Genomic DNA, 144,179 nt, shown 5'->3' on the forward strand with positions numbered 1-144,179 from the left:
CCCACAGAGTAAACAATGGTACAGACAGAACATTATGTATTATTGAGTGTGTTTCGGGATTACAGGGAACAGGGAGATATATCTTTATCAAGTACAGCTTTGAAATTAAATTAAAGGTGTCGCGTCTAAACTGTATATGGTTATCACATTCGAAGGAAGTTTGAGATTATTTTGCATAATTTTTGGTACCGGCATTGCAATGTAACTTTATTTCAGACACCTACATGAATTTCCGGAATATAGTTGTGTTATAATGTGAATGTTAAGTTAAATGTACATATTATTCTGCTGACGGTCGGTTATGAATAAACCTCATCACTTATTGTAATCATCACACGGAACGCTTTCAGAAATTGGATTAAGAGGACAAGGGAAGTGTAAATATAATGCAATTTATCGATAAAATAACATGTGTTCTGATAGCTGTATAACCACTTTATGAATCATGAAGACGTTATCTCTGATATTGGTCATACACGGCATCAGAAGAAACTCAAAATACGTTTTTAATGATCAAAACCAAAGTTATCACCAAACAAAGACACGAATATTGAGAAAATTCGTAGCCAATTTTGTGTGGATCTTGAAATATATTTTTTACCTGTCCATTATGAGAATATCTCATCTTACAAATATAGGACATGCGTAAAGTAAGCCCATGAAATTTTATAGCAAAGCAAGAACATAATATAAAAATAATCAGATACATTTATAAGATTCTCTTTAGTAAATGTTAAGAATGCGAAATATTCGACGAGGAAGTATCAAATGGAACACAAAGCAGATGATCGCTGTTGATAACTATTAGAATTTACGGGATGAGTTGATAACACATTTCACTTTAAAACTAAATTAACTATATTTTTAGGAGCTAACAACAACATTGTTTGTATTAAATTTCAGAAAAACCTTTTCCATTCATAACACTCAGATAGTTTTTAAACAAAATAAAGTTCGTAATTCTGCCAGCAAAATTTATAACAAAAGAATGTGACATTAAACGATAGGTAAAATATAATTCTCTCTCTCTTCTAGTTATTGGCGTTTCCTTATAGATTCCGCCAATGTCATGTGTGAATATTACATTGCACTATGTAAAGAAGGATTTGAATATAATATAAAGTATATAACTTAATACGATCCTTAAAAAAAATATTTGTCAAATAATGTCATGGCATAAATTATAAATAGGTAACGTCAAACGGGGTGAATAGGGAAGATAGAGATTTGGAGTAGTCACATATATTTCAGATTTAAAATCTGTTTGAATTATAAATCATTAATGCCATATATTGCAATCGACACAAACATGGGGGTTTCGTGTTTTCTCCACACATAACTTAAGATTATAATTCGTCCAACAAATAAAAACGTTGACATTGGCATAATATTCCACGACTCCAGTGCAAATGAAACCATAGCGTAAATTTAAAAAAAAATCATCAGAGCTATTTGGTTTCTTACTGTATGTAGAATAAGATCTCCCATTTGAAGTCGGTTAATCGAAGATATACCTTAACATGATGTAGTTATATTCGGTGAAGTCATAAGATCAAAGTGCTTTGTTTATTGATTTAACGGTTTCACGTACGCCATTCGCCTTTGAAGTTCTAAGATACGTCGTAATGTAGGTCTTTTCGATTGATTTCTTTCTTACATTTAAAACTACTATCATGGTTATTGTTTAATGGCGATTTGTTTGCTAATAGTATAACAGGGAATCAGTTTGAGATTTCCGACTTTATTATTTGTGTGTGTGTGTGTGTGTGTGTGTGTGTATATATATTATTTATATACACACACATTCAGTTAATGAGCATTTGCTTTCAATCAGGTAGACGACATCAGATAAAGGACGTTTAAAATAAAATGTTGCTATCAGAAATATTTTTATTTCCTTAAATGTATACAGATTATAAAGTACATATTTTTTAATATCACATTAAATATTATTAATCTATGGCAAAGTACTTGAATATATTTATTTACATTAAGAAATCCAGTTTCCTCGAATACTTATCACTTATAAACATATATTTTGTATGATGATACTTCAATTCTTCCACAGTAGTCGTTTCCACCACTTCATCCGAGGGAGGTTCTAGAAAATAGTAACTTAATATTGTGAATACTCTATACTGAACATTAAAAAACTTTTTTTCACTTAAGCCAACATTTATAATAGCAGTTAAATTAAAAAAAAAATTATCTAAATATACAGTAATTTACTATATCTTTTTATATTACCTATGTGTTGCCATACTTGTGGCGGGAATGCAGGTAGTTGAGAAAAAACGCTGACTAATTTGTAGTTTCTCACATCAGAGACTTCTTTGAATCCAAGTTCCAATCTGTACCAAGCAGCTGGTTTCCTTAAAGTACAAAACGTATATAAAATACTTTCCCTATAGATATATGAGAATTTTTAGTTCATTTTATTTTAATAGGAACATTTAGATTGAGATTGAGACATTACTTAAGTGTGAACAATCTGTTACTGAGATTTCATTTCAACTTGTGGAATGACAGACAGGCTTCATCCAGACGAAAAAGGACTTGATTTTTCTTTGTCTTATAATTTATGTTTCCAATAAAATTAAATGTTAAGCTTATATGATGTTAGGATTTAAATTATAAAAAGAGAGGATGCAATATTGATTTACAAGATCTGGATCCGAGCCTGCAACTTGCGGAATATTGTATTCCAAATACTTTATCAATTGAGCTATTGGATGACTACAAAAAAAAAAAAAGAAACAAGATTTCTCTATGGTAAAATTTTAAAAATAATCATAATGATGACACTTACTTGAGTTGATCCTGTACTATGTTATTTGCTATCGGTATTAATATATTATGTATGGGTTCATTCATCAGCTGGCCGACGGTTTTAATGGACGACTTCTCAGATACATAGCTCTCTAATAACTTTGATGCCATCGGTTTCAGTTGGACTGAAAATGTACAATATATGTATGTATAAATAGTTATTTAACTAACAAAACATTAACGAAATTGATAATCAACTAATGAAAATTTAAATCTTTTTATATAATAGAAATTAGTATGTCTTTGTTAAGAAACTTTCCTAACTGAGGCTTAGGTACCCTTACCTTACCCTTCCACCTCATGGTATGAGAAAATGAAGAGAATATGACAAATACTATATTTCAGTGAAAATCACACAGTATATGATATTTCAAAATAAATAAAAGTAGTTTTTTTTTATTTTTGATCCAATATATGACTATTTAATTAAATAAGTAAAACATTCAGTTATTATTGACATCAGCACATTACACTACACACACACATAAATAACACATTAATTTTGGTAAATATATAAAATTTATCTTATATAATTACCAAAATCTGCCCTCAGACATGTCTCCGCTCTGTACAAATGTTCCAAACAGACATGCACTTGAGCAAACTTCATCAATAGATTCTTCCAGGGGCTTATATCTATTTCATCGGCTATTAACGGCACCTAATAAAATATTGTATATTAAATACATTTACATTAAAATTGAAAGGACAATAGGAAACTTCACATTATACCGCTATATGCTGTTGTCCTAAGTGCTCAAATAGTATACAGTTTAAATCTCGCGAAAAGATTTTATTTCAAGTAAATAGATTAATGACGTCACAAATTCATAGTAAAATTTTGTAAGCATTATAATGCTAACCAAAGAAATCACAGTGAGGAATCTGGCTGAGAAAACCCTATCAATCTCGGTCAATCCGTTTGAGAACTACGACGCTACATATTACTTTAAACCAGTGGTTCCCAACCGTTGGTCCGCAAACGGATTCAAAACTCATTTAAAATTTTAGTAATTTTTTAATGACATATTTTTGTTCATACGAAATACATTGAGTTTTTTATTAAAGTTTATTTTCTTAGCCATTCACTTTATTTTTCTTTTACATGCGAACAACAGAGAATACAAAGTGGTCTCTAATCAAGAAAAGGTTGGGATCCACTGCTTTAAACGAATCAATAATTTAAATGAAACTAATATTTTTCGGATAAGCTACGCGTGACTTATATTTATAAAAAACTACATAGTCCCGACGTTTAAGTTCCTTTTCAGCAACCGTGATCACGGGTAGACGAGATGACGAGATGTGATCACGGTTGCTTGTAGTTTTTTACAAAAATAAATCACGCGTAGTTTATCCGAAAAATATAAGTTTAATTTAAATGAATAAAACTCGCAAAAATCTTAGATCTCATTATGCGTATCAATAATCTTAACTAGCACACACGATATTCGGTATTTTGTAGAATAGAATAAAAGCAGCCGAACCGGCCAAATGGGAACCAAAATTTAATAAATTCCAACATAATCTAACCAGAGAGAACATTTAAAGATAGTATATAGTTAAGTATATATATATACATATATACACATACCTCATTGATGTCTTTCCTCTCATTAACCAAGCCATGCTTCTTCAGCGATGTAAAGTCATCAACAGTGAGCTCGTTGTCATCATCAATGCACACAGACTCGGTGTCCAGACGTATGGAGTGTTCCGTTGATGTGAGATTCTCAAACGGATTCAACGTATCACCCATTGTCATGTCTTGGATCGTTTGATTTATTTGTTCAATAGATTCATTTGATCTGAAAAATATAATAAATATATATATATTTAAATATTTTTTAATTTTTGTGCTTTATCTACCTAGTGGTTTATAGATTAGTTTAAAACAAACAAAATTCTTATATATGAGTGGAGAGAAAATTTAAATAAAATTTCTTCAAGGTAAATTACAGTAAGCATCAAATAGACTAAACTGTTAATAATTTTCAAAGTGTTTAGCTTACTATCATTGTTATTTGATTGTTGCATACTAAGTGTGAGTTGTATTAAAGGATATATATGAGTATGTATGGGATATTACTTTTAAGTATATCTTTACCTGGTGTCGGAGTGCCAGATGCCAGCTATAAAGAACGAATGTTCTAGAAGTGACATTATTCTTGTATATTCCCACATAGTCTTCTCTATACCAACTTGTCCGACGAGTGACAGAGCTTGAGGCGGACTTGATTTAAGGTTCTTCAATACTTTAGATGTTTGGGAATGTCCTCTCGACAATTTCAACACCAGCTTTGATAGATAGCTCTTATTGTTAACGTCTATCTGAAATTTTTGTAATCATCATCATCATCAGCTCATCAGACCCTACAGCTGAGCGAAGGTGTATAATTTGACATCATATTACTATTTCCTCAAGATGTTTTTCTTCATCATCTGTCAGTAGTGTCCAAATACTCTTAGAAAATAAATATTACATTGAAAATCCCTCTGATAGTTGTAATTTTTGTAATATTTAAGTGAATTTTATGAAATAACTTGTATATGGTTGGTATCACTTGCAACACTTACAAATGGATTTGCAACACTTACAAATGAATTTGCAACACTTAAAAATGGATTTGCAACACTTACAAATGGCCTTATCTTCCCAGACGATATGAACTTAAGAGCCTGTATTAGCAATGTAACTAGTTCCTCAGCGGTTTCACAGTCTGAAATAATATTGTACATTTTTTTTTATACAAAAATATATGTGAAATAGTGTGGTATAGTGAATATAGTAAAATTTAAATCAGAAGAATTAATCTACATGAGCAATTCTGGACAATACACCTGCAACTTCTGGAATATCACGTTCCACTTGCTTCTAGTTGCTTTGATGAAAATGTGAAAAAAGCATAGTTTAAGTATAAAGGTTGTATACATATATGAAATCTAGATAACTTAAAAATGTCAATTTTGTATGAGCTGGCTTAATATCTACACTGTTAGCTTATTTCGTTCTTACTATGCTGAATTTAGTGGAAACAATTTTGGAAGCCAGAATCGACTAATTTGGAGAACTTTTTTGAGTGTCCCGAAAAAATCATCTCATAGAGTAAGGTGTGAAAATATTAAGTTAGCTATGAAGTAGAAGGTTCTAGTGTTAGCATAAGAAGCGGCCAATAGCTACCAGTCTTGGTTAAATAGCTGACTTTTGAAGTGAAACTTCTTATGCGAATTCCAATTAGGTTGCGTTAAACTTTTTACACTGAGGGAGAGAGAAAGAAAGATACACAAATATATAAAGTAGGAGAGAGAAAGAGTGCGAGTCGGTGGATTCCAAGCACATGTGCATGGTATTCTTGTTATGCAGCGAAGTAAACATTGTGAGCGTCGTGGAATTAGCTTAAATATGTACTTGTAATTCAAGATTAATTAATTTATAATGTAATATTAAATATTTTTTTACTTTGATGTGATACACACATTATATAATATAAGAGTTTTTTTGTTTATAGCTCTAGTGGATAAGAATCGTATACGATTACGAAGTTTCACTTCTTCAGGAACTATTTTGTCTTTATTTATCTAGCTATAAAGCTGTAGCGCAAGACTAAGTCTCATCTTTCAAAGCTTTTTTAATATCTCAAGTTTACCATATTATTAAAACATATGCAAGCTTTAGTGTGAGTAATATTTAACTCTTAAATATCTAAATAAACGCAAAATTAGAACGTCCATTTCATACAAAAACATCACAAGCAGCGGGAAACACTATATTTATCTCTCTTACATGATTTATTCATAGCATATTTTCCATTTCAGTACATATTTTAAATGTAAAATGTGTTTATTATTCATTTTCTATTAAATATGTGATTGTAATGTGTGTTGGCAGAAGTTTCAAGATAAAATTTAATGATCACCTCTTAATATATCCCATAGTTTATATGTAAAATCGTTACTGGACCCCTGGGAGGATAAGACGGACATACACTGCCGCAAGCTGGTCGTGTCTTCAGTCACGCAGATGCACCCACCTACAGGACACTCGGCTGTATACGTGTACATTTCGGTCTCATTGAGAAGCTCTGTGAGACGTTTTGAATTATTGGGCTGCTTTATATTGGGATTGTTGATTCTGAAAGAAATGTATTATAATATTAAACGTGGTAGGGGAGAGATTGCATTAATTGCATGATAGCTGTTGTATTAAGGATTTAGTCTGGCTTATAACTTGTATTGTGACAATATATATAGTTCTTTGTATGCGGACATGTCTGTGGACTTATATTATGTTTTCTAAGTAAAATAATATACTTTCTAAGAAAAAAAATTGTGACAATTAACTTTAATTGTTATTCTTATATGTATACACGATTACTTGAATTGTATAATGTAGATATATTAACCTTATAAAAGCCTTATCTAGTGGTATATTAGTTACACCAGCTGAGGTCATTTCTACCAACAATTGATTTATATTGTGCAAAGCGCACACAGATTTCCATATAGCGTTGCATGGACTCGCTATATGTCCGATTATCACCTCCTGTACCTGAAATGAATTTAAATTTAATAAATTTAAATACTGTACAAATTCTATGTAATTGTATGTTTAAGTAATAATAAAATAAACATCTTATATATCAATATTCCAAAAAGTTCAAATGTGTTGTTTGCATTAGTTTAAAAAAAAAATGAGAAAAAATAATAATCCTCTTGAAACAGTGTATGGAAAATTATTTGATCTCCTGTATAAGCAACCATGTCAAAGTGTATGAAACAAAGCTCTCAATATTTTTAAGATCTGAAGGACCTTTATATGTAATTTTTACAATGTTTTCCTCGGTTCATCACCCCTAACTAACGCGCGTTAGACGCTCACCTCCACAGTCCAAGCTACTCTCTCTACCTAACCAAATTTGAAAACAACCTGCTAGGGAGCCTTCGACGCAAGTTCCAAGAATGAACTGATGTTAGTTCTTGACAGGCCCAAGTCTTTTAGTGGGTTGCAGAGAGATTTGGCTGTTATACTTCTCGTTCCCACTTCTACCGCGTACAATTTTACAGAGACGAAAAATGATAGCATTCCATGGATTCACCGTGCGGGTGCCGGGTCCATCGCGTTGCAGGGAGAGGAGCTTTAATAGTGCCTGGGACTTCCGACCCAGGTGTAGGTTTAAGGGGCCCCTATCTAACGCGCGTTAAATGCTCACTTCCACTGTCCAAGCTCCTCTTCCTACCTAACCAAATGTGAAACGAACCTGCTAGGGCTGCCTTCAACGAACGTTCCAAGTCTTAGCAGGTCGTAAGTCTTTTAGCAGGTTGTAGAGAGATTTGACTGTTATACTTCTCGCTCCTACTTCTACCGCGTACAAATTTACAACGAACATATTCTTAGTGAGTTCGTTGGTGAGCTCGTAATACTTGTTGACCTTGATGGCATGGTCGTTGGGGATGTTGGTTTCCCAAGGAACCGTGAGCTCTATTAGTACAACGCGCTTTAAAATTCGCGAATATAAAAATATGTTCGGTCTGGAGGCCGACGCACAAATATCCTCTGGTATCTTATATTGCTTCTCATACGTGTCCATCATTAATGTCCAATCCGAAGCCGCTTTAAAAATAGAGTAAGGCTTGACGTTTGATTTTGTAGCATTAGTGCCTTCTCTCACAAAACCTATTGCTCGTTGGTTCGTGGTTATTTCTTTTTGCGTTCTTGCTACCGATAGACTAACCGCTTCACGTATGATTTCTAAAACCCTATTGTGACGACGAGTATTGACCGCTATCCAGGAGTACCCTACATCCCACCAACAAATGCTTAGCCGTTCCAACTGCCTCCTAGCAGATGTAGCAAGTTTTTTCGGGACCTTGGCCCTATCTTACTAAATTACTCTGATCTGGGAGATACATCTCCAAAACGCATTGAGGTAAAATTTTAGCAGTGCTGGCGACCAATCATGAATTAAAGTGCGCAATTTTAGTGCTAGTGGGATGCAAAAATATCCTATGGTGTAGCCACTCATTCTGCATTTCTAAGCTTATTGCATGGATTTTTATTTAGAATTCTCGTCTTGCCGAATAGGTCTTTAATATATCCGTATCTTTGGCCTTCCTACTTGATCCTAACACAATTCTATTATTTGGTGTCCCTATCATAAACTGCTTGTGGAATCGAAGTCTCGACTCTAGCTCTAGGGAATCATTGTCTTTTGGGAGTGATGTTTAACGTCATCCTGGGATTTCCCCAGAATATGTCTCTTGGAAATTCTTAGGTGTTTATAGAGCTCCGATGGCCTTTTTAGATTCATCCCAAAATTATTTCGATTCCTGAATAATGCTGACGAATCAGCCGATAGCGCGAGCCCGAGCCAAAACTTCAAAACCTTTACGACGCTTGCATCTAGTTTTGACAGAAGGGTCTTACTAATATCATAGACGAGGAAAGGCCAATTCAAACGTGATATTAGATAGTTATCGTAGATTCAAGCTTTTTTGACGTTACTAATCGGTTGGTTATCGACCTTGTTAAGATCGTTCAAAAAGCTATCTACTATTCCTTCTAAGGATGGAGTACTATCAATCTTACGACCGAGAAATTTAAAAGGAGCATTTTCCGTAACCGTAGAAACGCATTGACCGCCTAACGATAATCCCGGATCGTATGAGGTATATTTTGTATTTCGCCTACCGAGACACAGACAGTGACATTTATTTGGTTTTGTCCTCAATCCGTCCGTCCACTCGCAGCATTTATCCACCTCATCCAACAGCACTTGACAGTGTTTGGGATTACGTGTCAGTATTGCGAGATCGTCAGCAGAGGCTAAGACGGATTCTGTGTATTTGTTATTGAACTTGAACCGATACCCATATTTCTTCTAGTTGCTGATTAGTTTATCTACTAAAATATTAATAACAATATTAAATATTATTGGAGCCAAACAACAGCCCTGAAATAGTCCTACATTATATCTCAAAGTTTCTGAAACGCCTTCTTTAGATATTATAGCTTTAATTTTGAGTAATATGACGCGATATTTTATTTTCAGTGTACATATATTCATATACATGTAGTAAAAAACAGTTATTTCAATATTACGAACAGACAATGCAATTTTATTTATATGTATAGATAAATTAATTTAACATAGATCCTCCTTTCATAAGTATCCATAAAAATTTTTCATAAATACATCATGCCAAATGACCAGAAAGTAATGATAAAATACTCACGAAATGTACACTACAGCTTATAAAGGGTGTGAGCAGCGTTTTATTTGACCATTGACATGTTAATTCCGTCAGTCCGCCATGGGGAGCAATCAGCTGTTCTTCGCTAGTGTACGAGCTGTATGATACACCGGAAATAGCGTACTTACATTCCACCGATATCGATACCTTAAACATTCATTACAAACAAACAGATATATTCTATTTTTGAAATTCACAATTTTCTTTCAAGCCAAGTAATTTTAAAAATATTAAATCATTGGAATGATATTATGTAACAGTGTCTAAATTTAAAAATACAGAACTGAAATACAAAAAATAAATAATATTAAATCAAAAAGTTTTTATTGATTTATTTAAAATGTTGAATGGACTTAATAGAGGTTATCTTACATCAGATTCATCTTTTCTGTCTAGTTCCGAAAACTTGGAGACCATTTCATCCACATCGATTTCATCCAGTGACATAGAACCCTCATAAGTAACTAAGCCCCTATCAAACTGGTTCTCATTAGATTGAATGGTCATGAGTAATGTTCTTGTTGTCTCTGACGGTTTGCATAGTACCCACATTGGAATTGCGTTTTCAGCTGTCACCTTGCTTGTGATTTGGTTATAAGAGTTTAATATTTCTCTGAAAATCAAATAAGCGTTCTATATTTAAATATTCATGATACTAATTAGTACTCATAAAATTTAAACAGTATTGTCATAACGTGTCAAATATAAGCTAGTTTTAATAATGGAGCAGCACAAATGGTTTTACCTTGCTGTATCTATATCGATAGGTGCATGCTGAGCCTCTTCTTTCCTCCACAGCTGTGGTTCATCATTAACAAATGTTTCATCGAGTATTGTATGCAAACTTAAATCCAGTTTCAGAGGTGATCCCGTCAGGTCTAATTCTTCTGCCAATATGGTAAAATCAAGACTGAGAATAATTTATAATATATGTATTTACAAAAATTCAAAATTATTATTATAAAAATTTTAACTAATATATGTTTATCAATCAATATAGTGATAGCAGAAAATTATAAGACATAATTTTAAAAATTACAAGTGAAAGAGAGTGTGAGTCATGGGTTGATGATTAAAAAATAATAAGTATTGTAGCCCGAAGCAACAATCACAATTCGATTTCAATGATAAGGAATTTTAAACTATAGTTTCTGGTCTATCGAGTCTAACTAGAGTGTTAATTCAAGTTCTCCATACCTGATTTATTGTTTTCGTTAGTAACTTGTAAAGTCGAAGCTGGCGTCAGCTTGGCCTTAACAAAAAGTTTATTAATATCACAAAAATATGGGTTCTAATTGATTTTACATACACAAACGATAGAAACATATACCTTTGAATACACAATAACGGCTTCTGTTTCGTTTTTCGTATATATCTCTACATAACTAGGAGTTTGTTTGTCAAATACAAATTTTGAATAAACTTCTTTAACTGGCTGTATAAGTTTTTCCATTATTAATTAAATAAAAAACAGATGAGAGTTAATTGAGATGTTCGCAATCAGTTATGAAAATCAAATTTTAAATTTTCGTTACACTTGTCATTTGTCAAAATATGTGACGACTGTGAAGTTATTGCCACTTTACTTAATACTTAATAGTTTAACTGTAATAAAAAAATGTAACATTCAATAAATTATCTTTAATGTAAAGAAATATTATCTATCAAATTTATCACAAATATCTAGTTTTATATTTAATAAACATTGGATAAGTAATGTTATTGCTTTGTACCAGTAGATGTCGGTAGGTGTAGCGTTTTAATAATTTTAATGTTTTGTCACAGTTCTGCACATTCTAATTTCATTTTTATATAACTCTTTGATTAAAAAAAAAAAATATTTCAATTTTCTTTCTCCATACGATAAAATATTAATTGGTATAATAAAGAATGATATGACAATATTTATAAATGTTTAAGTTGGTGAGTTAAATTGGTTTATGTAATAAAATTTGAACCTCAAAAAAGTATAATGTGAGAAGTCGCTGGCTAATAGCTAAGTCTGGCAAATAGCAGCTTCGTGAATCTTTGCGTTGTCTTGGTTCAACAACATCTCAGTTACTAGTTTCCCTCGACTTTCCTTAATAGCCTTGAGCAATCTTTATATTTAGACCTCATAATGGAATCCCTTACCCTTTCCCAAGTATTATACCATAGTAATTTCTCTAGCATCCTTTCCTACAACACTAGATTCCATGAAATCTTTATAAGTAGTTGTAGGTACTAGTGTAAGGAAGAGTCTTTCAAGTCATTGAATTTGGTTTTTGATTCAAAATGTCGGATACAAGTATCGCCCATATTCACCAACCGAGGCATATAGGCATATTCTTGGTCCGTTTGGAATTTTCGAAAATAAATGCCTTCACGTTTTCTTTTCTCATTTGTTAACATCGTAAACTATAAACGGATAAAGACCTTTTCCATCTGCAGTTGGTTTGCCAAGGTTTTCTGGCCTTATAGTCCTCTATTTAATGTGCAAATACAATATCTTAAAATTTTCCGCGATTTTTATTGTGTGGGAAGTGAATGGACTTCCCTTTTGATGGTTATCTTAGTTGTAATTTTTTTTTTCCATTTTAATATTTCTCTCTGACCTTCGTATTCAAATTAACGTACTTTCCGGTAATTTTTAACTGTTTATATGATTTCATTACGCTAGTCCAGTGGATAAACAAGGAGCATAACACTTTTTTTATAGTCACATAAAACATCACCTATATGTATCACTTTCAGATCACACTTCTTAAAATGTAAATATTGGTTTTCCTAAAAATAAGTTTTGAACAATAAAATTAGGGCTTACGGAATCATTTTGACTAAAAATATGTATTCAAATGAAAAATGAAAGTGTTGGTTAATTGAAACTAAGAATTTCGATTACTACGCGTTTTTTATTATATCATGTCTACTTTATTTTATATTTACAGCAACCGTGATCACAGTCAGATGACATAAAAGTGTCTATCAGTTAGTCTTGTTATTTGTATATAGTAATAAATGCATAGTATCCGAAAATTTTCGTTTCATTTTAATGTGTGGAAGCTAAAATCTTAGATATCTTCTCTTTAATATTAGACATTTCACGCAAAAAAAAAAACATAAGCTCGTTTTGCTGACTATAAGTAAAATAATATATATAATATATATGTATATATAACATCAGAACTAATCTCAAATACTTGGTTAAAGTTCAAGTGTATGCGGGCATCTCTTGTGTTCTTAGTAGGAGTTTGAATCGACAAATCACTTGTGATACGAGCTTGTATAAAAAAGTTGGGAGCAATCTAATTTAAGATTGGAGATGCAATTTCGTTTAGCAATGTTAATATTATGTTTGAAATGGTATCAGAAGGGTTAGCTAAGTAAGACGGGGAAGGCAAGAATAACTGTTAGAATGCAACGAAAATTACTTTTGCAATATTACTGCTTTAATACATGTGTGAGAAAATGTGTTGCGAATTTGTCAGTGCCGTTTTAATGCTTATTTCTTTGAAAAGTGTACCAAAATTGTCTTTTTTTTTTAATTTGATTTTCTTTAACTTAACCATGTTAATTTAATAAAATGATCAGCATCTTTTTAAATTTATTACGGCAAAATATAAATTATAATAAAATCGACCCTCGAAAAATAAATTTTAGCGGGTAAAACTGGGTAGTTTATTAAGATTTCGTAAAAATATCCTCATGAGCTGGTATCGTAGCCTAAACTTGTCTATTAAAAGGTTATTGTTGAATAGTGTGGAGATTAGATCGCATGGAGTAGAATGGAGAATACACCAGCTCCTAATACAATATTCTATTCCGTAGATTTTGACTTTATCCTTATCATTTCTAAGAATAAGCAATAAATGCTTATTACTCAGGTGAAATTATTTCTTTCACTTTTTCCAGACTTGTATTCCGTGAGATTTATGCTAAGATATATACTTTTGTTGTGGAGAAATAAAGGATTATGAGAGTTTTCCATGATAGACATTTAACACTCTATACGCCATTTTAGCCGAGGGTTAAACACCCTGGCTATAGGTAAAACAAATAAGATTTTTTTATCAATATTTGCATAAGAATAATTAAGTTTGCTTAAAGTTAGAAAACAATTTGATTTAATTTATTATCTTAAGGTGTTAACATATACATGCCCCAAATACACCTGAGCTAAGGACCTTTAATATTTTTTTTATATTGCACCAAAGTAAGTTATTAGGCATATAAAAAGGAATCTTAGAAGTATGGGATATTGCAGTTCGCTTATTTTTGTTCTTAAAATATTTTCACTGTATAGTTTTAAAACCTGAGCTGAATACTAAAAATTATAAAAAATCGTAAAGGTATAATATAATATTATTCTGACTTATAAATATATATTTCCACATATTTTTACTAATGATTTTTTTTAGTTCAATCATAAAAACATTCGGGGCTATAATAAATTTTATATGGCAATAAAAATAAATGGCACTACTTAGAAGCATTAGTCATGTCAAAGTCATTGTCAACAAAAGCTGAGTGCATGATAAATATGATAAAAATGTTAATTACTCGTTAACGCTTGTTCAGTACATGTAAATGTTTACCTTTTATAATATTAGTGATAATGAGATCTAAGATTTTCGCGAGTATTCATTTAAATGAAACTAGTGTTATTCGGATTTACTACGCGGATTTTATTATTTAAAAACTACATAATCCCGACGTTTCGGTTACTTTGCAGCAACCGTGATCACGGGCAGACGAGGTGTGAATGTCTGTCAGTTGGTCCTTGTTATTTATCATCTACCGCCATCGATTTCTTAATTTTCTGGCGTACCGCTCTGGATGCCGGCAGAATGCGCTCACGGTGTCTTGAGGTCCTGCGGTGTGGTTACGGACATGGGATTTTATATTTTTAAGAACGGGGTCCCAGGTGTTTGATAGATTCCAGCCACCTTCTCTATTGAAATTGGTATGTTTTTTAATTTCAATAGCCTCGCGAATTAATCTCGGTATATACTTGTCTTCCCGAGCGAGAATTTGAGGTTTATCAAACCGAATGTAGTGGCCTGGTTTGTCCATTGTGTGTTCACACACTGCTGACTTCGACGCGCGCCTGTTTTTGATGTCTGAGATGTGTTCTTTAACCCTAGTACCGATGCTCCTCTTCGTCTGTCCAATGTATGACAAGCCACAGTCACAATCGAGTTTGTATACACCCGCTTGTTGCAAAGGAATGTTACTCTTGATTGGTCTCAAGAATTGGCTCACTTTCTTATGTGGTTTGTAAATAGGCAGGCGAGGCACGGGCAGGTTGTACTGGTTCGCCAGCATCGCAAGAACCACCTGAAGCCACCCATAGTTGAACGACAACCTGCGATACTACCATATGTGAAGGGAGTTACTGACAGAAGAGGCAACATCTTGAAGAAGGTTTCCATTAAAACTATTTATTTTGCTGCAAAGTAACCGAAACGTCGGGATTATGTAGTTTTTAAATAATAAAATCCGCGTAGTAAATCCGAATAACACTAGTTTCATTTAAATATTAGTGATAAATTTAGATACAATTTTGATTTTAAATCTTGGGTTTTTCACTTTAAGTAAAAAAAGGATTGACTGTGTATATTAGAATGTAGATACATTAAATACGTATAATCAAAAGCCAATATTTGATTTGCGGTTTGCCTTAGAAGACGCGCTCCAACTCCGATCGGAGATGGCGATGTCGTAAATGCTGGCTGTCAGAAGATTGATCATGCTACTTGTATAATATAACTTATATAGCATTAAATACGAAGGCTTACTTTTATGCTAAATAAAGATTGTTACAAGGCATTATTATTATAGTGTTTATAAGTCTGAAATCGTGTAGTTAATAATACAAAGATCATTAGCATTTTAATGAAACGTAATATTATTGGATAATGTTAAGTATTGTGCGGGGTGAGACTTGAGAGGGATGTCATTTAAATATACAAGACAGTTACACACTAATTGCTTTATTAAAAGAAAGACGGCACGCCGGACGCAGCCCGCAAACAGACAAATGCATACGTAACATCCCTCCCCCTTTTGTAACGTAATATTCACTTAATCATTGACGGTTTCTCTGGCGTTTTCGCTTTCCGTAGGAGTTGAAAAGGTTGGGCATATTACCTGTCTCCTGTGACCTCTACTGGAGCGGGCGTCGCGCAGTGTTGTCGCCGGACTAATTGTAACTGGTGACGTCATCGGTGCTACCGGGTCCGTTACAGACTCCCTTTCCCCAGGTTGTGTCCGGTTTGGGAGGGTTGGCAGCAAGCAGTCGCACGTCCTCTACTATGACAGGGTCCCAGTCTGAATCGTCACTCGATGAAGTCCGTAGTCGAAAAAACTTTGCAATTTTTTCTTTAATAGTTTTTTTATTACAACATTCTAGAATTATGGCTATAGGCCCTTTTTTACAATTTTTACATAACTCTCGGCTTGTCCGTTACTAGCAGGGTGATATGTCGGGGATAGAACGTGCTCAATACCGTTCATACTACAAAAGTCTTTAAATTCTAAAGATGTCACACTAGTACCGTTGTCACTCACCCACGTGTGCAGAACCCCGAAACGAGACATGAAATCGTATAATTTGCTAATAACGGTATTCGAATTATACGTCGACGATGTGTCATAGCATTCGACCCATTTACTATATCATCATCATCATCATCATCATCAGCGTATCCGTGCCCACGGCTGAGCAAAGGCGATTTCTTACATGGAGAAGGTTAGACCATTAATCAGTGATTAATGGTAGCGTAGTGACGCTTGCTCATGGCGGATTGGCGATTTCAGACTTATAATTTGAAATTATAAGTCCAGGTTTCCTCTCGATGATTTTTTTTCACCGTCTGTCCGTGTCGTCTAAATACTCTTAGAAATTACATATCACTCGGAAAAGATAACATTGGTACTTGTCAGGTTTCGAACCTGCGCCTTCACGTATGAGAAGCGGGCTTTTGACCTCCAGACCACCACGACACGACTATATACTTCTACAATAATACTTAAAAACATACAATTGTGAAACGGGCCCAAGAACTCTATATGTATTCTACAAAAAGCACACGGTGGCAGTGGCCAAGGTGCGAGTGACGCGTGTGGTGGCGCCGGTCGTAAGGCACAGCACACGCCACAAGCGGCCGCCATTCGCTCGAGCGCCGCGTCTACTCCCGGGAACCACAGTCGTTTGCGGGCCTCCGCCTTCATTTTCGCAACGCCGAAATGTGAACTATCCAGTTCCTTACACATGTAATTTATAATGATGTAGGAATTACAACCTTATGACCGAGCATTACGATACCATTCTCGTAAGATAGTTGTGTGCGACAGTTGAAAAATAGTTTTAATTCGGTGTCATTTATTTTCTATGGCCAGCCGTTTAACACATAACCCTTTAAAACGGACAGATTAGTGTCCTAGCAGTCTCCTTGCGCAGATCGTTGAGTGTTACCGGTAAGTCCCCGCTGACAACGAAGGTAATGTAGGCCGCGAGATCCTCGCACTCGGCGAGCTCCTCCGAATGGTCCGAATGTTCGAATGTTCGAAAACCCACACATAAGGTTAGGTATCTCAATGGTAAATCACACCATCACCCTATTCAGTTAACTATCGTTGGCAAATCTTTGTTACAGAGAGCCCAACACCTTTAAGATGCTGACCCTCTAGAGCTGCAGCATGTAAAACATGCTCTCACCACCACCAACCTACCCGTGCCTCGCCAGAATTGCAAGAACCAATTGAGGGCACCCACAGTTGAACTACAACCTGCGATATTACCATATTTGAAGGAAGTTACTGACAGATTAGGCAATATCTTGAAGAAGGTTTTGATCAAAACTATAAACAAACCACAAAAGAAAGTGAGAAAATTCTTGAGACTTATCAAGAGTACCATTCCTTTACAACAAGCGGGTGTATACAAACTTGATTGTGACTCTGGCTTGTCATACATTGGACACACAAAGAGGAGCATTGGTAAAAGGGCGAAAAAACATATCTCAGACATCAAAAATAGGTCGCGTCGAAGTCAGAAGTCTGTGAACACACAATGGACAAACCTAGGCTGGTTTGTCCATTGTGTTTGATAAACAAAAAATCCTCGCTCGTGAAGACAGGTACATACCGAGGTTTATCCGCGAGGCTATTGAAATTAAAAAACATCCCAATTTCAATAGAGAAGAGGGCTGGAATCTATCCAACACCTGGGATCCACTCCGTAAAAAAATATAATGTCCATGATCACATCGCAGGACCTCGCAACACGACAAGCGCATTTTTCCGGCATCGCGAACGGTACGCCAGAAAATTGAGAAATCGTTGGCGTTAGATGATAAAAAACAGGACCAACTGACCGTTATCACGGGCACGGGCACGTGCTGAAAAGTAACCGAAACGTTGGGATTATGTAGTTTTTTAATACGCGTAGTAAATCCGAAAAATAGTCGTTTCATTGAAATGAATACTCGCGAAAGTCTTACATCTCATTAGATTTTACTTTATCGGCAGATTTCCTAACTCCGTGTTTTTCTTTGACGTCACCAAGATACGAAATCTCGTCTTTGAAAAACTCCCATTTACTTATCTGTATTGTTAACCCAGCATTAGCTAATCGTTTTAGAACTGCTCTATTTATGCTGGTTTAAGCGTGATCCGGTCACTAAAATATCATCTAACAGAAAAATAATCCCGTCGATTAGCGAGACCAATATTTTTATTTTTATTTTTTTACATTCTATAGCGCGCTGAAAAATTGCTGGCGCGCTTGATAACCCAAACGCTAATCGAGTGTAATTGAAGAGACCGCGATGAGTGTTGATACAGGTTATCTTCTGAGAGTTTTCGTTAAGCAAAAATTGATTATACGCCATAGATAAAACAATTTTACTAAACTGAATGCCTCCATATAATTTCGATAACAAGTCATTTACCGTCGGCAACGGGTATTGATCGATTATCAGCTGTTTATTAATTGAAACAGAATAGTCAGCGCATAACCGGATGCTACCATTCTTTTTAACACGGGACAACAGGCGACACATACTCTGAGTGTTCGACAGGTACTAAAATTCCTAGTGATAATAATTGGTCGAGTTCCTTGTCTAATTTATTTTTTAGAGCGTACGGTACCGGTCTGGCTTTGAAAAAAATCAGCATCGAATCGGGTTTTAAGTGTAAATCTATTTTATATTTATGAAATGACCCGATATTATCTGTAAAAACGTTAGAAAACATGATCGACAGTTGTTTATCGATATTAGAGCTAGGTTCGCATTTATTTTGCTCTTACAAGGTGTGTACGCGCACTGGCGCCGGCGCCAGCTCCAGTTCAAACCCAGGAATGATGACACGGCGTAACAGCAGCGGTCCGCCAGCACGCACTACATACACATTCAGAGTATATGTACGTACGAGATAGGAAATAGGTAACAACACAACTCCAATCGTTTTTATAGTCTCCCCCGTATAACTGAATAACGTTTTGTTAGTGACTGACATCGGTAATCGTTTGAAATATGAATTGTAGGTAGTTTCGGAAATTACACTTACTGCTGAGCCGCTATCGATTTCGAACTATAAAGTTAGACCACTCAGTATCCGCTCCGTCATAGTTTATTGCCTTTTATACACCGAATATTATAAAAACGATCACCGTCGTCGTCTTCCTCCTTAACAGTACCTTCCTCGTCGTATTTCCTTTACGTTCGTTTTGAGATAGTTTAAGTAGATGACCTTTTTCAAAACTCTTTGCACTAATAGTTTCTGGAACGACACTGATTGGACTTATGATTAGGAAAGCCGCATACACTACATTTTCCTTTATTGATGATGTTAAAGACGGCGTCCGGCTCCAACACGCCGGTCCCTCCTACTCCCAGCGCTGCCTGCAACGAGGCATAGCGAGCACATCGCACGCTTTCTGCCAAGTCGATGGCCTTCCTGAGGGTCAGCTCCAGCTGGTCCTGCACGCATAGTTTATCCCGCTCACGGGACCTGGGGCCTTGCCAAGGTGAATTTATCCAGCACGGCCTCCTCCAAATTGTAGAATTCACAGTGTGTCGCCAATCCTTTTATCCTGACCGCACATTGAGTGTGCTTTTCGTCTGGACGCTGTGTTGCCGAATTAAACATTGAACTTTCAGCTAACCCGAATCTTTTGTATGTGAAGTGGTCGTCGAGGATTTACGATCTTCCCATAATCCAACTCTACCTTCTTAGGTAACGCCAGGTCACCCGCAAGTTTAAACATCGACTCGCATAATGACGTCAATAATATCGCCCTCCGCTTGACGGTAGCTTTGTCAATCTCTGAGGTTATGTCGTTCGCGATGAACCACTGTTCCAATCGCGATTTGTAGGTATTCCACTCCTGTTCCCGGTGCTCAAAAGGGGCAAGGACACCATATATGACTCCCGCTGATATTTTTTCGGCAAATTATGAATTCGCTCGTCGCTACGTGTTAAGTATTGTGAGGATTGACAGGGACGTCATTCAAATACGCTAGTCAGTTGCACACTAATTGCTTTATTAAGAAAAAGACGGCATGCGGGAAGCTGCTCGCAAAGATAGACAAATACATATGGAACAGATTAGAACGCGTATTTTATTATTTTTAAAAACTACATCCTCCCGACGTTTCGGCTACTTTTGCAGCAACCGTGATCACGGGTAGACGAGATTAATCTTTTATCTCATTTAATAATAAAATATCGCGTAGTGATCCGAAAATATTATTTTCATTTAAATGAATACTCGCGAAACTCTTGAATACACATCGTCTGCATTATATATGGCATTTGAATCGTTCATTCTCTCTATATCTCACCACATACGATGTCTGTATTTATCGTAAGGTAAATTCTAAATTCTAACTTGAAGTGCTAATTAATTAAAGTACCTACGTGTGGGAAGATACGCGAGATATTGGAGCGTAACTATCTGTTTTATCTACAATTCTGATTATTTTAATATATGTGTACCTTGTGACTTATATTGGTTACTAAGATTATTGGATAATAAATACCATGATTTCTTGTTTATTATATGTAAATTTAAGTAAATCAAGGGAAAAGTATCTTTAATAAGTTATTTGTGTTTAACTGAATGAAAGGTTATTTTAAGACTTTATAATGTTGTATACACTAAGATTTTAGAAGTGAATGAATTTTATGCAACCCTTTTAAAAAAAGATGCGAAAAAAGTACATACTTCCTCTTTGCCTTATAGAAATTGCCCTTTTTAATTAAAAGTGCTAGAAGATTCGTTTGGGATCCTTAGATTTTATATGAAACAGTTTAAAAGTAACGAGACTTTTCGATACCATGCTCTTAATCTGATTGGATACAATAAACATGCTTTCTCGTGTTTCCATAATATTAATCTTTTGTTTAAGAAAATAAAATATGACATGATTATAATTACGTATGTGGGCATTATGACAAATCTATACTTGATTTTTACTTCTTACTTAAATTATTTAATTCATCAATGGAACTCGTAAGCACTCACAGATGTAAGATACAAAAAAATGTTCTAATAATAAGACGTATTCTAAATTAATTATATTTGTAGCGTTCCAGTGTAATTTTGTTTTTATGACGGGTCTGTGTAGGTTTAAATTATGAGCTACGTAACGGTTTTAAATATGCTATGTGTACATGCTTTAACCGTACCGTAGGTACCTGAAATGCCTTTGTATTTTTAAGAATTGTAAGGGCGTGGGAATATCTTGATATTTTTATTGAATGCAGTATTGCTTTTGTTCAGTCAGATATCTTCACAGCATGAACTTTTGGGAGGAGACAACCAATAATGGTAGGTAATGTAATTAAAAAAATAATCTTAGAGGACATAAATTTTTTTTTTAATGTAGACTGATATTTTGATTTCTTCGATAAACCTAAGTTTTATTTACTCGTCTTGTGATTTCCTTTGAATATCTTTCGGATCTACTGCGCTTTTTTGATTATTTTAACTATAGGTATACTCTCGAAGTTCCGGTTACTTTGCCGCAAGTCATAATTTTGTCGAAACGCGTAGTAAATCCGAAAAATCTTAGTTTTATATCAATTAATATTCGCAATAGTCTCAGATCTCATTCCCTATAATATACTCACAAACTTTTATCTTGCCTGAAAATATTTATTAATTATAATTGGAATATTTTTTTTAAAGTATGTACTAATTAGTTCCTGTATATTCAAAGGCAACGTTAAAATAGCATTACTGTTTTGTTATTCAATACATTTCAATTAGTGTACCATTAAACTATTTGTATGAAATGTAGAACAAACAAAACAATCCAATATTAAACAATGTATGCGCGTGTTGCTTCTTGTTTACAAAGTACATTCGCTGACAAACAAACAATTACACTTAAAAAATATATTTAAAACATTATAAAACAATATACATAGTACGAAATAGGAAAACTATGTGAAAAGAATTATTTAAATGATTATTATCTAAATATAGGACCACAAATAAATTTTCAAGAATAGCTGAAGTAACAGTTGAATTGAATTTGAATAAAAATTAAGTGTAACAATAAGCAACTCTGAAGTTGAACGGGTAACTGTGAAAGCGAAACGAGGATTTGAATAATGGCGTAGGAAAAGTTGGCGTGTAACCATTTTCCAATAACCCTAATAATTTCTTCAAAGAATATTTCAGTATATCAACTTTATAAGTTTTCAGTCGACTTCAAAACAGGAGGATGTTCACAACACTGTAGTATGTAGGTACATATTTTGATAACGTTTCAGCATAAATGATTCTTGTTATTGTTGAATTTTCTTGCTAAATTAACTTTCAATTAGTTTTATTTAGAAAATCCAGAGACAATACCTTACACGTTATATTGAGTGCTTACATATTTTCATTTCTTCAATAAATGATCACTTCGTATGTGCAGTAATAATTTACTTCTAATAAACAATACATTTATCAAACATGTATTACGGTAATCATTTTTTTTTTCAATAAGTATAACAATTGTGACTTCTTCAGTTGTGATTCAGTATTGTACACGATCAAGTCCTGAGTTGCTCTATTGATCTTGACCCGCACACCACATCAAATGTCTCATTTGCATAATATATTACTCAACTAATTAACTTATACGTGATGTTACTCATACAACTGATAGTGTTATTTGTATAATGTCCAACTGTTTAGACGGACGTACGATGTGTATATATAAGTATATATATCTCACTAGTAAATACGATAATAAACGACACAGAAGAATACTTTCACAAATAGTATTATAGTATTCTCGGAGATAGTTAGGTTAGGTTTCACTGAAATCACTGTTATACGAAATCTTCCAATGATTCGATTTTCTAATCAACTTCTATTGAATTGTGACTTACAATCTTAATTTATCGTTTAACATTTTCCCAGTTAAAAATAAAATATAATTAGTCACTTAAACGTATGTTGGTTATATCAAAGCTTGCTTAAAATAACATACGAAAATAGATAGCTACATTGTTAAATGTCTCGTTTAATTATATTGTGCATGTTTTGTATGTCTGCGGTTAAGTCACTTTTTGATAAAATCTCCTTAAAGTCTTACTGGTTTAGATATAAATAAAACGAATAGCTTTGTATATTTCGCGATATGTTATTAACAGTGTAAAAAACAAGCAAATTAAATGCTTTTGTGTGCTCATTTACCTTAATTAAAATTAACATTTTCTTACTGTATTTCAAACAGGATTAACAAATTAATAATAGGTGTATGTATTTTTTTAATTATTTATATTAAATTAATAAATTTTTTACAAAAAAATTATACTTTCAGAATACCGATGGGATATATGAGGACGTTGAAGAAGGTTTTATATGTATTTTTTTTTCATTGTGAAATTATTATAGTCATTATAGTTTTAAATGTTAAACTGTTTGTAAATCACTTCAATACATTTACAAAAATGAATACATTGGGTTTGTTCAGTAAGAATTTTCATTTATTATGAGTAAATCATAATAATTAATCTTAAATTCACTTGTTATTGAAATTACAAGAAAGTATTCAAATCTGTTTGTGTGTTTATTTTATGAGCAAAAGTCCAAAATTAAAAAAAAATTAAAACAGCAAAAAAATAACGAATTCTCCAAAAAAATAATTTGGTTTCTTTGTTAGAAATATTATTATATTGAATGAAATTAAAACTGTAAATTAAAATTAATTCAAAAACACTATTGTAATATACTATATACTATTAAGCCTTCAAAATAACTTTTTTTTTTATTTATTGAACCTGTGAAATGGTCCACAGTATTCGAACACAACGTCTTAAATCCTATTGATTTAAATAATAAAAATTGTCATAAAAAAAATTATTTTAAATTATATTATTCAATGTAACACAGCGAAATGGTTAATTATTTGATAACTAAACATAATTGTCAAACAACAAAATTGAGTGTTCAATTATTTGGTGTCGACATTAATTGTATTTGGAATAATTTTATTGTTTATCCTTATTTTATTTATTCAAACACATAATGCGCATTTTATTATATGTTTATTTTTATTAAAAAAAAGATTATTTATTTTTAATTTTTTTTTGGCATACATTTTTCACTTGTAATAATGATTGAGCTTACTATTTATTATAACAAATAAATAAGTTTTTAAATAAAAAAAAATTCTGTCACGTATTTATTAATTCAATTCTAATTTCAATAAGATACGGAATCCCAACATAATTGTTTTAAAAAACTAACTGAATCTAGTCTTATCAGAATAATGACAATTATTTTTAAATTATTACTCTTTTAAACATAAATAAAAAATAACAATATATTTAACTGTATTCAAAACGACATATGGTAATTTTAATCAGTCCATTATAAATAGAATATAATGGACTATAATTGAATTAAAAAATCATAAAATAATTACTTATTTAGATGATACAAGGAATGTAAAATGATAATAAAAAACATTATATATTTTTATGATAAGCTTTCATTAAGTGTAAAGTGCCAGGTCGCCTACGCTTGCGTGGCTCCGCCCTAAGACCGCCCAAGCACTGCTATAAATGCCGTAGTCACTTTTCATCTGGAACTTGTTGCACTTCGCGCTCACCAAGTTTCAACTTCGACGCTTCCCGCACTCTGATACCAGGTAAGCTAGATAATTTATTTTTTTGTTTGTCTCTTGAATTATTTTCTTGTTTCGTGAAACATTCATTCTTGGTTATAATAATATCACGGTTTCAATAGATTTAAAACCTAAGGTTAGTGAAAATAAATAATTTGTAAATTTTAAATAACATCAGTTTAAACGTAAGTAAAAGCATTGTGATTAAAATATATAGAAGTAATTTTTGTTTCGTAATTTTTGCCCTTAAATTAATATAAATTTGACGCTAATTTTTATTCGAATCGTGTATTTTTTTACTAAAGTCTCTTCGATAGCTAAATAATCTGTAATTTATTTTTAAATTTTGCAAATTACACGGTTGAAAAAAATAAAAAAATAAAATAAGAATTTTTCTACCAAGGCAACTCCGAAGATTGCTATATAAGTATTGGACCTAATTATTTTTACGTTATCAAGCTTTTGAAGTCAATGTAGTTTATTTGTACTGACTTAAGGAAATATATTTAAAATCACAATACAAATAAAAAAAAAAAAATCATATTCAAAAATCTTAAATATGTGAAAAGTAAATTAGATCCTAAGATTTGGTCAATTTAGATTTTTTTTCAAGAAACATAAATATATATAATATCTGACAATAGTTAAAATAGCCCATGTATAGCTAGGCTACGTCAAAACTACTTTTAATAGTGTTTGAAAATTTCAAACCAAATTTTATAATACGTATTCTGAAAAGACTCGATGGAAGTGAAAATCCATAACTTTATATTGGGGAACTTATATCAGAACAATTCAAAATTTATGCATTGGTAAAATAATAAGATACCAATGTCCAATAGATATGTCATAGTAATTTTGAGACGTAAATGACTTCGTGGGATCATCCCATGGGGTCGACAGGGTCATATGTCATTTGTGGAACGTCACCATGAAATTACATTTGTTCTAAGATATTAAGGTACAAATTGACCCCAGAAAATTTTGAGAAAAGTACTTTTGTTGAATGACTTTATAACTTATTTGTTATGAAAAGAGAGTAACAATATTTTGGTTTTCTGAAATTAAAATGACGTGACGCAGGTCATAAAATAATTGAGCGACATTAAATGCAAAAAAAATATTGTAAAAACGTCAAACTGTACGAAAAAGAATTATAATTAACGTAAAAGTTTCAAAAACAATAAGCAATCGAACGCAAAGGGCAAGAAATCAAAAATGTAAGCTTAAAGTAGACAATTTATTTTATAAAAGCATATTTAATGACACATTTAATAAGAAAAGACTGCAAGCGTAAGAACAATGTTGTTTTAACTTTTTTCGTCTCTGTTTCTTCCATCTCACTTATAATCTTATTGAAATGTTTTTTTACAAATATAAAATTCTCTTCAATCGAAATCAAGTCTTTTGTGTGCGTTATCAGTGCGTTAATTTGTAATAATTTTCTGTTAAAGTAAAACACATAGAACATAAAGTACATGTACTCATATTAATGGCTCTTAGATCCTAAATCAACATTATATTTGCTTAATAATAATTTAATTGAAAGCAAATATGAAATATTAATTGTTAAAATTTTTCAAATATTTGTTTGGAAAACTAGCCACAGGCAAATATGGGTCCAACTGAGTCAATATAAGAGGATTATCTAATTTAATTATGCTTATGATTTATTACGAAGAATTTATCACGTATGTTATGTTATGTTAAACAAACAATGACTTTTCAGCTACCTCTCATTATTTCTCGACTTGATACTTTCTTTATTAGAGTTTACTAAAAACTATTCGTAGACAACTATACATAAAATTTTCCTAAATAGAATTAAAAAACATAGAAGTCATATCATAATTCTAACAAGGCGCTATCAGAACGCTGTCAATATAATTTTAGTCGAATAGGCATTATACTATTAAATGGATAAGCCGCGGTAATAAATGAAGGCGCGGATTATCATCTTGTTATGATAGCTTACATTTGAGAGTATAATTTAAGGTCACTTATCAGGTTGAGGAACAACATACACGATAGTGTGTACGACCCATTGATTGTAACACAAGTGGAAGAGTCGAAATACAAAAGGTCATTAGAAAAACAAGTCACATTTTATTATTCAATATTATTTCGTGGTCGAATCGATGACGATTCAATAAGAATTAATATTCTTTTATACTTTCTTATTGTTTAGATTGTAATGTTAATTAACACAGAATATTCTGATCACTTTTCAGTATAAACATACTTTGAACAATTCAAAAGGTTAATTTTTACCCGTCAAAGGGCAGAGTCGAATAATTTTTCTTGTGTGTTTTCCTTGAATTTTTAAAAATTTTAGTTAATTCCTTTGTATTGTTTTTAAAAGAGGCCTTTATGAAAAATTTTATTTGACCATTTTCTGCAGTGTTTATTTATGTTATATGAATGAAATCCTTTTAATATTATAATTTTTGTGATGGTTAGATGCTGCCAATTGGTTTAAATTTGAAATTTTTTTTATAAACCAAAATCTTCACAAGATTTAAATTATCCTATCAGCATTCAACATATCAGAATATCATTTTTTGCTATTTTATGTAGCGAAACTTGGAGCATTATCTTGTAATTTTTCCAATGATAGCCTTTAACAATAATTTAATGATTTAATATCATCTAACTGTCCAAACGTTTGCAAAATAATGCTGAAACTATACTAACTAAAATTCACGTGAGTTTTTGCTATTGATATTTAAAGTGTCTGGTAAAAATTCGGCCAATAGAAGGTGTCTGGTAGTATTAATTTTAAATTATTTACAATATTTTCTGTAACATACTTAAAAATCAGACCTCAGACTATAAGTAAAGTGGGTAAAATGTTTAATTGCGTATAGAACTTGGTACGCGAGAATTAGCCGTCGGTATAAGCTAGTAGATATGTATAGGTTTACTGTAGACACTTATACTAACCTATTAAGTATATATGTAAGGTCTGGGGGTTCTGGGATCTCTTGCTCTATTAATTTCATTACGTCTTTTACTATTTTGAGGTTTTTAAAGAAAAGTTTTGGCTCCTGTAACAAAGTTTTATATTTTATAAACTTTTATTATATTAAAATGTGCATTCGTGTATTGTACACAAAATAAGGAAAGATGAGCATCAAATTTAAACTTCAAAATAACTGAAATTACTGTTTTTCCAGCTTTTGTTGTATCTGTGGTTCTTGGCAATGCGGGTGCTTTGTTATTTCCCCTGATATTTATATTACTACCTTGATTCTAATTATCAAGGCTCTGTGTATATGTAAATCAAGTTGGTTTGGCATATAACTTCCTTTTTATACCATTTTCTACAATCTGGTCATAAAGTATTATAGTAAGTTGACAAATAAAAAGTAAAAAAAGTAAAGAGGTTTAATATATTTAAACATTGCGCTCTGAAATTTGCATGCATTTATCAAGTGTAAAGATGGTCGTGAATGTATCCTTCCAAACCTGTCCGCCAACAATGACAAATTGTCAACATAAAGATCTGAGATTTTATATCAGTGTAGATAGAAAATGCATATTTCCGGAAAGAAGTTCTATTGCAGGACACTTCCTGTCCAATAAAGTTTCATAGGATTTCAAAATATAGTTTTAGCTGAGGTTTTTTTTGGCATATTACTTTTGTGCTAAAATCTTTAAGATGGTTGGCAACCCTAGGATCCTTTTTGAAATCAATTCGTGATTAAAGATCCTCATTAGTTAAGTTATTAGAGAAAGGTTTAAATTCATCTATTTATATGAATATAACTTAGAGTGAGCGAATTTTTTTGCCAACCAGGAGATCCGTGTATAATGCTAATTGATTAAGTGAATCTATTTCTTCAGTTCGTTGGCCCTCCCAACCTAACCCAAAATCTCTCGCTTCATTGACAGATAAGCCTAATTTTTTGAGCAGACTATCCATTATAGTTTCACTCAAAAGACTTTCTACTAATTCATTGCAAGGCAAATAAGATTCACCACCAAGAAAGAGTATTCGGGTAATATTTCATTTAAGTTGACAAAATATCGATGGATGTGTCTTTCTTATTTGGAGAAAGCTTACCTGTTTTAACTTTTATATACAGAATCAGAGTTAAACTTTCAAATAACGGTAGTTGGATTGGTTTCTGTATTTTATTATTTCAGCACGATATATGCATAAGTACGTAAATAATAAATTTTAATTTTGGAGAACTAAAAGCATTCCGAGAGCAATGAAAATTTTAATAAAAATATTTCCTTATTACCGTCAGATTTAAAAACCGATAAGGTATAATAGAGTGGTCAATTAAGTACGACTCGCTATCTTAGTAACTATATTTAAAAACCGATTAAACATTAACAATGGCCTATCTTCTATACTTTCATAATAGGACCCCTATGATGGTTCGTTAGATTCATATTCAAAGAGAGCCATATCCCTTTTAATATTTGAATACCTTTTTGTATTTAGGAAATTACTGATTGGAAATATTTTATTTTGTTCTTCAAACGGCTATGACGTCATCGGTTTCAATAAAATACCTACAATTACATAAATGTAAAAAAAAATCTATAATTGAAAAGCTTGTCCGTTTATTAATCACCTTTATATTCGTATTTATATGTTAAGAATATTAGAATGATGAATACAATACAATCACAAAATATCTTTTAATTTTAATGGGAAATCTTGGTTTATTAAATAATTTATTCTTTCATTTTGAAAAACTTATTTTATTATTATATTATCAATAATTCATATTAAAAAAAAAATTAATTATAACTTCTTTAGATTTATATAGATACTGGTAACCATTTTTCAATTTGTTTGTTTTTCTGACTCTTAAATTTAAGATACAGAAATATTATTCAATAAAAAAATATTATATATAACTGACATATTGATCATACTGTCATAGTATAATAGACGCGAGACGCCAAAACTCTCAGGGCCGGATATAATTTATGCTATTCAAGATCATAAATATGTGTTTTACCCCTTTAGTAGAGTCCTAAAAAAGACGAATTTAGTTTGAACAGAGAAAAAACGAGATTTCTTTACGAGAAAAGACGAGTTATCTTATACAGCGACGGCTTATGTCTGAATTTTATCAACAAATATTTCAGTTGAAATATGAATTGCAAAAGTATTGTAAAGTATTGAAGAGAGTGTAAAATTTACATACAAAAAGCAGCATTTATTAACTAATATATTAACTTACTAATACTTCGACAACACATAATCACAAAGGCGATAATATTTTGTGATAAAAAAAAACTTTTGCATGATTGATGTGTCTCCAAAATTCATCTTCTAATGTCTTTGAGACGTAATATGTATCGATTTTATATCTATAAAGGAATAAAAAAAATACTATTTTAAATAACATAAGTTAGTACTTATGTTATTTAAAATAGTATCATTAGTATGATTATATATTTTTTATTTTATTTATAATGGAAAAAGCTACACGTAGGTTTTTGAATTTATGATAAGTATATATTTTTTAAATAGTGGTCTTTTAGTGTAAAAAATTTAAAATCATGTGTAATAGACGAAATAAAATTAACATTTTACAAGATACGACACAGTATTTGAAATAAATTTTTAACAATATTTTCTAATATGCGAAAAGTTAAATATACATATATATTTTTAGATTTCAATGATAATATTAATAATAATTTTTAAGTTCTTGCAACATTCGTACATCAAAATCCTTTTTCTATACAATCACCAGAAGAGACTGACGTATAAAACAAGTAACATTATATAAAATATAATTTAAGCCTCTTATATATTATAAAAGCGTCTCGATTCATTTTTTAAAGCCGCTCAATTGGTTTGATCAACTACTTTATGATTGTGAGTTATAAAAAGCCCGCTTCCACTGAGAGTCTTACAACTCAAACCAGGTACTTGAAACTCAAACCCCGTTGTTGCTAGACTAACCAACTATAGAATAAAAATTCTAAAGCCTCCGATATTAGACAAAAGGCTTAAAGTGGTAATATCCTTCATTGTTCTATTCTTGAAATATTTATATTTTATCGATTGCAAGTTTATCCACAATAAGGTTAAATTTTTTTTCAAGATGTACTTACTACGTTATTTGATATTGCGTTTTAGTAATCAATAGCTAAGATTTAACGGAGCTTAATGTAGTTTCTTGTAACATTGTAAAAAATATCATGAAAATCTGAAAGATACAACAAAGTTCCTTTTCTTTGTGTGCTCCCTTCGCGGATTTGAAATTAAATGTAGATTTAAGTTAGCTTACAGCAAAATAGGACTTAACGTATGTGAGAACAAAACTTTATCAATTTGGTACGCGCAGTGGGTTTATTGCATTTTGAGCTGGGATTAAAACTGTTGCAGACTTTTAATTATTACCATTATTGTGCTTAAACAAGTATGTTGTGTATAAAAAATTATAAGTTGGGAAGAAAATATATTCGAATCTTAAGCTATGTGTGTGTTGGTTTTTTTTTGTTTCACAACGTACTACGGGAAACCAAAGTCCGCTGACAGAAAAAAATAAATAGATTTCCTCTCTTTCCAAAATTTCTTTTATTAAACACCAACAAGTCAGGTTCCTATATTCCGAATATAAAATGTTAGTGAACTTGAAAAACATAAACTGGGGTTAATTATATCGACCTAGATACAAAAAGTAGATAATTATCACGATAAGTTAAGCAAGAAACAAATGCGATCAAATATTACTCATGTCAGAATAATTCCCAAGTAACAGACCACTTATTCATTTTGACATAAAATCCTTTTATTAAAATCACAGGCCAGTACGTAATCATTAATGAATATAGTTTTTGTTTGTAGTGTTGGCCAAACTGCTAATATGATAATATAATTAATGAAACTAAACATTAAGATGACCTTAAATGGATTTTGAAGTAATAACAAAATAGTATAATAGATTACAAAAAAAGAGGCTGCATATGTTTGTAATATTCAATTATTTTTTTAAAGGGTCGTGTTCACTGTCATTTGTCTATTTTTAATATTTAAAGGAGTTCTTATGTCCTGAATCTTTCAGTCACAATGATGATCAAGAAGGTCGCCATTATCGTCGCAGTGGTGCTGGCTCTTGTTTGTCTGGCCGAAGCTCGTGAAGAGGGGCCTCATGATATGGCAGACGCTCTCCGCATGTTGCAGGAGTTGGATCGTCTGTATACCCAGGCTTCTAGACCAAGGTATGTATATATTGAGTTGGAGTAAAAATATATGAACGGTGTACATACATGTATCTACAATATATGACTGTATATTTCTTTGGTGTTTAAGTATTAAAGCTAAAATATTTATGCTATATCAAGTAAGTATACCAAAATGTGGAAAAATTTTGTCACATATATTGGAATATCACATGTCCTGTAGTAAACCTGGTAGATTCTTTCTTACCATGGAATATTTATGGTTTTTTCACCTACAACTATAAATGGAAATCGTCGCCAGTAGTTTATGTTTTCTGCAGACGTTATTGATTTTTTTATTACAGAGAAGCCCTATGAGAGTAAAAGATTCTTTTCATCTTTCAATTCAAACGAGGGAATTAATTTGAAATATATTAGAGCTTATACTAAGCTTTACTAAAGTTGTAATTAACTATGTCGAACGAACAAAAACACTGTTTCCAGTTTATTAGAATAAGGACAAAAAATAGGTCGCAATATAATATTTGAATTATTGAAATTGAAGACCGCTTGTGTTCTTTCAAGAATACATAAGCATTACATCTACCAACTAAGATAACAAATTTATACTACATTAATTTAAAAAGCCATTACTATTGGCATTTACTGACATTATTATAATGTAATCGTTGAAAATTGCCTAACAAGACCTGTATTATCACGGTATATCATCAGAGGGGAGATTACAAGCAACTGATAATGACTTTTGGATTACAGCCAATATTTAAGTGTTCTTCTAAAATTATGTCCGAAGTTATAAATGTATTTAGAATTTTAAAGCCGTATAAAATGTCTATAAATGGGAATTAAGTGTGCGTGGGCTGACAGTTTTGAAAATAAATATCATGCTGCAAAAAGTAATTAGGTGCAGAACTGAATAATATAAAAGGTGTTTGGTACTTTTATAACGTCTTATGCCGCTATACCTTGAAGCGCCTTCAATTTAATTCCGAGGTAATTTTTTATTTACACAGTGAATTTAATCTTGTTACATTTTCTTTTATTTTTTCCAATTGCGAAATGATATTCGCAAGAAACATATTTTGAAGAGGATATAATGGAAATAAGACATTAATTTACTATTGTAAAAACACCAGGATGTTCCTTAAGAATTTTAAACCTCGCATAAATTATGAATTTCCAGACCGTTTATTGTTTTAAACGAAAGTATAAAAACGTCATTTCCTGATTTTAGAACGTTGCAAAGACTACATCCGTTAAGTTTTCATTATAAACAGCTTCCGGTGTAAAAAAAGAACTTTATGTCTTGATAAATACGAAGAATTTGTTTGGCAAATTGAATTTTAATTGTATACTTTGATGGTTTTGAAAGTTTTGATGGTTTTGATGTTGAGAATATCGTTAAAATGACATTCAGATAATAGGACGAGTTTATGTATTTTTGTGTATATTATTGTATAGTATATAATAAACACAAAATTTATTTTAATATGATCAAAAGGATATACGTATAAACATAAGAAGATAACTTAATGCCTAATTTTACAAATTTTCTTCCAAAATACGTTAAAACATACACAAATTATTAGTTTCCATATGGAGATTTTCCGTGACAAGTTATATTTAAACCATTATATATGTACATATGAACATGTCACAGAGGCTTTACAATACACACATGAAGCTGTTTCGTATGAGCCTCTAGCAGATAGCAATTCCCGTAGGACAAAGCAAAAGTTATATTCATAGCATGAACTGTAATTTTCCCCACGTCAACTCCCGTCCTCTACAACAATACTCCCACAGATTATTATGAAATAATTTGATGTGCCAACTGACCACATACATCACGTTTCGTTATTTATTTTTAACATGCCTTTGCCCGTGACCGCTGCTGCGTTTTTTTTTATATTTAACACAACACGTGTTTTTTTTTTATTACTTATTAGGATACACTTTTTCATATCGGAAGTATTGGATTCGTTGTAAAAATACGTGAAACGCTTGTCCGTAACTCCATATTTATTTCATGTTACGGTGCCACAATGGGATTTTTTTTTTATAAGTATAAATGTTGATTTATTAATGTCGGATTAACCTCCGCTCGTAAGTTATGAACGTCCGTGCCTTGATGAAATGTTAAAAAGAAATTGTAAAACTTTTTAAAAATTCGTGCAAATGAACTTGCAGAAGAAATTATTTTTTATTCACATTCAAATGATACAATCTTTATGAGTTTTATAAATATTTTCTTACACTAATGACGTAATTTACTTTTTAATTTTCTGTTTTTAAAATAAAAATTTACGACAGATAAAAATTTACATTTCAAAAATATCAAAATCGAAGTCTTCTTGTCTAAATCTTTACAGTGTCATATGATAACCAAATTTGTTTTACTAATTAATTCGCAATAAAAGAAATAGTATTTTTTCACATCTGTCTGATGAAAATTATAGGAGTATCTTGATGGATTAGATTATGCACCCCTCTAAAGATATTTAATAAATCCTATGTTTAAAAATTTGCTTGTTTGCGGTTAAGCCAAAGGCGACTAAGAAGGGCTGATACAAAGTAATTTATTACACCGTTTTACACAATTTTCTTTAGCAGATTTAAGAGTTAATTTGCTGACACTCTTAAAGGAGTTAAGTGCCATAATTGTTATTTATATTCTGAGATAAAATTTAACGCAAAATTTTTCTTAAGTGACAAAGTTTTATTAGCGATTTGCTTTCACATAGATATTATATATGATTCAGGAAAGTTACTCGTCATTGATACGTTGTAGAATTTTGCTTTTATATTTCATATTCCTATTATTGTAATTTATGGATTTTTTTAATGTATGTATATTTATATACAAATAAAATAATCGTAGTAAGAAAATTAAATAAATTTATTACAAAAATCGGTTGGTTTTTATCTGTCTATTTGAATGAATAAAGACTTTGTATGACACTAACTTCTGGCTAATCCATATTATAGTATAATTTTATTTGCAACTTGACGCGATTTTAAGTTGGTTATCTTTTTAGCACGTTATAATAAAAGTATCGAATGGTTTATTTTGAATTGAAGATTTGTATAAAAGGTTATTTTTTGATATCAAAAATACATGTATGGAATTATTACACAACTGTACAATAGGTCACAATTTTTTTTTAATTTACCCAGATTAGATGAGTAAAATTTCAAAATATATACTAAGCTATTCTATCAAAGCAAGTTATTGCATCAAATATAATATTTCATAAAAATAGAAAATGTATGAGAGATATAAATTTTATCACACCTTTTTCATACTATCTTGTATTTACACAGTCTAGCTTACCGCAATACTATAAATCGTGGCCGACAGTTAAGAGCAATATTCCCCGTAGGTGAATAAATGCTTCAATATCTTTTTAAATTGCCTGAACTGCATAACTTAAAATTGCTTATATACTGCCTTATTTATAAATATATTATAGGCTTGCTATGTTTTGAATTGCAATATATACGGAACACTGATGTTGTCGGTAGGATGACTTACTAAGAACGTATGTATAATAAATGCATGAGACTTGCTCTCAAATAGAATATGTGATTTCTAATACTATTCATATTAATATAGCTTTAATTCAATTTAAAATTATAGTTATCAATGTAATGTATAGAGAAGTTTTTTTTTAAACAGATACAAAAAGACTTGTAGTTAGTATTACTCTTAGTGACTAGTTAACTTCGACGATACGGGTATTTTAAATTGAAGATTTTATTTGAAGCTTGGACATTCTAATAAAAGTTTTCCTTTTTAAAGTAAAACCAATATCTATTACAAAGGTGATTCTATTATAAACTTGGTAGTTTTATCCTAATTATTCTGTAACATTTAGATCTGAATCTCAGTACTTTATAAAAAGGTGCTAGATAACTATAATTAAATACACTTTGATGTTAGCTTCTTTACGATTTAATTTTATTTCACTAAGACATACAAAAGTAATAACTTGGTTAGTAATTAATTAGTTATTGACCTAGCTTTTTTGAAAGAACTCACTCCTATCATCCTTGCTCATCGTAAGATTTTATTTTAAAATATTTATAAATTCCCCTAACAGAGCATATCTGAGTGTGATTAGCTTAGAATCGTAACGTATTCAAGCTTAAGGAATGTTGAATTGAAGTTCTGGAACTGAAATTGGTCAAAGACGACCAAAGTTGCAAGAATACTTCATAAGTAATGCTTTATGACGCGTTTTCACCATTTCCTATTATTGGAATTGTTTAGAAACCTTAACTTAGCCATCATAAATAGGAATATTGGAGATATGTTGCGGCTATGTAACAAGTCCAAAACATTTTGCATTTTTATTTTTCATTTTAGCTGCAACATATCATCACTAGTTCTGTATATAGATGTACAGAGAATATATGCATACATAGTTATAATAGTTCTTTGGTTTATATTTAAAAGAGCAAAAAGTGTATCAATGTGAAAGTCGGTTTGGCATTGCCGAGTTTCTTGAAGTCGATTTCATATTCTAATAAGTATAAAGCAAGGTTGTACCGCATTATGAAGTATTTTGAACGTGATACGGTTATAAGATACGTATTTCTCAAGTCATGAGTGATATTTATTTCATTATATGAACATTTTAATAGTTTTTTAATACGTATGAATTAAATATTTCTATTTTATATTATTCATGCCAGGCCGTTTTTTTTAAGTAGGAAATATTTATTGCTAATGATACAAAAGAGCGGAGAATATCGCCAATTCTTACGTTTTGTACCAATGTATTCACACAAAGTAAAGCTTTTGAAACCGATCGTGAATTATTTAAAAACTGAAACGGTCCTTTGTAACATTTTTATATGCGTGTAGAATTTCAAATTAAAAGTCGCTATTGATGTGAATTGAGTACTTCAAGTGAGATGGAGATAACATTTAATTTAACATTCGTCTTTGTTTTAGGCTAATTATATTGAAATTCTAGTCTAAGAAGTGTTGAGGATAAATGTAAGAAATGTTTTTTCAACTTAACGTTAATGATATATATATATATAGATTGTGATTCTGTTTTCTTATGTTTAAATTAGCACTTCAACAAAACTAGTTTAACTGGCAACATTATTCATAATTCACAATTACTATTCTTCATATAATTTTTATACAATATATAATTAATATTTTCTTCCACGTGTTAAATTCTCCAACCAGAGAACGTATTGCCCAATATCAGTAATACATTTTATTTGGCTTGTAATTTTAGATTTATGTTTGAAATCAAACGGCCATTTTTGTTTGTATTTTGAATTAATATACAGGTACCAAATCAGTTTAATTTTTTTTCGAGAATACCTAAATCTTTCAAATACCGAATTCTACTTTTCAATCAAACAACGTGTAAATTGTAATTTTTATTAGTATAAAACGATAAATTTAGTTCCGTAACGTCTACCTATCAAAAGCAAATCGCCATATTAAAAATAAAACAGAGTACACAATTCAATTAAAATTAAAGCAATTTGACCGAAACATAAGCAATGAAACCAAAATAAAAATCTTTGTTAGTTTGTTAATAATATTAAAGACTCAGTGCCACTAACGATCGGTTTGCAAAAAAGACGATGTATTCGTGAGACAAATGTTGGGAATTTATCGCAATAGATTGCCGTCTCTCTAACAGATGAGTTTAAATATAAACGTCCGCATGCGTTACCTGGGACATAGAATACGTCTTATTCGTCACTTCACTAGTTTGAATTATGTCCTACCCTTCACTTGTTATTGGAATTCGATTACTTTATTCAATAAAGAAATATCTATCCGTTACAAACATCAATTTAAGCAAACAGACAACAGGTTTGACATTATAATATTTTTTCTTGAAATATATGTTGACTTGTTTAAGTACGAATTTCGATGTTTTTTGACCAGAAGCCTTATAGAATATGTTGACAATGAATCCCAATCATGTGAAATAGCAAGTAGTATTCCTATAATAAATAAACTAATAATGTTACTCCTTAATAAAGAGTATAGAAATAAGTATAGTGACAGGGGCTTTACGTTCGCAGTCGGTTTTACTGTCTCAACCTATAACCCGATATCATAATATCGGATTTGTTTAATATTTTTTATAGGTATCACAACATATTTATTTTATAATAATAGGGATTTTCGAATAATTTTAACCTAGTTTTTTGTAGTAGAAATTATAAAGGATTTCGCTAACAGTGACGGCGTGACCCCTAAGTTGTATAATTTAAATTTAAATTTAGAAATAAATCCAAATGATTTTTTTTTTATAGGAATCATATGCAAAGATTTTTTCTACAATGTTTTTGGTAATATAAATAAAACTGTGGGTAATGTTACTGTGGTTTCTGGTTTCTGGAACATATGCTAGGTACAAACAAGTTTAAGACCATTGTTTATATCCTTATTTGTAAACTATAGTAAAAGAAACATACTAGACTATATATAGCGATACGCTACGAGTAAATGTAGTAGTGGCTGTAATTGTAGTTGTATTTCGTTCACGGAAAAATAATTATCACAATCCAAGAAGGCACTCACTACTTTTTTCTTAATCTCAAAAAATAGTTTATATGGACTAGTAAGTAATATAAGGTGTAATTTAACATAAGAAAATGATTGTGCTATATAAATTTTCTACTCAGAAAGGAGCATAATTCTACCAATGGATATTTTTAGATATTTATATTGAAAAAAAGAATTGCATTAATATCAAAATTGGGTTTTGTATTTCTGATACCCTTTAATAATGCGGTACATAAATAGGGATTCTGGATGATTTTAAGGGTCAGAAAGTTATTAGAACAGGTTATTTGTTTCTGTTGTTATCCACTAGCAGTTTCGATAATTTCAAGGAAAGAGTTACTATATATAATATGGGTGGTAGACATAATATGGGCAGTGCTTTTCTAACTATTAGCTTAATTTCCACCTACTATTGGCATGGTAGCAAAGCGCTAATCAGTTTATATAGAAAAATTATTTACGACTACAGAATATAGAATATTATGTAAGTATTTATGGTTGTGTTACCATATTAGAGATTTTTTTATAGGCAATACATGTCTATATAAATTTTATAAGAATACGATTTATTAAGGACGTTTTTAACATTATCGCATAACCATACATCGCGCAATTACTCATTCCATTGACATTTCTAATTTGAGCTGTACCCGTGTGTCCGTAGCATCGATAAGCGTATCGTGATTACTGCGATGTACTTAACATTACAGATTAGATTACAAATAAAGCTTTCGAAGCGATATTGGATAACCAACAGCGCGTGTCATCGGCAAACAAGACGATATTGGATGATTTACTTAGATTATATACGTTTACAATAAATGTACCATTCAATCTTTTCAGTTGAGATTCAAAATGACGATCAGAAATTTACAAAATCGTATCTTGGTCGTAGTGCTGTGTACACATGTCATATCGATATCGATATATTGGCAGGATTGACCGCCGCGACGTAGCGGAAGGGGACCGGGTCGATCCAGACTTGTTAGATCGTGCGGTGCGGCTTCTTCAGCTTCAGAAACTAGACCGCATTTACTCCTACCACACTCGACCAAGGTACGATATCGATGTTTTCCCCACCCCAATCCCATATAGTCTGTAGGGATTAAAAACACATTTTGTCTCCGTAGACTTCAAACTTTATGTAGGTCGCGTAATTGGTCTGTGTAGTTTTTAATAGACTTTTCTAGGGTGTATGCGTTCTATCGTATGATCCTTTTATGAATAGCTAGATATCGGACATACGCGGTGCTAATTTATGTGATTAGGACTTACAAAATCGCATAGGTCGGATATATTTCGCGATTCAATTAGATAGTAAAGACAGATTGTTTAATTAAATAAGCAATTATAAGTTGCACATGAATTTTTGTGTTTTAAATGTCAAACGTACTCTATGAATATTTAATACGTTGAATGTACTCTCTGTGAAGGTATACTATTTAGTTCGTTCAGCATTCAGTAGTTTTCGAATTAAACTCCTAATCAAATTTCCTTGTTACAATGTTTATATGGGGCCAAGTTGGAACTAGCAAATTGAATGAGTAAATAAAAGGCGTTTCACATTACAGGTGAAGTTTAAAATGTTCAAAGTGTGTTTATTTTATATCGTATGGGTTGTATTAAATTACTAGGGATGTAACAAATCCTTAACATCAATGTTCGTTAGATTTAAATTTGGTTTACGATTTCACGGTTTGAAATTACCTTAAAATTCTTTTTGGTTGATAACTATTTGGAATTTGACGACTTTGACGGCAATATTGATTGTTAGGCTTAAAAAAATATGATTAAAAATATCATCTTATGTATGAATCCAAAAAAGACTACCAAAGTAATATTTGTCCATAATTTGCATTAAGTTATTTTCTTCCGACGGTCTCTTATGTTTTTCACTATTATTATTTGTAAGGACATAATATTGTTATAAGCATCGATACATTAAGAAGAAGAAGAAAAAATCGATTACCTTATTTTATGTTTCAGATTTATTAAATTTGATTAGTATATTATGAGGACTGAGAAAGTTATTTATATTTTTATTTCACAGATTCGGCAAACGTTCCGACGCCTTCGCCAACTGGGCTAAGGATCTTGAGGTAAGCAATATTTGTATTAATTATTCTATATAGCATATATATATATATATATATATGATTTGTTTAGTATATATATATATATATATATATATTCTATAAAAAATATATAGATATATATATATATAAAACATCAAGATATCTTTACAATTACGCCGATTGTTTAGAAATTAATCTGAAACCAGGCATTGATATCAAAGAATAAAAACAAATTGTAGGATGTTTGCGTTAATCGAGAGTACTGAACAAATAAACATTTAATTAATTTCCAGAGCCATTAATTAATTAAATGTACTTCAATATATATTTTATCATCGAAATTTGAGTTTATTTTCGATATGAGATCCTCATTTTCCAAAGTAATGTTTGCTGTAAAAAAACTCAATGTGCTCATAAACATTTTGTTCGAGAAAATTTTGCTTCGAATCAATATACTATATAATGGTATATAAAATACTTTTTGCGTATTAAAAGGTATTTTGTTCTGGAAACGTCATGATATTCTGTGCTGTGCTGTGAAGTTGAATTATTAAAATAAAAAGACACGTTGCTCCATTACGAGCTCCTCACTAGCTAGCTCACCCTGTTGTTATTAATAGAAGTTAGTTATAAATGATAGTTAGGATCCGTTACAGCTCTCCTGCTTCTATACTAGGTATGTAAATTGTGTTAAAGTTTGACTTCACCAGGAAGCACAGCTTTGAAAGCATTGAATGCAATTCAGTTAAGATGATGGGAATATTCACAGCTGTTAATTACAATACTTTTTTTATGTTGAAAAGCTTCTTGTATTAAAGAGCTAGAGTTTAGGCACTAATACGAGAAATAAAAAACTAAATGGAGAATGAGATAAAGAGGAAAAGAGTAAATTGTTTTATTTTTATAGAGTGATTTAGCTGAAGCAAAAGTCAAATCGCTAAACTAAAATTCCTTTGTTTTAAAAATAAATGTATAAAAACCTTAGATTATAGTAGATACACTAAACAAACACATAATATTATATAATGATAAGAAACCTTTCTTATTTCATTCTAAGAAAAATATTAAATTTTATGGTTCCGGAACTTTTTTATGCATGAATCTCTATTACTATAGGGTAAAGAATATTACTGAGAAAGAGGAACAGTAGACTTCGTTTTCAATGCAATTTAAAGACTATTTTATTCAGTTATTCAGTGATATATTGAAGAATCAAAAGCCTTCATATTGAAATATCTCAATCGTTATTACCAACTTTTATTTGACGTAGAATTTATATTTCAAAGAGATTTAAAAATCTTTTATGAATTCAGGATCGATGTTGAAGAATGATTTATTTATCTTTGTGAATAGTTTCGATGAAAGAAATTATATTATGGTTGTGGTTATGTTTATAAACATTTTAATTGAAATTTTATAAACGAAATATAAAAAAATTGCTGTAATTATAATAATAATATTTTAATATCATATTTCGTCATATGTAAGCTTTTCAATCGGATATCATCCCTTTATAAGTTAATAAAAACTTAATAATGAATTTTTATACGGTTGATAGAATTTGTTTATTACAGAGATCCGTCCAGATTGAAAATGTGTGCAATAATGATGATTAACGTGAATTAGTAAGAACACCTTACTTAAACTAATAGTTTAAGTGATGCTACTTAATGCTTACACCAAAAAAAAACCATGCGACATAAATTAGGAGAATTTCACCTAAGTCAAGCAAGCAACATTAGATAAGTTTGATAAAATATCTTGCTAAAATAATTATATATACTAATGTGGAAAAAAAATAATAATAAAATAAAGGTTAGAATAAAAACATAGTGAGAAGAACTAAATATTAATAATATTTATTCTAAATATAACACCAGGTACATTAAAATAAGTACATAATTTATATATATATATATCGTTACTTTTGTTGATCCCTGTATATGTTTTATTACATTTGAAAATTTTTGCAACAATAAATCGTTTAAAATTAGACTGTATACCAGATAGGATGTAAAGCATAATACATTTTAACTAAATTATTCAATTTTCGTAGACAACAGATAATGCAATTATTGTAATAAATTGAATAACATTTTAATAGCAATAACTATTCGGGTTCACTTGCGGGCGGGTATAATTAGTTTACATTTCGTCACAGATAGGAAATAAGTGGATTATGTTTGAAAATTATTTATAATAATAATTTTGATGTCTATATAATTTTATGGATTTTCATGAAATTCAGATTGTGAGTCGTTTTAATGTTAACAGCGCATTTCAAAATCACGGTGCCTTATTTTAAATAAAAATAAAATTAAAATGGTTTGTTCACAACTCATGATTAATTTTGGTTACAACGAATAAATATATATCCATTAATACGATGGTTAAAAAGAACTATGGAGAAGTATAGATATATGTTTACGTATCTATGTATATTTAAGAGTGAAACACCATCTTGTTATTATAACACTTACATAGATACGTTTACGAGGATAGTTGAGGTTGAGATAAAATGAAACATTTCGATTTCAGAAATGTATTTTTTTGTCACATTTTTTTTTATAGTGATTCGAAATGATAGCTGATGTAGAAAACCAAAAGAAAAAATATTGTCCATTCAATAATAAGGCTAAATTGACATTCATGAATTACATTATTTCTTATAATTTTTTCTCGCGATAACCTATTAAAATAACTGATGTAGATTTCCGTCGAAATAAATAAAAATGTACAAACATATATCACAGAGGCTAAATTGTGACTTATGTTTTTTTTTTGGTTAAATAATGTAGGTCTGTAGTATTAGTAGCATTAAGTTTAAATACAACTAACATTTTCGCATTGCTGTTCGTTATTTTATAATATTAAGACTATATACTGACGTGTCGGTTACTATGCAGCAACCGTGATCACGGATACACGAGATAAAAAATTTCAATTCATTTTGTAGTAAAATTACGCGTTGTAATCCGAAAATATCAGTTTGATTTAAATGAATACTCTCGACAGTCTGACATCTCATTAGCCTTAAGTTTATTAATAATTAAATATAGTTTAAAGTACATTATCGTTTTCTTCCGCGTTCGGACTTTTGCTGACTTAGAGTAACTAATGTTAAGTTAGTCTTTGTTTGTGATTATCATATAATAGCTGTATTAATCTTAGCACTATTATTCCACAGAAGCCGGACATACCGGCGTGGTTAGCTTACGCCAGGAGGAGATGAAAGGTTAGCAGCCATCGGTTCAATAACATCTCAACAATTTACTATCATACATGCAGCACTTAATGGCTATGAAATAGTGTATTTCCTTTTAAACTCATTTCTTATTCAGTAGCATTTAATACTTATTTATTTGTTTGTATAATTTTATCTATTTCTCAAATTTTCTAGTCAATTTATAAATGTCACGTATAGTAACACTACTTGTAACGTGTAAATCAATCATAATAATGAATAAAGGCATCGATAAAACGTAAATTTATATGGTTGTTTTATTTATTTGTGTGATTTAATTTATTTTAGTTGTGTTTCATTGAATGTTATTTCTCCTTTTCCTTGCGTATTATTTTTATCATGACAAATGTTCTTTAGTAGGAAATTTTTATTCTTGGTTATTATAACGTAACTCTAACCATTTTTTCGTTCCTGTCTTGCCAAAAAGTGATAATAGTTTCTTTTTAGTAATTTTTGTTTTATCTTCAATTTTTTTATTATCAACTAAATATTATATTTGAAAAGTATTCATACTTTAAGCATTTAAAGTGGGAATTACACTTCGACAATTCAGTTTAATTTTAATTCTTTATTTTGAAGAGAAAAAAATGAAACCAACATTTGATGTTTTACCATTTATCTGATCTAATTCTGTGTCAGTACATCAAGTTGTCTTTAAATAAGTGACTAGCTTATGGATAAGCACAAAAAAGTTATTAAACTTTAATAATACAGAAATGCGTTTTACATCTGAAATTGACAAGGATCCTCCACTCAAGCACCTATTTTCATACAACCGTACATTAATTTAAACGAATTCATAATTTATCACACTTAAATAATTTATATAACTACATATTATATACTATGTTACGTGAAAAAATACAAGCCATAACTATTGCCAAAAGACAGTCATAATCCATAAAGGTACGAGAAGAATTCATTAAAGTATCTTATTCAGAATAAATTTTAATTATTTCTCTACAATGATATCTAAGACAAAAAGATGAAGAAAGATGTTTGAGTAATTTTTATAGTCATTTATGAATTAAATTAAGAGGGGGTAAAAGATCGAATCTACTATATTTAATAGTAAAACTAGATGATTCTAGCATCTAATAAAGATAAAGTAAGACATCTAAGAACAGCTACTAAAGATACTACGTTACATATAATAGATACAGGAGAATAGATTAGTCGGATGGAAATTCTGGGGCATTCGCATAATTATGCTAAGTCTACGTTTTAATCACTAAAGGGTAAATACGAATACGAAGGACATTAAAAGACTTGACATTTTTGTCTTATAGTTTTGGCAACTTGGAAACTATGTACATCAAGTACCTTAAGTAAAGATGTTTTATACTAAGAAATAAAATATACAACCATTTGACTTAAACAGTAAATATTATTACAAAATACTGTTGATATTAATCTAAGTACTTAGATTACATACAATTAAGAGTACAAATTAACTGATTAGTAATTCTACTTACGTCTAATCCTTTAGTTTATTTAGATTTAGATGTACGGACATTAAGATTTTTGGGATTTAGAATTATGATTTAAATAAATTGTGTTAAGAAGCTTATTTTTGGCATTTAGAAGATCATGCTTATTTCCAGACTCAGCTTTTGATTTCAGACAGGCATACATCTATACAGTCACAGCGCAAATCTCATATTCATTACAGTATATCCCTTATTTACAATACATATATACCTAAAAAATTATAAACAATTAGTGCGTATTAACCTAACAATCAACAACGAGTGTGCTAGGAATTTGACTTGAAGTTTATTCAGTAAAATTTTAATAGTTTTGTTATGGGCGTGAATATAAAAATATGCGAAAAGTCTTTGTGCCTTAAACATTACATAACAACACTGCTTATAAAGAACGATTATTGACAGATGACACTTCGTTCAATCGATTGTGAACATTAATTTTATCTTCTATTTTAGTATCATCCGGACCTTCTTTAAGAAGCTCCCAAAGATTATTTTTGTCTAAAATTTCGTACCCTTCTCTATTTTCAGGTGCTATATCTGATTTCGTAGGGATATTGTTTGATTTAGTGGTTTCTGAAACAGGTGTGAACGGTATTTTATGAATTTCCTTATTGATAGATTTTAAGGATTTTGATACATATTTTTCGGTCGAATCCAATCTTATTTTTGTCGTGTTAAGAACAATCTCAGGTTTTGTGGTTTTATTATTTTTCAGAGGCTTCTCGTTAGTGTTATTCGTATTTATGTTGGGCTTCTTAATTTGTGTCTTAGGCTTAGGTTTCTTAGTCCTATAGTGTATCGTTTTAATATTGCTTTTTGTGATTGCTGTTATTGAGTGGGGGACCGTAGTTATTTCGGGTTGAGTGAAAATAAGAGTTTTATTAGACTTAATTTTGTCTTCAGTTACACTACTTGGAGTTATAATAGTAGAATTTGTATTAAATACTGTGACAGTCCTCAATTCCGTCTTCATAGTGGATGAAATATCGTGTTCAGGAGTTTTTGCTTCAGAACTAGTTATACCTTTTAGTGTTGACGTAGTCGTAGTCAAACCTTTTATTGTAGAAGTTTCGGTAACTTGATAAACCGGTTTTATAGTTTTTATAAGATTCAAATCATCAGGGATTTTAGATTTTGAAAAGAACTTTTCATGTTTATCCCCGTAGGTTGCTTTTAATGTACCTTTACGTCGCGGCAATGGTTTCTTACTGAAGTCAGGTTTTTTAGCATAATTTTTATTAACAGGAAGCTTTTGTACGATGAGTTCACCGTTTATTATAGGGACAGCTGGCAGAATGTTATTACTGATATTTTGGTTTTCAGTTTGCGTTGCGTATGTTATAGTGGGAATGATTATTGGATCGTCAGTATTTATAGATATTGTGGCATTAGAAACTTTCGATGTATCATTTCCAGGGGCTGGCATACTTGTTGTTGATATATCTTGGGTTTCTATGGTAATTGAAGTTGAGGATAAAGTAGAAGGTAAGTCACTTTGAATGTCTGTTACTACATCTGTTGTTGATATCTTATAGTCTGTTGTTAAAGTTGGTTCTGTAATTTTTACTGTTGTCGTCTCCTCTGTTGTTGTTGATTCCATCATTTTCTTGTAATCCTTTCTAAATTCATAATCTCTACTACATATACGACCACATTCACAAATATTGTCAATATTTGTGTTTGTTTTTAGACTAGCGCGTTGGGTTTTATCGAACCAAGTTATAAAATCATCATCTGTGATACCCCTTAACAGAGGACTTCCGGGTCTTGCGTGGAAAAATGTTTCAACAGCTAAATCTGGTCTGCTTGAAGGATAAATTTTAGCAAATGCTGGACGGAGGCTTGTTATGACGAACTTTGATCTCGCTTCGTAAGTTACGCAAACCGGACAAGTGGAACTAATCTGAAATCCATGAATATAACATAAAATATAATAAATGTTTTTTTTTCTAAAAGAATTTAATTAGAATTTTGTTTTTCAACTGATTTGTGTTTCTGGGACCTAGCAATCTTAATTTAGTTAGGTATGTTTCAATATTGGTAATACTTACATTAGTAAACACAAACCACACTGATTCGCCACGCGAACCGTAATGTAAGTCAGCAAACGTAGCCCCATCAAGAACAACAGGATTTACTGAATGTAACTCGTAGCCAGAGAAAAGAGAAGATTCTAAACGAAGAATTCCGGAGCGCTCTTTTCCTTTCCATCTAAAAGTAGCATAAAATAGGGTTATATATTTTTGCAATTATTAGACCGATTATATGTTTCTCATTAAATTCACTTAAACTGGTGGTAGTACTTACTTGAAGCAAGATTTAATGATCAATGTCGGCAAGTTTCCTTGCAAATCTTCGATGCTGCTTCGTTCAGGTCTTATCTCTTCAATAATAGCTGCTTGGATGTTCAGCAGCGCATTTTCTGCTTTGGGATTATACGTCGAATATGATATTGTGCCCTGGAATAGTATGCAGATATAGAAAATACATTTTTTATCTGTAGTCGTAAAGTTGGTGACGTAAGTAATTGTAATCTGTAATTATAATAAATTTTGAGCAAGGGACGGTATTCCTTATACACAACATCTATAAGCACATACATACATATTATAATTACTTATTCCATAAGAGTAAGCAAGGAATCTGCAATACGATAAGTAGACACTCGACGTATTAATCAATATAAATCAATCAATAAACACATCTACAACTACATCAATATAAATCGATCAATAAACATATTATAAAACAAAGTCCCTCGCAGCGGCTGTCTGTCTGTCTGTTCGCGATAAACGGAAAAACTACTGAACCGATTATCAAACAGTTATCACCACTCGATAGCGTAATTCTCGAGAAAGGTTTTAGTTTATAATTTGTTAAGTTTTTGTATTTTACTTGTACTTTTGTATTTACTTTACGTGTACATTAACGATATTTGTTGAAGATATCGGAAAAAGATGAGCCATCTGAGAGCTTTGAACTAAAACGCTGCCTAAAGTCTTTGAGATGTAACAAAATAATATATGGTGGAATTGTGTATCTTATATAGGCCTACAGAAAAGTCCGCGGTGGCATATATCTATACCTTAAGCATAACATAGTATACCCACTTACAACTTTTGAAAATTGGCATTCCTAAAGCATTTATTGGAAAGCTATTCACATAAATACGGTATTAAGTCTTATCTACTTCGTTTTCAAGCCTACATCAGTATTTGTAAATTACTTTTTAAATCATTTAAATCGGGAGTACCATTTGAAAGTTATCATAATATAAGTTTAATAATTCTCAAAATTAAATAGGCTATTTTAAATTATTTTTTGAAGAGCCCGTGCGAAGCCGGGGCTGATACCTAGTTTAATATAAAAGTTAAAAACTATACCTAGTTACATTTTTAATAATAAGGGGTTTTCCAATAGGGACGCTTGAACTTTGACAGCTGATTGCGGCCATGTTGTTTGAGTGACAGCTGTCAAATGCAGTGTGTTATATTCATTGCGTCCTCCCAAACCACCATGGCAGGTTACAGTGTCGAGCAGCACGTGCAAATCATAAAATTGTTTTATGAAAATGGGTCTTCAGTTCGAGCAACGTTCCGCGCACTTCGCCCGTTTTACGGTCGCGATGATCGTCCTGCCGAGTCGACTATCCGTCGATTGGTGGACAAATTCGAGTCAAACGGGTCAGTTAACAATCAGCCGGTTCCCGTGCGTCAACGTAACGCGAGATCTGCCGAGAATATCGCCGCTGTGCGCGACAGTGTCCTCGAAAACCCGCGGCAGTCAATTCCGCGTCGCGCACAGGAACTCGGCCTTTCGCAGACGACAACTTGGCGAATTTTGCGTTGTGACTTGAGCCTGCACCCGTACAAGATCCAGCTGACCCAAGAGCTCAAGGTTAATGACCATAGACAGCGCCGTGTGTTCGCTGACTGGGCATTAGAGCAGTTGGAAGTTGACGCCGATTTTGGCAAAAAAATCATCTTCAGCGACGAGGCGCATTTTTGGATGAATGGCTATGTCAACAAGCAAAATTGCCGTATTTGGGACGAGACCAATCCACACGAGGTTCACCAAGTGGCAATGCACCCGCAGAAAGTGACTGTTTGGTGCGGATTTTGGGCCGGAGGCGTGATTGGTCCGTATTTTTTCGAAAACGATAATGGTGTGGCCGTCACCGTCAATGGTGAGCGATACCGGTCGATGATAACCAACTTCTTTTGGCCTGAAATCGAGAATATGGATCTGGACAACATGTGGTTTCAACAGGACGGCGCTACGTGCCACACAGCACACGCTACGATGGAAGTTCTGCACGATCAAGCGCCCTTAATGGAAAACCCTATATAATCGGACTGGATGGAGAGAAAATTGTTAGCTTTTTAAATATTCAAAAGTATTCATTCACAAAAAAGCCTGTCTTACGCAGAATTAAATCTTCTTTTTCAATTTAGTCGTACATCAGTAGACGTCTGTAACTATGAAATTGATTATAACCTGTACAGTGGCACATCCAGCGCCGGTGGCGTATACGAACACCTTGGTAGGTAGACCTGGCAGTTGTAGTGGCCGAGGTGGTGTCAACGCGCGTAGTTCTAACGTGTCTGTTAATTCCATTCCAGCTGTAGCCAGAGATACTGTCAGTGCTCTATGTCTGTAAGATGAGGGAGAATGCATGTATAATACTACAATATTTAGTTCCAAAAGATTTAACATTTTAAAGCTGAAAAATATTGTTGTGTCAGTAACTTTGAGGCGACATATTGTTGCCCCATTGCCTACTAGTATTTATATAACTTTCATAGCTTGATTTATTACGGTTAGGGAGTAATTAATAACTATATCATCAATTTTTTATAAATGCTTTGCATCTATTTTTTTGGCCTTATGTCCTAAGTTCTTTCGTTCTCAAAACTATTTGATAATACAATAATTTCAAAGGACTGTCTATTTAATTAGCTACAATATCAATATAATTCATCACCGATATTTTATAGTATTTGCGATTGCCAATTATTCATTAATACCTATCATGAGCCAGTGCAGCGTACTGCGCAGCCGCTTTTGTAGCTTGGTATGCTAGACTGGGATGCCTTTGTAAAGTTGATGCCCGATAGTATAAGAACCGAGCCGCCGCTTCTCCTTCCGCCAAGGCTCCCCGCGCACACGCTGCTAGTAACACACGCACGCCAGCCACATACTGCTCCATTGTAACCGCTTCTATATAAATAAGAAAATTACGGAGACTTTTAATATTTCAACATCATTCAAATTTATATTTACTATTTATTTGATTGGGAGAGGGTATTTTATTTGTGGTTACATGGAGAAAAATGTAATGTACAAAAATAAAACAATTTTACCGACAATGTAAAATAAAACAGGGCAAAGATGTGTGAAAAATACAAAGGATAATACTTGAATACTAATTCGCCTTGAATAATATAAATCTAATAAGATTATATGTACATATTTAAATATGATCGCAGCATGTGGTATCATTGAATGCTATATTATTACCGTAGGAAGTGGTTTTGATGTTTCTAGAGGTTTCTTCAAGGAGCCAATCTGCTGCATCCTTTCTGGGAGCTGGCCAACCGAACTCTCCTTCTTCAGTAGTTGATGCATTACGTAGTATAAGTAACGCTTCAGGCACGATAGGACTTCTGGAAATTTTATTAAAAATTATTGTATACATTTTAAAAATTTTGCATTTTATAAATATTATAATTTTTTTAATTAAAATTATCTAATTTTATGATTTGATTATGTAAATCTAAGAATTAAAAACCTTTCTATTCAAATTAAATACTAAAACATTAACATATGTAACTTTAAAGATTGCAGTAGAAAGTATTTAGTAAGTAAGAAGTTATACCTTGCCAAAACAAGCGCTAAAACAGTGGCTGCTAAAGTGGCTGGCGAGGTCAGATTCCGGACATTATTCTCTAAGTACGTTTGCGCTAGTTTTGCAACATCTGCATCTACCTGAAATTTTTGAGTTTTGAATATATTGTATATATATATTTTATCTTCTATTATTATTTGACGAAAATAAAAAAGCAGCAATAGTTATTAAAAGAAGTAATTTAAAAGTCCTTACTTGATTTTCTACTCCAACTTCTAGTAATGATACCAAAGTTTCTGCTGTAACTTCTACGGTTCTCTCATATTCAATTACTTCTTGCGTCATATTACCATCTTTGTCATAATAATAGTATTCATTTACATCAAACTCAGCGTCTGTGCCGTTTACATTTTTTATTTCAACAGGATAATAATCGACTTCTTTGTCTGCAGCAAGTGGGGTAAAGGATCCATCTGGATTTTGCCTAGATTGTATCCAAGATTTTATGGATTGTAGAAGTTCCGGATCCACTGGGTAATATGATTGAATTTTGTTTAAAATTTCTAAGATTTTGATTGTAGATAAATGACTGCTTACTGCTGGATGATCGCTGAACGAGTTATCGCTTTTACGAAATGAAAGTAGTATTTGTACCTGCAAGATTTTTTGAGGGTAAATCAATTAGGTCAATTTATATTTAGTTATTAAATTAAAAATTATAAAAACTCTATATACCTGTTCGGGTAGCTTATTCAATATCCTTTCCTTCTCTATTTCGTCCACTAAGTGAGGTATATGTTCCAATGCTAATAACGGTGCCAAACTAGCTGAAGCTGCTGATAATTGAGAATCTTTCCAAACATCTGACCATATATCTGAAGCATCCGTTTGGAAACTATATAAAGGAAGATGAAGACCTCCGGAAATTAATAACGTCCCACTCGCTGAACCAGGTACCACTCCATGGGGCAGACCTAATTCTAATACTTGGGAAAATCCAGCTTCTTCATTGAAGTTCCATATTCTAAAACAACATTATCGATTTCATCAATGTTACTTACAGAATCAGCTCTTAAAATAAAAATGTGTTTCATCCTCAAAGGGGTATTAGAAATACAGTAATAAGAACAAACAAAGTAAGTTCTTGCTTCCAACACTCACCTAAAATCAGCTTGATCTCCCCAAAGCGCACTGAAACCGACGTACTTTATCCTCATATCTGCTGTAAGGGGCCATACTAACAACCTTCTTTCTGAAGGAGATGCTCCTCTACCGACAGAAAGACGACCACCCTCCCACCACACCCACCAAGCGCACCAAGAGTCCTCACCAGAGCAGTCTGCGTCGCTTTCAGTTTGTTCCGCACTGGCAAGGTGTACGTCATAACCTGAAAATGCAGTCATCGAGAATTTATTTTAGAATCATTATTAAGAAATATGATTTCTGAATGGTCTGGGAACAAACAACTGATCTTCAATGATTTACCATGTTTTCCTTTCGCAATCCATACTCGACTCCTCTCGATCACAACTCTATACATATCATCGGATGGTTCCCTCACGGCCGATAATGCAACATGTGCTGCGCCCTGTGCCTTCAATTCTAATACAAGACCTGCCCTGTTACGAGGCGCTGCCACCCATTGCCACTCCCATGAACCACGGGAAGAAACCGCGAGATGTTCTGAAATAAAGGGTAATGTAGCTTTAAAGTTAACTTGGACAAAATAATTATGTGTGTATTGTGTTTTTAAATAGTTAACTATCTTTTATATATTTATTTTTACATAATTGTTACATATATTTCTATATAATACAATATACCTATTTATTTAAATGAAACTAATATATTTTCTAATATTTACTAATATTATTTTAAAAAATAAAATCTGCGTTGTATATCCGAAAATATATTAGTTTCAATTTAATGAATAAAACTCGCGAAAATCTTAGATCTCATTAAGATACCTGTTTATTTTATTAAAATTCTTCATATTATTTTAATGATGCATGATCTAATTGACATAAATGGATTGTAAAAAAATCCTTTTATCTAACTGTTTTAATCAACGTATTAATTCAACTCATATGTTCCTGAAAATTATTTTGAGTAAATTGCTATCTTTATGGAACACTTATTTGAGTAAAGGTATCTATTTGGTACCTTTAATAAGGCAATTTCATACTACAAATCTAATCACATATTTGAGCAGCTTTACTGTGTTTAAAAAAATGGCTAATATTAAAAATCTTATTTAATCCTTTGTAAATAAATCGAAATTCACTTAATTTCAATTGCTTTGAAACTAACTCTATATGGCGAACTAACTATCTTGTTTATCAAACTTACCATACTTATCTTTTTTGAATACATTGGTTAATTAATTATCTATTACATTTTATTGGAAGCAGTTCAACGCAGCATTGTTTAAACATTATTTTAATAAAAAACTGCTCTTAGCCGATGACAAAATAAATTGTAAAATTATTCTTGTTTTTCTTTAAAACGTATTTAGTTGTTTTAAGTAATAGGCTATAATAAAAAATATTTGATCCCAGTTCCCCCTTTATGTTTCGTGTCATATCCATTTTAACTTTTCTATACAATAATTTTAGAAAACTGAAACCATGATTTCATAATACTTTTACTATTCTCGAATCTAAGACTCTACTTGATAAATTAGATCCCCTCAAAAGTTTCCTATGCGATTTATGCTAGGATTACGTAATTCCGCGGTTTAGACTTCCGCGCGTCAACTCAAATGAAAAACCCACCTATTTTCTTGTAGTATTCATATGCTAACGTTATATTAATCTGATGTTTACTTTATCCAAAAGGCAAATTTATATTTATAACCATATTCTTATAAAACTATTTCCATCTTCAAGTCCTCCATCGGATATGTGACGCGGTTATTATAATAGTGTTATTGCAAATAACCTAACTGCTTGTATATAATTTAAAATAAAATTACAGAAACCTTATTTGTTTCCGTTTACGTTATTCGTTATATATATCCATATTTTTATTATGTTTCAATTTTATCTCACCGTATCTCATATATTTCGATGTATACTTTTTTATAATAGTAGTACAAGTATCTTATTAGCTAGAAATACAAAATTTGTATAAAATGCATACCTAAATAACTTTTCTTACCTAAAAATACCCTAGATACTATTTTAAAAAGAGATTTTCAACTTTATAAAACATTTCAATATAACAAAATCAATTGACATACTAACCGTTAGCACAGAAGTATGCGCTCTGAGTATCGCTCCGGTGTAGTCCCTCCGGTAGAACCAATACACTCGCTGATCGAATTACAGAACCGACAAGGGTCTCGTTGTTGAAAGATGTGTAAGACACCGTACAGTTATCAGCGCTATATCCAGTTACTTCCACTGAAATATTAAAGATTCCTTTTCACTTTCATGTTTTAATATGGCTGAGATTATAGAGATTTGCTTGTTAATGTCTATAACAGTATATCTTTATACAATATGTTTTTGATGAATAATAGAACAATTTACGTACTTGCTACTATACCCAATGTCAAAATATTTGTATAATTTCCAGTTAAAAGTATGACATAGTTAAACGTAAACTTCAATAAAGTTTATTGTATAAGGAATTTTTTGGTTGAAAATATTGCAAGTATAGACGTGAAGGAAGTTATGAATTAAGGAAGTTAAATCTTGTCAGCGGAGAAAAAACTTCAAATTAGTGCTTAGTCAGCATGGATTAAATTTGTTAAATGTGCCATAAAAAAAAAATCTTCTTAAAACTGTCAAAAGTGAAAATGTGGCAATTTATTTGAGTATAATTAAGATAAGCAAGAAAAAAATAATGAAAAATGACATTGATGACAGTGTCAGGTAAAAATTTAGGGTATGACATTTATCAGTCCCTATACTCCTCGTTGAATATGTTTCAAGATGTAGTTTACGCTATTTATTCAAAATGTAAAAGCTTTGCAAAAACCGATCAAATACACCAAACATTTCGACACTACCGTTCACACAAACGCTGAATAGACACTTGTGTTGTAACACATTTTACATACAGATATACTTTTGTTCAGAAGGACATGCTTCTAAACTAAAATATACTTCAAAATAATGATAAAACCATGAAATATCTACATCTATTCCACTTTAAATTAATTAAAAGAAAATTTTGTGCGATATTCAGCAGATATAAGACATAAAATATTAGCGAATATAAACACAATATCGAAAACAAACACTCTGATACTGTCAAAAGTTTACGATGTCATAAAATATTTTACGAGGTTTTAAACTATATTTTAATGTGAAATTCAGATATGACAATAAAATTATGTTCAGGATTTAATGTATTTATCCTTCTCAATTCATTTTATATTTCCTTTCTTAGAACTCTTCAATTCATTTTATTGCCTCCATAAATGTAAATTTCAAACTACCTACATGCAGAAATTATTTTTCAAGGATTTCCAGGGACACCTTTTATTATCAAAGCAAGTGGAAATTTTTCAGCAACATCGCGAGAGCACACACGTCGGCAATGTAAACTCTATCTTGGCAGAATATTTCCCAGTAACCCAAGTATATGAAATTGCATAACGTGACTTATAAGTTTTAGCAATAAAGAAGAAAGTTGTTCGCTGGCGGTTAGAAATGTTTTGAAATGTGATTTGGCTCGGTCATTGCTTTGTTGTTTGTGAAATATTGTTTCAAACATGTTACGTTTTGGCCAGCACTTTAAAGTTTTTTGTTTACGAATTTATTTCTTCTTGAACCCGTTAAGTGTTTTTTAAAACATTAAATATTGATAATACGTTATATTTTGTTTCAAATATTGTTTAATTCTAAAATCTTATATATATTATATACTCACATAAGTCATTTAATTACCTAACTATTTACTGTTTTTCCTTATTATAAAATACAGCCTAATGATATTATTGATATAGCATATTGTTAGGATAATTTCAACAAATTCACATCTTACCAGTAATATTCTTCCTTCCGGGAGTATTAACAGCGACTCTCACAACTAACTGAGTCCCACCACGCGGGCCGAGTCTCAATCGTTCAGTGACATATAAAGCACCAGTACTCGCGAAAGCTGCCCCAGCACTTAGCGCTAATAGGGCTGTCACCTTGAATTTTTAAAAAAAGGACTTTCAATTATAAATTATTGTTCAAATCTTCCTTACCTTACTATAAGGCACCCATAAGATAGCGTCATAAAAAAGTCTCAGCTATGTAAATATGACAATTAATAATAAGTCTACAAAAATACTATCATATCTCATATTTTTATATAAAATTAATATATTATATAAATTATATTCACATAAGTTTGCGGTGTAATTTAATATATCAATTTAATTAATTATATTAATAGCATTAATATTGTATTCCAAAAACAATGTATTAATTGACAAGTGCTAATAATATAAACAATACATTGTGTGAATACAATAAGCATTACGACTAATGGATGGTTTAATTGGCATTATTAATGTGTAATATTAAAACTAACCGAAAACATATCGGTCTGTATTGGCGGGTAGTTTATTATTCAATAAAACAGCACGCAAATAGTTTCACAGACTAACGACCAACTATCCTTAAGTTGGCGTGTCTAAAGACAATAGCAGTCTTTCAGTATTCCGCAGCAATCATTTAAAGGAATAACAAACGCATTTCAATCTGCTAAGTAATATAAAGTGTAACAAACAATTAAATACAACAGTTAACAATGACTAGTGTAGCTTAATATGTTTTAATTAATCAAGTTCTACTAATATAAGTAGTTACCATTAGTTTAATCATTCAAATAAACTTTATCAAAGTTACAGTACTTAAAAAGTTCTTGGACTTTACAAGCGTAATTTTTCAGTGGCAGAGGTTAAAGTTTTTAAATGACGTTAACCAGAAGTGTATTTTATACAAATGAACACCTATACACCTGGATAAACTTTGACGTTAGCGGACGTGTCTCATAAAGCTGTTGAAATTCTGTTATCCGTTGGGAGATATTCAAACAAGAACAATGCAAACTAGTTGTGAAGTTCGTGTTATTACAAGCAGTTCTAGTTTTGAGAAATTAAAACATTTTATAGATTTTCTATACATTGTCATTCAGATTTAACTAAGTTTTAAACTGGGGACATAAAAAATTTAAAGAAAATTATGGAAATCTCTAAAACTTAATTCAAATTAATTCAGTTCCATTAAACTGCTTCAAGTAAAAAGTTAAAACTTTGTTAATGAATTACTGGAACTAAAATCTGTTACGTACGTCGAGTTTCCTCGAATTATATACTCTGCAATTCATTTCATTTACTCACTGATTCATGGTTTGCTTGTGTAAGTCGTGTTTCAAGGAATACTGTGCTGCATAGACAAATTCATGGATAATTCAATCGAATTTAGATTTGGGACTCGGAAAGATCGTTTAATGCTTCTATTTGCTTCTCGCTTCTATGTAGATGGATATTTCAGAATACCCGATTGGGATTCGATGAGTTACGCCATTCGCAAACAAATCTCCGACGCATGTGCCATCGTTTGTTATATCAAGAGTTGGATACTTTGAAATGCAGGACGTCGTTTACAGTTTATTCGCAGTGGATTATGTTACTTTTCCTTGCTTTTTTTAACAATTAAACACTATATATAGGTAATAATATTTTTAACACTAGGAATTAAATCAATTGATGTTATTTCTGTCTAAACATCTGCGTTCAGTTATTTTTTTTTTTGCTTTGGTTAGTAAATTGATCACTTTAATATTCGAATTTAATTCATATTGTTTACTTTGCTAAAATTGGATAGATAATATTCAAAACTTCATTACAATCCTTCGTCTTGTAATTCGAATAACCTCAACACCTTAACGTATTAATTGGTTTGTATATCTCTAACCCAATTTACCTTGCCAAATATACAGAAATTCCGTATAATTATTCTTGCACTAATTTGGAAAGGGTAAATTAACCTTAATGCAATCGCCTTAAAGCAGGAATTAGCATGAACTGGATCTAGTAGAGTAGAACAAATTAATTTGTGCGTTCGTACAGCAAATAATATGCGATAACGTTTATTAGGAAAGGGTCCTGAATAAATACGATTTATTTTGTTACATCACTCTCCTCAGAATATTTGGAAAATGTAAACAGGAATAATACATTTCATCTCTATCTGAAAAACCTTGTAGCCACCAATCGATTTTATTTACCATGATATCGTAAGGAGTAAACAGATTTTTATAATATGTAAATATTATATCAAGTGTGATGGTTGTTTGTTACAATAACAGGATTATACATTTAAGATTATTTTGATATACTCACGTCCATACAATTGTTGATGTTATTGGTGATTTTGACGTCAACTTCTACTGTTTCGCCGACTTTCAGGGCAGGTGGCAGGGAGAAGTCCAGTTGTATCGGACGAAAGACGTTAATGGTTCTTGGAGCCGAGAATCGAAGACCACGATTAGACAAAGAAAGTGCCCAAAGAGACCAGCGCCCAGCTTCTGAAGGCGCCGCTATTGTTACTCCATCAGTTGACAATTGAGTTCTGAGAAAGGATATCATGTTGTTTTATTTTTTATCATTAAAATTCGAAATTTGTTTTTCTTTTTTGTGTTCTTACAGTTAGGGACAACTTATTTAGAGTTAATTTCATGTCTTATAGTTTAATGGAATATATAAGTAAAGTAAAAGTAATAAAATGTCATATAAAGGTTATTAATGACTAACGTTGCCATTTTATGTTATCAGCGCATCTTGGGTTTATTATCGGAATTAATATGCTTACGTATAATAATATTTTTTATTTCGTTATGATTGTTAGAGGATCTTACAGATACCTGCGTATCTTGAAATATTGTCAGGTGCTTTAAAAATCAGAATTAAAGTATTGAAGTGGGTAAGGTGCAAAATGTTTTCTATGCTTGGAAGTATAATCTAAATCTTTTCGTAGAATGAAAGACCTTAGTGTATTAACAATAAATTTTATTTTGTCCTTTTATAATAAACATGTAGTTTTAATTATGCCATACAAACAGTGTAATGTAGACAATTAAAATATTAAATTACTTAACTTTTTCTATCCAAAAATACTGCTTCGGAATAATTCCATAAGTTTTAGTTAGCTTGTTCGTATAATATATGTGACATATACGTCGAACATGATAATAACAACGTAGGTTTACGAAAAACTGCATACGATGGGTAAGTTGTGTCACGCTGAAAACATGCGCTTTGGGGAAAGAAAAGGAATGTCAAAGGAATGTCAAAGTAAGTGTGAAAGTAATAAAGTGTGATAGCCTTAAAGGAATTAATGAATTTCTAAGCCAACGAATTTAATAACTACATATGTATGTTGAAGCTGAATATTCGCGCAGAGATTTTTTTTTGTCTTGAGTTAAGATTTCTCATTGAATGGAGAATAATTTTAGATAACACATATTTTATATTTTTTAAAGGATTCTGTAAATAGAAAAGGTCGAGGGAGACTCTCAACATTGCATTGAAAGTTCTGCTTCAATTGGTCCATATCAACAACATTCCGATAGACCATAATTTCGTCATCCGTCACGAAGCTTTTTCATTTGCTCCAATAAAAATTCCTGACCGTTGGCCGTAGCTGTTTGTCATGCCGCGAAGCGCATAACTTACGCCAACAGATGAGTTGGATTGTGGATTTATGGAAGTTAACATAACTAATTTATTACTTGTTGTTCGACGTCCAATTTCACGATTTCGACATCAATAATCACTCTCTGAACGTAAACGTATGGCAGTGGCTATATTAAAGTTATTACGTAAATGTCATTTAAAATTCGGTGTGTTTTTGTGTCGTAAATGTATTGATACTATTTAATCTACGCCATACAAAACTAAGTTGAAAACATTAAAAAAATTAGTTATTAGTAAGATAAGTGTTGAATAAACAAGAATAATTAAGCTGTTTTATATATTTTTCGGTAATAAATTCATTAAGAATAATATAAAGTTATAATAACACTACAATAAATTTACCACAATACAAATTGGTCAATTTGTAATAATGGTGATAATTTGCATAAATAATAAGCAAGCGAATCATCATTGTATGTATTATAGATATTATCTTTAGTGTTCGTTTTGCCTTGCCTACTTTATTATACTGCCTGTATAATGTTAACATAATTAAGTGCCAGAATTAAAAGTAAATCAGTTGGCATAACTCTACTTTTTTAGTTTTCTCATAGTGTATACATTCATATGCTCATGCTACGAAATCAATTATTTGCTGTGATTGTCCCAATGGAATATAATATTGGGTCCGTCAAGGAAAAAGCAAACAGGTGTTGCAGATGTCCAATGTCCATGGCCTACCTTGACTGCTTAACATTGACCGGGACATAAACCTTTTTGTTACCACGGTAATATTTAAATGAATACATATATGTTCATATTTTTGTTGTCCTTACAGTTTTTCCTTCAATCATTTTCCAAACCACATTCTTTTTAACGATGGTATAATCATAAAAATCTTATACAAAACAGACAAGGTATGTCCAAGAAGTTTGAAACTTCATTGACAATCTTCTATTAAAACTGTTTCCCTTTTTGTGGTACGACAAAGAAAGATGTGAACCATATTATACAACTGTCTGTACCAACACTACTTTTCTGTCTCTTCATTCACAAGTTTAGTTTGTTCCGGTATGAATGTCTGAATTTAGTCATATATATGTTTATATGAGTTTGTATCTATAAGGCAACACTGCCTTTGTTCACATAGTTTTGTAGTTAGTATTAAGCATTTTAGTCATTTCTATATATAAAATATCTTTCCATTTGTTTTATGTTTATCGTTTTAAGTTTAATAAATTATTTTACCGTATTAACATAAAATGGAACTAAATAATTTGTAACCAAAATTACTAGAATTCAAAAATATGAAAATTAAATTGAAATTCAGATATCATAAATATTTAAATTATCATACGTTATACGATATGACTGTTTCTTAGCACTTGTTTTATTAGCTTTTGAACGTATAAAATGAACTTTGTGTTGAGATGGTAATACGATAAGGTTGAAGGGACAATTCTTAGAATTTTTTTAAAACGTTCAGAGGATGTCAATGTCGTTGTCTAAAATAAGATGAACTTACTTTATTTAAGAGTGTTGTACTATCTGTTATATCAGCATCAATTTTAACATAAATATTGTCATTTATATGAGTTTAATATAAGACGGTGTATTCAGCATGTCAATTTTCACTTTAAAACAAAATCGCGCTCAATTGTTTTCTTTGTTCTAAATAATTTTAATATTTCCAAGTCCTATATCGAAATAAATGCATTTCAATTTCATTATCATTCTTTAAGGATTTCATACTACTACTTATTTCTCCTATTTTTGAAAACCAGTAAAATATTTTTACTACCAATCCATCTATACAAAAATCATCTGCGAGCACTTCTATCAGAGGCAATGATTTTGCAAAATGGGCAAATACACATGAGGTTGACTGGTTTAAAGGAACATATTTATTTTTATCGCTGTTACTCGGTTTAAATTACATATATATATATATATATGTAATTTGTCTGAAAATAGACAATATTCGAATCAGGTCTGTATTAAATTCAAAATACATATTGTCATTAATACGAAATACTTACGTATAATTAAAGCATTTCCACATCCAAAGCCTGTCGTGGGACGCGGGCGGTACTAAATGGGCTGGTGCACGAGGTGTGACTGTCTTCTGTCGGTAGAGCACCCCACCACCGCAAGTGCCACCACCAACGAACAGTGATACTCCCGCTGACACGAACTCAGGCCCGGGTTGTTCTTCGTGTTCTGGTTCACTGTTTAAGAAATCACTGCTTAAATCCATTCTCCATGGCGTAAGTTTATCCAACACCTCAATCTCATAAACGTAACATTTAAAAAAAAAAATTCTTTATAAATATAATTATTATGATTTATTTTCAGAGAATAATTCGGAAATTATATTATGTTTATATATTAACAAAACTAAGAATAGCGAGAAGAGTTTATAAGAAGGCTTTAGCCAAATATTTTTAAAATATATTTAATTATCTACTAAGCTGTCAAATATACGTATACGAGAGTTAAATAAGCAATTTTCAGTTAAAATACGGTATTATGTGGTAGCTATCATACAAATCCTACACTCAAATCCGAATCATTAATCAGTTGTTTGGAAACAGATCCCAATATCTTCATATAATATTTAATTACTTAACAAAGATTTTCTCAGCCCACGTATGATGAGTTTACTTTGTAACAGATTATGAAGAAAACATGTTATCCTCCTTATGTACTTTGAAGGTTTAACATTTATTTAAGGGAGTTATTTGGAGAGGAAAATATATTACGCATTACACGAAATGGCGTCTCATAGGATAGGAGCTTTGAAAATTAGCCCAATTACTTTGAGTGTTCCCTTTCTTGAGAATGCTTTATTAAATCACGTATTTAATCTAAATAATTCATTTGTTATAATTTTTTGGTGATAATATATACAAAATATTATATATGAGAGATAAATTGTTATATTTTTAATGGTAGAAAGTATTGTGCTTTAATCTAAACACAGCAGTTGTTAGTTTAAAGTTATGGTTAGACTTTGAATATGATGGATGCTTACAAAATATACAAAGAGATTTTACATACAAATTGCTTCAGAATAAAAGTTTAGAAGATCTTTTATTAGAAAATTTTGTTTTTTTTTAACAGACTGACAATATATAATAGAGGAAGTTTGAAAATAATGTTTTTTTATAGTAATTTTCTTCAAATCCTTATATATACTTTAATGTTACTAAAAGTAAACTATACATATACATCAAAATTCTTTATTTCTCTATCTAATTATTATAAAAAAATTAATATGCACTTTCAATTGCATTTAAATTGCAGAAGAATTCATATACAAAGATTATAGACATACCCTTGATGTGTATCAAATCTTGAGTCAGTGAGTGCACGCGCTCCGATCAAACACATCAACGAATCCGGCGGTGCCAGCACTCGAAGCTGTAGTGCGGTTCGTGGGTACCACCATCGACGGTCTTCTATAGCTACGGCCACCTAACAAAAGACCAACAGGTATTAGATTATATAGATATCATCCAAATGATGTGATATCTAAAACGAGTACAACTTTTTGTAAGAATTAAATCGATCGCATTCTTAAAAAGCCATCATCGAAATGTTAAAAAATACGAAGTAGTTATAAATAAAAGTTTTAATTTCTTTTTTAGATAACAATCAAAAAATATATTCCTATTGACATTAATTAATAACCTAGTGTCAGTTAAATGGAATTACAAACAGGATATTACATACTTATGAAGTAATGCAATATGAAAACTATTTACAATCGCTTATTATTTACATTAAGTCACACAATATGTAAATATTACGCGAATGTTGCTGAGGTTTAAATTAATAAAATAAAGTTCACTATACGACATTGTGATTCTTAGAACCCCTTTTAGTTTTGTACTTGTTAAAACTAACATCTCAAGTATAATATTACTAAAATTATTTAAGTAAAATATATGTTTATAATCTTTTAAATATAAACTAAACCGATTCTGATGATATATATATATATATAAATTATATTTATAGGTCTTTTTAATCTTTTAATGTGCTTGAGCTGAGATTATAATAATCAAACACGCGAGCGAAGCCACTTTTGGAGCGACTCTTAAATTACGTAATCCAGAAATTTCAGTGGAAGATTATTAAATAATAATAATAGTATAACTATAAATATACATTTTATATAATTAAAGCCATAGTTAAACTAGGAACAGAACAAATAATATACCTAACGAGATTTAACTTGTATATTTATCATAAAACAAAGATGGCCAGCCAGCCGTAAAATTGAACTGAATAACACAGCCTAATTAGTGTTATGTTTGACTTCCAGAATACCCATTGTCTCTTAGTTTCAACGAGGTATTTACATGTAATTTTGGCAATTTCTCTTTGCCATGTTTAGTATCTGTGGCGCACATACATAGATATGTATTCCCTCAATAACGAAGCAACTTTATCTAGTTTTATCTCTGTAACTGCTATTAATTTATTTGTTAATCTAACTTTTGTCTTTACTGTATTCAAGACTAAGCTTAATCATACCTAGAATTGTATAACTTTTTTAACATTTACCGATTCACAGCAATGTTAGATTTTATTTATTTCAACTGAATTTTTTTTACTTTAAAAGATATAAATGTAAGATACAAAAAAAGGTTTCAAGAGTTTTTGTTTTGAACGATTAATTTCTATCCTTAATTCAGTTCAGTATTTTAAATTATTTAAACCAGTTATTAAACATGGTTTACCGAAAAAGAGACCATTAAATAAATAAAATGTTTTAATGAAAAAAATATTTGTGAAATATATGTACATTGCAAAATTTAATACTGAATAATAAAATTAAATACATCCGTGACGCTATTAAGCCCCGGGTCGTTAATTCGTGCGTGATGGGGATTTATCTCGTTGACGGATTTGTTAGATTTGAAAATCGAATTGGTATTTTTTAAAGATCACCGCAGACCGTAATGATATAATGATAATATTATAATTATATAAGGAAATGAGGTTTGTTGATATTACATAGTAAACTACGTGAATGATACCTCAATAGTGTGTACGTAAAAAATTGTTGGTGCATTGCTGGCTTACTTAAGCCTAAATGAATAAAATGTTGCTTCTTTATGATATATGTATCTGATTGGATTTCTCTCCAAAATATTTGGTACACGAAATAGGTATATTTTGTTTAGTTATAATATACCAAAACTAAACAAACTTAATAAATATTAAACTTCTTATACATTTCTGAACAAATATGGAATAATAAATTATAATTCGATTTCCTTTCAATATTTAGTCTTATAATATTAACATACTCTACACAGTTACAAACAGAATAAGTTTAAGTGTACCTTATACGTGTATTCTATATTGATCTTGTTTCTATAACGCTTAAATAGACATTTTGTTCTTAAGATAATTAAAAAAATGATTTTAAAGTTTTTAGATATATTATGCAGATAATATTAGTATTACAATGAAAATTCAGATTCCTTCCGAATAGTTTTCTTGTTAAATAAATGGATGTAGCCCCGAAATCACTTTAAACTAAATATAAGTTGTTACGGCGAATTAATAGGGATTGTTTTGTTTAATTAGTACTAATAGCGCTTCCAGTCGCTTATATTTAGGGGAGGTTTAGACTAATAAATTCAATTCCTTACAACGGAAGCGATTTGCGAAATAACGAATAATGAAAATGGAAGTCTGTTTTATTAATTAATTGAAACTAAAGGAAATAAATTGCGTTTTTTTTTATCTTTAATGTCTGTTAATTAATGATTTGAATGTAATATAATTGTGAACAAAAAATATATTTTTTTGTAAGTCTAAGAACTTAAAATGAGACCTGTTTGATGCTATGATAGTAAAATCTTCAAAAAAAATAATTTATAGTGTCTTTAATGTTTGTAATCTCTGAAAAAAATCATCGTATTTTGACGCGACTTCACCAAGACGGTTCCAGATTGGTAAGGTGATATTTAAAAAGTTGAGAGTGGAAGTTATATTTTTGTAATATTTCGAGCTCCATTGCGACCAAAAACTTTGTTATATCCTAATATATATTTTACTATTCAAATCTAATTAGTAGCTGACACTATGAATATGAAACGGCTAACTGTTTGAGATATTTTTATACGTTATATTAATTCCGATTCATTTAACTAATCACGATGGTAAAATAAAATGTTACTAAAAATCAATACTTTTTTTGTTTGTCACAGCTATAACGTTTGGGAATGCATCAAAAGAGATGTTTTTGTTAATTTAAATATACATTTTTATCCTTCTTAATGTCCGAAATATCATAAATTAGTTCAAAATTTATTTATAATTAATTACATTCAATGTTTAATTTAATTAATAATTATCGAATCATCCATCGAAGCATCAGAATCACGACGTTATAAGCATATAGACTTTAGTTAATAAGCGGACTAATTAATAGCAACTAATTAATTATTGACGAAGATTAACATTATCCTCACAAGCTGGTCCCATTGTTACATCTAAATTAAGCTATACCGACTTATTTTTCTCTATTTTTAGATAAATAATACCGTCAGGGGTGTTATGCATTTCAAGAACAAGCATATTATTTCCTTGCAAAATAATCTCATAGTGATTGAACATTACTGAACATATATTTGTATATTATTATAAGGACTGTTGTTTAAGTCGAACTCGATACTTTTAAATAACACGTTTTATGAAAAAATATATATGTGTTTATTATATAAATTCAAAACTGTATTCATAAATTGATGTTGTTCCGAATATCCAGAACAATTTACCACGGAAACACGAACCGCATGGACCGCATAATATTAATTTTTGAATCGAAGGTAGTATGTTCATATTTGTACCTTCCGTATTGTTTAACATATGTTAACAGAAATACAATGGATTCAATTTATATTTAGCCTACTTCGTTTTTATATGGATGTATAATTAATTATTTTTTGAGTTCGCCGGCTCCATTAAATCTTTTTCATATTAAATTTTTGACGTTGCTCACATGTTCAATCAAATGGAATATTAAATTTATCTAAATATACCCATATCTAAATTATACATTTTTGATTTGAATTTCGTTGTCAAAATTATGATAAAGAAAAAATCCAAGCCCAATATGATTTTACTTTGTAATATGTCTAAATATGTAAATAAATCATTTTATTCGACTTACTTCCTTATGTAGTAGTTTCACGTGGAAGCTGGCTACGTCACTCACTGGCTCGCCTAGCTCGGTGACGTAATAAACTAGCAGAGAACTGATCGGTGCCATGTCAGCCGTCACTGGAAATCTGGACAAATTGACGTATTTTGTGAGTAAAACTTTGTTTAAGCTGATAGGAGAACGGAAAACTAAAATATTGAGCACCACACTAAATATCTTAAAATTTCTATTCCATTTTAAACATTGTATCTCATTCCTTAGTATTATTTGTAGGTTTTTTTATGTCTGAAATAATAAAGGTTTAAAATTCTTACTCGAACAAATTAAGTTTTTGAGTGTATGTGATGTATAATTTTTGTTTGAACACGAGAAGGTTCTTTACCCTTATTTAACAATGTGCCTCGATTAGGAAAAATGTTTAGTCTGACACTTAAATTCTGAGAATGTTGAAAACAAATGAAAACAGATAAAATTGTGTTTTAAGAGCACATGTTAAATCCTTTAAGACAAAGTAATTTTCTTTTCATTGAAATAAAGCTATACTTAATCTAGTTTCTACCAAGTTTCTATTTTCACTTTATTTTTGTCAGTAGTGTTTTATGAGAGAAAAAACGTGTCTTAAAAATTAAGTCTACAGTGAAAAGATTTAACGTCAGTCAAAAGGCTCAAAAAAAGCTATTTTTCAAATTCAGGTAGAGTCAGTAGATTTCAAGGATGATAATAATAATAGACAAGCCGAACATCTGCGTTAAAGCCATTTTATTGTGGAAATCTAAACAGATTTAATAACGGGCTATAGTTAAATTCTTGCTAGTAAATTTGCGGGAAAAAGCTCAATGCAAATACATAAACTTAAGAATAGCCTTGTACTATCAAGTTTGGTAAACCCAATTGGAAACCAATTAATGAACACTTTGTGTAACCAATTGTAGTTATCAAGTTACTAAACCAATCTATTATAATAGAATTGCAAACGAAACAATTTAGACTATATTTCACATACAAAATTTTCCTCATAAATAATGTGTGACCGTATGCGAACTTGGCTGCTGGAATAGAATTGAAATAATTGTGACAAATTGTAAAATATACTTTGTATGCAGCTATATAATTTTTCTGAGTATTTGTTGAAATACATTTTAAATAACTCATATTAGTACTTAAATGAAACTAGTATGTTTCGGATGAACTACGCGTGATTTATTTTACAGACAGACATTCACATCTCGTCTGCCCGTGATCACGGTTGCTGTAAAGTAACCGAAACGTCGGGAGTATGTAGTTTTTTACAAAAATAAATCACGCGTAGTTCATCCGAAAAATACTAGTTTTATTTAAATGAATACTCGCGAAAATCTTAGATCTCATCATATTAGTATTGTTTTTATTTTTGACTCAAAGGTACCAGTCCTATTGATCCTTATATTTCCTTATTTAACACATTGTTCGGGTTTTATCATTAAAACTTTTGAATATAGTGCTTTCAGTTTGCATAAAATATACAAACCAGAGTAAAATCTAATAATTTTCGCGACATACAAAGCGGGTTTCATACAACGATATAGTTTGTCATTGTTTGATACGCGATAACGAGTAGGTTCCAGCGGTATCTAACAGTGCGCTTTGTACAATATTGTAATATTCTCATGTGCAAGTCATGACACGGAAAAATTACTAACCTGTGACGATCACTTTGTATTCACAGCGTATAATGGAATTTATAAAGTATTTCCATGACAGAAATTTCGATATTTATGGAAGTCAAAGGAATGTATTGATGCTGTTGACGTAAAAAATATTCAAGATAGGGGTTGTTTAAATACAACGACAGTTTCAAGAGGATGTCGTTATACACAATAGCTTACATTATGATTTTTTCCCTAGATTGAGGCATTAGTTCATATTTTGAACATATTTCTTTATTTTCGCCTGTGTGACAAAAATTTTAATTAATCCCTATTTCAAACAATACATTTATTATATTTTTTTTCTTTTTAGTATATCAAAAATAATTTAAAGTGACAAATATTTAATTATAAATGATAATTTGTTAACTAAAAATCATTAATACGTAGGAAAGTATTAAAAGGAAGATATTTCTGTGACTCTTATTATTATAGTAAAAAGATTCACAATCCAGTAACACATAAACACAATCACGTTCACATTGCTGGCGGCTTAACCTGAATCGAATTTACTGCGCAGTAATTATTCTTTGAGTCCACTCAATTTTCAATTCCCCTGTGTTTTCGTACTTTATAATTAAATGGACCAAATTTGTATTGAGGAATCGAGAAGGTATTGATGGTTTTGATTTTTTTTAATAACATCGAAAATCGTTTCTGGATTGATTGATATTTTTTAAACAATTTCAAAGGACAAAAGTCGTTTTATCGCGAAGCACTTATGTTTTAAAAGTCGATTTTCAGTACATAATAAAGTCATTTAAATGCATGTTGATCCCTTTGTGGAATTAATACGTTTTACATTTACAATTTATAATAGCTTTAGTAACGATTTATAGAGCGTTTTAAATGGAAATGCTGAGGATATTTGGTATTAATTTTATGTTCTACGTTGGTTTTTGTTAGCAGGATTCTGAATGTAATTTATTTGATAAAATTTGGAAAAAAAACATTCAGAATTTTGTGAATATATCAAAATAAAGTTTTCGAGTAAATGTCAGACCGACAGACACAATGAAGGTCATCAATGAACTGTTCTTAACACAAACTTTAACCATTATGTTCTGAGTTTGACTAGAGACGCGTCTTTAACTTAAATTGCTTTAGAACTTTAAACGGATAGTTTCTTGATCGACATTTAAATGGGAATTTGGTTGGCAAATTTATTTTGATATCACATTTAATAATAAATAATAAATGACTAGTTCACACTGATGAGTGCTGAGATTGCAAGATGTAATGCTAATAAAATTATAGAGGTTGTATGTACATACACGTATTAATAGTATTATATAATATAATTAAAAAAAATATAATTGTTTATATCAGTAACAAAAGCTAATTGAATAAAAAAGTTATTAAATATTTAAGAAGTAATTAATAACAATTATTCATTACATTCTAGAAAGTAGAGACGAAAAATATTGCTGAATGTATATAATGAACATTTTATCATACTTATGATTTTTTTTTGTGTTATTTTTGTTTTGCTTTAACAGACAAAGTGTAGCATTAATAATAAACACTTTGATGGCATCTCTTTCTGAAAAAGTATTACACCATCTTCTGATAATTCAGGGCATTTAGGACGGCGGCACTGAATTGAAATCGTTTTATTATTTCAAAACCACGAAGAATCAGCGAAAAAAAAACATCGAAAAGGTAATAAATCGGGAAGATTTTGACGATAAAATCGGAAAGAAAGTAGTTTTAAGATTAACATCGTATGTGTAAGAAAAAAATTATAAACAAAAACTTGCTTTAACGATATATAATTAATATTATGTTATATAATTCAGTAAAACCAAAATTACTGGAAGAAATCTTTGTAATAAACGATGTTTTAAACAAAAAATTACCAAGCTCTCAAAATATTTTTATATGTCATTAAATAATTTTTGTGCTTAATATGTCAGATAAGCTATGAGAATTTTTCGTAAGAAAACCAATAATCTTTCTTTGGCAAGATGAAACGGCCTCGAGGGTCCATGAGTTCTGCCTCTTATGAATTATGCTTGTCTTATAGGCTCAGTAGGATCGACCTTGGGGAGAATCCCTTATAAATTATGAAAAAAATACATGCAATATACATACTCGGCACATTGATGTATGAAATTATTATAAGTAGTATTTCTATTACATAGATTAAAATTTATTACATATTATACAAAGTTCGTAACTTAAGTTACAGTTACAAAAAAAAAGAATTCATTAAGCAAAACCTTTGCTTGCCTAATTATTTAAGCAAGCACTTTGAATGATATGAGTAAACCTATTGGTATAATAGGCACGATATCGTGTATCCGAAACAATTTGTATCCCGTCTGCAAAACGGCACCCATGGGCTCGAATTACATTGATTCATTAGTAAGTCCCCGCTAACATGACGTGCTGGATTAATTTTAAATGTACTGTAATTTAAACTTTTATATCACAAAATTGGTGGTAAATTTCGCGATAGGTTGAATTCACATAATATTTGAAATTAATTTTCAAGGGTCCTTTGTATTTTGGTCCTGTAATGTTTTTGATGTATAATTTATTTGAGGATGAAAACAATTGGAAATTTATTAATAATATATAAAAATTCTTCTCGAACAATTAATGGTATTTTAAAATATAACGATATTTGAGTAAATTAATGTGCTTATCAAATTTAATAGAGACAACGGTGTTGTTAAACTTAGATTAACGAGAACAACAGTGTAGTGCAATCAGTGAGTATAGTTTTTTTATTAACGGTTAGTTAACATCTATACATAAAATCATAATACTAACACTCTGAATTATGGCTAAACTACTTATACCCCAGTTTGTCCACGTTATTGAAAATTTTGTTTCTTGAATTGATTTTTTTATAAATTGTTTTATAGACAAAAAAAAATATTGTTAGAAATGCAGATGTTTTAATATGAAAATATTTAGCTCCACACAAACAAGCTAACAAATCATCAGTGAACCAAACGAATGCAGTTGTACGTTATGACCCGCGAGGGTAATACATCACCCCAATAATCTTGTTTTCTGGAAATTACCTATTGGACGATACATTTTATATAAAATACTTTGTTATTTTGAGTTACCCACACTAACATTAATAAAAGTTCTTACATTGTTAAGTGACTGAGTTCCTAACATTTGAGACAAAGATTAAGTATTAAATAAATAAACAACATATAATTTACAGGCTCCTAAAACAACAAAAAATCTTTCTTGCTTTAAGGCGTTGCCTTTGAGACTAAAAAGTTTTATGAATTTTTATGTTTTAGTACAAGACAGTTACTGTCTGGTTCCTGTTTTGGTTTTATTCCTATTCTATTCTCTCTGTATTCTCATTCGTACGAGAAAACAAAGCACTGTTTACAAGACATCGTAAACAATAAATTATTAAATATACAGGTGTAAAAAACAGGTTTAGGAGAATATTCCTCGTCCAAAAATTATCAACGCGTTTCCGTTGTAAGCTTCTGATGTTGTCAAAAACTTTTTGTTAATTTATTGGTATCATTTAACATGGAAAAGTTTTACATTTTTATTTCCTAAAAAAGTAAAAAAAAATGTGTCACAGGAACATTAGTAGCATTTTAATGTTTAATAGCCTTATCAGCAATTTCCCATACATAAATTAGCTATAAAAATACCAAGAACGCAAGGAAATTTACATCTTAATTAGCGGGGCTTTCCTTAGAACATTCTAGAGTTTTAAATAAAAAAGCATCTCTTAATTACAGTAGACTTTATTTACAGCTTCTTTTTATGCGGCCATTACTCCAGCTATGCAATTTTCTGGGACTAATTATCGGAAACCATAAAAAGTTTACGAGGAATACTTTGTTCTTTGTTTACTGGGACGAAGAAGTATTGGCAACAATAACAAAAAAACTTTAGCAATGACATTTATGAAAATTAAAATAATAAATTCTACTTACGTGTAATTAAAACGGCACAAATCGTTTTCATCGGCAGATTTCGGTGCTGGTACAGCTGCCCAGTGCAGTGCACGGCCACCGTTGGTGACCGCCGCTAACAGACGCTGACGGCACCCACATGATGACCAAACACTAGCGCTTGCAATTCCACCAGCCTAAAAACAAGAATGGTGTTTTACACTCTTAAGAATGATCGCAATGTTTACCTTTAATGTTATTTTCAAACTTACCTGTAATGGCGTAGGCAAGTTTTCCACGAGCAAGTAACATTTTGTTGTAGAATTCCACCGACGTATTTTCTCCCGGGCCAACACATAGTGTGTTTCTATCTCTTTGCCTTCCACAGCTACTAACTCAGCCTATAATCAAAAGTTAAGGAGTTAATGGATAAAGTTATATTGCTGCTAAGCCACATATCATTTGTTAGTGTCCTTTATATCTGTTTCCTTATTTTTACTTTATTTTTGAAACAATCTCATGTAACTTGCGCTCTAAGCCAGAACTATTTTCCGAAATCAACTTTGAAGTAACTTGTCTCTAAAAAATTGTTCTAAATTTTTTTTTCTTTAGTTAACTCTTATTTGCTAACAAGTTCTCGTAAAGGGGTTATTTATATTTGGGCCAAAAAAAATATGCCATTCTATGATTTGGTTTCATCATTTTCGTTAGACATTAGACATTTTTACAAGATGAGTGAGGTTATCACGTATTTCCATAGGCACCTCATAAATGTAGAATCGTCCTCGAACCCTGCCTAATACTGATACGGGTTTTTATTGCGTATTATGTTCGTTTCATATTCATGAACATTTTTTGAACATTTTATTGTTAGATTATTCTAATATGTGTAATATTTATGCCACTGATAGTGATAACATTATAACAAATTACAGAGCCAAATATCTGAGCATAAGAGTCTGTTCGTAAATTTTTATTTCGGACTAACTCATTGTCTTCATACATTACGTAAGCTTAAAGTCTGGCACAAACTTATATACTACGTATGTGAATATGAAAAATAGTTGATAAGCTAAACCAATCACGAACTCCGTAAACTTTCAGACGTTTTCACAAAAGAAATCAGTTTGGGTCACAAAATTAGGAAGCGGTCACTCGTCTGTAAACTAAAATATAAAGAAGAAATTCGGTTACTTAATATTCAGACGCTGTACACATCTCTGTTTTAGTTGGTTTGGAGAAGGTTTGGTGGAAAAAATCCTAATTTTATCAGTAGGTATATACAGTAATAAGTTGGATAACGAAAGATTCATGAAAATAAGGTGGGTTCTATAAAATTTTTATCACAACATTTTTATCACCACAAAAAAACTATGAAAAATGTAAAAGAAAAGGATTATGGAATAGATTCAACTGACTTTCATCGACATATACTTACTATCTTAAAGTTATATTAACTTTAATTAAAATTGTTTCTCAAATAAATATTGAAAAAATTATATGTATAATATATATTGCAGACATATTATACGAGAACCCTTATAGAAAAATTAATTAATATTGTGTTTATATTTCCTTTAAATTTAATCTGCAAAGAATATAACAAAGAACCCTAAAATCCTATTTCGTTTTATATAGAAAGTGATTTAAGGTTATCACATAAAATTGCGTTCACTGCTTTAATCGGGGCGAAGGGTATTATTTAATCTAGTTATTTATCCTTAAATCTCATCCCGGGGAAGAGATTGAGTTTTTTAAAAACACAACAACTTCGTTAAACTTAGCAAAGTGTCGTCAGTCTAATGAGATTGATCTAAAAGATTTACTTGAAAATTCAGCTTTAAAAATATATAGAACCCTTAATGAACAACGCTGATGTATAACTTGAGTCGTCTTTTTAATTATATTTAATGTTCACACATACTTTGAATAAATTTTCATTAATTTAAAAAAAAAAACTGGAAAAGCGATTTAGTCTGTAGTAAACGTAACAAACCGCTCTTTACGAGATGGCTACAGTTATTTTTATTTATATTTTAAATTTCGATAACCCAACAGTGTTTACATCAATAACATAATAAAATGGAAGTAAGATCACTACGGGATTGTACAGTTAAGCAAAAACACAAATATAATGTCAAAATAACTTAAATGTTAATTAATAACAATAGTAATCATTAGGACTGTTCGTTGTGTGATTATTTGTGCGTCTGTGCATTTATGTGTTCTAAATATGAATCATAGTTTTATCTGCTCCCAGATATATATTTTTATAAACGAATTATGATTTCATTGTCTAAAATCAACCTTTAATAATATATGTATATTGTATATTATTTGTAATAATATCTCTAGCAATGCTTAAAACTCATTATAACTTGTCAATGATAAGATTGTTTTCATACGTTATTTGGTTTTAGATTTATGCAACGCACATTTTTTGTTCATAAATATGTTGAAAAGATTCAGAAATCAATTTATTTTTAAGAACCTCATTTAAAGGAGAATTTTCATTCTATTTTCAAGCATAAATGAAGGCTGGCATTTAAGTATTCCATCCAGAATCCTTGTTATTTGGTCACTCGCCAGAAACTTTGCTTAAAGAAAATTCTTTTTCACATTTTTTTTTAACGAAGAAAATAAATGAAGTTATCTAAAACACGATGTTTTTTTTAAGATATTCCTAAGGCTTTTATGTGAGTGTATCTGAAACATATTTAAAAATATATATTGAAATATTCTTAAAAACGCTTAAAAACGTTTTATGCCAATACAAAACTAGCAAACAGTCCATATTGCGTGAGAGGTGATTTCCTGCATAGACATCTGCAACATAAGGAGTATTGCTAACGCGATACCAACCATACTGCGCGAAGTCACCCTTCTTATAAGTACATAATATAATCTATGTACCTAAAGGCCATACTGCCTCCGATAACAATTTTAACATCTCGAAATACACAAATTTAACATCTTTAATTTCATAATAATATACTACAATACAATATTTAAGTTTTGAGTTGTGATTGGAACAACGCAAACGTGGTAAATTCAATCAAGAGGCTTAACATAATTATCCTGGCCCCTGAGATGACTTGGCTAAACTTGTTATTTGATTTTCACGTCTCTTCCTATATTTTGGTTTTTCCTTTGTTTACGACAATTTTTAAACATTTATGTGTGTCTTAATTAGTCTTAATTAATAAACCATATTCGCTATCGCGATATAGGAAATAATATTGCAATCAAATTCTTAGATTTTATCGAGTGTGATAACTAACTGAAAAATGTTGGTATTGGTGGACCTGAGCTAAGTTATGCTACAATTAAAACAGAAAAAGAAAGCGTCCACTTTCTATTTATTCCGAGTTATAGTTTGATCGCCTTGCAATTTTTTTTTTTTGTGTTATAAGATACACAATTTTTTCTTCGACATTTTTTAGTATTTCAGTTTGTTGAACCATACTGAGAATAACGTTACATTTTTTTAATAATATTGTTTTTTTAAACAAAACTAACGAATACCTAGTTTTTCTCAAAAATCTAATCATCTACGAGTTACGTTACTATCAGAGTAATTGGACAATTATTTTTTAATTTTTTTTTATTATAGGAAGTTTTTGACTACTTCTTGATATATTTCTTAGCTTTGTTAGCTCTTCCTGAACACTTCGCCTGGATTGAAAATTTAAAACATTAATAAAGCTAAAGAACATTGAGAAAGTGGAAATTTAGAAAGCTATGAAATGTTAGTGGTTCCCATTTTCTGACAATACAGCTATTTATAATAATACGGTGTTTTTGTATGCAAATGTACGTTAAAATACTAATATTATCAAGTCTCCGAGTTCTAAGCGATTTTCTATTTTGACACCGCTCCTGTTAATCTCTATAGAATTTTAAACCTTTTTTGCGTTACGTAAATTGCGTTGCGTAAATTGTAGACATATTTATTTCAATTAAATTTATTTCTTCTTTCTTATGCTCGGCGCTATTAAAGGCACGTTTTTCAGAGAAGGTTTATTAAAGCGAGGGATAGTTGAAATAGTGGCAATCGTTAACGGCAATCGAGAAATGTGAAAAGGCATGTTAAGTTTAATGTTCATAGATTTTTCTTGTGTACACTGAGAAATTTGCAATTACTTATATAGTTTTTTTTATTTAGCCTAATTACAAAAAACTACAAAACAAAGTAAAAAAAAATACCAAAGAAAAACGTGAAAAATTTTCTTTTTCACTAAACCTTCCAAAGTAAGTTTTTAAAACAACATAAGTTATTTTCGGTCGGAGCCAAGCGTTCCATGAAAAAGGATAACTAAACAAATAGTTGTTACAGAAATCAAGCAAAACATCTTTAACAGTCTATCTTATCTACATACGTATCTCTTTCGGAGACATGTAAATATACATATAAATATTCTACAATTATTTAAATTTTTTATTAGTTTTCAAGAACAAATTAATATTTTTGAATAGACTTTTAATTGTTATTAGTAACTGGCTGGAAGAGATAGAGAAAAAAAATTCGTATGGGTACACCTATCTATCGTGTCTCTGCAGTCAGATACAAAACGTTGGTAATTCTTTATATTTATATCTTCACAAATTTATATCTTTTTACTTTTCAAGTGAAGCGTGCGATTAGAAGTTTCATTTCAAAATTAGGGTGAATTCATAAAAATAACATAATAAAAAGGAAGCAACAACTTGTGCTGCCACGTGTGAACCCGTGCAGATTGTTGTCTCGCTGCATTTCGGAATCTCGGCTTCGCCGCGATGGGGCCAGATACCAAATTATTATTTTATTTTAAGATTGTAGTTTAGTAATAAAAAAGATTTATAATTTTTGTCACTTCAATTATTATGGAGCCAATAGTTTTCGGTTAAAACGTTCTTATGTTAGGTGTACACATTTTTTTGACAATTGTGTAAATTTTTTGGTGTACTCAAGTTTACATCCTCACTGAGAAGAGCGAGTAGAGGAAACATATTTATACTAAATAAAATTAATATTTTTCGGATTTATTAAACGTATTTTATTATAAAAAACTACATACTCCGGACGTTGCGGTTAGTTTTGAGCAACCGTGACCACGAGCAGACGAGATGTATGTAGTTTTTTAAAATAATAAAATTCGCGTAGTAAATCCGAAAAATATTAATTTTATTTAGTATAAATATGTTTTCATCTACTCGCGAAAATCTAAGATCTCATGATATTTATATTTTTGTCTTCTGTTACTTATAAAGTTAGCTGTGTTCCTTTGTGGAATAGATGAATATTTTCTTAATGATCTATCTCTATTCGTCATTAATATATTCGTTTTCACCTCGTCTGTCTTCTAATCAATTATTTGATATTTAAATTCAAGAATGTTCTTCAAACTTGTCAAAGGCTTTTGGTTTGAACTCGTGCCAACAGTCGCCTGGACAAAACAAAATTTTGCGACTTTTTTTTTAACGTTAACAATTGCTCTTTAAATTCTTGTTTTCAATTAATTATATGCTCAATATATGTTTTGAACTTAGTGTCGTAATTAATAATATTTCCTAAGCTCATATTTTGATCACAAAAGCCAGAAATAATTTGGCTATCATCCCTCAAAAAAATTTGTACTCTTATGACACTGTTTATGTAATAAAAACGACATAATCACAATCGTGTTTAATAACGTTGGTCAACCGAACATAAACGAAAAAAATATCGCTATAATTCTTATTAGTTTTCGATCAACTCTTACAAAAGCGAGTCAGAGAATGTCACATTTGTAGCTATATTAAATATAGCACAATAAGTAAAAGCTTCTCATTTGATTTTATTTGTAATCTCGATAACATTATAATATATTTCCTTAGTATATTAGAATACACAAATAATTTCAGCTAAATTTATGTGTCAGACAAATTTTCAATCGTCATTAATATTGTTCGAGTCACATCGCAGCTTGCATTCCGCAAACGAATTTATTCCGATAACCGAATCCAATTTAATTGTGACTGAATCTTTTGTATTACGTTCCGGTTTTCTATTAATAATGGTTTAGATATTATTACCATCGGTTTTATTGTTAAAACGTTCCATTGCATTCGAATTTCAAGTTTTCCGCAAACTCTGATCACAAAACTTAAATAAAAAATTGTTGCGCAATTATTAGAATAGACAATTTCAGTTCAAACATATTGAATAATTATGTTCAAGATATCATTTGTATTATTGTATGTATAAAGTATTATATGTATATATAAGTTGTTTTGATTTATATTTCGAAATTGTTTACCTCAAGTTACCGGAAAGCTAACCATACCGTAAACAACTAAGTTTGTGAGTTCTAAGTTCGCAGTATAATTTTATCAAAACTAAAGTGTACAAAGAAACCACACATTGGAGTTACCTCTTTCTATTTTATTAGTAAGATATGAAATACTAGGTACTAATAGTTGAATTATGTATCTAGTATCTTGGATAAAAAATAAAAATTAATACGATTTCCATGACAGTGATTCAACAAGTTATTATACTGCAAAATCTTTAATATATAAAATTGATGAAAATTATATACATTTTCCCGTCAGTTCGAATATAAGTAGGCTCATCAACAAAAAATGCAATGTATTTCAATAATAAAAATAAGCTAGGTTTTTTGTTTCAGTTTAGTATCTTAAATATTGATTTATAAGTGCTGGTGGAAACCCGAGATTCCTCGTGTTTTTTTTTTCAATCAAAACGTTTTCGCTTTAGAACCGACAAATGTTGTAGTTTGATCGCGTGCCAAGAAAGGTAACTGAACTAAAATTAATTTTGTTCAAATTTGTTAACATAGCAAAGGAATAAAATTAATGAAATGCAAATAGTGAAACTCAATTTACTAGTAAGGTTTTTATTCATAGATAAATATTGGTATTCTGAATGAATGTGGTAAAAGTATTAAGTATGAAAGTTAAATATTTTATTGTATATAAAAAAACATATGTGTGTATGTGTGTAATACAAAATGTGTGTATGCGTGTAAATGTATTTGTGTGAATTTACAGACAAAAACTTATGAATATATTCGTTGATACATAAAGTATAATTTGAAATAATTTTGTAATTGTGCAATATATATATATATATATATATATATATATATATATATATATATATATATATATATGTATATATATGTAATATGTTTTTTTCATATATACATTAAGGAAGGTCAAATAAAAATAATTTTAATCACTGATTAAAAACTTCGAGATGGATTCCTAGTACAATTAGCAATGTCTAGGTTAGATGGAATGCAAATCTGTCAATCAAATTGATTCTGAACTAAATTAAAGTTTACCGACATTCATTGAAATGTTAAATCACTTTTCCAATTAGATTGAATACGATTTTACCTTTTTTAATAAATTATAGTTTTAATAAATATTATTCTTTTAGAATTTTGTGCGATTGTCACAAATTCATGAAGAAATTTCTTTGATATTACAGATCAAAATATTTTTTATCGATAATAAAAATTGATTTGAATTTGTTGATAACTTTTTAAGGTGATAAGTATCATACATCAAGACAAAAAGGGATTTTTAGGTGGTGTTCGGAACGTACATAGGTACATAAATAAATTTTTGAACCGTTGTTTTGTAGCTTGTACATCATCACACAATTAATTCTTCTATTCTACATTTTAATTACTTTGAACTATTACATTCACAGATTCTATCACATATCCCTTTGGCATGACAAACTGGCACTGAAATCCAGGTTTCGTGGCAATCAAGCCATTCTGTGATGAATGTCACTTCATATGGCCCTTATTTGGTATGATGCCATGAAATAATTAGCTCGAAAGCATGCTACAAAGCAACGATTAAATTTGATATAAAAGTCATGTTTAAAGTTGTTAATTAAAGGAATTAAAGTGATAAAATGCAGTTTTTGTCTCAGAGTACGGTTCAAGTGTAATCACTAATACCTAATGGTATACACTTTTGTTTTAAGTACATTGCGTTAAGTCATGTAAGTGACATTTTTGAAAAATTATATACCAAATTGTAGCCAATACACATACAGTTTATTGTACATGTTTCATAAAAAAAGTAAGGGAAAAATCATAAAATTACTAAACATAAATAATTTGCTAAATGGCAAACATTTTAGGTAGTATGGATTTTTAAGACTGAGCTATGAAACAAAAAAAATTGTATAGATAAACACTTTTTTCTATGATCACATGTATTATTTTCACAACAATAGAATTTGTTATATTTCGTAGCCCAATACAATATTTCCTTGATTTGAATATGCGTTAAAAAAAATATTTTTAGTTGCATATTTATTTGAAGTTTTGCCAACAGAAATGGCTGGCTTCAAATTTTTTTCTATTAAAGTCGTGAACGTAAAATGAAATAAATAAATTTCTAATAAAAATTTTATAGGTACTGACTGAATTCTTAACATTTTTATTATAATATGAATCTATTTTTTTTAAATAAACCAAGGTTCATTCAAACCATTTTCTTTATCCATACTAATCGATTTCTTTCTTGTGTATGTATGAAAAATTTGTTTGTCATTCACTAACCATATTCATTTAACCTTTATCTTATATAATGTTATTAAAGAAATAAAATCTTATGATATAACGCTCGAAATAATATAATTGTACGGAGCGAGTGGTGCAGATGCAATAAACACGATTTAGTGAAATTAGTTTGGCTCATGAACTGTCTTAAACGAACTTGGTTTTGCTCGAACTGCTCAGATATCGGTCAATTCAGTTCTAATTACCTCTTCGAATTTTAAATTTTATTACCAACATAAATAAAACTCATTTGATAGCAGATTCAAGATTGCAGATTATAAATAAGATTACCTAATCCAAAGAAAAGGTGTTTTAGATAACGATCATGAAATCAACGTCTTGAATTGTCACTGATTTCATGAATTAAGTTATAAATAGTAGGATTTCTATTAAATCCAATTTATGTCATGGGCAGACCACATCCTGAAACCCAACAAACTTTGACCCGAACCTTTTCATGCAACAACTCAATAAGAACCATTCAATTTGACGTGTCTGTAAATAGATTTCTATGTTTATGTATTCGTTATTGATGAGAACTCAATGTACACAAAAGAATAATTACTTAAGAAAAACAATTCAATAAAAGATTAGTTTCAAACGTATGTAATATGAGTATTTATTAATGAGTATCTGATTTTATTTAGTTTCACTAGGGTTTTGATAAATAGAAGCATACCTGCATTTAATTTTCCGGATATGAACGTTTTCATTAAAATGACAGGGAGCAATGATATATTAATATGGATATATAATTTTAATCGGGTTAATTAATATTATAACCTTCATATAATATAATTATTTTTATATATTCAATAATATCTCAACAAATTTTACTGAATTAAAACAAAACCATGCACCTTAATTGCCGTTTTACTGTCATAGTTTTCATGCCTAAGGAGATGCCTTATCAAATAATCACAGGTCGATAAAGCATTGTATAATTATGTAAACAATTTATGACCGAATACATTGCTGGGCCGATATAACAAAAACGTAGCTAAGAAACACCGCAAAGAAACTGGCTTTCAAATGAAAAATATCGCATTATATTAGGTGGATCCGATGAGAACGAGATGTCACAGTCTATGTCTGTGTGTGTATATCTAATACACACACAGACATAGACATCGACTTCAAACTTATACCTAGGTAACACTGAACATTTTTAGAAAATGAATAGGAGCTTAATATAGAAAGACGCCAATATTTTTATTGTTTCTCGAAGTAATCTAAGTTCCTCTCAACATATGGTTGCATTCGATGGAACCATAGAGAAAAGCAGTGGGCCCATTCTTACTTACGTGTCTCTTATATGGCATATTCAAAAGAAGAAGAGTTCGTGATTGTATTCTCACATAATCACGGACACGATGTTTTAGTTTACCTCTGTAGGCTGAAATTTTCGAAAAAAAAGCGCACCCAAATGAAAATAAAGTTTTTTCCCTATAATATCTGGTTATTAAGTCTCAATTGTGATCCAAAAAATTTACTGTCTTATACCGGGTCTAAAACTTAAAATCGTCTCAAACCTATTAAGTCATATTGTAATTTTGATAAACATTATCAAACTTTGTTACTCCTTCTTAAGTCAAAGTATACACTGTATAAATGCCGATGGTGTGAACTTTTGAGCTGATCGAGTATTATAAAACAAACTATAATTATATAAAGTTGAAATTATGCAAATTCCATATAATTATTAACCGAGACTACTAACAACATCAACTATTTAAATTGCTAGCATATAATAAATGCATTTAATACTGCATAGTCTGTAATAAAGTAGTGATAAAATGATTTGCTTTCAATTTTAATGATTGCACATATGTGTTATATAAAATGATTTGAACGTAAAAAATCACATTTCGCTTCACCTCCGTAAAATTTAAAAGCCTTTATAAAGTTTCATGTGAAAAAGTTTGTTTAGATACGAAATGAATGCGAGTATCAATTTAAATTGAAATCACGGTAATTAATAAAGTTGATACAGACCAACTTATCGGTCAAATAAAACTTCAACTTCAACTAACGATCTCTCGATCAGTGTTGCCTGCAAATCCGACTAATGAATTAATTTCCAACAAAATTTTAGATTTGACCAACTCTTTGATGCTGAAAAGGTACGACCTATTGCTTTTGCATGTTATATGTATTCTCTGAATATTCACTGCAGTTTAATTTACTAGAGTTATGTAGAATGCGAGTTATATTTTAAATGTAATATTGCATTTCAGTTTACTTGTAGTTTTATTAAATAAACATGGCATACATTAAGAATAAGTAGATTTTCTTATGGGATGTATAAATATAGAATATGGTTTTTGATTATTGCTTTAGTTTATGAACAAAGGTTAAATAAAAATATAAATATTTCTAACACCAAGTGACGTGATATTTTAACATAGCCGATACGATTGTATCAAAAAAGTCGCTGAAATTTTGAGATGACAGATAAAGTCATAAATAGCTTAATTCTCAACACAAATCTAATCATGAACATTCTCGTAATAAATAATGTCTAGAAACAATGTTAGAGAGAGAATAAGTTAAGTAAATGACGATGCTTTTTATTATATAAAAAGTATATTAATTAATTCAACAAGGAAATGCAGTCTGCTGATATTTTATTATCTTTTCTAGCGTCTCGAACGTTTCAATTGCATATGAGGTTTCGATTAAGGCACTTATGATATCGATGAGTAAAACTCCTTTAAAATGATATGCAAAATATACAGCTGTGTACGGTTTAATAAACAGTTGTCTATAAATTTATATATAATTGGCATAATTCTACAAGATGAGAGAAATTTTTTATTTGATTGATATATTATGTTTGTGACGGCGAATGATTTTTCATTTCTCTATTTTAGTATTTCAAAAATTTTGTCGCTTTATTATTTTACTTAAATTACTCAAGACGTCACAAATATATGACGTACAGAGTAGAGAATGGGAAGGAAGAAAGAAATTACATACTAAATAATTACATAATTCATAGTAAAATAACGCAGCATATAACTACAGTCACGGACAAATAAATATAAGCTCTAAAAATATATATGTCGTTGAAATCAAGAGCAAAATCACGAACGTAACAGATTTGGATTAAATTCATATTTGAAACTATCACGGACTAGGGTATAAGTCAAACACAACTCAAATTCATGATCTCCCGGTTAGACCGCCGCCGTCTCAAAATCTGATAAACAAATTGATTTCAAACTGAATTTGAGTTTAGAATAGCTCTCAAAGAAACCATTATATTTCCTAGAATTAGATATAATATACCCCTACGGATAATATATCCCTACGGATAAAAATAACGAGTGACTTATTGTTATACCTATCACGTAAAGTGTATTTACATTTATTGTTTTTATTACTGATGTTCAATAGACCTTACAAGTTAAATATATATATACATATATATGTTAAAATTGTAAGGTCAATAGAATATATATGTATATATATATATATATATATTCTATTTTATATAATGAACGGAACCATCATAAATTATGAGAAAAACAAAAAAAAACCAGTATGATTTTGAAATATAAAACAAACCTTTGTAGCGTTTTGATATAATGTAATAAAAGCCGTCCGGAATTTATTGTCATACAAACCATAAAAATTTTAATTCACTTCGGGAGCAATATTTCAAAAGCAATAAAGAAAACTTTAAAGCTGTCGAAGTATTATTTGTTGCATTGAATTTCATTGTTTATTGTTCTATTGTTATTATGTTTTGATACAAGGTATTCGTTTTGTATCGGAATTTATATTTACGCGTAACTTTCTCTTATATTTTTACACAAAAGTTATGTGATAGATCTCTCAGAGAACATGTGGAAGAATTTAAATAATAACATATATTAATGCAAATAATTAATATAATGGCCGTGATCCTATTAAAAATTAGCTGCTATACATACAGCGTGGAACGTGATTTGTACTAAGCAAACGCGGTAAATCCAATCAACTCGATGTAATAAAATTAGTCTGTCTATAAGCTGACTTCGCTATATTTGATTTTGCTTAACTTGCTAACTTGGGTACTGGTCAAGTTTTATAGAAATGTAAATGTTACTTGCGTCAGTATTGATGAAATATATATATAAGGGACCAAAATGAAAAAAACGCTCACTAATTCTTCATATGTATTTAATACATTTATTTTATAATAAATATTAGCAAGACTTTGATAATATAAATATGTATATACATATGTAGTTACAATTTCTACTTTCTTCTATTTAATAAACATATATTCAAATGACTGTGTTACTATAGTAATATTTTATACGCAAACAATGTACTATTTCCGATTAAAAAATATTTTTAAACCTATAGTTGTATTTTTTTTTGCTTAGTAAAGTTGTTTAATTGTAAGTAACATCCATTAATGATCGAAAATAACTTTCCATAGTCTTGAGATAAATAAAAAGTCCAAACATTTCGATTCCGTACGTAAAATTGCTGATATTTAAAAAAAAAAAGAAAATATTTTAGTCATATTTTAAAAACGCTCACGTATATTTAAATTGGAAAGTTTTATACAAAACCTAAAATGGATGTGGAATATACTTCGTTATTATTTATACGTGTATTGAATATACGTGTTATTAAAATATTTTATATAATCAAGCAGATACAGACCAATTAATTGATGGGGTGGATCTTAAGACTCATTAATGATTTTTGGATCAGGCCAGAGACTGTAAATTAGAATATAGAACCAATTTCAAGTCAGATGGCTTAGACAAAATTTAGTTATGTATTCGGTTTCTCTTTGTTCAATATTATTGATTAATTTAAATTCACATTGTATACATTAGTTTTTTCTAAATTTCTTTTCGATGAATTCTTGGTTATTAATTTTATAATGTGTCTTAAATTGATAATGGAAATTAAATATATTATTTACTTAATCATCTATTATATTACTTGATAAACACGTTTTTAGAGATATAATTGCTGATTTAAAATATATTTCTCCAAAGTTTCTCGATTTTTCTTATTTTTTTTTTTTTCATTTAATTTTGAGTTTATAAATTATTCAAACAATATTAATGTATTAAAATTTTCACTTGAATTGAAAATGAAGGGCTGTTTTACATATTAATATGGACAATATCGAGCAACATTACGAAATTTAACATACTATACCTTAAAAAAATATCCCCTGATGCCTTCGTTACAGAAAAAATATTTACACAAAAATAAGGAAGTAGGTAGCGTTTAGTCAAACGGATATACGATAGAATGATATTATTTCAATATTAAAAATCTGTTGCTCAGTTTTCATTATTTTTGTTCATTTTTTCGGTTTTAATGAAAAATTCAAAATAGTTTCGATATAAATACTGATACAATCACGTTTCCATACGTGATGAATCACGACAAATTCATCAATTGCGAAGGAGAGTCTCGCTGATAGATAAAATTGTATTTATAGCGTGTAGGTGTTTTTTTTTTATAAATAATTTTTACGTGTATAAAACAAGATAGTAATGTTTGAATACAAAATGCATCCAGTTGAAGTGTAAACTTTTAAGAATCGTTGCGTTTTCAAATTAGCAAATTCGTAATCAGTCATATATAAATCGAACCCATGTGTTAATTGTTAATAATGCCGTGATAAAGGCTTTTGTTAAGATTAAGAGATCTAAAGTATTTTTTTTAAGAGGATGAACCGCTTTTTTTTATAGAATATCTCAGTAAAAGAATTCAAGTAGCTCGAAGGAAATTAGTTTCATTAATGGTGAAGATTTTTTTGGGAAAATACTTCGACATAATTCAAAATGACAAATTACCTTCTACTGATAGCCATTATCAGTGGAAAATGGCATTATTGCCTCTTCTATCACTTCCCTAATGTATTGTTACAATTATTCTCATTATTCATTTCAGAGTTCTATTGTTACTTTGGAGGATTCTTTTTTTGTATTTTATCAGTTATTTTTTTCACAACGAATTCTCGGCTGAGCTATATTGAACAGATAAATTATGCCAAGATCGCCAAATAATCCGGCACTCCGTTAAATCCGTTAAAAGGAGGCTTTTGATAATAGTATAGCAATGTTGGAAAAGTCAGTGAATGTTATTTTGTATGTTATAAGTAATTATTATAAAACAAAGAAAGTAAAAAGAACTGTATTCCGCACATTCGAATTACCAATTCTTAGTACTATTTCCAATATACTAGGAAGTAAAGTAACGAAACTATACATGCTATTAATAGAAAACTTTTGTATTTGCAAGAAAGGAGTTTTGTAGAAATAATCACATATAATTTCAGAGCTCATTGCAAAGAAAATATAATTTTATATATTTTCATACCAATTAATAAAGTTTGAGTATTCTGTAGAGAATATGAAACAGGGTTTTTAATTTAGAACGTTGAATTCATGATATCTAGAAAGTTCAAAAGCTTTTTAACCCACGAAGAAATTAGTGAAAAGCCACAGGAATTTATACTTAAAACATTAATTCTCTTTTTTTATTAAGCGTTTTATGCACTTCTTCATAACCTTTTTAGGATTAATATTATTGTATTCTTCCAAGATGCAAGACATCGTATTATTCATAGACAGTTTCTAAGAGCACTTTATCTGGATTGCCAATCCCGTGGCCATGTATTTGCGCTATGACTACGTCATAACCATACCCGACTCGGTAATTGCTTTCCTCGAGTGACGTACAAAGATGGATTTAAAATTTTGCTCTAGTGCATTTTTATTTCAAATTTAATTTTACTATTATTGGAGAAAAATCGGTTTTAAATATTTAGTACGATAACTTTTGGATTAACTGAAATAAAATTGTTCTTCATTTTTCCTGGTAGAGTTATTTACTTATCAGTACGAGGTTAGTTAAAACGAGGACGGCGTGTTTGAAATATATACAAACTAAAAACATGGTCTCGTATGTTTTGAAATTTATTATAAGTCTTGTATGTACATAAATATCGTATTCACAAAAAATTCCATAATATTGTAATTGAATATTCAAATATTTAAACTTATCTTCATTTATGACAGCAGACTTCTAGTTTTAAACTTACATATTACATCAATAAAACAAATTGCCTTTTCAGAAACAAAATAATAGAGTATTTATGTGTTAGATTTTTCTCAATATGAAGTGAAAGGTTTTGTGTTATTTCAGGACCGCCATTACATTAGTTTACATAACTTTATTAATGGATAACATCGAGTGGACAAAATTACAGACATGAAACTCGTTTGACATTTTCTTGACTACAAGCAGATAAATCAAAACCTATTTACTGCAAGTTAATGTTTATTAGACAATCCTTTATGTTTGTAAGATCTGAATATATGTAATACTATCAACGGCACTGATGAAAGAAAGCCTAGGATTTTAAAGTTTTATAAATTTCTGTTATTTAAGTTCATATAATTTCTACAAATTGAATAAATGTGTAGGTCTGTATAGAATGTTCTTCAATTAAGCAAACCTTTTGAAAGAGAGGATAATGTAGCTCAATAAAGAATTCTTATACAAGATGCAAAGCCGTGGGCAAAATGTAGTCTTATATAAAATGTACCTTCCAATTCCCACGTGATCTGTATGCTTTTTATTACCAAGGTAAGTCTTTATGAAAATATACGGTGCAGATTATATGAGAACTTGTAATTTAGAAAGAAAATCATAATCTTTTTTCGCAGCTATTTTAAAATTAAAGCTTAAACGGTTGCCTTTGTGAAATCTCTTAAAAACCTTTTTTGCTAAGTAACTTCTAATCCTTATGAATATTTGAAAATGTAAAATCTCTCCTGGTGTTATTTATGAATTTCTTCCAAAAACATTCACAAGACAGTAATGGATTTCAAGAATCCTTCAAATAAGGATACTAGATTGAACCCGCGATTTTGTTGACGTATTAAAAATTTCCTATAGATTTTTTGCATATTTACGTGACGAAATTTTGTTTTAGGCTAATTAAGTATCCTGGTTCCTTATATACATAATCTCAGCGAAAGCTATCAAATTATATGTGCCCAACTTCTATTAGATTATTTGCTCCTGAATGTGACTATGCCAGAGTACGGCTATGTATGTTTTTTGTATGCATAAAACTTTTGCTTTTACATTTTAGCCGAATTATTATTAGGGTTCTGAGAAGCCATCTTATACTGTCAGTGACTTCCTTCAAATATAATCCCACTCAACACTGCATTAACCCGTCACTACTCCTGGATTAACTTACATTACCAACGGACCAAAATATTCCCATTTGTATTCTATGCCGGTCTCCCGATTGCTATCCAGGGCTATTGGAGTTTCACAAGTTTCGGTGAGCCCTATTAATGAGGCGATTAAACTTAATTAGCAGGGAAGCGCGAACGACCAATCCCATCGTGAAGTTATCCAAAGAGCTGAGCCGAATTAAACAGTTGTTGGTGACGCGTTGCGGTCCTATTGATGAGATTTGATTTAGAGCTTGAAATTACATAGGATTTGAAGTTTGCATAAGTTTTATAACCGTGATTATATTATGATAGAATGTATGAAGTTTGATATCGGGATCCCATTTCTGATTCGAGATGTTTCTCTGAATTGTAACATGTGAGTGGGTGAGAAGTCTAATATTGAGCTAGGGTCAGTTTTAATAAGTTGATTTATTTAATAGCTCAGCAATTATGATAGTCTTTTTTTTATATCTTTATTTACATGATGAGTTCAGCAAATTATTAACGATTTTAAGAAATTAACGCGAATTTAGAATTTTATAAAAAATATAACATGAAAATTTTGTAAAGACTGTTTTGATTAAATTGTGTTTAGTTTTTATATTGTATAATATGAATATGAATAAAAATAGGTGCATTATGTCTTCTTCAAAAAGTACTAAGTACTGTGTACCCATTACATCTTTTCAAAATTGTATTCTTCTTAAGTCTTGTAAAACTATTTCAATTAAGATCTAGTGCCTTTCGTTTCTCGGATAAGTTTTCTTACGACAGAGCTCTTAACAAAATGCGGCAAGCGGTTCGCTTTGTTCCATCTTTAAATTAATTTCATATTTCTTAAGATGCTTCTTGGAAAATACGTATTTAGATGATTTTTTAATGGTAGAGAGCTAGCAGACTATTATTTTTAGTAAAAAAAAAATAGTTAGCATCACCAATAATGATTAATAGTATTACGATGAGAGGTTGTTACTATACATATTTTTAGACATGTAAAATAAATTAAAATATTATTTTAAGATACAATGTAAGTAAAAGTACCTGTAAATTTATAAATGGTGAATCAGCCATCACAGTCGGGACTATGAAACCGCCTTCTCCGGTCGACATATCAATATCTTGGCTGTAGATGTCGGTTTTATCATCGTAAAGCTTCACGCGAACGCTCACTCTCTTCTCCGTGCTCATTGCTTCGACCTGAAAACATGATATATTAAGTTTCTTACAAATTAACTTATAATAAGAATGCACATAATTAATGTAGAGACTCATTCCCTCGTATACATCGTTAGTTGTAATCGTCATTTATTATTTGTGAGTTTTATTAGGATATTAAATAGGCAATACCTACGTATTAGCTGTATTTTATTTGCTTTATTAACTATGTAAGTATAACTTCTGTATTCTTTTTTACTTTGCTGCAAGTATATATTTCACTACTAGAGATTATAAGCTATAAAAAGCTGTTAACGAATTATTGCTAAACTTAAACGTAGTTTACTATGAAAGTATACAAATAATTGTTTTTATGTCACAAAATTATCTTATATTAAGAGGATTTAAAATTCATCTCTTAGTATTTGATAAATTCACATTATCTGTAAGAGCTTTTAATACTATTTACATATATAAACATGAATATCGCTAGTTATATTATCAGAGTTATTTATGGCATAAAATCAAGTAGATATTAAAATTCAGCAGTTTTATTTCAACTATCCAACCGATAGTATTCTCACTCAGAACTGTAGTGATCACGATAAGGCATTCGTTCATCGAACTAATATAGTGGTAATCTATAAAGCTCGGATCGTTGTTAAGCCTTATCCTCATTCCATTTCTAAATGGATGTGGCTGTAGAAATGCTAATTTAATGGTATTGACTAGAACACTCTAAAATAAAATGACATATTCGTATTTAACTCGCGCACAAGTTTAAGTTTCGATTATTAATATGGTGTTGTGTTACGATAATTTTTTTAATTAGTTTGTAACATTAGTCATCGTGTATGGGTTAAGATTTTATATATATATATATATATATATATATATATATATATATATAAAATCAATATATATATATATATAAAATCAATATATATATATATATATATATATGGGAGAATATTTAAATTTCGTAATATGATGAGGTTTTTTTAAGTGTTCTTTCTTAAATTTTGTTTTTAGCACATAATTTGTATTTAATAGCTATTAAAGGTGGCTAGAAATAGATTTTACGATTAAAATTTTCAAATTTAACATTAATTTTTGGTTTGAGTTAATGTTATTTAGTTTGAAGTAAGCCAAGTATTAATTATGACGACATTCCAAGTCCGGCTTAATTAAGTCGTACAATCAATCCCTGGCTTAACTCCAAAACCTGCCGACGGAGGCTTCTATGAGGGAATTGTAATTATAAGTGAGTAATATGATTGTATACTTCAATATGACCTTCTGTCCATTACTGTTTCCAATAAAATCTATGTGTGGTTGTCTCTCGGCTTATACATTTTCATTGGTTTAATTACATTCGGTCCTGTATGTTGTACTCAAACACGAAATAAGTACTTAATTTAAATTTCTTATGAATATTACTAAAAACACTTATCACAATAATTTAGTCGAAATATGCTCTGGTCTTGAATTATTCCTTGGTAGGAAATGGTTTTTCCTGAATAGACATCATTACAATTGAAAATCGTCTTAGAATTTAAAAAATTCAAAAGCCATAAAACATCACATTTAATGAATATAAGAGGGTAGAAAACTATTTTCTGTAATAAAAAATTTAAATCATAATTTAATAATGCTGTACTTGGATATATTTATGTAATGAGTAATGTTATACATATCCGTTAAGTATTTCCAGCAATACAGTTTCTTACAAATACTTCATTTGTCAGTATCAGACGGGCACAACTCATTGTAATTATGTGATCAATCTTCGTGCAAAACGTTATGATAGCGTACTAATTCACAACACAAAGAATCGGGGCTCAGCGAAACTATGAGTTTTTTGTTGCAAACGTGCCAAGTGTTCCTTGTAAGAAATTGATGATGTATTTATTGTGTTATATATGAAACTATATTTTTACGTATTCTTAATATGATGATTGAGCACATTCACTAAGTTTAACCTTCTGTAGCATAATAACGCGTTATTTCACTAAGACGGATAAGAGAATGTTGATACGAAAACAAATTGAAACTTGAAACACCCGTACCAAAAGAAACTAAACATTTAAAAATTACAATCGAAAAATTAAATGAATTTAAAAAAAAAAATCGATTGCTCTTAATTTACTCACCAAGTAAAAACTGTGAGAACAGAATTTAGAATGATTTCAATACTTAATTTTTTTATAATAAAAATAGGTTTTGAAACGTTACTTTACGGTTATTTAATTTGATAAATAGATTCTTACCCTGTGACTGTTGTGGACCGAAACGATTACTTATTTTATTGTATTGTTTGTATAAGTAATATCTATATAATATAAGAAAATAACAGAACAATATAAACCTCGCTTTGTTAGGATTGTGTCCCTATAATGTAATTAAAAGTTACATTCATTTATTCCGATGCCTATTTCGTTCCACAAATAATGATGTTTTAACTTTTAGGCTTCGCTATCTTTAAGTTAAATGATCTCTATAAGAGAACACGCTAAATCTTATATCACTTTACTTTTCATATCTCAATAAGGACACAAATTTATTTATAAAATTTATCTGCTTTTGAAACGAATGTAAAAAAAGATATAAATCACTTTTTTCACTTTCATATTCTTGAATATATTTTTGAATTTACTATAACTCTTCAAGCTATTTATTACTCTTTAAGAAATAAATTCCTTTACAAGTTATACAGGTAAAGTCTTACAGCAAATTTCTAAATTTATTATAATTTCTTAAATTGGAAACGGCATAATATTTGTAGACCGAATATTTTAGTGTCTTATTTTTAGCAGTTGGATTAATAATATTACTTCTGTAATTAAATTAAAATAACCTAAAATAATAATAAAAAATTAATGAAAATTTATTATTTGGAATTTCAATTTAATGTAATAAAAGGTTTTTTTAAATTCTTATTTAAGAATTTCATGAAAATAATTCTACTTATAAAATATTTTAAAACATTAAATAATAGCTCGAAGAATTCCTCTTATTATATTTTAACGTTCCGCATCTAAAGTAATAAGCATAGCTGAGGCTGCAAAACTTAGGACTTGTAAAAAATTTATTATTTTTAAGAATATTATGTTAAAGTTTTCAGAAATCTGTATTTCACAACTTGATGGAAATTAAGAAAAAAAAATTAAAATATCCTCACTTTTCCAACAAATGGTAAACCAGGCTTATATCGTCTTCTCATGCTATCCGCAAATTTCAGTTCCACGTAATGTTGTTCTGCGGCCGGGGTCGCGGGGGTTGTGCTCCTCAAACTAGAACCAACTGAGATGTCGACTCGAGCCGAAGATCCGCCGCAAGACGCCTCGATTCTCCATGTTCCAGAACGTGCTCCAGCAGCCAAAACTGCGCTTAGTTTCCTCACACCTAAGAATAGCATGAAATATTAATTATGTTCTGTTCTATTCAAATTTTGTAATCCGTGAATATTTTTTAATTACTTTTAATAATTTATAAAATGCAGTATCAAATACACTATTCGTTTCTCATTAAATGTAATTTTCCTGTCTTTACTTGTATTACAAAGCCAGTTCAAATTGTTCGATTTTAATTTGTTTTATTTCTATAACAAACTGCTGTAATAATATACTCATTACTTCCAGCCGCAAAAATTGAATTTGGTAATATTTTCCCCAATCTATAATATTCTGGGTGGACTTCTAACATGCCTTTAAGTTCCCATTATTTCTATTATAAAAATAATAATGAACGTTTGTTGTTTTCCACTGAACTTATTCAATATATATTTTTTTTTCAACTTTTATTCCTAAGCTATACAGGAACCGATGCTCAAGTTTCACAGAACCATTATTTATTCAACGCTTCAACCTAGCAACGCGTTCGCAACTTTATCGCTATAAACAAACTTGTACGCTTTGTGTGATACATAGAATTTAAAAAGTAAAATTAGTTCAACACACTGTAATAATAAAATGTAAGTACTTTAAATTAAAACCGTCTATGTAAAACAAAACTTAAAATTGAAATGAACATTTTGAGACTTTATAGTCTATTATATAGCTACGTATAATATGTTTTTTATATAACAACTATGTAAAAAATTATAGATGCACAATTCAACTTGACAATTTTCTGTGACATTTTCCTTCACTCGACCCGATGTCAAAGAGCCTTGCTCAGAAAGTTTTTGCTTTGGATATGACATGACTCGTAAGAGGGTTCACGAATGTAATTAATCAAACCACATCGTGTTTATAGTTATACAAAGGAAATTATTGTTTCTGTGACTTCTATTATACATCAAAATCATTCTCATAATTTCCAAGCGTTAGCAAAAGTGTGCGGTTAGGATACGAACGAATATATTTTATCGGAAAAGGTTAAGTTAAAGGAATTTCTTTCTATATTTTCCTTCATACTGCCACATAACTTTTTAGCATTTTATTTGCCAAATCCTAATGACGTCATAAACGTCGAATGGAAAGGTTTCCGATGTTAACATGTATGGGCGCACCCTGGCAGATCGATTCCTTGAAAGAATTCTCTTCTCAATATCTTGACACATTTGATTAATATATGGAAGACAAAATAAATACGTTTTGAAATATTTAAAATGTTTTATTTTTGCTTGTATGACAGAAATCTTTGGAAAGCGAAATCAATTGGGATTTTTATTGCCAAGAAAACGGTTCTTAGGTCATATCATAGGAGAAATTATGTTAAAAAGAAGAAGAGTAAACTAAAATGGAATTACTCTATTTCAACACATTATAAATAAGATTATTAATGTATTTATTTTTCGATTATTTATTTAAGATATCAAATTTGTAAACATTAAAGAACATGGAATGCTTTTGACATTGAAAACACTATTTTACGTCATTAGAATTAAAAATAACTTTGAGCTTGGTCTTACTGCTTTTTTTGAAATTGTATTTATAACTCCTATTCTAAAATTTGAAATACAATCCGCTTTTCATTTTTAATTTTAGAATCGAATATTAAGTATATAATTATAAGTATTACAATTTTCACTCTATAAAGTTATAACTTGAAAAAAAAAGTTGAATGTTATTTGTTTAAATTGTTAACAACTTAATGCTTTAAGCATTTTGACATATGACATAGAAATTAATTATCGTAAAATAAGGTGTTAAATTAGTTTTAAAGAGTGAATGCGCAAGAATGGTGATACTATATAGAAATAATATTAATCATACTTACATCAAAATAGTGGATAAGAATATTTCAATACCTCAATAATAAGTCACTGGGGCTTGTAAGCCAAACTCAATCTATCAAAATTTGACGCGGGTTCATCGTGTAGATGACAAGGAAAGGCTTTTATAGAAACGCTCGAAGAGAGAAATTTTTGGTTCAATTGCTTGAAATTTATATATACATTTTATAAAATAGGAAAATGTTATAATCTTAATAAGAAATATAATAATCTTAAGAAATTAAATTTCATTAACTTTGAAGTGTTTTATATTGATAGAACCGATCTGATATTAGAAATTTCTCATCTATCTTTGAGTTTAATAAATAATATAACGTGAAAATATTTCCATTCTATTCTGGAATATTCCGCTTATTCTCTTATAATCCACAAAGACTTATAAAATATTCGAATTTGTTATTGGGTTAACAAATACGTGAGCTATGGCCTGCAACTTCCTGCTCTTAGCTTCGAAACAAAATGGAGTACTCGGCTCCATTGCTCTTAACTTTTACGAAGTCAGAAGTAACAATAACAAAGTTACTTCGCAATTACAGGATTTGTCTGTAACATGACATGGTATCACTTACAGTAAGTTAGTATCACGTCAGATATAAAATTGATGCTTACCAAAAACGAACCTTCAAATAATTTTAGAGTCCTATTATTAATAATGATGTAAAGGCATGGATTATTACTATAATTCTATAAGGCTGGATACCATTATTATAATTAATTTTTTTTTCTGTATAGCTGTCATTTAGGATTCATTTTTTTTGGGGGAAGCTATGTTGAAATGATTTTCCTAAATTAATAGTTTGTAGAACATTGTTATTGCTAGCGGATTCAACTAACTCAAAGCAATGTACTTACAAAGGAACCCTCGATCATGACGCGGAGCTATTACTTCACATAGTTCTTAAGTTTGTCTAACAAATTTGCGGCACGCTTACTTTAATGAAGTTACACTTTTATTAACCTTAATTTAGATAATTATTGGGTTTCGTTGAGATAGACATATGTTAGTTAATTAATAATACATAGCTATTTATTATTGTGATTTGTTTCTGCTTTTGGAATTTTTCATCTAATTGTAGTAGATAATTGTGGTTCAACAGAAATTTATTTATTTTATATTCTAAAATATAGGCATTTTATGTCATAGTTTTGTTATTTTTTTTTTTGCTTGGAATTAAAGCATAAAAGCACACATACATTAGCACGGCAATCGCCTTTTTAAAGTTGGTACAAATTTTAATATGGTTTAATATAACTTAGAGATAAATCAATCGATAAGGCTTGTTGTAATACTCTAAATATTTACTATATATAATCGGAAATTTAATCTGTCAAGCTGATCCTTGACTCGACATGGGAAGGCTTTTAGAAGGCAAACATTTCCTTACAAGTTTTGTTAATGTAAACCCAAACTGTTTGATTGATTTTCAAATTGAAAAGCCTTGAGGTTTTATTTTTAACACTATAGTCCTGTTAATGTAGTTTATCTCTTTTAGGAGAAAATCAAAAATTTTTATTAACATATATAATTAATTTAAGTAGAAAATAACATAACAAGATAAATTACATGTTGTCACAAAAATTCATTGAAAAAAGTGCATAAATTTTAATGCATTTATAAAAATACCTTCATGTACTCGTGCGTCTGAAAGTCCAAATACGTTAGAATTTTAGATAATTTTACAGTTTTTTCAAAAACATTTAATAATGTTTCTTTTCTTATACATAACTCACATGTCTTCAATAAAGCTTACCATCGTCTAACGACAGCTGCTCCCACAATGCAACCTTCGTTCCTGCTGGATCGCTGAGAGCCACGTAAGCTATCTCCTCTCTAACCAACCGCAAATCGTGATCCAGGGCAAGAATCCAAAACGTGACTAGAACAAAATTATTGAATTAATATCTTCCAGAGCTGGTGTAGCTTCATCGATATAATATAGTTTTAATCCGTTTGTACGTTCTCCGTTTTATTAACTAATATGATTCTAAACAATTATAAATACGTGTTTGACAATTTTTAGAAAGAATTACAAAATTCCCTTCACTATATCCAGATATAATATTGCTATGGTTGGTTGGACGTATTCATGTTAGGATAAATTTACTTTTTACATTATATTATTATGTAATGATTTTCATCTTATAACACGTTAACAAGAGATATAAGATATATATAGATAATATAGCCAAGTATATGAATCTTTAACCAAAAAGTAAATTTAAGTAAGTACTGTACAAATGTTTCATGTACTTGCCTTAGTCTGACACTTTGGTGCGAAAGTATTGACAATATCTACAATCTCTAAACAAGAAGTAGCAGTTTTAGATGTATTTTTAAGTTGTTAAGGTGGCACTATAGAATGATTTGAATAAGTTCTTAATCATATCTTATATAATATACTGTCAATCTATAATATTTACTAAAAACTACTCTTTTTAAATTACAGCTTGATTAGGCAAAGGATTATCTGTCACTTTTCAATTTGATGTGATAATTTCTGGTATGAAAAACCAAATAAACAAACAAAAACTCTCTAGCTCTATGATTATATGTATTATAATAAGAAAAGATGTATTTATCTGAAAAAGAATATATTTTTCTATTTAAACATCTAATTTAAATAATTCTGTTATAAAAAATAATCTTGACTTTTATTTTTTTTTTATTATATGCAAATTAAAAAAATTCTATGTTCTTATTTGGCTAAAAGGACCTTGATCACATTCACCCTAAAGGAAACTGAAAATATTTTTTTATTATTATTACATATTGTATATAATAAATTTATGTAATAAAATTTTACTGTGCCTTTCTGTATGATAATTATTATTATAATTTTTCTGATTAAAATAGTCAACACTTCAAAACCGAAACACTTAATCTTTACAAATGGTTTCGGCGGTGACAAAACCGTTTAAGATCTATCGTCAAGTAAAGCCATCAATAAAAATAAAAGCCACAAATCCCGTGAAACAGTTGAAAAACAATTTATCTGGCTAAAGCAGTTCACGTTATGTATGGGCTTTGCTCGGTAATTAATTACGTCAGCCTGTTACGTTCTAACTTGAACAATAACATTTAGTTAGCAACTATTTACAAGGCATTTAAATTTACATACGTATGCTGGTTTCAATATATTCCGTGTGGAAGTAAAATTTCACGTGGCTCTGAATATTTTTTAATCCTCATAACTGGTGCTGCGCCAAGAAAACTTTTGCCATACTATTTTCTTTATTGTGCATTAGTGCTAATGCAATATTTTGGCATTTAGATTTTACGAGGCAAAAATTTTTATGCAATATTTATGAGAATTTTTAATAACTTTCTAGTTAGCTGGGACTTAAAAATCTATTGTTTTTGGCTTAATAGTTCATAAAATATAAGTCCGTATTGAATAGGAGTATTTGGTTAATGAATTAGTCAAATATTTGGAAGTGCACACCGGTTTACGGAATAAATTATAAAACAATCTTTTCATAGCGTAATAATCGTATTAATAATGGTGTATAAGATTAAAATATTGAAGGAACTACATTTAGTAATACTTCAAAAATATATTCTAACAAAGAAACAAGAGAATACTAGAAGAAATTTAATAATGCTGGTTATAAGATTATCGGAAATATAATTAATTAACCAATACCTTTTTGGACCGACCATAATAGAATCATTCAATCAGCTACGGAATTTTTTTACATGAAAAGAAATTTAATTATTATTTATCTACAGATTGTATTCTAAATTTTTTACAATATAGCCAAAATCGGTCCAAAAATATTGAAACCTACTATTATATATAGCTCGATAACGGAGGAGAATTTGATGACTATTAACATATATTTTATATGTATATGTGGTCTAATACTTACTGGTTTCCCCGGGCCTGTAATGATGTCTTGCTGGTCGGACGATTACATCTCGCACGGGGCCCAAGAGTCTTATAACGCTGTGGCTCTTTGCTGTGCACTCGTCATTACCGAGGCAGCCGACACTGGTGTGCAGAGTGCAATGAGATGCTGGGGACGATGGGATCTTGAGAGGTATGATTCCGTAGCCTAAAACATAAATATAGTATGAATTTCATATAAACCAAAGAAGTTGATAAAAAATATGACCGATCAAAACCTCTTCCTTTCAATAAGATTATAAGAATTCAATTAGAGGCTCTAAGACTCATTCAGTTCATTTAATTTAGGACAGAAAATATACAGAAATAGACTTTAGCAGTCTTCGCTTTCGGGTTTGATGTTTACTGTGGAGTTTTTAACGATTTTTTAGATAAAAAGAACATGGTAGTATGTACAACATTTCATTCAAATTTGTTCGTCAGACTTTGTGTAGTTGAGGAACAAATGTGTATCTGTTACTATGTAATGTAGAATTTATAAATTTGAGAGTTTTTTAAGTCGCTTTCTAAACTGTGGAACAAATCAGATATTTATAACATTCTACAATAATTGAAAAGGACGATGAAGGAAACGGTTACAATTGTTAAGTCAATAATAATTAAATCGAATAAAAGTGGCAGTCCATTAAAGTTCAAGTAATGTTGTGGACACTTCGATACCGACAATAAAAGTCTTGGAGCACCTCCAAATGGAAAAGATGTGGCAGAAATTGCTCCCACCGACCACTCCACCGACCAGACACTATTAAAGCAAGACTGATTATTTCTCAGAATGGCTAAGGCGACGCGAAAATGTAATTACTGAAAACGAAATGCTTCTTTATCTTCTTTTTATCTAACAGTCATTTCAAATATCGATTAAGTATAATTTAGCTTGAATAATCTTTGAGACATATTTTATAGAGTTTAAATTTAATTTTAAAAGTTTTAAGAATTATTTATTCGCTTGTTCTTTTACATATTTTAAAGCGAAAGATCCGTATAAGAAAGAAGTCTCTGACAAAACAAAAGAATAAAGAAATAACGAGACGTATAAAATACTATTTCCTCCTTCGTCTTTTGGAACGGTATACAGTGTAGTTTGTGGGATTACATTGAATAAACATGGCAACGAACTTGTAGTTTTTACATAAGCCTGTGAAGTAAATAACCAAAATACGTACAGTAAAAATTTACATAAATTTCGTATTTTAAAAAAAGTATTTTTTTTTATAACACAAAAATTATTTTTGTTTTATCTATTAGGACATCTGTAATACAACTTTTTATATAGGTAGATATTATTGATTCGTTCCGATGTTTCGGAAACACTATGCTTTTAAAGCGAACATTAACATAAAATTAAAAAATATATAATTTCATTCTATGACAAAAGTACTGACAACCAAAAGTTAAACTTTATCCTTCAATGCGAATTCCTTATAAACACATAGCGAGATTTATAGCAATGTAAAATGACATTAACTGAATTACAAAACGTTACTATAAAACGCTTATGTTTTTATTACTGATTGTATGCTATAATGGACCAAAATAACTCTCTCTTGACAGAGTTACTATCTTGCACAAAGCGTTAAGAATAAAGACGACAATTGCTTGCATGCCGCAGGTGAACCAATTTCCTTTTACCGGCATCTTCGTTATAATCACTGGGGCTGGCACGGATACTAAACGAAGCTAGGATTCTTCTTCGATGGCAAAGAAAATATCAGCAATTTGTGCTTAAAAGAAAATTGCATGTTGGCAAAAACACATTTTCATCACAAAAATCCTTTACATGTTATGCTTTATTTAAAACCTTTAAAAGAAATGGTCAAAAAAACGTTAGAAACTGCAGTGTTTTCTAAATCATTAAGCTGTGTTTATTGTTATTTAAAGACAAGAACATTAAAGAATTCATAAACATTAACGTTGTTTTTAGCGTAAATTACGTGGAAGAAATCGTTTCAGCAATCGTACTATGAAAGATAACTGTGTTTTGGTCATTTTATTTGCAGTTTTTTAAGTAATTTTGATTTTCTGATCCTCTCTTTTCTCTAGCTAGGTTATATCCCTATAAAAGTCAGTCAATATTATCAATAACTCATTGACATCGACAGAATCCATACTATATATAATATTAAAAAATATTATGTACAAAAGATTACAGGTTACCGTTATTATTATTTTTTACTATACAACAATATAAAGAGCTATTCTGACGCTACGAAGACAAGTATAAATCCTGTAACTTCTTTTCTTCTTTTGTAACTAATAGTAAAAATCTTCACTACCTATCGTTACCAACAGTTATTATCTAAAACACCGATAATGAAAGAGGCCACAAAGAAATAATTGCTAGTATAAATTGCTGATAGCAAGCAATTAATCAATCCCTCAATTAGGTGGTATTCAAATATCTTCAGTCTAAAATATTGTAATAGAATTCCAAGTTTGTTTACTAAACACGAAATCAATTTGTCTCCACGTGCTGAAGGAATTTCAGCAAAATTATTTGAAAGTATCCCTCGACGATTTCAGTAAATTCAATTAAAGTTTAACTGGAAGTTTAATTTTCGTTACCGTTTTAGACATTTTGGAGGTCAAGTGTAGATGAGATGAATTTAATAGATTATAAAACATATTAAAATTACGTCACTTTGTGTATATAGTAAGAAATTGTTAAAGACAAACGTTTTCTTATTGCTGTAAAAGGAGAGGAAATTCAATTAAATTCTAACAAACAGATATATCAATTAGAGCACTTTACTTGTGGTAAGTTAAAAATATAAGTCATAATATTTTTCAGTCTTCGTAATTATAGATCAATTTTGATTTATAAGGTTGAGTTTAAAATTACTTGAAAACAACATTGTGATGGTTACATGTATATTAGTAGAATGGATGAACAAAAACATTGTGAGAATATTGTTTACTTAAGGGTAAGTGTTATATACGAGAGGTATATGACACCTAAGGTATTACTTTGTCACAACACCTAAATGCCATCTCTGCCTTCCGGATTAACTAGGAATTATTCTTTTGATACAAATTATTATCTCTCATACGCGAGAGCACGGGTTCAAACCCTTGCAAGTATCAATGTGATCTTTTCCGATTCATATGTACTTTCTAAGAGTATTTAGACACCACTGACGGACGGTGAAGGAAAACATCATGAGGAAACCTGGTCTTATAATTTCAAGTTATAAGATTGAAATCGCCAACCCGTCTTGAGCAAGCGCGGTGATTAATGCTCTAACCTTCTCCATGGGAGAAGAGGCCTCTGCTCAGCAGTGGGCTTCGATAGGCTGATGCTGATGATGATGATGACAAATTATTATTCTTCATTTCATTTTAAATAATAAGTCTGTATGACTATTTATTGATAATCATCTCATTAATTGTTTTATATTTTATTTTATTTCAGTGATAAGTTATAAAAATATATAGGGAAAGACTGTCTGTGACTTGAAATAAAACAGGAATGAAACGTAGTTCTGGACAACAAATTATTCGAAAAATTTTAAAACGAATAACATAATAAGTTAAAATCTGAAAATGTACACACTAAGAATATTTTACAATATCTATTACTTTGAACTTGTTTTGTATAACTTAACTCAAGAGAAATTCTTGAAAAAAGCACCAAATTTTAAATTGGCTACTTATTATTCTTAGTGCTGGAGCGAGCGACATGAAATTTCCATGAACACAAAGCAACGATATTCCATATAATATTTTGTCGGGGCAAAGCTTTTGCATAGAAGTCTGAGAAGATTGGCTCGGACGAACAAACAACTAGAGTTCATTCAAAGGGTTTTTTTTTAAACAGCGGAAAGCATTCAAATCAACTAAGTTTTCATATTTTTTGCATAGATACAAATAACTGTAGCGACTCGTTAATAAATTTCTTTAAAATATCCTAAAATACACCTTTGTCTTACTTAATTTTCAGAGGCATTTATTAAAAAAAATAATCATTTGAATTATCTTGAGAAATATACCTTTAAATCCAATTTGAATTATTTATCTTATATAAGCTCTCCGTGAAGGTATAACCGGTTCCTTTTGACTACATAATCGTGCACATTTACTCGCCATGTGCTGAATGAGAAAGTTCTAACAAGAAGATTTTCCTTTTACCTCGAGATCTAATTTTTCCGTTCATCTGATGGAAGGCGCAGCTGACATAAACTGAACGGTTCGTTAGACTCGCTGCAAATCGGATTTCTTCTGTTCAAATTAGCTGGGCTTTTAGTCATTAACGCTTATTGTTTCTTGTTCCATGTAATACATTTTTTTCATAACATATTGAAAAGCGTGTGTTATATTTTTAGAATTATAATTTAATCATAACAAATTTTCGTAGAATTTTGATATACGTATATATTATTAATAACCAAAAAACAATAACTGATTCGTTTTCTAGCTAAGCACATTGTGTATTCCATTAAATTTATTCATGAAACTAAACGCTGTTTATACGATTACTATAGAAGCTAGTAAGTAATAGGATTTCAAATCGTGATTGATTAAATCCCGGGCTGATATCATTGAAAAGGAGTGCTATTAGCACTTTGATATAAGGAATAGTAGATTCAAATAATATGTAAATGATTAGCGATCTAGGACGGATGGATATACCAAAAATATTAATAATTTTTATATTTAACTATACAATTTTTCTATTCATAAAGTTAATATTTAATGTAGCAAGGACTGAATCGTTACTTCACTTAGTTCTGTTTCGCTTCGTAAATGGAATAATTATTGTTGTTTTAATGTCGCTCACTTGAACAATTCAAACTTCGCCCTAGATGCTCCGTCTTTCAAAAATACTTGATAAGTTAGAGTGAAATGGAACGCTGAAAGAAATATTAATTTACACAAGTTTTTGTACAATATATTTTTCTATTTCAAACATTCTTTTGATGTTTTATGATTATAGTCACAGATTAAATATATTTTTTGTAGGCCTCTTTTACTTTACTTATTAGGTATTTGGGCTGCGGGAGAAAATCTTTGAACAAAAGGCAATTTACTTTGTTTCTTGCCAAGAGTTAGGACATACGAGACGCGACATCACTGACAGCATCTAGACACAGACAAATGTTCTTGACGATTTTCACCAACTTATTTAAGATTAATAGAATACCTTTAAAATATTATCAAATAAACACGATGAATATTTTATATTCCAAGAAAACGCACAAAAATTTTCAGAAATAGCGGACTTTTAATTAATTATGAAAAATATTTAATGTATTTCGAATAGAATGTCAAATACATAAGAAGAGGATTTTATATTAAGGGAAAATATGAAGCAACATTTTATATAGGTACTTTTCACAATTTGACGTTAATTTTAACGTTCCGTAAAAGTCATTCATTAAGTATTTTCTCTAAGTAATTAAACCTTGTTACTACAATCTTAATAAAGGCAAATAATATTTTTGTTTTGTTTTTATAAAAGTTTTACCTTTTAAACATGTTTCATTCATCTTATTTGTGTAAAAGTAAGCAGAAATTTGAATTTTCTTTTCCTACATATATTAAAAAGAAACTTATATCGTATAACTACTGTTTAAGTTTTCACAGAAGAGTCATGACACAAGAAGCACAAGTTACAAAAAAAAATCTATCGTCGCTAAGTTATAAGACAGGAAGCACTTTAACGGCGCTTGCTTCTTATAAGTTGTCTAGAAAAGTTACGGATGTTTTGAACCGTATCTGAATGATACGTGATTCACGTTCTTTGAAGTGAAAAGTTGTGCATATAGAATATATATAATATATTTCTCCAATCATAACTATAAAAAAATGTGAAACTTATCTAAGCTGATAAAGGGGAGAGTTGAACGTTTCTCAACGTCTATTTAAGTATGTTTTCACGTATGTGACAAATTAGTCTAAGGTGGACTTGGTCGAAAAGTATCACTGTTTGAAAATGACAAAAAATCTAAATTGCTTGCTCGTAAATTCCGGTGTGAGATATATTTTTCCTTCCTAAATAATGATTACGATATGAAAGTATATAGATAGTTAAGGGAAATTATTTATTATGCTTATAAATTAATATAGACTTAGAAGTCTATGACTTGAAGGCAACAAAACTATATTTTTTCTTTTCATCTTGATGTGTTCTTTAATATTTTTTATAATTATGCTAGAAATATATAATTTCTAAATTATGTTATTAAATCTAACTGAAAAACGATTTCTTATATTTTTCACACAGTTAATATACTATTGGGGCTAATATATTTTAAAATTATACAAGCAGCTGGTAAAATTAAATATTGTGACCTCAGAAATTTTGCATTAAATAAAAACGGAATGAGACTTCATTTCCAATTAAGAATTTTTTTTATGCAGCCATTTATATAGCTGTTATTTTTTATTTAACATTTAAGTAATTTTTAAGGAAAATACTAGTTGCATTAAAAAAGGAAATTATAATAATTTTCATGAAAAAAATAACTTTTAATTGTAAACTAATTAACGAAGAAAGTGACGCGGTCATTTTATAAACTTTGATGTGAGGGAAATTAAATTCTAAACGTATAACCTTGTTATTTAAGTACATTTCAGTTGTACTCATCCGGAACCATGGAATACTCGGATGTACACACATACTAGCATGCATTTTTCGATTGTATTTTATTCAGAAACTTTTTAATGTTAATGAAAGAAATCTATACCCATAATACACACGAAGAACAGTTTTAAATGTTTACTATTAAAATAAATATTGATTCACTTCATAGGTAATATTTCGAAGAAAGTTGATGACTGAAAAAAAGAGGAAAAGATATTTTGGACAATAATTTTAAAAAACTAAGAAAACTTTATGCGTACAAACGTCTGAAATAACTGTCACTGGTTCAGATACGTCGCCTGATTTAGATATCATTTATAAAGGACGCATAATTTTAAAGAAAAATTATATTATGTTTCCGTTAATTACTTGTATTATTCGGAATTAAGAATGAATTACAATCTTTACCAAGGTTACTTGATTGAGATGATAAATTTGGAATGACAGAAAATATCTATCGAGTTATAAGTTGTTGATAAAAATTGTATGTATAACTCACCTGTGATCATTTGACTGGCGGTTGTAAGCAGTTTGACGTCATTGTTAGCATCTTGAGTTTCGAGTCGAACTGTCACGTTGAGTGGATCTAATAAGTCATCTCCTACTCTTCCATGAAGAGTAACAAGAACAGCTGTCGTCTTACCCGGGACAGCAACCTCCGGGGCCACAACAGAGAATCCTCTGCAGAAAGAAATATTAAATTTAGATTTATTTAAATCCTAACTTTATTTTGTTAAAGGGACATGTTTGACGACATCCCACATGTTGTTTCATACATTCAAAACACACACAAAAAAGAATTTATATAAATCTTCCACTGGAGTTGCCAACAAAGTGAACACGAAAAATCATACACTTGACTCGAATATTGAAAAATCCACTTCAAGCAACTGCAATGCGACAAATCGTATGGACACGTTCAAATTATTGTATTTTCCTTGTGCGAATGGAATACAAGATTTGTTTGATGTTACTCTACATTTCTCATAACTTTATAGAAATATCGTTAATTTATTTGTACCAAGACAAATTGAACCAGGAGCTAGAAAGTTTGTATACATTAAATGTCAAAAAAAGCAATCGTTTTAAAAAAACAAATCGATGATATAAAATTGATGATTTATATATTTTTTCATCATTCTGGCAGTAAAGTAAAGCGCTTTAATACTTTTTATGTCATAATAAATCCTGGTTCTTAGTGGAAAATCAAAATGCAGCATTTAAGCCCTTGGACGATTGTCATAAAATTTTACATGCATTTTATCAGACAACACTCAATTTCTAAGGGTAAATCTAGAACTGTTTATTCGGTCAATGAATATCCGAGAGACACGTGTTTGTTATGTTATACATTATAATTATTAATTCATAAATTAATCGAGAAATGATCGTTTTAATTAAATTGAATCTGTATTAAATCATTAAACTCAAAGGACAATATGATGAAAGATTTTACTACACAATAAGCAAAATATAATTTTGATAACATATTATGTACGTATATATATAATTCATTTTCAAATTAATAAAACCAACTTACAACAACAACAGTTACAACAGATTCCAATGATATTTGCTCAGATTCTTTTAACAACTACCAAAGAACTAGTGACCTACAAACCTATTGATGGTAGCTCTGATTACCATCTACCTGAAGCTTTCTAAATAAGTCATCTTAATAGTTTCAATTCCAGTTGTCAGTGCTTTGTAAATTTTGACACAATAATAAAAAAATATTACATTTCGTTTAAAAAAAATCGTTTCAATAAAAAAAAAACAATTACTCAAATCAATAAAACAGCATGAAATAAATTTTTAACATCTGGCCAGATAATACGACCTTCACCAAAAATAATATTCAATTAGATACAAAAAAATGGCTCAAAAATTCACATCAACATAAAACACACATGCGGTCATAAAGAAAACGTTTCTCTTTATTTTGAAGTTAAAATCTTCTATTCTGAAAAAAGAGGAGGTATTTATGTTATCCTTTAAACATTCGTAGAAAAACAACATTTATTATAGAAAACGAATGTCCCTATTACGTCTTTATTTGATATGGGTAGCAGTTCAAGAACGCATTCATAGGGGGATTTGTCTCTGAACATTTTACTCTCAAGCCTTTTTTCATATAAGAAAATAACATATAAAAGTAATGTAAACCAAATGAAGTACAGCTTTAAGAATAAATTATAGCTAATAATATTTTAATTCAAAATGATCATTATAAAAATAATATCAGGGTTGCATATTTTTTTTTGTTAAGAGGATATAGAAAAGCTATTTAGGGTGCCCCAAGACGATTAATTGTGGCAATTGATTCTCTTATTCCGGAAATGAGTTTTGTCGGGAACAAAGTGACCTCTTTACAGATTTCTCATTACAAAACGAGTTACGTAAGTTAGTTGAAAACATTCATAAAAATATATTAAGTTTCCAAAACCAGTAGCAACATGCAAAGCGAGAAATATTGTCCTATTTGAGGTTTCTAACGACTATTAAAAATATAAATATATGTATGTAAATGTGTTTATTGAACGGTCTTATATCGCGTTCAATCTTGGGAACAGTATCCATGAATTCCGGGTTCAATTTCCGGACTTGACAAATATCTGCATGATAATTTATTCCACAGAGTGTGAGACTGTTTGTTGGGTCGAATATCTAACGTAGGGCAAGTATCAGACATGTATTTCATATATATGTTTTTTAAGAGCTTGTCCTTATAATGAGAACTTTATGGAGAAGTTAAGAAAAGGTTAATTTAATTAAGAATGAAACTCAGTATTATGAGATCGGTATTATTTTCTAAGAACTTTGATATATTAAAAAAGAGCTAAAGAAGGCTTTAGCATTTATAAAATTAAAACAGAAAATTAAACAAAAGTTCATTATAACTCGTGTTATTGTTAATATTTTACAATGAACAAAGTTTCTGCCTTAAGTCTCAATGGAGCACTGCCAAGTTTCATTTACAATCAATATCTCTCTGAGAAAGGATTGTTTCCCTTAGTACTGCTATCTTCCCATGGCTATGATCTTCATTCTTTTGTAACGAGTAAATTTCGATTGAGTTGTAAACTTATTTTTGACTCCGGATTCGTTTGCGTGAATATTAAATAAAAAGAAGCAACCTTATAACAATTATCGTAACATATATTTTTACTAATAATAAAAGGAAACTATAAAATAAAGAATTATCACGAAATTTTAATAAAGCTGAGAAATTTTATTAGTTATTTAAAAAAAGGTTAATACAATAAAAAAAAAAACCGCAACATCACTGTCATGAAAGTAGCAATAGTTTTACAAAAAAGGAATACATAAAAATTGTATATAGTTTAATGTATGATAATATTATTACAAACCAGACATTAATATTTTTGACAACGGTCAGTATCAGCAGGCTATTTATAAAGTATTAGATTTCACAAGACACAAACATAAATCAAGAGAGATTATGAAACTATTTGAAGATATAAAAAATCGCAATGGGGAAATGCTTGAAGGTTTGAGATAAGAACACTCGTTTCGCCGACAAGACAACAGCCTTCTTTAGACATAAAATAAATAACACCAAGGTGTACTTACTTCTCCTGATCCTTGCGAAAATTAAAAGGAGGAAGTTCTTAAAATGGTTAAGGTTTTGAATGCAGCCTGACACACATTATTTTGGTATCATTTAATATAAGTTTATGTTTCTTAACAATTAGGCCTTGCGTAAATATCTTATACGTCGTAAAATCTCTTAAAAATTACTTGGATGAACTATACAATTTCTTTATTATAAAAGCAATAAATAGATTAATTTAAGCTATAATTTTTTTATAAGTTTCCAAAAAACAGAACTGATAAGTACAACTTTATGATCTGTCTTTCTAATAATATAAGAAGAGACTTATTTCAATAGATACTTTATTTCAGAATTTGCGGAAGTATTAAGCTGAATTTATTATCAAATTTGGGAGTCCGTAGCACTTTAGAACTACGAGAATTAAAGTTTTAAGACAAGACAACCTTAGGATTAAGCTGTTTATATGTTTGGAGCTTGCAAGATAGTTTAAGCCTGCAAGAGACTTTCTGATGACATATGGCCAGACGCAACTCCATGTAGCAGTTCCAAGTAACTTTAAAATTAAGGAATTGTTAGTTTGACGTTACGTTATAAAACATTTAGTATTTTGCTTTTAAATCGTATTTGTTGTTAGTAAACTAACCCAGAAATATATACATAATGTCGACGTACGAAGATATCTGTTAATCATGAGGTTAAGATTGTCCTTCAGTACATAACAGTTTTCTTTTCATTTGAGTAATATTTCGAAGTTTTATTAGTTGACAAATAACAACAAAATCTCCCAAGTTTCTAACTTTTAAGATTTTTTTAAATTCTCAAACGCATACATGTAGAATAAGACCTAGAGGGAAGTCCTCGCAATACATTAATTAGGTTTTATCACAATATACAAACATACGAACACATACAAATATATATATTTTTATTTTGAAAAGAATATAATTATATTTTGTGTAGAGAAAATGTAATTTTTACATTATTATTTCATGAACAGGATCCCTAAATTATTTTAATAATCATTTAAAAGACAATCTCCGGCAATCTAAGATTCCGCATTATCTTAATTATTTCCTGTCCTTTCCGCTTTTAAGAAAATGAACTGGCCTAACATAATTCCGTTGAAGAAGATTCAAAATAAAAATATATTTTCTAATAAATGAACGTTAGAAAGTAAACAAGAGAAATGTCTCTTGTTTTCGTTATTGACGTTACTTTGCTTTTTCTTGGCGTCTTCTAAAAACCCTCTAGGCTGTGTATAGAATATGACACAACGAATGAATGCCAGCCTCCGGCTCATTACGTCTTAATAAATAATTCATGAAACATCTTCCTACCCTGAACCAAGTGACCCGGAGATACGGACTTTATCGACTCGACTTCGACGTCATATCTTACTTTCCCGGAACATGTAAATAGATTCTTATGCGCAAGCCGAAACTGTGACACGTTTCTGGTCTGAATGGAATTAAAGATGAAATTTACGTAGGCTTTGTTTGTGAATTCGTCTTGACAACTTTCGTTGTTCAATACCTATTTCAATTGTTTTTGTATGTACTCTTGTTTTGTTCACTGAAAACTATGAATATTTAGTAGTATTTAGACAACATTAATGTTGAATCTTGTTGACGTCGCTTAGTTTGTTTTATGTGAACTACAACATCAACAGTATCAATTATTTTAAAATAAAAAAAATAAAACCTTAAAGGAGTTGGTGTTTGATGTAACTAAGCACACATTAAAATATTCACAATCAATCACAAGTTTTTTCTGTTTATAAACAAAGTATTTTTATTAAAGTAATTGTGGTGAAAGGTCGAAATACAAATTGTTAGTCCAATAGGTATTCATGAGAGATTTAAAACCTCTGCAAAACTGCTTCAATGCCTCTACAAGATAAGCTTAAATGTAGTCTGATCTTAAAATAAAACTGTATGATTTATTCTTGAGCAAAATGCGTTACATATAATATAATATTTCTCATATGTCAACATTCGAATTTAAAACTGTTTTTGTAATTTTCTTTAAGACGTTATAATTACAAACGTTCTATATTTCATCTCAAATTAATACTATGTTTTATTAAAACAATTGTTGCACATGTTTTTTTTTTCTTGACTAAAAAAATATGTCCAACAAAAGAAAAATCGATGTACCTAATTATATTTTTTTCATATATAGAATCAAATACATCTAGTTTTCATCAGAAAGAACTAATACAATATACGAAGTATATTTGTTTAGTACGACACTCTGAGGATAAGTATTTTGGTCATCAAAATGTCCAATATTGCAGAAGATGACCTATATCCCACAGCGTTATGTACTTCACACACTTAAGCCACTGAGAGCCGAGAAGTGTATCGTGACGTGACTTCATTTAGTTCAATAATGGCCGCTCCTTTGTAACCCACATGTTGACAAAAGAGTACACAGCCACCATTCTATACATAAAATATATAAAAATAAATTAGTACCTATTTGTTATTCTCGCTAAAACTCAAAATATTTGACAGAATCATAAATAAGCTTTTAGATTATTTCATTTTAATAAATCAAGTAGAAAAATAATAACAATTCTAGTGGAATATACTTTGAATATTTTTAACATCTCATACTAAGTTCATATTATAACAATCTTTTAATATATTATGCTAATGATAAATAAAATATATATGTGAATGTCTTAACATATTCACAAGATAAACTTTTCAGATAAATTTAAGTAACGGCTTTCCTTGTCATAAGACGGCTATAATACAAGAATATTGTTATTGTGAATAAAACCGTTATTTTCTTTATACGAAAAATGGTAGAAGTAATTTATTCTTAAAGCCCATCGGTACGTAAAAACGAAAATACGGGCAACCATTTTTTCTGTTATCCCATTTCTTTCCGATATCGCATCTATAAAACAACACTTCCAAGATATATTATACCCTTTATCAGTATTCTTATAATAAACACGTAGCAAACACGTGTCGCCATCTGCGTCCTTGAAGGCTCTTACGATATAAAGGAATACGAAGCAATTGTTTTTATAAAGTTTTTATTATAGCTTATATACATTTTACTGGTCCTACAACCATCTGTGCAATAATCATATAAAATTTGTTAAAATATGCTTATTGATATTAAATTATTAAGTTCATTAAATCAATTTAATACATTAACAATATTCTAAATTCAATGGTTTTCGTACTTTTTTACTGGTATAAAGCAAATGATTCGCGGTAACTGGAAAGGTCAAAGTAAAATATTGGGAAAAATCCTTTAAATTTCGAACGCTTTTTAGCTAAAACCGAGTTCGTATATCGCTCTATCGGTATTCATCTGTACACGCAAAATCCGGACAAAGCCTTTTGTGTCACACACAACATAACGATTGCATCTAGACGTTTTGAAACTAACGCTCAATAATATTTTTATTAATAATAATTGTTTGAAGCATATTTATATTGTTACTTATGTTTTAAATATTACCCAAAAATTTATGTATATTAGAGGATATGTATAGGTTGGATCTAGTTGTATTACACATTCCAAGTTCCTATTCATGATTTCAAATTCTTATACATGCAGATTTTCCTCCTTCTTCTGGCTAGTTCTTAAAAACTTTTTTTGGCCTCAAAAATATTTCCAAGATTGAAAATGAGACCATATCAAAAACACTTAAGCAGCAACAATTTTTAAATACTATATCCTATATCGTGATCATTGAGTGAAAATAAAAGTTTTATTTCATTTTAAAATAAAAAAAAACTTATTTAGCAAGGAGCACTTTTAACGTTATGCATAAAAAATAATATGATTATCAATATTATAGATATGCTTGACAGTCAAATTTATTTGTTAAATTTTCTAATAAAAGTGGTGAAACAAGAGTTCTGGTATCATACACGCTAACAATATCATGTATTGTTAAATTAAATATTTTTAAATGAATGCAATGTGAAAAATATCATGTAGTTTTATAAAATTCGGCCTGTATTAGATATTTCATTTGGACCATTAAAATTGTTATATGAACTGTTAAATACATATATACATTCGCTTTTGCATCGTGGTTATGACCCGCATGAAGTTTATGAGGTATAAAAATAAGATTTGCTGTTTTATCTAGAATTATATAATGACAGTCAGATTCATGACCTGAATAATGAAATAAAAATTAATGAATTTGTAAAGTTCTTTGGTAAACAAAAATTTATTTTTTTATAGATTTTGCTTTTTCGGATAGTAATTTAACATGTGCATCGTAACAAAGCTAGAGTTTGTTTCTTATCCCTTCATTCTTGAATTGAAATGTGTTTTGCATATTCTGGGAGAAAAGGGTTAGCCTTTTTACTGGAGTTAATATTATTTCGGTTTTCAACAATTTCAACATCGCCGGGGCAACAACGTTGTATGGATAAAATATCATATAGCGAGTGACGTTGCTGAACTTACGGAATAAATACGTAGCCATGTGAACCAGAAGATTCCTGCTATGACACAAGATATAGTATGTTCTACCCTCGGGGAAATCATATAGTCTTTGGTAAAAAGATAAGTTTATGTAATTCTTATTATAATAAACATATAAGTAAGATTCGTAGTTTTCCTGAACCCTAAAGCTGGCAGTAAAATGCACCTTATGTGACTAGGTTGTTCTTAACTATTGCTCAACAAAAACTGGGAACCAAATAAAACGAACCCTAAAAATATCAGCAGACAATTTTCGAATAAAAATAGAATTTTCAATGCAGTGAATGATAATTAAGAAAAAAATATGCTTTGTCAGACCAATCCAAATCTACAGACTAAATAAACAACGTGTTCTCTCCCTCGGAAGGGTTGCTTACAATAGAAAAAAGTTATAGGGGCACTTTAGAGCTCTTTGAAGTTCTCTCAAAGCAGTCAAGTTACTTCAATTAAATGAATGACGTTTTAAAATAAATCGAGTTCTTTGCTCCGTTCAGTAAAACGTCGAATAGTGAATTTTATTTGAAGCGACGTAAGTGATTTATTATCTGACTCCACACTTGCGATGCTGTGGTTTTTAAAATGCTATCAATAATTGCAAAATAAAAAAAATATAGCTCATACGTTAACTTCTTTAAAAAAACATTTTTTGTTGGTATTTGTTTCCTGGGGAAGTAAAATTAAAAAGCCATTAAAATATGTGTATGTACCAAAAAATAAATCAGATAAATTTCTTAATTTTACTCTTAGTGAAACTCAGAAAAATTTCTTAGTTTTACTCTTAGTAAAACTCCGATTTCCAAACAAGAAGTATTTCATGTCATTAGTGGTGTGCCCATCACTCAAATCGCGCTGACTTTAATAAGACACGTAGACAAGATAACATACCGAGGATTTGTCAAGTTAGGAAGAAAAGGCGGTTTTTATTTATAAAAATAAAAGGAAATGTGTTTCTCTTTAGAAGAGAATTAACAGAGTTTGTTACATTTAAGGAATTATTTTTTAAGTTACTTGTTAGATGAAGTAAAATTGACTGACGACTTTAAACTGATAATCGATTATGATTCCATTAAACATAGTCTTAATTAAACCTTAATTTTTGCTTATCTTATATAATAACTCAACTTTAAATTCACGAGGAACAACATTATTAAAATATGCATCTTATCGCTGAGCCTAAGCAGCGAAGTTAAGATGTCGTTAGCGGAATGACTTCCAAGTATAAAATTAGCCCCATGAACTCCCATTGTTTGCAAGTCGCTTTGCAACACCCCGTGGCCTTTGAAAAATGATTATCACCGAAGTTTGAGAGCGATCATAAAATTTTAGAGCTCTCGACACTGCTTAATGAAACCAGTTCGTATAAATGTTGGTATTTGGACGACAATGTTGTTAATTTTACTTTTCTCGCTCAAACGAGCCTTCTAAGTATTAGAGTTTCCATAATATAAAATGTTTGCTTTCTTTGGTCAAGTTATTGTTTTCCATGAGCTTAAATTAAATTTATATAATGTATTGTTACCCATTGGAAACCTGGACAGCGTAAATTTCAAAGTTTTGCTGTAACTTAACCTTTAGACCCTATTATTTTTTAACGACCCGTTTCAATAAAACAAATTGCTGTAACTTCGACAACAATGTGTACAATCCAACAGCGATGTCAAACGTTCCAGTTATTTCTGTTTGAAAGCACAAAACATTTTTTCATTCATACGAAAGCGACGGTATTTCAAATGAAGGTCTTTCAAAATTGTGTGCGAAGCTGCTTTCCGTCTCGCACTTGACACATTTTCACTTTCGTCCCGTTTGGTGTTAACCTAGCTATTTTTCATAGAGCATTTTATATCAAAATCATAGTTTCGCTTTAGAAGGTCAAGTGGTTGAATTTGTAACGTTTGAAATTTCATATTTGGTCTCAGCATTCATGTCATTTAAAACTGCGGTAGAGTTCACATCAAATAAAGTAGGTTAGTTTTAAAGCCCGTTATATTAAATTGATGTTTGAAAAATCACACAGAGAAAGGAATTCGTAAACCTTGGCCTAATTTTATTTAGTTCGACAGATGAAAGAAAAATACTAAACTAATTATCAAAAATATCTTTAGAACTCTATATAGTTTACTTACGTATTGCACTTCCCTGCAGCAACAACTGCTAGTTGCAGTGCTAGCAACACAACGGTAATTGCCATGTTGCAATGCTCAATGCATCTCTATGGTAATTAGAGTCTGAAACAAATAAAATAACACATTTTAAAGTCTAAGCTTATTTTTATAATAATGAACTCCTTAGTAACAAAACGATAACAATTATTACAACAAAGATTTTATTTAAATAGTAACGCAGTAATTAATATGAAAACTTAAGAACTTTGATGGTATATTTAATAATTTCTTTTTAGTTCAAGACTATTGTGTTTTTGGGATTACAATGTGAATTGAGCCATCAATGGCTCTCAGTATCCACAACCGACTGAAATAATATGATATGTATGACGATTGTTTATATTTTAAGGAAATAAGAATTCAATTAAAAATAATATCACTAAGAAATATTTCCATATTATTCAAAGTGTTTTAACAATACAAGCAAACAATACGCCAGTGTAGTTGATAAAACTGAAAACATTTCTAAATTTGTAACAATTTCATATAGTGCTCGAGAATAATTTCATAACTAAAACACGTATCAAAATCGAAACAGGGACCTTATATTTGTTTAACAATTACCTTAAAATTTATTAATAATTGAAAAACTTTGCAACTTCAGCGAAGTGATAAGTATGCCTATCTTTTATACAGTATTTTAAATTATTCACATTACCTACATTTTCTTTTCAAATATGTTCATAAGTATGTACATAATGTTGTGGTATTAATTTAATTTAATACATAGAAAAATTATTTATGCAAATAAGTTATTTCATTTAAGTCTGGGTAGTTCATGTTTTTGTATGTTTTCTATATTGGGTAAAAATTTAAGGACACTAATATGAATGTTACTCTCAAAGATGGAAAACGCGCAGTGAACGGAAAAATAGCTCACAAAGCGTTATGGTCACAGTAAAAAATCCATAATCCGTAATTCGTGTCATGGCTCTAATAAAAACTCACAAGACGCATTGGAGCAATCCCAGAAAGACCAAATAGCAAAATTCGTATCGTTTCTGACATGCTATTCAAAATATATATTTTTTATCATTTCCTTTAATATATGTACATAATATAAAAAATGAAACACCGTACCAACAGCTTGTTATCTAATTCTCGCAAAGCATATCTATTACTTTCTTAAATATATCTTGTTAAAATCTTTTCACATCAATTAATTGATAGGAAAGAAAAACGACAACAAAACGATTTTTTCATAGTAATTTGCTGACCTCGTATAAGCTTGGTGGTTCAGTACGTGATTTGAGTAGCAAAGCCAGAAATAAATTATCGGTCTGATAATAAAAAATATATATAAAAGAAAGTTCCTTCATCTTTCGGTACAAATAAAAAAAAGTGTAACAAGTATCAAAGACATATTTGTAATTTAAAGTTACCTACAATATAGAGATATCGTATGTAGTTATTTGACTATTTCGTTATACCTTTTCAATTTGTATAATACTTGAGATAAATATTAGACATCCATAGAGACTCAGAAAAGTATAGGAACTAGGAAACACCAGCTGATAAGCAAGAATTCATTCTCAAGTTAGCGAATTAAGAGTAAGTAGCAAAATTCAAAAGACACATAAAGGGTATCTTGACGTTACTGTGAAGACCTCCGTTAATTAAATCTGTGACACTTACATCGTTTGTCATTTCGTGTGTCACTTTGAGTACGTTTTAATGTAATGGATTAAGTAAACGGAAGTTAAATTAACTTTGCTTATAATCACATTGCCAGTCAAAATTACAGCTGACTCATAGATTTAATAAAACGCCTTAAATTATTAAAAAAAAATAAAAACAAATTTTTATTTAAGCTAGCACAACAAATATATATTTAAATGTATTAAGGTTTTTTGTGTCAGATCAAAAATCCAACACATTATGTTACTGATATATATATAATAATGATGAAGTGTTGCTATTCAATATTCATAGTATTTGTGACATTTGCAGGCGTCGTTTGCAATTTAGCACTGTCACAGTACTAGTTTTATGATTGATTATTACTTGTATATTATTTTCTTCTTTATTGCACATATGTATATATGTTATGGTATAAAAAGCGAGCTTGATTCTAATATGCATTCCAAAGTAATTCTAAAATAGAAAATACGTTTAGTTCTGTACAAAGGAATATAAAAAATAGTTTGGTGTAAATTTATTCGAAAGTTATACCGTGGTTACACGCCACTCTATAAAAACGTCCCAGAAAGTTGGTAATCTTAATTTTTTTATTTATTTTCATTTTTGCCTATTTCTCCGTGTATTAGTTATATAATTTTGAATATCTATTTTGATTTGTTTTATATTTTTCCATTAATCATATCAAATAAAAAAGTTCGTGTTAAAAACTTCGTACATTTGTAATTTCCTTATATTTATTTCATTAATATTTACAATATTATTTTAGAAATTTCTATACCGTAATTTTATTGACAAACCCTACTCCGGAACATTAAGCTTTAACTAGTGGACTAGTAGAGAACACTTGATGGTCGAATCACAGCAATGGCGATTTTTTTCATTATATTTAACAGGCAGGCATATGTAAAGAATAAAAATGAGGACATTGGTAATTTGTTTCAACGAAAGCCACCACACATGTCTTCTGTAGCAGGTAATACCTCATTTAGACTCTATTAGGCTCAATAGTAAAAGAGCCTATTTTTTGTAGATTTTAACATTTGCGAACATGTCTCATAACACAGGTAAGGGGTTTAAGACTCCTGAACCCCATGTTTTGGATCATTTGTAATACGAAGTTGTGAGTGGAATAGGCAAGTTAGTACATCACCCTATAGGGCTAGACGTAATTTCATAAATATTTTGTATATTGATTCACTGGAAATATTATAAAATTAACTCATTTTATAAAAAGAAGGCTTTATTATATCAACCAATAATCTTGGGGATCTATCGCATATCGCATTAGTCGTAGTAGGCTGCTACACCAGAATAATGGTAATGTGATTGCACTGCACAGAGTTCAGAGTTCTCCGAGAGGTTGGTGTATTATATCAATGACTTAACCCATCGCTTATTACGTGAAAATTAGACGGTGACGCCTGGTCATATCGACCCGAATTTTATGGATATTTTAAATTAATGATAGAGATCTGAATAATAATGACTTTTCATTAAAAAAAATTTAAGTTAAAAAAAAAATTAAAACTAAAGTTAAAGTATTATTTTAAAATCGTAACATATTTATACTTTTGAGTTGCTGGATTAAATAGTTTTAGCAAAAGTAGGAATTATCCACTCGGAGCAAGAACAAATTATCCTTATGATAAGAAATTGAAACAAATCAGGATTTGAGGTAATCGTTAAGACCTACAAAACTGTTCCAATTATTGTAGTATTGAAACACATAGTCTAAGCTACTATAAAGGTGGTACATATAGTAAGTAAGCGGCTTTTTTATCCTTCTTGGACAAATTTGACATTTCTTGAAAGTTCCTGGAAATTTAGTAAAAATAAAACACATATGTATCGTCGTCACTGTCAGCGGGTTTTATAAATATTGTTCTTAGTTAGGCATTTGTATACTAGTAGTCTTCTCAGTACTGAATCTTTATTAAATACGAACTTGCTAGATTACTGCTTAATATATGTAAAGCTCGATACATATATATGAAGTAAGCCATAAAATCTAGGTATGCATAGCTATATAGTTACCGATTGCTCTGAATATAAATGAGATAATTTGCTCACCTTTATTGGAACTACAGACTCGATCTATCGAACTCGAACAATAGGTAATGTTCCTGAACAGCTCTATTGTAGTTGTCTAATTTGAATTGTTAGTTCAGCGTATTGGAAAACAGATACATCTATGTTTCCGTATGCATTCGTTTCCATCTAAATCTAATTTCCCAAGACGGCTCAAAAGGAGTGTAGTGCTTTTTGATTTAAATTTATCTCTATTTGCATAATTCTGTTTACACTAGAAAGCTCAAAGACTATCGGAAAACAAAATTTGAATTCTTAAAAAATACTATGACATTTTTTTATTCATGATATATTTATTTCTATTTTATAATTAACAAAAACTTTAAGTATAATTAAATGAAACGATGGCATTAAAGGAAAAAAAACATAACCAAGCTCATTATTAAAGTCTAGACATATAGAAAATCTAATCAACTCGAGGCGTGGTCAAAAGTGCGCGAGCCATCATTAGACCGACGAGGCGTAATACAAAATGAAATAAAATACTACCCTAGACTTTCTAACATGAAAAGAAAAATATACAAAGGCCGGACCTTTTGCTAATGCGCCTTTAAATAAACTGACAGAGGTGTTAACTGTTAGGGTTGTCCCATATGGACTAGGGTAGATTCTGGTGGAGACAGGTGGAATATAAATTGTGAACCCTTTTAGTTCACAAATTGCAGTCTACCGCACGCGTTCTAATGATAAATAATGGATTTAATTTAATTGGTAGCCCTAATCCAATTAATGGTTACTTTATTGCCATAATGTTATATAGTTACGTTTTTTACGTACAATGTGCATACATATTAAAAGTAGTATTTTTGGTTAAAGATATTTTTATATTAAAATAATTCATAATTATCTGCAATTACTATAATTATTCAAACAAAAAAATTATAAACAACTTTAGATGAAATTTCACTTGCAAATTTCGCTTGCAATAAAATGAACAGCATTGTTTGCCTTGCTACATATTGTTAGGCAATTTCTCCTATTTTTTTGTTAAAAATAATAAATACTTTTCAACCTACAAAACTTGATGAAAAACTCTTTTTTATGACAAAAAATTAAGATGATTTACTAAATATCAAGTGCATTTTTTTACATTTTTATTTTCATTCAGAATTACACAAATTTTATTAGAGTCGGTTGAAACAATAGGTAACAAAACAAAAAAAAATCTACATGAACCACAAACTATTTAGATATTCGTAATTTTCGTCTTTTTAAATTTGAACAGTTTTTTATTATTGCTGGTCACTGATTTTGATAATGTTGTGAATATTTATAAATTTTTTACTATGAACAGTTTAAATATAAAGAGATTTCAAATATTTTTCTTTCTAGGACTGCGGGTGTCCTGGTTGGATTGTTATATTTTTTTATATTAATTTTATTTCATGCTCCACAATATATATATTATTATTAATGCTTAACAAAAAGATCAAAACGTATACAAAGTAATTTGTGTGTAAAATATATCCTAATAGTTACAGTACAACTATTTTACTATTTCGTAATAAGAAGGAAAACGAAACAAAAGAATTAAAAAAACTAACATATTCTTTTTCTTTCTTTTTTAAAATGGCTTACAAAACAGTGATGTATTGTTTTGTATTGTACCTCAATATACGGATAAGGAAATATTTTAAAATTTTTCTAACATTCACTCTAACCGCTTTTGTATCTAAATGTTATTACTTTTAACTTTGGGTATATTTTTTTGTATATTACTAGCATAAATCATTAACAGTTCAACAAAATGTTTTCATATATGTCATTTTAAAACAATGCTCTGGTTGTTGGAAAAAAAAAATGTTTTGGTAAAGTATTTTATACCCCTCATGCTTAACGCGTTTATCAGAACAGACGTTTGTGAAAAATGCCGAAAAATCGTTTTGGGCTTTGTGAGCTCGGAGTATCAAATATTTAAAATATATTTATGTAAACATAAAGCTGAGTATATAACGTACTGAACAAAAAGCTTGGAATCAAAAAAATATTTATTTTTTTTGCGCGTGTATATCAAGCTCTATATTTGTTATGACATTTCATCACAATTATATCTATTATTGATCTCATCAATGGACAAATATTTAAAAAAATTACCGCTTCATTTGTTCTGTAGCACACGAGAAATAATTTATGTACGACAGCTGTATAACTCAACATGACCTAGTTTATTTACTACAAGCTTTGAGTTGTGTTTAAGTTTTATTTCGCTTTGTTAGGAGCTTATTATGTGTTTATATTTATACTTGTTATCTCATGAAAACTTCAACTAACTAAAAGTTTTATTTTCAGATAATTTTATACTTAAAATATTTATTATTTTACTCGTTTTACACTCTCGATTTAGAAAATTTTCGTTTCAGCTGCTAGTCATCATGCAATGGCATAAAAAATCTCTGAGCTATTTTTAAAATTTGGTTTGTTATAAGTGACTTTGTTATATATATTTTTTAAGTGTTTCAATACTTCATAGCGACAGGAGAGGAAATTCTATTTCTTTTTCAAAATTTCCCAATGTGACCTAAAACTGAACTGATTGAACCTTTCACCAACTTAAATCGTATTTAAATAAATCAATCAAAATAAAATTCTTATAAAATTCTTATGAAATTGTATTCTGAGAGATGAAAACCCTAGCCCTGGCCATAAAAAAGTAAGTATGAATGATCTGGCTTGACTGCACTAAACTGTTCCTTTTCGTTTGTTAAGCAAGTGTTGGAAGCCTCTATTCTGTTTTATACCAATTCCACGATACAAATAATATCTTTATCAAAGAAATGCTATGCTTCATTATCAGACTTAACCGTTTACCAAGAAATTAACCGCCTATCCTTTATAGCTGTACCTAAAGAAAAAAATATGTAATCAATCAATAACATATTTAATTAACAGATATATGAAAAAACTAAATTCACAATCAAAATCAAAATCTCATTTGAATTACAAGTGAAGAGCATAAATTATCATGGACTATAAATCTTAGTCAATGATAAAATACAGGGGAGGCTGTAATTGTTGTTGCGATTTATGTTCTCTTATTTAACAGTTAATTGTTAGTTGATTAATAATTGATTGTGGCAACGACGGTTTGTTTATTCGATACATTTTGTTTTAGAAGTTTTAATTGATTGAAATTTTCAAGTACTAATATTTTATTGTGAAAATATATATATATTTTTTTTTTGCTTTCATTAATACATAGTTATTTACGTATTTATTTTCCAAAAAATTTGATACTTCACATGGAATAAAAATGGGGCATGCTTAATTAATGTTTTTTTTTAATTAGTGGATTCGTCTCTGTAATAAGAAACTGGGAAACACGACGTCAAGTCGTTATTAAATCTTAATGTTAATATCAAGATTTCAAGTCTTTACAGTAAAGATATTTTTTTATCTTTCTGCTGTCAACTTGATGGAAAACAAATGCATAAAATAGCACAAGGCCTCAACTGACCCAATATATAAGGCTGTTCCGTAAAATTTTTGTAAGAACGTTAGATCATTTGACGCTAGATACCCAAAATTTACGACCTGATAAAGTTCATCCATTTAACTTGGAACCGCCAAGCGGAGCGAGTTACGTTTAGTGGCATGGAGAGAAACTGAGGGGGTAGATCAGGTTAGATTGGTTGAAAGTAAAGTTGTCTACCAAACGGATTACTCGATTAAGTATGAGCGACCTCTGACCCGCATGGGTTGACGGGTGATTACCTCAATCTTGGATTAAACGCGACATTAGGTTTCACTGGTTTTTTTTTCAATTGAATGTCTTATAAAACGTACAATTTGAGATAGAAGCGAGCAAATATGTATAAAGCAACTATAACTGGAGGCTATAAATAAAGATCTAGGTTATTAATTGCTGATATTTTTATTTATTCTTTTATTTACACTTCTGTTCGCTGTTATTTTTAGCTGAAAAAATCAAATTTCTTACTTTACTTGTCCTTAGTAATAATTTAACCTATCGTTTTAATTTTTTTTGTATAAAAAATGTTTATAAATTTTCAGATTAAAATAAACTTTACGTTAATTCAAATATTACATTTTACTAAGGCCACAGCGTAGTGAAATTTAAAGAATGTACCAAATCGTAGCCTCTGTCAGGGGCGGAAATATTTTAGAAAGGTCGTTTGAGAAAGAGACGTGTTTTGCATATTTAAAAGATTCAAACTTTGAAAGGGTTCGCATATATTTTGATTGTTAATCTGACTCCATTGTACTGAGGGACTGTTGTTCAAATATAATTATACATATATAAATTTTGATTGATAAATTACGTTAACACTTATCTTTGATTCCATACAACATTTGAGTTCGTGTTGGCTATTGGAAACACTCAACATCAATTTGAAGATATAAAATTATCCCACGTATTTGACTTCATTTATATATTTTCTTATATACAAAACATTTGTAATTAATGATTTTACGAGTATTAATATGAATAAAAGAGTGCGTAATAGAGTCGAAACCGTTTTCAAAAGTTCACAAAGTCGAGTAAAAGTTCACGTAAATCATTGTAGAGAAACTTAATTCCGTTTTCGCGGATTTATATTCACATAAAACTGAGTATTCTGTGATAACGCAACGTTATTGTTGTATTCCGTAATATACTTCTGCCATTGTGATTTAATGACCGTAGCCACCTATAAACGTTGAGCTTTATCAGCGTCCGTGTCGATACGGCTTGATACTTTTGAATTAAATTACTTTTATAGATAGAATGTTAAGTATATCTGGCATTAAAACTGTAAACAGATGAAAAACACATCAGTATTCGAAATTTAAATGAAATACAGTTGCATTTGCGATCTGTTTGGATGTATTTTACATAACATACAAATTAGCAAGTAGAAATGATGTACAATTTCTATGTAACAAAATGTGCCTTTACAAGGACTAGAGAGTTTTAAGATTTAATTTTTACCAGTAACTATGTGCCTTTGTATTATCGGACTCGAATTGCTTACAAACTTTTAGTTACATAGTCTAGTAACATTGTTTCTCACTTCTATTCTATACAATGTATTAAACAGACTCTAGTCATAAAACTACTTAATATATGGCAAACTTTCAAAATAAGTCAATTTCCTGAACAAACACCATTTGTCTTCCGGACGTGACGCAACTTTACCGGACAGGACATAATGTGATGATGAAATTTAATTTTTGCCTGAATTGCTCGATTTCCATTTATATTAGCTACTTTAACTTGTTTATATCAAATCATGTTTAATGAAAGTTTTTAATTTTTTCCAAACTGTTGTATTTACAATATTTATAGTAAAAAACGCATTGTATTACGAATTAATTTAATATGAATTGTCTTTTTCCATATATGTGTCGGCTCGCGATTGGAGTATGGGCGAGCTAGGTGGCTCTGAAGTCTCACGGTTGAGAGAATTATCCTCCATTTATAGTACTTATTAAAATAAGTAGATGATTCAGGCGGATCCCTTGACCACAATTATGAGTTGTGAACAGGACGGCTGCCGAACCACCACTGGCTCATCGACGATTAGCACTGCTTATATAGGAGCCGTCCCCTCCCTTCACAACTCACCTGATTCACTGATTGGTGGATGAAGTCTGAGTCGTTTTACTTCTAAATAAAACTAAAATTATTATTTACAATCAAAAGTTATTTAACGAAACCAACAAATCAATTGAGTAATAATTAGTATTATTTTAATTATTACATATTTATCATTAACGCCGACACGGCCATTCTGCACAAAGGTCGCCCTCGACCTATTAAAAAATCTATTCAACAAAATTTGGAGGTTCCTCTGCTCAGCTGCTCAACTTTGCTTCTAAAATCTTGAAACCGGCTTTCCTCAGTAAAATTTATTTAAGTCATATTGTTGGAGGTCCCTGTCCTCAAAAAAATCTATTTAACCCATAATTTTGGAGGCCCCTGTCCTCAACGAAATTTATACAACCCATGATTTTGGAGGCCCCTGTCCTCAACAAAATTTATACAACCCATGATTTAAATTTATACAACCTATGATTTTGGAGGCCCCTGTCCTCAACAAAATCTATACAAAACATTATTTTGGAGGCCCCTGTCCTCAACAAAATCTATACAAAACATTATTTTGGAGGCCCCTGTCCTCAACAAAATCTATACAACCAATGATTTTGGAGGCCCCTGTCCTCAACAAAATCTATACAACCCATTATTTTGGAGGCCCCTGTCCTCAACAAAATCTATACAACTCATGATTTTGGAGGACCCTGTCCTCAACAAAATTTAAAAGCGTAAAACTGCAAACATTTAATCTTTTGATGAATTGATAGAATTAGTATTTTGTGTGAAACTTTGATCACCAACATCTACGCAACTTCTACTCGAGTTAAGCTTGATCCAACAACTGACAAACCTTCCAACGCCGACACGGAACCCTGTAATTATCGCATTTTCATCTGGTATTGGAGCTAACCGCAGTTGTTCGTGAGAAACCCTTTTTTTTTCTATTCCAACTATCTCAATTTGATATCGATCGTTAGGCAATATATATTTTTTTTGATGTCATATGCATCAGGGTATTTAAGATCTAATCCAATTTCACCCTTTTCCAATCTTATAACTTTAACCTTTCCTTTACTTTAGCCTTTCCTTTGTCCAACCTTAATTTATCTTGAGTTCTCCTAACGTTAATTTTCTTCTTAATGTAATCATCGAGTTGACTTCAATTTACTATCCTTTCATCTTCGTTTATTAACGTAAGTAGTTCTACAGGTACTGCGCACTGTCTTCCAGTTATAGCTTTTATAGGACATACATTCGTAGTTTTGTGCTTAGTGCAATTAATTGCTAGTAATTGCTAGTTCGAGAGAATTCAAACCTTTTTTCCAATCCTTAGTTCCGTAGTTTCGTATAATCGTTAACCCATTTTTGATTACTGCCATTACACGTTCAATTTGTCCATTATTGCGACTTACGCCAGGAGCTATGTAATGTTGATAAATACCATGAAATTTACAAAATTCAAATTCGACTTTAAAAGCTGTATCTTGATCACTAATTATTTGTCTAGGTGTCCTAAATAACGAAACCACGTATTCCAGTGCACGAAGCGCCCTGGTTGCTGTCTTATTAGTTGCGTAAGTCAAGGTTACATATTTTGTATAAGCATCGATTATTACGATTACATATTCATTTTTATCATGTTTCTTAGTGAGGCGCCCCGTCGCATCTATGTGAATCGTATCAAATGGGATAGATTTCGTCTCAATAGGATACATTTGTATCTGTTTGGCTCCTGATCATCTTTTGCTCGTTTTGCAAATGGCACAATTATCAATAAATCGCCTTACGGTTGTGGACATTTCAAGAAACCAATAAATTTCACGAATTTTTGACAAGTTTTCTCCTACCCGAAGTGTTCCAGAGCAGTATGATAGCAATTAATAATGCTCCACTGATATTATTTGGGAACTACATGCTTCCATTTTCTGGATCCTGGTTCTTCATTCTGGTATTTACGCTCCAAAACAAGATCATGAAGACGTTAAGCGGTCATCGTGTCGCCACTTCCAAATTTTTTTAATTAACACGGCAAGATCAGCATCACGTCGCTGTTCGACCTTAAGCCATGGATCTATGTTTTGAATTAAGTTAATACACATAATACGATTTCTGCTGAAAAATCTTGTCGATATTCAATTTTGAAATTGTAATGTTTTAAAAATAACCACCACCTGTGAATTCTTGGTAAAAGTTCATGAGATGAAGATTTTATGGCATTACAGTCAGTGACTATACTAAAATATCTTCCATAAAGGTACTGTCTGAAGTGTTTTACGGCGTGTACTATTGCAAGAGCTTCTCATTCATAAGCATGGTAGTGACTTTCTAGAATCGTTATTCTCATACTCGTATATGCTATTTGATGTTGCTTACCCTCGTTTATTTGGATAAGGATAGCGCCAAGCCCTGTACTGCTTGCATCCGTATATAGTTCGTTTAGTCAATCTTCAAAATGGTTAGTATTGGTGCCGAGGTTAGACGCCGAACTACGTCAAGTCTGGTATTTCCACATTCAGCTGTCATTTCGAATTTATCATCCTTCTTGGTCAAATTATAAAGTGGTAATACACGTTCGGAAAATGATGGTATAAAACGTATAAAGTAACCTGCTAATCCACAAAATTGACGTACTTACCTAACACGGGCTGGCACAGGAGACCTCTAGAGCGCTTTGACCCCTCTCGGACCCGGGTGCACAGCACCATTTGATATCAGGTCAACGAGACAATTAATTGCTGTTCTAAAGAAGGAACACCTTCCCGCGTTTTATTTTGAAAATCCAACCTCTGTCAAAGCAGCCAAAATCCCTTCAAGAGCTTGCAAACCCTCTGACATTTTATCAAGACGTCATCCATATAGACCAAAATATTATCCAGTAACAACCGCAGAGCAGTCATGACGGCCCGTTGGAACACTTCCGGAGCGCCAGTTAGTCCAAAAGGCATTCCCGTATATGCGTAGAGTCCATCCAGGGCAATGAAAGCTTGATAGAAATAGTGTTTACATTGAGTTCACGGTTACCCGTGCACATCCTATCCTCGCCACTCCCCTTCCTGACGAGAACCACAGGACTTGCGAAATTAGAAGCACTTTCACGGATCACACCACTGGCAATTAAATCTACAATAATAGTTTCAACCCTCCTTCGCTCCATTGGTGTCATCCTATAAGGTCGTCTTGAAACCACTCCAAGTGGGTCCCTGAGTTGTATGTGTCAATTTCCTGTTCCCACTTTGGCTTTTGGTATTCCGGTAGCAAATGTAGCACAGTATTTGGCCAAAAGACCCTTCAACTCCCTAATCTCCGCCTCGCTGGCCAAATCGGTGTCAATATCTGGAAAGGGTATTTCAAAAGTTAACGCTGTATCAATAGTAGAATATCTTACCACAGCAGCACCCTCCTCCGCAATGAGCACAGTCAGTCCTGTTCCTACAACCAAATCTGCACCAATTAAAACGTCACAAAGAGTTTCATGATCTTCAACAATTGCACAAAGTCTTAACCCATTGACACGACAATATTGGAACGCTCCTCCTACCCACCCCTTGAACATCAATAGACATTACTCTCGTTTTTGTGGAAAGGAAGAGCCCAGAGACCGTCTTACCAAAAACCGGGAAGCACCGCTGTCGTAGAATGCCACGCAGTTAAAGTTGCCCACGCTTACATTCATTGGATTCAACATTCCGCCATGTTCCCTCAATAAGTCGACCTTGTTTAAAACTTCACTAACCTTTTCCGAAACATGTAGATTCTACATACCCAATTTTGCCACGGTAATTGCACGTGGTTTTGGATCCTTCCGCTCTGTCGAAACTAGAACTCAACAATGGTTGAGAATCACTCACAATATCAGTTATTATGTTACAGTTTGTCTGAATATGCCCAGCTTTTCCACACCTCAAACAAACCACAGACTCTTCACGATTTGTTCGTAATCTGGGACGCTTTATTGGTGGTTCACTTGATCTAAATTCTCGAGGTCTTATAATAGATGGTTGTATATTTACTTGACAAAATACGAAGCCGCAAGTATTCATTATCTACACCGCCAATTACTGCTTCAACACCATCCTTCTCCTTATCGCTGTTTATTACACGTTTCCAGATCTGCCACGCCTTTTTTTATGGGTTTGACTGGATGCGCTGTGTCCAACCTGAAATCCTTAGTTTTAATATGTCATTAGAGTATCTCGCTTCAGGTTCAAATGTTTATATTAAAGCTTCTCGCGTGTCTTTTCACACTGATGACTTGACAGGCCATGTATCCCCAATGGTTTTAGCTCAGCCTTCTAACAATCTAGCTATTTTGGTACAAATTTCAGAGTCACTTAACCTTGGCCTTTGTGTTGTTGAAATCAAATTGAAAAGTAAACCTGCAAGGAAATCGTCATTTGCTTGCATACTGGCCTGTTGTTGTTTAGATAATGTTTCCAGAAAGCTGGCCAGTGCCAGAAGGGTATCCGAGTTCTTTGGCACATTTCCTCCTTTTGCGTGAGCCGATGGACCTGCTGGATCCATCCCACTTCTGATGTCGGCTCGCGATTGGAGTATGGGCGAGCTAGGTGGCTCTGAAGTCTCACGGTTGAGAGAATTATCCTCCATTTATAGTACTTATTAAAATAAGTAGATGATTCAGGCGGATCCCTTGACCACAATTATGAGTTGTGAACAGGACGGCTGCCGAACCACCACTGGCTCATCGACGATTAGCACTGCTTATATAGGAGCCGTCCCCTCCCTTCACAACTCACCTGATTCACTGATTGGTGGATGAAGTCTGAGTCGTTTTACTTCTAAATAAAACTAAAATTATTATTTACAATCAAAAGTTATTTAACGAAACCAACAAATCAATTGAGTAATAATTAGTATTATTTTAATTATTACATATTTATCATTAACGCCGACATATGCCTTATTTTTTATGGTGCTGATCTACAATAAATGAAAGAGTATTTTATAGTTTTTAAATTCAAATTTTTATTTTAATTAATAGATTCTGATTCTAATTTTAAATTCTAAATTTAAATTCTCTTATGATGGTAAAAACATATATTTTATTGACATTGGATTGAATGACATCGTTAAATTGATTAATTGTTTGTTTGACTATAAGAAAATAGATTCTTACTCTCAAGTAGTGCTAGAACAGCTATGAACCATTTAAGCAAATTATTATCAACTCAAAAGATATTTAGAAAGAAACATTTGTATTTTAATTAAAGATTTAAATACTGTTTAAATGTGTTATTCGTATCTTCAAAGTCAGCATCACTATTAGCAAGTCATAGAGGATGGGATAATATAATATGCGACGAGTATGTCGTGTTATGTTCCCTTGACGGCTCATACAATAGCGGTTAATTTGCCTCCAAATTGTTTAATTTGCATATTGTTAGATCAATATAAACAGCTATGAAATTATTAACGTTGAATGCTTGGTTTTTAAAGAGTGATTACTTCACCTTCAACTTCTGTTCTATGTTGTGAACTGTTGAACCTTGTTAATTATCCGACGTTAATTCTATAAAACTATTAAATATAAAAAACCGTACAACGATATCGATAAATTCACTACTGTATCAAAATACTAGTTTAATAATTTCATTATAAAACCAACGACTTACTATTTGTGTATACACGAAGTATAATATATAAAAAAAATATACACGTTATTTTTTTTTTTATATTTCTCAACATACGTGTTTAATAAATTAAAAGTATTAAAACAATTGTTTTGGAATTATTGTTATAATTTGAAACTAATTAAATCGATTTCTGTCCAACTAAGCCTGATTACAAATTATAATTTTAACAATTGAATTGCATTTAACAAGCAATTATAACGAATAGATCGAACAACGATAGCATAATTTATCTTATCGTAGGAACATAACATTAATCATGGTGTATTTTACCAAAAAAAAAAAAACCGAACTAAAAATGATATTCTAAACAAAAGTAACTATAATAAAGAATAATGAAATGTACATCAGTGTACGAATACACGAAAGAAAAAGTATTGAAAAAATACAACTGTTAAAATAACAGAGACGGAAAACAACGCAACTCATCAAAATTCTGTCCAATTAATTATGCGAATTTCATCTACGCAAATACAACACCACTCTGCATGAGGTCATCGAATCAGAGTATTAAATGATCACGGTGATGGGATTCACGTTCTACGTAATTGTTTTATCATACAATACGATTTATGATTATAGCACGCGTGGTTAAATTAGGCGTGTAAGAATTGTTTCCCCATTCTTAATTTCGAAATCAATGTATACTGCGAATGTAAGTTGTTATGCATCGATAGAATACAATCAAATTGAAAAGATAATTTCTTTCAATTATTCATCGAAATATCTACTGTTTAATTTGTCGATGTCATAACATGGAATTGAACTTCTCGAATAATAAAGGCGTTTTTGATTTATTGCTACTTGATCTATCTTTTGTTTAAAATAAGTTAATCGAAAGCAATTTCAGTTAAACCGATTTTAAATTAAGCAATCGTAAATGTGATTATGATAAGTTACGTCACTAATGTTACGTTACGTCACTAATGTTAGGACGCCAATGTCCATGACTGAGGGCCTTCATATAGTTTAAAATGCTGACCTGACCTTAACGTAAACATGTGAACCTGACGGTAAATTAACAAAACCCTCGGTCATAAAATGTTCATGTCAAATAGCGAGTACATTCAATCAAGTTGATGTGTTAATCGAGCGTTTCACTAGCCTTTCCCAAGACAAAAAGGATCATAAATCGTTGAATTAATCGTTTTAAATAAATAAATATATATATATATATATATATTTAAAAAACAAAAATATTCATTCACAAATAATAATATATATTTGATATACAATGGTACAATTATCTCGAAAACCTGAACTCACAGTAAAAAGTAGTTAAAAAAGTCATCAGTAATGTATCCACATAATAGTGGCCGTAAATTAAAGTGCTTTATTTTGGCATAACATATGCAATCCATTTACAAGATAACTTTTATTGGCTCATAAATTCAGTAAGATATGAGATATATATAGATGGAGTTACTCAGTCTATTGTTTAGAAATAGCTGGCTTATATCACAGGAAATCGCTTAATTTCAAATTTAATTATTCATCACAAATATGTAAGAATGAATTGAACCAGAATATTTTATAAACTTTTGAATTTTAATATCATTTTATTGAGTTTCTTGGGTCTGTGAAAGGCTTGTTGAGTCTAGCTAGATAATGCAATTTAAAAAAGCATACCCTGGCTTCAAATATGCGAACAAGAACTTCTATAAAAATAATAAAATTAATTTTGAATAGTCTTTTGATTATTTTGATTATAAATAAACATGCTATGTCGATTTAGTGTACCGTATCTTAGGGATTGCAAATAAATTTTGTCCATCCTGAATTAAAATTCATACTCTTATGTACTATATGAATTACTTGTCGTTGCAATAATAAAAATATATAACTGACATTTGAAATTATATAATAAATTATTAATTTCAATACATTCTAAAAGCAGTGTTATCAATTTATTTTATTGAACAATCCCGGTATTACATAGTACACATGCTGTAAATAGGTTGAGTACATAAATACTTGATATGGCCCTTGTTTATGGCAGATCGGCGAAAACACATTAGGTAACTTTGGTTGATCGTTACGATGACTTTTATGAGAACGGCCGTTGGTGTAAGATTTATTTTATATCAGCGGATATTACATTGGTATAACCGGATTGTGTTGTAAAACAACGAGCTGTACGGTTTCTTTGCTTATGGTGTTGTTATAAAATTAATTAATTATAGATATGACAATGTCCATACTTGTATTTAGAATAATGTTTACGTAGAAAAGATCAAGCTTTGTGTTCCTACTATTACGTTTATTTCTGTTATAGAGGTGTAGCTAGTACAACCTTTACAGGGATATGTGATATTTTTGTCAATGTAGTGTGATGTTATTTGCTATTCCAATTTTTACTTCAAGTGGTGTAAAAATATTGTAAATAAAACATTTATTTTGTGACAACAAATGGTACATATAAATATATATGTACTCGCTATATATATTATGAATAAACACCCCTTATGAAAAAAGAAGAGTGAAATGATTTTATAATAATTCAAGATTCCCAATTTACTTTTATTACAAAATACATCTTATACAAACTATTTTTCTCTCAACTTAAATTTTGCATTGATGAAGAGACCCTGGATAAGCTTGATGTATTTTAGATTTCATACGTTCATTTCAATTTCATATTAGGTAAATTCGTCCAAGTGACCGAATACGCCTTCAATAGCAAAATCGTCATCTTTACTTACCATTGTCGCAATGTACATTTTCAATTTATATCACTTCATTAAACTCCCCTTCACTTTTAAAGGAGCATTTCCAAGTGAGAATGCTTCAAAGAAGTTTCGCAACATTTGTGTGTTTCTAAAGATCCTGGAGGTTGCTAAATGTAACCCTTACTTATAAGCTAAATATTGTAGTGTCGTTGCTATTTTAGCATAGATTGCTTTTCTTGAAAGTATTTTTGAGAAAATTTATTAAATACTTCTCTTTAGGAACCTTATATAATATCGTTGTCACTATGTACTTTTTATATATGATTGATTGGGTGGCTATTTTTATATTATTTAGTCAGTATAAAAGAAAAATCATAGAAGTTATACTTTGTGCTATCGAATTTTTGGATATATTTTAAAAGAAATAAATATATTTTTATATAAAATATAAAAATTATCTGTGTATATATCATAGATGTATCTATACATTGTCTTTCTTAAACATAGCCCAATAAACCAATAAGTTTCTGAATTAAAGTAATGTAAGCTAATAAAATCCAAGCAAAGTCAGGAGTAAAATCCAGTGAAATATAAAGTTTGAGCCACCATAATCATATATCTATAAATATCGTCCCATCCCAACATTGAATGGAATATTAGAATCAATTTACATTTCAACGAGATCATCTCAAACTAATTTCCTCTATACAACAATAACGATACAACCCAAACGAACACACGAAGAAGCATTTATGTAACAATACGGGGGAAGAACCGTTATTTATTCGCTAATTACTACTACACTGCTGCCAGAATATGATACAGGATTTCCTTATAACTTCCAGAGCACGATATTCCATTTAGTTTTCAAGTTAATATCATTCTCATGATATTCTATTTCAATAGACGTCGGACAAAGGCTTGGTTTTGGAATGAGGATTTTACAAATAGACACATTTAGCGTTAGGGTTTTCAACTGCTTGTTTTGATTTTATTATCTTGTGAATTGTATATTAAAATTGTTATATAAGACATTAGTATATAGTTGTTACATTTCAAAAATTATGATATGCACTACATTAAATAATCAATTTATATATGTTAACTTCAAAATTACTCGAAAGATTTTTAGTTACAAGAAGAACAAAAAACTAACATTTCAATTATAAAAATATATTTCAAACCTGTTTTTCAGGAAATATTCGATACGAAAATTGTTGTATGGATCGAACACGTGTTTACTTTCAAAGCCTATAGTAGTGTATGAACACTATGGCGTTTGCCGAGGTCGCCAATAGGCTAATGTTTGTATTTGTACTGAATACACAAGTTTACTTCGGCATATAGCCGGTTACGTATTAATGTCGCCATAGAGTACAGTGAGGAAGGCATCGTTTGTTCCCAGCGTCCCATTGTAGGAATAAAGTGTACTAACTACTTTAATGGTGTCTGGTTCCGATTATAAAAAAGCAGTTAACATTCTTTTTTTTTTTCAAAAATAGTCATATTATATATACGAACATAAAATTTTGTGATCTTTTTTGTAATCGTTTAATCTAGGACTAAAATAAAACAACAAACAGTTGCGATCCATTAACAATATGATTAAAAAAATTACATTCCTGTATAAGGAGGAAATTTAGATAATTTATATAGTGCTATGGATGTATATACTACATTTTAAACACCTTTAAATTTACATTTAAATTTACCTTTGAAATTGTGTATGTAGTTGAACTCAGGTAGTTAATAAACTACCAAAAGGCAAGTTGCATTCGCTAAGTCCCTAACTAGCACGGCGTATATGTAAAATTTACTTTTGAACATTCTACAGAAATGAAATCCATACATATTTTTTGAATATCACAATGATTTACGATTCTTTATTTTGATTTATAAAAATATTTTTTTTATGGTTGCCTAACGTCAGCTTGTTAAGGCTGTTATTTGTAAATATATTTTAATAAAAGTTTTTTTTCCGCTGACGTCCCTAGTTCCGTATATATTGCACGAGACTAATTGGGGTTCGTTAGGCAGCGATTGTTTGTTGTCTGATGGTGGATTCCGTCCGATACGTAAATACCGCAGGGCTCGCAAGTTGAGCATTAGCAGTAAAAATAATGCGGGGGAAAATGAAAATGTGAATAAAAATGAATTCCTTTCTTTATGTGAATATTAAAATATTTCAGAGTTTTAAATCTCCTGTAAACTAATATTAGTAAATCTTTTTATAACACAACATTTTTATAACGCGTGAATTATGACTGTTCATACACTTTGTTAATGTGCATGTTGTTGTATGTATGCTGTATGAAAATCGTGCTCATGTACTGATTAAGTCTCCGGGGATGCTAGTTATTAGCCGTCTGGGCTTATGGAATTAGACTGGATTTAGAACCAGCTTGGTATCTGAATATGTATGCTTGACAATACGGATTAAGTTGTGTTGCCATAATACTTTGATGCAACTTATGTTTATTAAAATATATTATCACAAAATACAAATGGAAACAGTGGATTATAAACTGTATTAATTATTCGCTGGTTTATTCTCAGCAAATTTTATTTTAAGTAGAAATTGCTTTTTATTTTATATGGAGGTAAATATCAGCTGTTTAGGTTAGCATAATTTGTTAACTCCATCCTAGCTCATATCCTATCCCATCATGCAATCTTTAATGGACTATCCAGTAAAGGCCGTACTTCACTTTCCTATCTCTCTGAAGTGATGCGCCGCGATAATTGCCAATAGCCCACGGCTAGCTCTACCTCCTATCTATCATTTTACAGTTAAAGTGACGATGAATAACTAAAGTAACATTTACTTGAATCAGGATTTTTATTGTTTTAACTATATTGCATGATATTAATAATTTATGTAATGTCAAAGTCAGAGTGATATAAAATAAGTATATTATATATTTGATTGTAAAATGAAAGCAAAATATATATATAAATATACATATATATATATATCTAAATTTTTTAAAAGTTCCAACGACGTATAGATTAAAGAAATTATGAAAATAAAAATACCCAATGTATAACAAGATATTATTATGTAAGTAATTCAAGCGTCACAAAAACAAGCCTTAATGAACGACAGGTTGAATGACGTGAAGTTCAAAGAAACAGCTATAAAAGAAGTATGGGACTTGGGCAACACATTTAATATCTTTAGAAGACCATAAAGCCGCTGGTAGCCCGACCAAAGAAAGTATGTCTTTTTATCAAAACTGTTGAATTAGCCTGCTGACCTCAAATCAGAATTAGGGTAAAACTCTTTACCTTGAGAACGTGATGAATACGAAATATAGATAATTTTTATTTTCTTTGAAATATATATATTTCTTGTGGTGATTCTTAATTTATTATTTACGCCGTTTGTCTGGTTCAATTAATTGCGTATGCTTTAAGATTACAATGAATTTAAGCAACGAAGCTTTTTGCTTTCTATTAAAAAGTCCGGAACCATGAAATTGGCATTTATAATTTTATAATTATCTTAGTCTTTGAATTTTTTGTGTTCCGATTTTTTTCTGTTATTCCTTTATACTTATCCAAAGTGACAGTTCTCTTTAGGCTAAAGTAATCTTAAAATGAGATAAAAGCTTATCTGCTATCGCAAAAAAACGGTAATATAAAGATGAATTTTGTGCTGTCTATATTCGAGTACAATTTTTCAAGACATTTTTTTCAGAATATACATATTTTTGAGAAACATAAATATCTAAAAATCATATGTTATATGTAATGCGAAATAGTTATTAAGGAATTGGTTTTAAAAGCACTTATATATAATAAAATTATTTTAACGCTACGGTGTAAGTTTGGTATTTTTTTAATTCAGTTAGAAAAACTAAGATAAAAGATTGTTTAAAAATATTCGATAATCTGCACATGGATTTGAAATACAAATACATCAAGTGTAAATATATTAATTACTATGAGTTCATTTTAAATACTCAGAGAAACAGACGGATAAAACAAAATACTCATAAATCTTCCAGTATTCTCTTAATATCTGTTTTGGACGTACAGAACTCTCCCATTTGACTTTTATGAAGAAGAAAATCATCAAAGTTTTAGGCTCAAGATAAATGTTACTACAAATAAAATTATCTTAAACCTTAAATTTTATATATGATGTATGCCCATCGAGAAAATTCAATATAAACTCCAACTTAATTCTGATTTCACAGCGTTCTTAGAGTTTATTGAAAATTCAAAATTGAACTTTCACCTACAGTCCGCTTTAAATCATAGTCAAGATCAACCAATAATAACGCGAGTTCACAACCATATCGGGTGCAAAATAAGCAAATTTTGTCCAATATCCGATCGCCATATTTATTGGGCCTCCGAAAACGCTGACCTGAGCGTATGTAATAATGGAACGAAATTTGACTCCATGTAACATATTTCTTGTTGGGTTTTTGGTTGAATATGGACTATTAAAAACCTTTAAAAAGAATTCACATTCATTGATTTTATTTCATTATTACATCGATTACGTAATATGAATATTAAATCTGGATTTATACTATGTATTAAATACATATACTTACTATGTGTATGTATTATTTGTACACAAATATAATATTCCAAACATTACATTTGTGTTTATGCTAATACAAATATTTTTTAAATTAAAATAGTTACTTCGTTGTGGCTTAAATCAACATAAACTTAATTTAAAATAACAAAGTGACTTGAGCTATCACATCATCATTAGCTCATCAGAGCCCACTGCTGAGCAAAGACCTAGCATATGGAGAAAGTTGAAGCATTAATCACTACGCTAGCTCAAGGCGGATTGGCGATATCAAATTTACCATTTAAAATCCAGGTTTCCTCACGAAATTTTCCTTCGCCGTTTCTCAGTAGTTTCTAAATACTCATAGAAAGTACATATGACTCTGAAAAATCATATTGGTGATTCAAATCCAGGTTTCGAGCCCGCAACCTCATGCACGAGAGAAGCGACTTTAGCATATAGGCCACCACAATTTTTGAACTATGATATTATTTAAATAGAATCAACTTGGACTGAACGGTAACCTCTTGTTAAAATGAAACTAATAAATTTGACAAACTAATTTGAAATTCCTTTTTAGCTTACAGAAACTAAGGAAATCGAAACAAGTAAAACAAGCATTTCCAAAATGTTTAATTATAATTAGTTCACGCCCTTAACGACTCAAACTACACCCATAACAAGTTTAATAACAATTTCGGAACCAACAAACTATATAATTACTGTTCGTTATTTTCGTCGCACGTGACAAACGGTTAGTATTTTTTTATTGAGATAAGATCTTAAAACTATTTCCAATTGTGTTCTATTCCAACGTATTCAATAAAATAGTTCTGAAATTCCAGATCAATGAATGTAATTAAAAACTTACAATTAATTTGTCAGCTGATTGAAACATACTGATGAAGAGAGAGAGATCCATAAGCGTGGAACAGAATCCAATTAATGGAACAATAACACGGTTAGATATGTATAATTATATCTTCATCATTAAGTATCAAATAAAACTCATATTTATATGGACAATTAAAGTAAACGGTTACTATTTCCATAGTTATTAAATTTTTGTAATACTGACAATGTTGTTAACTAAAAAGTAACCATTTAAAGGATACATCTTCTTCATGTTACTAAAAGCTATATTAGATCTATATAAAAAGTGCCGAACCTTAATTGATTTATTCACTATAATTGTTTTTTTCAACTTCACACAATTAGATATTAATTTTAAAATCATGTTGTGATAAACGGCACATAAAAACTACTGATAATATGTGTGGATAATATTATTGGAGGCTAAGGTAAGGTAAAATACTAACAAAATTTAAAAAATCCAACGAAGCCTAATTTAATTTGATATCTTTTTCCATAACCAGTCCAGAGCTGGACTCTCTGGCTCTCCTATAATACGTTTCTGAGCTCTTCCATTCGAATCTCATACTGCCGCCTTGTTAATGTATAGGATATAAGTGAGACGAATACCATCTATTCAGTACAAATTAACCTCTCCCACGAACAGCAAATCCTACTAATCAACAAGCGAGGCTTTGGCATCCGATAATGGCAAATAATAACCCAAGGTTGCATAATCACATTTTAATTGAGCAAGGACATTACCAGTACGGCGATTAAGGACATCACGGGGCAGGTCTCCACTTACTGTAGCAACTTATCCAATTTAGAGACAGAAAAAAAAACAGCCGTTTTTTTGGCTAGAAAATTTATATACAGCCAAAAATTCAATATATAGTTCACACTGATAATTTTATTATAAGATTTAACTCAATATGACCAAAAACTAAATCATTACTAATACAAATGTACGAAATTTCTAATACACTATATAAATTCAAACAAGTAATATATATTCTCGGCATTTGTAAAGGTTTCGATAAATATGTATGGGGACAAGCGTCACCTGGGATAACGTAATTGCATTCGAAACACAAATTATACGTCATTGTTTGTGTTTGAAAACAAATTGGGATATATCAAGTTGTTTGCAATTATTAATAATTTTCTTAGACGTTGTTTAATTAAAGGATAGATTTTGGCAATGTCACTCGATTTAATGTGTTGTGTTGGCGATTTTATTATAAAAAAATATTTTTTTACTGAAACTATAAAACAGTCATTTAAGCTGACCATAATTATCGTGCAATAGCGTTTCCAATATTAACATCATATCTTATCGTATCGTATTTCTATAGCCATGAAATAGTATATGTAATTTAATAAGTTCCTGATAATATTGCAAAAATATTATATATACTACAATGACTAACAATAAATGTGATGTACAAGGAAATGATAAGTAAAGCTCTAGAAGAAATATTATGTTATGATTAAGGTCAATGCATATTCATCGAATTCTAGTTATTTAGTTAGAAATAATTTTTATATCGAAAAGTTTACTTCGAAATATTATAATACTATAAAACTATTTTCACTAAAACTTTCCATTGGATTAACATCCGCAAACTGTTTTTAAGAATGTAGAAAATACATATTACTTTTCTAACTTTGAAATTAATTTTAAACTACGAACGAGGAAACTATAAAGTGCAAGGAAACCCTTACAAAATCTTTGTTACAATATAATGAAATTTGATTACAAAGAAATATCGTCATTGTTTCTGACGCCGAAGCGTGAATTTTATTCCAGACAGAGTAACTTATAAAAAATTCATAATTTCGAGAAATTCAGTACAAAATTTTCATTTATATGCAACCTCTATTGTCTCAGCGTCTGTTTATTCGGCAACAGAATAATAATGCGTATAATTGCAATTTTGAATTCACAGTACTTTGCGGTATAATTTAGTTATTAATAACTTCAGTACTGTAAAATCGAGCAATTTACACATGTAGCTTTAACTACGTTATAACCAATTTTGAAATCTATCGGATTTTGTTGGGATTAGACTGGAATGGTATTTCGTTAATAAGAGTGTAGCTAATACATTACGTTTTATTTCTGCGTATTTTTTGTTATAATTTCAGATTATTTAAATTCTATCTACAAAAAAAAACTGTACAACATTATACGGTTATAAACGAGCGCTAACGAGATAAATCTTGACGGTAACAACAAAATTTTGTCGCATTTTTTTCTATAAGTCCATTAATATTTTGGAAATTTTAATTTCACCCTGACATTAACATGAAGGGTAAGTGATGGCTCGTTTGTCAAGTCACGTAGCTATTTCCCTTATGTCTTTTGTAATAAAGCTTAAATTTCAATGACATGTCCCTTTGTGGCCGACAGTACGTCATGAATTATGCAGTATCCTCCCTGAAGCGAAACAGTCTGATTAAAGGTGCTCTGAACCCTCGTGTTTATTACTAAGCTTCAAGACTTACGTATGTATTGAATTTTCAACTTTATTGTTTATGATAATAAAGACCCACTTGGTTCACTCGAAGTTTAAAATTTAAGTCAGCAATAAAATACAAAATTTGGTATATTATTTTAATGATTGGTTTGATTGGTTTCTTTTTTTTATGAAAGAGTCTGTCATTAAATAGAATGTAAGTATAATTTTACTAGAGCAAAACTTTCAACGACCACAATAAGGTTTCATTTTATGAAAGCGTTAGTAAACATTATTTTAGTTATAGGGTTCAAGAACCTCAACATTATAATCATGAAATCGAAAGCAACGACTGTATTAATTCTTCAATAATAGATGCAATCTTTTCTAACAAATACTAGTTAAGTACTGTATACTCATAAAAGCGACCATAAAAATGAAGTTAAGTCAATTTCTATAAATGTACCTATTGATATCATTTCTTATTGAAATCGAATAATAATATTTGATTTATTTCAAAGTGCAAACCGTTAACTTTTAAAATATATATAATTTTATTTGAGATAACACTGAAAAACCTTAAAATACTGAAGAGATTGCAACAAACGATTCGAGCTCTTCCCATACACATACACCTTTTAAGGTGCGAGATATGATTCCGATATGTCTGACGTAAGAACAAAATACTCTCAGAGTTATAGAGTGAGATCAAAACAAAAATTCTCGAGCCTATCGACAATAAAGTCAGCACTCTTTTAGACGCTCTAGTGTAAAGCAATATCGGATCGAATTTAAATTTTTCAGTCGTCGAACAAATCTGTATTGACAAGTTTAAAGCCGCAGTATCGAAGGCCTAGCTCGAGATCCAGGGTTTGTGTGCATTCATACAAGAAATTGAAATGGTTTTGTTCTTTTAATACTAATCTCTTTGTCTACAAAAAGAAAATTCCTTTCATGCTGCTGAATGCAGAATACATTGCGAGCTATAGAACGACTTTGGAATAATTTAACGAAATAAAAACGAATGGTATGAACCAAATTGCAGACTATTGTCGTCTTAGTTTTGTTTGTGCTCCCAAAAAATAATTTATATTATTATGAATACTATGCTTTGATGATAAGGTTGAAATTTAATAAATGATGTGTATATTTTAATAAAATCACATTATATTTATTTACTAAATATAATAGGATTTTTATAAAATGCTTGCAATATTAATAAGCATATAATAAACTTTGTAAACTAATTAATTTTGTAATCTAATCTAATTTATACATATTCGGTTTATCCGAGTACAGACATTTGCAGTTCCGCAGTAGTATTATAGGCAGGCTAGAAGTTTCAATCTCAAAACTCTTAAACTTATGCGTCGTATATATAGATTATTTTGTTGAAGCCCGACCCCTATGTTCGTTGTAACTGGAAGCATAAAGGGATTTGAGGTTGATTTCGATTTTAAGGTAAGGCTTATAGGATTCCGTTTCTATCAAATGGGATACGCGTTTGCGGAATTTGGTAACACTTACATTTTATGTGTCATAAATAATATAATAAATTTATTTTTATGGAGGTTAATCTTTTTTTATTGTTATATAATATAAACATAAAATAAAATTATATTTTAAGTTATATTTATATTTTAAAAGTATCTTTGAAATATATTATGGTATGATGGAATGATGGTAAAATTAAACAGAAGTACTAGTGGCAAATTGACATTAGCATTGCGATTTCTAAGTAAACATTACTTTAGTTATTCTATTCTTCACTTCAAGTTCACTTTTCAGTTCTATGCTTCAATTTTACTTCAATATTCTGTCCTCAAAAAAGATAGATGTGATGCCTAGCAATCTAAATATAGAAATAATTAAACGATTACAATAAACCTACACA

General features: G+C 30.3%; 3 protein-coding genes and 1 long non-coding RNA gene across 6 annotated transcripts; 2 read left to right on the top strand and 2 right to left on the bottom strand.

Moving 5' to 3' along the window:
- Positions 1-1,872: 1,872 nt before the first annotated feature.
- On the bottom strand, positions 1,873-11,599 carry LOC116769150 (protein zwilch). 3 transcript variants are annotated; one of them, XM_032660181.2, is made up of 14 exons: positions 11,411-11,599; positions 11,278-11,332; positions 10,826-10,964; positions 10,453-10,693; positions 10,063-10,227; positions 7,233-7,378; positions 6,747-6,961; positions 5,470-5,549; positions 4,937-5,160; positions 4,424-4,637; positions 3,367-3,490; positions 2,810-2,954; positions 2,248-2,372; positions 1,873-2,101 (listed from the first exon to the last, which is right to left on the bottom strand). In XM_032660181.2, the coding sequence occupies exons 1-14, from the start codon at positions 11,531-11,533 to the stop codon at positions 1,986-1,988; spliced, it is 2,112 nt and encodes a 703-aa protein (XP_032516072.2). In that variant the 5' UTR covers positions 11,534-11,599; the 3' UTR covers positions 1,873-1,985. The 3 variants fall into 3 exon arrangements, with proteins under 3 accessions (XP_032516072.2, XP_032516071.2, XP_061385397.1); XM_032660180.2 differs by having other exon boundaries at positions 10,826-10,967; XM_061529413.1 differs by lacking the exon at positions 11,411-11,599 and having other exon boundaries at positions 10,826-10,990; positions 11,278-11,307.
- Positions 11,600-14,554: 2,955 nt separating this feature from the next.
- LOC133320810 (uncharacterized) lies at positions 14,555-15,888 on the top strand. Its single transcript, XR_009753936.1, has 2 exons — positions 14,555-14,642; positions 15,744-15,888. It is a non-coding gene; the product is annotated as an uncharacterized LOC133320810 (long non-coding RNA).
- Positions 15,889-25,091: 9,203 nt separating this feature from the next.
- Positions 25,092-44,479, top strand: LOC116768963 (uncharacterized). The gene is made up of 5 exons (XM_032659898.2): positions 25,092-25,223; positions 32,243-32,399; positions 39,850-39,969; positions 40,964-41,012; positions 44,176-44,479. Exons 2-5 carry the CDS (start codon positions 32,248-32,250, stop codon positions 44,218-44,220), a joined length of 366 nt encoding a protein of 121 aa, XP_032515789.1. The 5' UTR covers positions 25,092-25,223; positions 32,243-32,247; the 3' UTR covers positions 44,221-44,479.
- A 352-nt stretch (positions 44,480-44,831) lies between these two features.
- LOC116769352 (C3 and PZP-like alpha-2-macroglobulin domain-containing protein 8) lies at positions 44,832-116,899 on the bottom strand. Its single transcript, XM_032660426.2, has 25 exons — positions 116,811-116,899; positions 107,143-107,324; positions 100,026-100,211; positions 97,907-98,032; positions 94,098-94,321; positions 90,803-90,958; positions 73,242-73,370; positions 73,012-73,166; positions 67,407-67,524; positions 63,549-63,688; positions 62,251-62,439; positions 58,919-59,147; positions 56,566-56,716; positions 54,816-54,974; positions 53,056-53,253; positions 52,732-52,957; positions 52,306-52,594; positions 51,826-52,224; positions 51,601-51,710; positions 51,243-51,388; positions 50,750-50,942; positions 50,220-50,376; positions 48,030-48,181; positions 47,774-47,933; positions 44,832-47,625 (listed from the first exon to the last, which is right to left on the bottom strand). The coding sequence occupies exons 1-25, from the start codon at positions 116,873-116,875 to the stop codon at positions 46,102-46,104; spliced, it is 5,763 nt and encodes a 1,920-aa protein (XP_032516317.2). The 5' UTR covers positions 116,876-116,899; the 3' UTR covers positions 44,832-46,101.
- Positions 116,900-144,179: the final 27,280 nt, after the last annotated feature.

This window comes from Danaus plexippus, chromosome 5, assembly GCF_018135715.1.
Source record: "Danaus plexippus chromosome 5, MEX_DaPlex, whole genome shotgun sequence".
NCBI lineage: Eukaryota > Metazoa > Arthropoda > Insecta > Lepidoptera > Nymphalidae > Danaus > Danaus plexippus.

What these genes read in the sequence shown, in the direction of transcription:
- LOC116769352 (XM_032660426.2), bottom strand. Translation starts at nt 116,875, where the DNA reads ATGGCAATTACCGTTGTGTTGCTAGCACTGCAACTAGCAGTTGTTGCT. An exon ending in CGGAAGGAAGAATATTACTG is followed by an intron (nt 54,975 to 56,565) that starts GTAAGATGTGAA and finishes TTAATATTTCAG; the next exon opens with TGGAAGTAACTGGATATAGC. An exon ending in TTAGCGCTTGTTTTGGCAAG is followed by an intron (nt 51,389 to 51,600) that starts GTATAACTTCTT and finishes TAAAATTTCCAG; the next exon opens with AAGTCCTATCGTGCCTGAAG.
- LOC116768963 (XM_032659898.2), top strand. Translation starts at nt 32,248, where the DNA reads ATGATGATCAAGAAGGTCGCCATTATCGTCGCAGTGGTGCTGGCTCTT. An exon ending in ACCCAGGCTTCTAGACCAAG is followed by an intron (nt 32,400 to 39,849) that starts GTATGTATATAT and finishes ATATATTGGCAG; the next exon opens with GATTGACCGCCGCGACGTAG. An exon ending in ACTGGGCTAAGGATCTTGAG is followed by an intron (nt 41,013 to 44,175) that starts GTAAGCAATATT and finishes ATTATTCCACAG; the next exon opens with AAGCCGGACATACCGGCGTG.
- LOC116769150 (XM_032660180.2), bottom strand. Translation starts at nt 11,533, where the DNA reads ATGGAAAAACTTATACAGCCAGTTAAAGAAGTTTATTCAAAATTTGTA. An exon ending in CCGTTATTGTGTATTCAAAG is followed by an intron (nt 11,333 to 11,410) that starts GTATATGTTTCT and finishes CTTTTTGTTAAG; the next exon opens with GCCAAGCTGACGCCAGCTTC. An exon ending in ATAGTACAGGATCAACTCAA is followed by an intron (nt 2,373 to 2,809) that starts GTAAGTGTCATC and finishes TTGTACTTTAAG; the next exon opens with GAAACCAGCTGCTTGGTACA.